The sequence below is a fragment of the Ovis canadensis genome, chromosome 1, assembly GCF_042477335.2.
Source record: "Ovis canadensis isolate MfBH-ARS-UI-01 breed Bighorn chromosome 1, ARS-UI_OviCan_v2, whole genome shotgun sequence".
NCBI lineage: Eukaryota > Metazoa > Chordata > Mammalia > Artiodactyla > Bovidae > Ovis > Ovis canadensis.
Genome location: NC_091245.1, coordinates 193,201,245 through 193,345,423, shown reverse-complemented (window position 1 = coordinate 193,345,423; position 144,179 = coordinate 193,201,245). Strand labels below are relative to the sequence as shown.

The following is a 144,179-nucleotide window of genomic DNA, read 5'->3' as shown; positions in this document are numbered from 1 at the left end:
CATATTAAAATTTTCTGAATGTAATTGGTTCTGTTGTTTGCTTTAAAGACCTGTGGGATTCTTTTTGCCACATGCTCATCAAAATTCCTCACTTTTTACTTTCTAATATGTCCAGAGTACACTCTGTTCTCACTGTCTTAAATTTCAGGCAGATGTAAGACATAGCACCTGCCAGTGCTTATCCTTCCTGGTTTGTTTTGTTAAACTCTAAAATCAGTAGATTGTGAAACAGCTTTACCACATATTAGTCCCAGGTCTTCCCCTAAGGCTGATAAGAGTTGATAAAACTAGGTGAGCTGTTCCCTATGTCACACTACAAAGATCTCAGAGTATTTTTTTTTTCTGCCCCAAGCCCCTGTAATTAAACATTTTGTCTTTTATGAATCTTGGGACTCATAGGATTTACACTTTTTTTTTTGGATTTACACTTTAAAAAAAAATTTTTTTTTTTAAAACTTCTGCAACATTTTTAATCTGTAAACTGAACTTTTCATCATGCACAAAGGCCTATGAAATAGGCTTTCTTAGATTAGACCCAGTTTGGCCAACTGAAAATGGAAAATCAGGATGTTTTTTGTATAGGAAAATCTTCAATAAACCCAAGGAATGTTTTTCACAAGACACAGGCTGAACCCTAAGTTTTGCATCCAAGAGGCCAGGCTGTTGATTTGACTTAATCTTGTCGCACCAAGATTTGCAAAGGAAAGGTAAAAGTCAACCAAGACAGTACATTTCAATTTGTTTCAATTGTTTATTAACCAGAACACAAAAATAATCCTGGTAGATACCTTAGTTCATCCTTCTAATAAGCCTGTTGATCTGGTCTTCCCTGTTGCCAGCATCTCCACCTTCTACAAAATGGGTGGTCTTTTTCTTCATTCCACCTCGCGGAGAAGACAATTTAAAGGGCCACAGGAAGTTGTTTGCTTCTTTGAAACGTTTTCCAATGGTATAGATCTCATGAATCAGATCCTCCATGCAGATGATTCCATATTTCCCAAGAGATCGAGCAATCAATGCATTGTCTGTCAGGGCAATTCGCTTTTTGTTGATTTTGCCATAACCGCGCTTGTAGATCAATTCATTTACAGACTTCAGATTTGGGTACCCCCATGCAATGTATGGCTTCACAATTCTCAGCATATTAATTGATGCCTTGTTGAGCTTCACAAAGGTGCCGTTGAAGATCTGCCGGAGGTGAAGGAGCTGCAGCACCTTTCAAACCTTTGGGCTCACACCGTTGATACCTCTGATCCTGATAACAAACGCCAATTTGGGTTCCGCGGGTACATAGAAGTTGCCGGCTTTTCGTGCCATCCTAGCCATTCGAATTTCAGTTCTGTACATCTGCCTGTATTCCTTGTGGTAATGCTTAGCTTTTTCATAGATAAGCTTCCTCCTTGCCTTTTGAAGCATCTTTTGGGCAAACTTCTTTCTCAGTCGCTTGATCTTAAGCTCTGCGAAATTCTTCCGCTTTTTCTTAAGGGTTTCTGGCACAGCAGGAACCTTCTTTTTCTTCTCTTCTGCAACCTCCATGGTTCCAGCCGGGAAAGAGCTGGATTTACACTTTTTTAAAATTAATTTTTATTTTATATTAGACTATAGTTGATTTACAATACTATGTTAGTTTCAGGTGTACAGCAAAGTGATTCAGCTTTGCATACACATAGATTGAGTCTTTCTCAGATTATTTTCCTATATAGGTTATTACAGAATATTGAGTAGAGTTCCCTGTGCTGTTCAATAGGCCCTTATTGATTATCTATTTTTATGTAGTAGAGTGTATATGTTAATTCTAACCTCCTAATTTATCCCTCCTCCACTTTCCCCCTTCGGTAACCATAAGTTTGTTTTCTAAGTCTGAGGACTTAGGCTTTTTACACTGTGGCTGTGTTATTTCACTAAAAGCTCTTCTTTCCTTGGTAGAAAATGTTCATGGTTTATTCATTTATCTTCTTTTTACTTCTATTTAAAAATTGTGGTAAAATATGTATAACCTCAGTTTTGTCATTTTAACTATTTTTACGTGTGCAGTTCACTGGCATTAAGTATATTCACAATGTTGTTCAACCATAGCCAAGGTTTCCAAACTTTTTCATCTCCCCAGAAAGAAATTCAGTGCCTATAAAACAATAATTTGCCTTCCCTGCTTCCCCAGTCCCTAGTAACTTCTGATCTACTTTCTGTCTCTGTGGATTTGCCTGTTCTAGTTATTTCATGGGAGTGAAATCATCCAATATATGTTCTTCTGTCTGGCTTATTTCACTTAGCATAATGTTTTCAAGGTTCATCTGTGTTGTGGGGTGTGTCCAAACTTCATTTTTATGGTAAAATATCTGATTGTATGTATATATGAGATTTTGTTTATCCACTCATTTGTTAATGAACATTTGGATTGTCTCTACCTTTTGACTATTGTGAATAGTGTTGCTATGAATGTTGACACTGAGTCCTTGTTTTAAATTCTTTTGGGTTTATACTTAGAAATGGAATTACTGGGCCATATGGTAATTCTATGTTTAACTTTTCAAGGAATTGCCAAATTGTTTTCCACAGCAGCTGTACCATTTTACATTCCCAGAAATGCATGAGATTTCCAATTTCTCCACATCTTTAATGAAATATTTTATTTTTTAAATTTTATTATAGATCTTCTAATGGGTATAAAGTGATATATCATTGCAGTTTTGATTTTTGTATTTCTTGATGGCTAATGATGTTGAGCATCTTTTCATGTTTATTGATCATTTGACTATCTTCTTTGGAGAAATGTCAAGTCCTTTGCCCATTTTTAAATTGGGTTGTTTGTAGTTTTTTTTAACCTAGAGTTTTGAAGCCCTCTCCACTGTAGGTCACAGGCAGTCAGTCTGCACTTTACAAACTAGAACTATTCTCAACCTTAGAAGACAGACTCTGGTATCAAGGGCTGTCCATTTTTAAATTTGGGGTTGATTGGAGGAACTGGGGTTGATTGTGTTGATTGTTCAGCTATAGAAGTCCCTCTGGTCATATTATATCATAAGATAGATGAACCAAAAACTAAAATTAAAAACAAAAGAAGGAGAGGATAGAAATTTGAAGTTAATCTAGTTTACTTTTCCTCATTCATCAACTTAACAAATATTTCTTGAGCACGTTATTGGTGACAAACATTGGCTAGATACTGGGGATATAGTGGTCAATGACACAGATGAGGTTCATGTGGGAGGCAAAATAATGGTCTCCAAAGATGTCCACATCCTAATCCTGGGACCTGTGAAATGTTACCTTACATGGCAAAAGGGACTTGGCAGGTGTGATTCAGTTAAGGATTTTGAGGTGGACAGATTACTCTGGATTATCTGGTGGGCCCAGTGTAATTGTCCTTATAAGAGGGAGACAAGAGAATTAGAGTGAGAGAAGAGGGAAGCAGAGTTAGAGATTTGAAGACAGAAGGGGCCATGAGCCAAGAAATGCAGATGACTTATAAAAGCTGGAAAAGGCAAGGAAGCACATTCTCCCCAGAGTCTCTGGAAGGAATGCAGTCTGGCCAACCCCATAACTTCAGGACTTGTGCATTACATAACTGTAAGATGGTTGATTAGCCTCATTCTCGACTCTCGTTTTATGATCATTGATTATGGCAGCAATGGGAAGCTGACACAGTTCCTCATTCCACCATACAGGACACTGAGGTATAGTGTCAGTGCTGAGTCAGACTCCTGTCAGATTCCAGTAGCCATGTGACTTGGGACAGAGTTTCTTCATCACCGAGACTCATTTTCCATGTCTATAGAATGGGGACAGCAATGTCTGCCTTGCAACATTGTTGTAAGAAGTAAAGATAAATTATATAAATAGTGGGCATTTAGGAGGCTCTTAGTAAGTGCCATCACTATTTATTTTCTTTTAAATGCTTTCCTTTAATTAGGCAAGAAAGTGAGAGATCAAAGACATGGACCTTATTTAAAATAAGAATATTGGAAGAGGAAGGGATTACAAAATGCTTCCATGGGAGTAATTAGGGGAGATTCTCTTCTAGGGAGCAAGGCAGTGGCCCTGGTTGCCCTTCTCTCTCCCTTTTCCTTTCTGTTAGTCACACTGTCCTGCTGCTCAGCTTCCATGTATCAAACACAAGGATTCTCTTCATACCTTCCTTTTTTTTTTGGCTGCCGACAAGTCCTGCTTCCATTTCTCCACCTAAACCCACTCCCAAGAAAGGCCCTTGTTTTGTTTACATTTCTCAGTCATGATTAAGGTGATTTTGGTTATAGTTGTTCACATTTGGTCATGTTTGCTTTCTTGATGTAGCATTGATAACCCAGTCTAGATTGATTTCCAGTCCTTGGTCATAAATTATAATGTATATCTCCCTTCTCACAAAGAACAGGCGCCAGCAGCCAGCTCTGCTCTGGGTATCTCATTTCCTTTGCCTGTAATAGCTCACTGGCCAGGATAGACAACTTACCCAAGCCAGAAACTGGGATTTGTGATCTAATCAGCTCTGACTCAGAACTGATTGGAACCATATCCATCAATCAGTCACTCAGGAGTGTAATAATAGCTATATAAGCTTAGGGGAGGGGGAGGGGAGGAAGGAAGAGCTCAATGGACATGCAAGGAGACGTCTCAATGCCTCTGCAGTCCCATTTTCTAGCCCCTTCCTACAGCTTTACTGTATTTCTGTCTTCAGATTCCATGAAAAAGCACTATGCATGTCCTTATACAGTTAAAATTTTTTTTATATGGACCATTTTTAAAGTCTTTATTGAATTTGCTACAGTATTATTTGTTTTATATTTTGTTATTTTGGCCACAAGGCATGTGGGATCTTGGCTCCCCAACCAGAGATTGAACCTGCACACCCTGTATTGGAAGGTGAAGTCTTAACCACTGGACTGCCAGGGAAGTCTCATATCCTTATACATTATACATGGTGTACATACATAGAATATATACGTATACATAAATATGCATGCATGTAAAAACATGTATATAAAATATGCAAATACATGTTGAAATAAATTTCTAGGCCACTCCTGCTCAGGGTCCCATGTCAGCAAATGAAAATTTAGATAACTTTCATGTCCCTGTAAATGCTCCATTTGACCAGAAATGTAGCATGTCCGGTCAGTTCAGTTCAGTCGCTCAGTCGTGTCCAACTCTTTGCGACCCCATGAATTGCAGCATGCCAGGCCTCCTTGTCCATCATCAACTCCCAGAGTTCAGTCAAACTCACATCCATCGAGTCAGTGATGCCATCCAGCCATCTCATCCTCTGTTGTCCCCTTCTCCTCCTGCCCCCAATCCCTCCCAGCATCAGAGTCTCTTCCAATGAGTCAACTCTTTGCATGAGGTGGCCAAAGTACTGGAGTTTCAGCTTTAGCATCATTCCTTCCAAAGAAATCCCAGGGCTGATCTCCTTCAGAATGGACTGGTTGGATCTCCTTGCAGTCCAAGGGACTCTCAAGAGTCTTCTCCAACACCACAGTTCAAAAGCATCAATTCTTCAGCACTCAGCTTTCTTCACAGTCCAACTCTCACATCCATACTAGTCAATCTAATCACACAGACCACAGCCTTGTCTAACTTAATGAAACTAAGCCATGCCCTGTGGGGCCACCCAAGACGGGCGGGTCATGGTGGAGAGGTCTGACAGAATGTGGTCCACTGGAGAAGGAAATGGCAAACCACTTCAGTATTCTTGCCTTGAGAACCCCATGAACAGTATGAAAAGACAAAATGATAGGATATGGAAAGCGGAACTCCCTAGGTCGGTAGGTGCCCAATATGCTACTGGAGATCAGTGGAGAAATAACTCCAGAAAGAATGAAGGGATGGAGCCAAAGCAAAAACAATACCTAGTTGTGGATGTGACTGGTGATAGAAGCAAGGTCTGATGCTGTAAAGAGCAATGTTGCATAGCAACCTGGAATGTTAGGTCCATGAATCAAGGCAAATTGGAAGTGGTCAAACAGGAGATGGCAAGAGTAAACTTCGACATTCTAGGAATCAGCGAATTAAAATGGACTGGAATAGGTGAATTTAACTCAGATGACCATTATATCTACTACTGCCGGCAGGAATCCCTCAGAAGAAATGGAGTAGCCATCATGGTCAACAAAAGAATCCGAAATGTAGTACTTGGATGCAGTCTCAAAAACAACAGAATAACCTCCGTTCGTTTCCAAGGCAAACCATTCAATATCACCGTAATCCAAGTCTATACCCCAGACGGTGATGCTGAAGAAGCTGAAGTTGAACGGTTCTATGAAGACCTACAAGACCTTTTAGAACTAACACCGAAAAAAGATGTCCTTTTCATTATAGGGGACTGAAATGCACAAGTAGGAAGTCAAGAAACACCTGGAGTAACAGGCAAATTTGGTCTTGTGCCGGGAGCCAGTGTGAGGAATCCCGCCCGTGACAAGGTCATGAGGAAGGAAGCTGACATACGCAAGGCGTGCTCAGACTTCAGGGACCCCTCTGGAAATTCCTAAGCATGTACCCCAACAAAAATCTGCCGGCTTTTGTGCTCTGCGTTTCCACTCTTCTGACATTTTCTGGAAAAAGTCAATTCAGGGCTTTAGTCTTCTGCATTTGAAAGAGTGTTTCAATCCAAAAAACCCTCTGATGGCTTTCTAGCCTGCCTGCAGGACTCGTACAGCTGCGCGTGTGATTGTTTGAGGCCTCCTGACCGCAGGAGGCACAGGAAGCTTAAAACATCCTAGGAATGTAGGAGCTTCCGAGGAGTCAAAATCTTTAGAATAGGACTGATTAAAGGTTTCATTTGTTGAGTCAATATTTGCTGCCAAATTTTCACATCCTTTAGTTGTAGATATAGTTAGAAAAACAAGTAGTAGACCTTGTGTTAGCAACATTAGATCTTTGAGTTAAGTACCTTCTTTGTTATATCCCACTGCACCTTTGTTCTATAGAGATGTAACTTTAATGCTAATGCTTTAAGGAAATGTAGATTAAAGAAAAACACTTCAGGGGAAACAAGATTAACATTCATTAAGGAAGAGAGCCAAAAAGTGTTAACAAGCCTCTTGGCCAGAAGATGATGTAAATCACCTGAGACCTTTTGTATGCCAAATGATGTATAGAAAGAGCTTGAGCTGCGAACGCTACATAATCTTGTGTTACCCATTGATCTCTGTGTTTTTTCAAAAAGTATAAAAGGCCTTCTGAACAATAAAGGAGGGGGCCAGCTCCAGGGGCCAGCTTCCCGGGGCCAGGGACCGGGGGCCCGGGGCCAGCTTCCTGGACCAGCTTCTCTAACTAGTCTCCCGGCCTGGTTTCTTGGCACTCTGGCTCCCCCCGTGTCTCTCTCTCTTTCTTCTTCTCTCTCTTTCCCTCTCTCTGCTCTTTACTTTAATTTCGGGCTGAATTTCCACCTGGAGCGCGGAGGCTCTCCACGTCTACTTACTTGCCCCGGCTGTTAAGACCCGCGAGAAAGGGAGCTTAAGGCGAGGCACCCTTAGATATTCAAGCGGGCGCCGGTGGCCCAACGTAGATGGTGCAAATTCCTTGTCTGGGATTTTATTGGCCTTCCGCGTAAACCAAGCTATTCAGCCCTCTTCTTCCACTTAATCTTCTTACTACACTATAATTTCTTAATCTAATCTTTCATTAATAAATAAACAAGTCTTTCCACGCCGACGCCGTCCACCCTTCGAATTCCCTGGATCCACCGGGGCTGGACCCCGGCAGTCTTGGAATATGGAATGAAGCAGGGCAAAGGCTAATAGAGTTTTGCCAAGAGAACACACTGGTCATAGCAAACACCTTCTTCCAACAACACAAGAGAAGACTCTACACATGGACATCACCAGATGGTCAACACAAAAATCAGATTGATTATATTCTTTGCAGCCAAAGATGGAGAAGCTCTATACAGTCAGCAAAAACAAGACTGGGAGCTGACTGGCTCACTCCTTATTGCTAAATTCAGACTTAAATTGAAGAAAGTAGGGAAAACCACTAGACCATTCAGGTATGACCTAAATCAAATCCCTTATGATTATACAGTGGAAGTGAGAAATAGATTTAAGGGACTAGATCTGATAGATAGAGTGCCTGGTGAACTATGGACGGAGGTTCACGACATTGTACAGGAGACAGGGATCAAGACCATCCCCGTGGAAAAGAAATGCAAAAAAGCAAAATGGCTGTCTGAGGAGGCCTTACAAATAGCTGTGAAAAGAAGAGAAATTAAAAACAAAGGAGAAAAGGAAAGATATATCCATTTGAATGCAGAGTTCCAAAGAATAGCAAAGAGAGATAAGAAAGCCTTCCTCAGTGATCAGTCAAAGAAATAGAGGAAACCGATAGAATGGGAAAGAGTAGAGATCTCTTCAAGAAAATAAAGAGATACCAAGGGAATATTTCATGCAAAGATGGGCTCAATACAGGATGGAAATGGTGTGGACCTAACAGAAGCAGAAGATATTAAGAAGAGGTGGCAAGAATACACAAAAGAACTGTACGAAAAAGATCTTCACGACCCAGATGATCATGATCTGGATGATCACTCACCTAGAGCCAGACATCCTGGAATGTGAAGTCAAGTGGACCTTAGGAAGCATCACTATGAACAAAGCTAGTGGAGGTGATGGAATTCCAGTTGAGCTATTTCAAATCCTGAAAGATGATGCTGTGAAAGTGCTGCACTCAATATGCCAGCGAATTTAGAAAACTCAGCAGTGGCCACAGGACTGGAAAAGGTCAGTTCTCATTCCAATCCCAAAGAAAGGCAATGCCAAAGAATGCTCAAACTACCACACAATTGCACTCATCTCACACCAGCAAAGTAATACTCAAAATTCTCCAAGTCAGGCTTCAACAGTACGTGAACCAAGAACTTCAGATGTTCAGGCTGGATTTAGAAAAGGCAGAGGAACCAGAGATCAAATTGCCAACATCCGTTGGACCATCGAAAAGGCAAGAGAGTTTCAGAAAGACATCTATTTCGGCCTTATTGACTATGCCAAAGCCTTTGACTGTGTGGATCACAACAAACTGTGGAAAATTCTGAAAGAGATGGGAATACCCAACCATCTGACCTGCCTCTTGAGAAATCTGTAGGCAGATCAAGAAGCAACAGTTAGAACTGGACATGGAACAACAGACTGGTTCCAAATAGGAAAAGGAGTATGTCAAGGCTGTATATTGTCACCGTGCTTATTTAACTTCTATGCAGAGTACATCATGAGAAATGCTGGGCTGAATGAAGCACAAGCTGGAATCCAGATTGCCAGGAGAAATACCAGTAACTGCAGATATGCAGATGACACCACCATTATGGCAGAAAGTGAAGAAGAACTAAAGAGCCTTGTGATGAAAGCGAAAGTGGAGAGTGAAAAAGTTGGCTTAAAGCTCAACATTCAGAAAACTAAGATCATGGCATCCGGTCCCATCACTTCACAGGAAATAGATGGGGAAACAGTAGAAACAGTGGCACACTTATTTTGGGGAGCTCCAAAATCACTGCAGATGGTGACTGCAGCCATGAAATTAAAAGACGCTTACTGCTTGGCAGGAAAGTTATGACCAACCTAGACAGCATATTAAAAAGCAGAGACATTACTTTGTCAACAAAGGTCCATTTAGTCAAGGCTATGGTTTTTCCAGTAGTCATGTATGGATGTGAGAGCTAGACTATAAAGAAAGCTGAGGGCAGAAGAATTGATGCTTTTGAACTGTGGTGTTGAAGACTTTGGTGAGTCCCTTGTACTGCAAGGAGATCCAACCAGTCCTTCCTAAAGCAGTCCTGAGTGTTCATTGGAAGGACTGATATTGAAGCTGAAACTCCAATACTTTTGGCCACCTGATGCAAAGAACTAACTCATTTGAAAAGACCCTGATGCTGGGAAAGATTGAAGGTGGGAGGAGAAGGGGACGACAGAGGATGAGATGGTTGAATGGTATCACCAACTCAATGGACATGAGTTTGCATAAACTCTGGGAGCTGGTAATGGATAGGGAGGCCTGGTGTGCTGCAGTCCATGGGGTTGCAAAGAGTCGGACACGACTGAGAGTCCGAAGTGAACTGAACTGAACTGAAGCGAGATAATCAAGGCTTCAACCATATTTCCTTGAACAGAGCACAAAAGAATAGGGACATGATTAACATGGAGAAATCAATCACACTCCCCCCAACACTGTGGCCTCCCATAAATGCTATTATAGCACTTATGATGCTGTCTTATTGTTTATTTTCATGCCTGTCTCCCTCTGATAGTGAACTACATGTAGTCACAGTTGTTACACCTTACACAAGAAAAGTGTGAATATGTTTTCTGTGTTAAATAAAAATTTTTAAAAATTGCAGAGAAGGCTGAGATCCTCTTTGACCTACTGTTTGTTTAGCATCCCTGAAACCATTCACCTCAGACTGTGATTTGAACCCATATGCCGTTGTTGTTGTTGTTCAGCCACTTAGTTTCATCTGACTCTTTGTGACCCCATGGACTATAGCACATCAGGTTTCCCTGTCCATCACCATCTTGCGGAGCTTGCTCAAACTCATGTCCATTGTGTTGGTAGTACCATCCAACCATCTGGTCCTCTGTCATCCCCTTCTCCTCCTACCTCAATCTTCCCCAGCCTCAGGATCTTTTCTAATGAGTTGACTCTTTGCATCAGGTGGCCAAAGTATTGGAGCTTCAGCTTTGGCATCAGTCCTTCCAATGAATATTCAGGGTTGATTTCCTTTAGGATTGACTGGTTTGATCTCCTTGCAGTCCGAGGGATTCTCAAGAGTCTTCTCCAACACCACATTTCATTAGCATCAGTTCTTCAGTGCTCAGCCTTATTTATGGTCCAACTCTCACATCCATACATAACTACTGGAAAAACTATAGCTTTGACTAGACAGACCTTTGTTAGCAAAGTCTCTGCTTTTTAATATGCTGTCTAGGTTGGTCATAGCTTTTCTTCCAAGGAGCAAGTGTCTTTTAATTTCATGGCTACAGCCACCATCTGCAGTGATTTTGGAGACAAGAAAATGAAGTGTGTCACTATTTCCATTGTTTCCCCATCCATTTGCCATGAAGTGATTGGACCAGATGCCATGATCTTAGTTTTCTGAATGTTGAGTTTTAAGCCAACTGTTTCACTCTCCTCTTTCATCTTCATCAAGAGGCTCTTTAGTTCTTCTTTGCTTTCTGCCATAAGGGTGGTATCATCTTCATATCTGAGGTTTTTGATATTTCTCCTGGCAATCTTGATTCCAGTTTGTGTTTCATCCAGCTTGGCATTTTGCATGATGTTCTCTACATATAAGTTAAATAAGCAGGGTGACAATATACAGCCTTGATGTACTCTTTTCCCAACTTTCAACCAGTCCACTGTTCTATGTCCAGTTCTAACAGTTGCTTCTTGACCTGCATACAGGTTTCACAGGAAACCTGTACTGGAACTTGAACCCATGAGACCAGTACTCAAAGCCAGCCAAAACCCACAGTCTTCCTTTCAACTGAGATCACATACCTAGTTTCAGGACCTAATGAATCTCAGCTTCTTGCTGTCTCATCACAGAAAGAATTCATTGAGAAACAAAGTGATAGGTAAGAAGTCGATTAATTTAGAGAGAAACACACCCCACAGATAGGAGCATGGATCATTGCAGGGGGTGAGTGCAACCTTAAAATATGGTGTGATTAGCTTTTATGGTCTGGGTAGTTTCACAGGTTAATGAGTGGGAAGATTATTCCAACTATTTTGGGGAAAGGGTGGAGAGTTCCAGGAATTGGGCCATGGCCCATTTTTTTGATCTTTGGTGGTTGGCATTGGAACTGTCATGGGACCTATGGGTGTCACTTAGCTTGCTGATGTGTTACAATGAGTGTGTACTGAGTCTCAGGGTCTAGTGGAGGTAGACTTGTCTGTCATCTTGGACTCATTTGGTTCTAATCAGTTTATGTTGTGTCCTTGGGCTATGCCATTCTTTCAAAGGTCATGCCCTGCCTCATTCCCTCCTGTTTCATCCCCAATCCTGGTTTTCTCCTGGGGTGTAACCTTAGTTAGCAGGATGAATGTAGATATTTTTTATATATTTCAAATGAGTGTCATACATATATTTAGCTTACGCAAATTTAATTTCAGCCAAAACAGAACAAAACAAACAAGACTCTGAAATGGTAATTTAACTAGTACCATTCCACATACTGAGTCAGTGGCCTGGAGAAGTGTGAGGTGAATGGCAGAATCCTTCAGTTAAACCCAGATCCCTCAGCTGTCCTGGTGCTTCTTTTGGTGTGACCATTTCACCACCCTTGAGGACGATTCTAAATATTTTCAAGGGTATTTCTTTTTTGAAAAATTCTTGTTCATTTTTGACTGGACAGAGTCTTGGCTGCTGTGTGTGGGCATTCTCTAGTTGCGTGAGCAGGGGCTACTGTCTCCAGTTGTGATGCCTGGGCTTCCTCTGTTGCAGAGCACAGACACTAGGGTGCATGGGCTCGGTAGCTGTGGCGCATGGGCTTAGTTGCTCTGAGCCAGGTGCAATCTTCCCAGATCAGGGATCAAACCCATGTCCCCTGCATTGGCAGATGGATTCCCAGCCACTGGACCACCAGGGAAGTCCTTCAAAGGTTATTTCTGATAATACTTGATTTTTGCTTTAGACGTTAACTTTTGGATCCAATCCCTATAAGAGGTATACTATATATACTCTCTCAGGCTCCATGTCATACCATGATGCCAGTGCCAGACCTGAAACACAGCAATAAAGCTAATTCCTCTATCAGGACCCACAAAATGCAGGCTGCCCAGTGGCCCAGCCCTCAAATTTAAGCTTAAGTCAGCAGGACTTACAGGAAAGGCCTCACTGCCAAGGAAACCTAATACCAATTTCAGCCCTCCAGCTCAGATTTAGTTGGTTTATCCAACCCTAGAAAATAGAGCCTACTAGCCGATCATGCCTTGTTGCTACATTGCTGCTTCTAACACAAAATTTGCTCTTGTCAAAAATCCCTGGGAAGAGCCCTCCACTGCTGGTGAGGCCCTGTACTTCCCCAACCCATGGACTGCTTTCCCCTGAATAAAGGAAAGAACACTAAATTGGTTTTGCTTTTTTTTTTTTTTTACTTATTTGATTGTGCTGGGTCTTAGTTGCACGTGGAGAATCTTCCATCTTCCTTGAGGCATGCAGGCTCTTTAGTTGTGGTATGCAGACTCTTAGTTTTGGCATGTGGGATCCAGTTCCCTGACCAGAGATTGAACCCTGGCCCCCTACATTGGGAGCTCAGACTCTTAGTCACTAGACCACTAGGGAAGTCCCAATTGTTTTAGTTTAGTCATTTGACTCTATGAATGAATGTCCTTTAATTTTTTAGGACAGAGGAAAGGAAACTAGGGAGGATCCTGGAGTGGTGGTACCTTACAAAAGAAGAAAATCCTGGCTACAGATTACTCTGAGTAATGGCATTTCTGACTTTGTTGAGGTGATATCCAGAGGGAACCACCACTCTGCTTTTATGTAATGTCTTAAACGGTCACCATTTGGAGGCTACCCTTCAAAGCAGCAAGTGTGGGCTTTCTGTTTTGAACATGGTATCATGCTAACAGGGCCCCCACAAGCAGGAAATACCAATGGGCTGACCCCTGTCCACATGAACTCCATGGTTACAAAACCTGACTTGAGCCAGCTATACTTTCCTTTCCACAAATGCACTTTAGAGAGAACCAGTCTGGCTGTTTTATCTAAAAACCGGGGGAGCTTTGGTCCTTACTCTCTTCACTACGTTCTTGAGGGGCCTGGTCTCCTGGCAGGTACTTGGTGTTTAAAGGGTCCTGATTAGTGATTGCTGTCATATCTCTCCCACCCACCAGCTCTTCCTTAATCCATAGTTTCCCTTTACTGTACGATTTACTGCCTTTTGGATATTCGGGGCAATGATTCCTGCAATGGGGATTTCTTTTCAAGGAAGAGAAGAAAAGTGGATGGCTGATTCTGACAATGTTAAAGATTGTCCTGGAACAAATAAAAATAGAAAGATTGTCCCGGAGTTGGCACAACCAGCCCAGAACTGCCAGATAATGTCCAGTCAGATCTAACCTTCCACAGGAAACAGCTGCGTTAGGAGAACATGCTAGCTCCTGCCCAGCTGTTCCGGGGATGAGACAGAGCTGAGCTGAGACCATGTAGCTAAGTACCCACTGTGTAAGCCTTTTAGCCCAGCAAAGGCCCAGCAGAGTTGTTCAACCCTTCTAAGCAGGACAGAAAATGGGGATTAGAGGGCTGGCTCCTAGAAATTATCTAATCCAGACATGTCATTTTAGGTTTGTTTGGTTTTTTTTTCAATCCACTCAATAAACAAATGAGGAATTTGAGGCTCCAAAAGTGGAAGTGTCTGATTCAAAATCATGCATTTGCATTACTGGCAGAGAGGAAATGAGAACTCAGGTCTTCTGACTTCTCATTCAGTGTCCATTCCTTAACATTGTGCTTTGGAAGCCCTGAGTGAAACAAAATTAAGCCTTGTTCTTTAGCACCAGACATCTGAACCTTTAATATGCTAATAAAGTCTTCAGACTTTCTCAAACTTTTTTGACCAGATTACTTTTTAATACAGTTTTGTATTTACATTTACAAAAGAGGATTAGAGAATTCTTCATAAAGGTTGAGGAAATGCTGCCCTAGCCATGCAGTTACTGTTAAGTGCTACAGCAAATAATTATTTACACATAATCCCTACAAGCCACATTATGCACCACTGATGCTGAAACAGAGGATAATCAGCCAATGGCAAATGTCATCTGTCATTCTAAAGCAGCCCTGAGCTCTGCATCTCCAAATGCAGTAGTGTGTGTGTTGGGGGAGGGGAATATGGGCCGGGCCGGGCCTAATGGTCAGCTCTTCTTTGACATGCAGTCAGTTCAGTATATTGGATTCAGGGCTCTTCAGCCTCCATTCAGCATGCATGGTTGTGCTTCTGAGATGTGTCCTAGATCCTTGTCCTCAAGGAGGTCAGTCTAGTAGGGGAACCAGCACATGAAGGAGTGAGCACTGTGATAATGCAATGACAGGGACTGTACAAGGTACTGAGGAGGGAGAGAGTGAAAGTTAGGCCTGGAGACGGGGCGGTGACTAAACAACTTCCCAGAGGGGTCCTTTCCACTGGGTGTTAAAGGTCAAGTAGGAATTCACTAGATGGATGAATGGGGTGAGGAAGAGAAAAGACAACATATTAAAAAGCAGAGACATTACTTTGCCAACAAAAGTCTATCTAGTAAAAGCTATGGTTTTTCCAGTAGTCATGTATGGACATGAGAGTTGGGCCATAAAGAAAGCTGAGTGCCGAAGAATTGATGCTTTTGAACTGTGGTGTTGGAGAAGACACTTGAGAGTCCCTTGGACTGCAAGGAGATCAAACCAGTCAATCCTAAAGGACATCAGTCCTGAGTATTCATTGGAAGGGCTGATGCTGAGGCTGAAACTCCAATACTTTGGCCACCTGATGCAAAGAACTGACTCATTGAAAAAGACCCTGATGCTGAGAAAGATTGAAGGTGGGAGGAGAAGGGGATGAAAGAGGGTGAGATGGTTGGATGGCATCATCGACTTGATGGCCATGAGTTTGAGCAAGCTCTGGGAGCTGGTAATGGACAGGGAGGCCTGGTGTGCCGCAGTCCATGGGGTTGCATAGTCAGACATGACTGAGCGACTGAACTGAACTGAACACAGGCCAAGAGGAGAGAAACAACATGGGTTTGGGGGCAGTGAGAACATTGAGTAGTGAGAAGAGGGGTATCACGGGGTATCTGGCCAGGAGGTGAGTATGAATAGCCTTCCCCAACATGCTGAGGTGTTTGGACATCATCTGTGGATAACTGAAGGCATTAGGCCAGTCTCACTCTGTAATTACCAACTACTCTGTGACCATGAGGAGCGCCAACTACCTTTCAGATCAGGCCAAGATTCCAAACTGCCTTGTCAGCAGATAGCCTTGAGTGTGGGGCTTCAGAGAGAAAGGGATTGGGTGGGGTTGAGTTTTATAATAGCCTTTTCTACTACATACAATTTTAAAATGGAAGCTACCTGCAACTTAGAGAAGAGACACTTTTCGAGAAGGAAGAATTTAGAGTTAAATCTATCCTTATATCTCTTTTTATGGTGAAGTGAAAGTTGCTCAGTCGTGTCCAACTCTGCGACCCCATGAACTATACAGTCCATGGAATTCTCCAGGCCAGAATACTGGAATGGTTAGCCTTTTGCTTCTCTAGGGGATCTTCCCAACCTAGGGATTGAACCCAGGTCTCCCACATTGCAGGCAGATTCTTTACCAACTGAGCTATCAGGGAAGCCCAAGATACTGGAGTGGGTAGCCTATCCCTTCTCCAGCAGATTTTCCCAACCCTGGAATTGAACTGGGGTCTCCTGCATTGCAGGCAGATTCTTTACCAACTGAGCTATGAGGTGATATAGCCAAAAGTATCATCAGTAGAATGGATGAGACCCTGTGTGTCCTGTATCTAAGACCAGGACTTTTTTTTTTTTAATAATTTGCAGTTAAGTTATCCAAGTAAAGATGAGCTTATCCTCGAACTTGTGCTAATTCGTTTATTCAGCATCATTTATTCACTCTCTTCTGTAAACCTGGTTTTAGAGACTGAGGATTCATGTATGACAAGTACCTGTCCTAGAGGAGCCCAAAGGTGAGGATATTAGGCCATGGGAGGCTCTCATGGCTCTGAGGACTGACAGCATGTTGAGGGAAACACGACCGTGTAGCTCAACAGGAAAACACAATCACAAGGATAGCCTTGCCGCAGCCCTTGCCTGTCACACCAATTCCATCTCCTCAACAGTGCTATTCCAACAACCCCTACCTTTGTGCATCTCACTCACAATGCTGTTTCCCATCTTCATCCCTTTGCTAGTGCTTCTCCTTCCTAATGGCCTGAGATGCAGTCTGTCCCTTTTTTAACGCTTCTCCACCAGGTTAGTGCTTACTTTTTCATCATCAAAGATCTTCCTGACTCCCAGGCTGATTAAGTTCTGCCATCTGTGCTCCTGGGATGCCCATTCCATACAATGATTACTCTTTAACCACATCAGTTCAGTTCAGTTCACTTCAGTCACTCAGTCGTGTCTGACTCTTTGCGACCCCATGGACTGCAGCACTCCAGGCCGCCCTGTCCATCACCAACTCCCGGAGTTTGCCCAGATTCATGTCCATTGAGTCGGTGATGCCATTCAACCATCTCATCTTCTGTTGTCTCCTTCTCTTCCCGCCTTCAATCTTTCCCAGCATCAGGGTCTTTTCAAATGAGTCAGTTCTTTGCATCAGGTAGCCAAAGTATTGGAGTTTCAGCGTCAGTATCAGTCCTTCCAATGAACACCCAGGACTGATTTCCTTTAGGAAGGACTGGTTGGATCTCCTTGCAATCCAAGGGGCTCTCAAAAATCTTATCCAACAGCACAGTTCAAAAGCATCAATTCTTCTGCGCTCAGCTTTCTTTATAGTCCAAGTCTCACATCCATACATAACTACAGGAAAAACCATAGCCTTGACTAAATGGATCTTTGTTGACAAAGTAATGTCTCTGCTTTTTAATATGCTGTCTAGGTTGGTCATAACTTTCCTGCCAAGCAGTAAGCGTCTTTTAATTTCATAGCCGCAGTCACCATCTGCAGTGATTTTGGAGCATCAAAAAATAAAGTCTGACACTGTTTCCACTGTTTCCCCGTCTATTTGCTATGAAGTGGTTGGACAGGATGCCATGATCTTAGTTTTCTGAATGTTGAGCTTTAAGCCAACTTTTTCACTCTCCTCTTTCACTTTCCTCAAGAGGCTCTTTAGTTCTTCTTCACTTTCTGCCATAAGGGTGCTGTCATCTGCATACCTGTGGTTATTGGTATTTCTCCCAGCAATCTGGATTCCAGCTTGTGCTTCATCCAGCCCAGCATATCTCATGATGTACTCTGCACAGAAGTTAAATAAGCACGGTGACAATATACAGCCTTGACATACTCCTTTTCCTATTTGGAACCAGTCTGTTGTTCCATGTGCGGTTCTAACTGTTGCTTCTTGATCTGCCTACAGATTTCTCAAGAGGCAGGTCAGATGGTTGGGTATTCCCATCTTTTTCAGAATTTTCCACAGTTTGTTGTGATCCACACAGTGAAAGGCTTTGGCATAGTCAATAAAACAGAAATAGATGTTTTTCTGGAACTCTCTTGCTTTTTCGATGGTCCAATGGATGTTGGCAATTTGATCTCTGGTTCCTCTACCTTTTCTAAATCCAGCTTGAACATGGTTCACATACTGCTGAAGCCTGGCTTAGAGAATTTTGAGTGTTATTTTACCAGTGTGTGAGATGAGTGCAATTGTGCGTTAGTTTGAGCATTCTTTGGCATTGCCTTTCTTTGGGATTGGAATGAGAACTGACCTTTTCCAGTCCTGTGGCCACTGGTGAGTTTTCCAAATTTGCTGGCATATTGAGTGCAGCACTTCCACAGAATCATCTTTTAGGATTTGAAATAGCTCAACCAGAATTCCATCACCTCCACTAGCTTTGTTCATAGTGATGCTTCCTAAGGTCCACTTGACTTCACATTCCAGGATGCCTGATTCTAGGTGAGTGATCACACCATTGTGATCATCTGGGTCATGAAGATCTTTTTGGTACAGTTCTTCTGTATATTCTTGCCACCTCTCCTTAATATCTTCTGCTTCTATTGAGCCCATACCATTTCTGTCCTGTATTGAGCCCATCTTTGCATGAAATATTCCCTTGGTATCTCTTTATTTTCTTGAAGAGATCTCTACTCTTTCCCATTCTATTGTTTTCCTCTATTTCTTTGACTGATCACTGAGGAAGGCTTTTTTATCTCTCCTTGCTATTCTTTGGAACTCTGCATTCAAATGGGTATTCGTTCCTTTTCTCCTTTGTTTTTCATTTATCTTCTTTTCACAGCTATTTGTAAGGCCTCCTCAAACAGCAATTTTGCTTTTTTGCATTTCTTTTTCTTGAGAATGGTCTTGATCCCTGTCTCCTATACAATGTCATGAAGCTCTGTCCATAGTTCTTCAGGCACTCTGTCTATCAGATCTAGTCCCTTAAATCTATTGCCCACTTCCACTGTATAATCATAAGGAATTTGACTATGCTAAAGCCTTTGACTATGTGGATCACAATAAACTGTGGAAAATTCTGTAAGAGATGGGAATACCAGACCACCTGACCTGCCTCTTGAGAAATCTGTATGCAGGTCAGGAAGCAACAGTTAGAACTGGACATGGAATAACAGACTGGTTCCAAATAGGAAAAGAAGTACGTCAAGGCTGTATATTTTCACCCTGCTTATTTAACTTATATGCAGAGTACATCATGAGATATGCTGGGCTGGATGAAGCACAAGCTGGAATCCAGATTGCTGGGAGAAATACCAATAACCACAGGTATGCAGATGACAGCACCCTTATGGCAGAAAGTGAAGAAGAACTAAAGAGCCTCTTGAGGAAAGTGAAAGAGGAGAGTGAAAAAGTTGGCTTAAAGCTCAACATTCAGAAAACTAAGATCATGGCATCCTGTCCCGTCACTTCATGGCAAATAGACGGGGAAACAGTGGAAACAGTGTCAGACTTTATTTTTTGATGCTCCAAAATCACTGCAGATGGTGACTGCGGCTATGAAATTAAAAGATGCTTACTGCTTGGCAGGAAAGTTATGACCAACCTAGATAGCATATTAAAAAGCAGAGACATTACTTTGTCAACAAAGGTCCGTCTAGTCAAGGCTATGGTTTTTCCTGTAGTCATGTATGGATGTGAGAGTTGGACTATAAAGAAAGCTGAGTGCAGAAGAATTGATGCTTTTGAATTGTGCTGTTGGAGAAGACTCTTGAGAGTCCCTTGGAGTGCAAGGAGATCCAACCAATCCATCCTAAAGGAAATCAGTCCTGGGTGTTCATTGGAAGGACTGATGTTGAAGCTGAAACTCCAATGTTTTGGCCACCTGATGTGGAGAGCTGACTCATTTGAAAAGACCCTGATGCTGGGTAGGATTGAAGGCAGGAGGAGAAGGGGACGACAGAGGATGAGATGACTAGATGGCATCAGCAACTCAATGGATGTGAGTTTGGGTAAACTCCGGGAGTTGATGATGGGCAGAGAGGCCTAACATGCTGCAGTCCATGGGATCACAATGAGTCGGACACAACTGAGCGACTGAACTGAACTGAATGGTCTAGTGGTTTTCCCTGCTTTCTTCAATTTAAGTCTGAATTTAGCAATAAGGAGTTCATGATCTGAACCACAGTCAGCTGCCGGTCTTGTTTTTGCTGACTGTGTAGAGCTTCTCCATCTTTGGCTGCAAAGAATATAATCAATCTGATTTCGCTGTTGACTATCTGGTGGTGTCTATGTGTAGAATCTTTTGTGTTGTTGGAAGAGGGTGTTTGCTATGACCAGTGCGTTCTCTTGGCAAAACTCTATTGGCCTTTGCACTGCTCCATTGTGTACTCCAAGACCAAATTTGCCTGTTACTCCAGGTGTTTCTTGACTTCCTACTTGTGCAGTCCCCTATAATGAAAAGGACATCTTTTTTGGGTGTTAGTTCTAAAAGGTCTTGTAGGTCTTTATAGAACTGTTCATCTTCAGCCTCTTCAGCATTACTGGTCAGGGCATAGACTTGGATTGCCATGATATTGAATGGTTTGCCTTGGAAACGAACAGAGATCATTCTGTTGTTTTTGAGTTTGCATCCAAGTACTGAATTTTGTTAATTTTTGTTGATTATGAGGGCTTCCCCATTTCTCTAAGGGATTCTTGCCCACAGTAGTAGATATGATGGTCATCTGAGTTAAATTCACCCATTCCAGTCCATTTTAGTTCACTGATTCCTAAAATCTCGACGTTCACTCTTGCCATCTTGTTTGACCACTTCCAATTTGCCTTGATTCATGGACCTAACATTTCAGGTTCCTATGTAATATTGTTCTTTACAGTTCTGGACCTTGCTTCCATCACCAGTCACATCCGCAGCTGGGTGTTGTTTTTGCCTTGGCTCCATCTCTTCATTCTTTCTGGAGTTATTTCTCCACTGATCTCCAGTAGCATGTTGGGCACCTTCCTACCTGGGTTGTTCATCTTTCAGTGATCTGTATTTTTGTCTTTTCATACTGTTCATGGGGTTCTCAAGGCAAGAATACTGAAGTGGTTTGCCATTCCCTTCTCCAGTGGACCACATTCTGTCCTCTGATTATATAATCTGCTTGGAGATCCTTTGTCTTTGGACTGGAGGCTCTTGAGTACAAGGATGCTTCTTTTTCATTTCAGTATTTCTGGGGTTTATTCCAGTGCCTGGTAAAAAGCAGAGACTCACAAACATTTACTGAATAAATGAGTTTAACCACTTGGGAACTGTGCCATCTTAGGATATCTCTTAACCTTCTGGAGTCAAAGATTTTATCTTTACAAGAATGTAATGATACCTCCTCCCTAAATGAGAATACCTCTCTCCCTGTTGAGAATTAAGTGAGATAATGTATATTAATGCATTATCATAGCACCTGGCTGATCGAAAGCAATCAATAATTATTTTTAGGAAAAATGAAGATTTAAGAAGTTATCTGTTCCAGCCTCCTACTTTCATTAAGCCAGTCTCCTCATGCTGCAAGATCTAGATACCATTTTAGATTAAATGAAGAGATAATAACCAGATGCATCTCTATGGGGATACATACTAGATTGGGTTTCAAAGAACAACTCTCTCAAGGGTAAGTTCTCCAGAGCACACTCTGCTTAAGCCACATCTAGGTAGATAATCAGATTTTACATATGCAATACTCCTTTCATATGTAAACCAAATCAAATACTCCTTTTACCCTGACTCTCATGAAACAGTAAACACTCCAGACTTCCACAACTCTTTATTACTTTATTTTATTTTTGGCCATGCCATGCAGCTTGTAGGATCTTAGTTCCCTGACCAGGGATCAAACTTGGGCCTTCAGTAGTGACAGCGCAGAGCCCTAACCAGTGGACAGCCAGGGAATATCCATACTTCCACTAGTTTTAAAAAATATTATTTATTTATGGCTGTGCTGGGTCTTCCTTGCTGCCCACAGGTGTCCTCTAGTTGCAGTGTATGGGCTTCTCATTGCAGTGGCTTCTCTTGTTGCAGAGCACAGGCTCTCGATACATGGGCTTCAGTAATTGCAACATACAGACTCAGTAGGTATGGTGCACAGGCTTTGTAGCCCTGCAGCATATGGAATCGTCCTAGACCAGAGATCAAACCTGTGTCCCCTACGCTGACGGTTGGATTCTTTACTACTAAGCCAGCATGGAAACCCTCTACTACTTATTAAATCAGGAAGGAAAAATGAAACAGAAGCAATGGTCCCAGACTGTGTTCTAAAGATAAGATGTTATTTCTAAACTCTCACCCATCAATCCTTTTTACTTCCCATCATTAAGATAATATCCATTTGCTTTTATAATTGGGCAAGAGTGAATAGGCATAGCAGGGAGGAAGAGAGCAGGTTGGATAAACTGGCTGTTGTTTTATTTTGCATGCGTGCTAAGTTGCTTCAGGGGTGTCTGACTCTGCGACCCCATGAACTATAGCGCTCCAGGCTCCGCTGTCCATGGGATTCTCCAGGCAAGAATACTGGAGTGGGTTGCCATTTCCTTCTCCAGGGGATCTTCCCGACCCAGGGATCAAACCTGCATCTCTTATGTCTCTTGCATTGGCAGGCAGGTTCTTTACCACTAGCACCACCCGGGAAACCAGTTGTTTCATTGTAATGACTGTAGAATGAAATCAACATATCATGTTAGTATCTTTTTCACACTTGAATTTGCCCTTGAAATAAGGGTGGAAGCTGTAGAAGGTCTTAACATCTGGACAGATGAACCTCCCCAAGTTTTACTTAGAAGTAGAAGTTTGCCTTTTAAAGGCAAACCAAAGAAAGTTGCCCAAACCTAGAGTGCAGAGGAGCCATCCTCAGGGCGCAAGTCTTTGGACAGGTTGGACTGTCCAAAGTCAATCCAGATCAGCACATAATTACTGCCTATTTTGGGCTAGGCACTGTGATAAGAGCTGGGGGGACATATATCAGTAAGACATGATGTCTGCCCTAACGGAGCTCCCAGGCTGGGGCCCCCTTCCTAAATGATGTCCAGGTCTATCAGTGGCTGTGCCAATTGGGGATGACGGATATGCCATCTCCTCTCATATGCCTACACTCATGCCCACTCAGCCCAGTGCAGTCTCAGAATTGTTCTCCAGACAGCACATCTGACTGACCACCTGGCCAGGAGTTGACTCTAACCCTACAGTTGATAAACTATGGGCTTTGGATAAAAACTACTTTAAATTCAAACCCCAGCTTCATGTGTGGTATTGGGAAAATTCCTTACTGTTCCTTGAGCTTCAATTTTTCTCATCTGTAGAATGAGACAGGCTTCACAAAATACTGTAAAGCTGGCACTATTACTGTCCCCATTTTAAAGATGAGAAAAACGGAGGCACAGATAAGGTAGATAACGTGTCTAAGATCAAAAATAGAAAGAAGGAGAGCCAGAATTCAAAACCAGAGGTCTATTTCAGAGCCTGTTTGGTAACTGCTATGCTACTTTCCTCCTAGGATGGTCAAATGCTCTCTAGGTGCCAAGAAGCACAGAGCTGCCAGGCTCAGATGAAATAGTCAATATTTACTAAGGGCCATTTTCCATTGGCTGAGACATTAGCTCTGGTTGGAGACAGTATTTTGTCTTCAAGTAAAAAAAGCTGCGGTGGAGAGACCTGCTGGATTTGCAAATACAGAGGCTCACATCATATTTAAACTATTTGGCAGAGTCTGACTCTTGAAAACAACTCACCTGATAACAGAAATATGAGAATCAGAGATCACTTGACACCGTAGTCCAAGGTCATCTGACTGAAAACTGTGCCTCCAAGGAACATTATTAAAGTCACCACGCATTTCTAAAATGATTCCACAGTGACTAAGGTACAGGTTTAAAAGTAAAAAGGAAGTAAGCAAATCTTAACTCATAATTGAGCCCTAATAAATGGGCTGATATTTGTAGAACTCTTAGGACACTGTCCAGCACCTCGTAAACACAAAGTGTTTTGTAAGTAAATGAAAAACAAATAAGTGGGCCTGGGAGAAGACCTGGTCAGAAGCACCCATGCTTGGGTGGCAGTTGATCTTTTTTTCACACGCTTCCCCCACTGGCCTTAGAAAAAATCTTTTCTGAACTTCAGTTTTCTTGCCTGTTAAATGAAATTATGACAATAACTAATTCAAGGGAATTGTAAGAACCAGATGGGACCAGTGAGATAAAAAGATGAAAACATATCAATTGTAAATTATAAAGCACCATACAGACATCATTATTACTACTTCTAGGACTAGAATGAGGTCCTAAGGCAGAGAATCAAATTTCTGGTGTTTGTGCCCAGGATCATCTGCCCTTCTCCCCAGTTCCCTCCCTGGCACAGCCCTCCACTAGCTGCTGGCCCTGCCAAGTAGGGAGTAGGGGAGAGCTGGGTCCCTGGCACCCAGGGCGGGAACACAGAGTGCCCTCTCTCCCTCTCTCCCCCTCTTGCAGAGTCAAAGACGTATAGAGCTGTTGAGAGTAGCTGGATTTAGTGTGCCAGGTTGGCCACATTCAGGATTAGATGGACTTTTGTGGACTGCCCTGAGAACCCAGTGACCCAGGGTAGCCTCATTCCTGTGGGCACTGGTATTGTGAGTTTTAAATGACTGGCTTTGTAATTATACTTTGGAATGCATAACCTATTCCAGAAGTGGGGACTGCTTGTGCAGAACCAAACTGAACTTCTTGAACTATGGTGTGTCCTTCAGAAAACAGTACAAAGCCATAGCATTACCATAAGCTGTGAGAATTACCTCACAGGAAATTCCCTTTTCTTTCTCTCTTTTTTGTCTCATTTTCTTTTACTGTTTGGGAGAAACCCATAATTACCTATTGATTTAGCTCTATGATTAAATCAAGAGAAAAAAAACAAAGGGACTCCTCAGGAATATGTGAAAGACAAAACTTCATGGATGCTGTGTTTTGGATTTAGCTACCTGGAAGGGCAAAAAGCAATATAAAGCCAGCAAGGAAAAATGCAGCTGAAAGGTAATAAGGAGGAATTCTTATATGGTCCGTTAGTTCAATAGGGAAGCAGAAACCCACAGGCTGATGGGAACTCTTTGTAAATGCAGCTTTTAAGCAACTTTCTGGTATGCCATCAGTAGCAGAGATCAAATGATTTTTTTTGATGTGGATCATTTTTTGAATTCTCTATTGAATTTGCTACAATATTGCTTCTGTTTTATGTTTTGGTCTTTTGGCTGCCAGGCATGTGGAATCGACCAGGGTCAGAACCTGAGTCCCCTGCATTGGCAGGTGGGCTCTTAACCACTGGACCTCCAGGGAAGTCCCTAATTTTCTTACTATAAACCATGAACATGCTTGTGCAGCTCATTGTTCAATAAATTACTTATGAAAAACACTGTCTCTAAAAAGCTAGATGACCATTATCTTATCATGGCTAACCTGATTTTTTCCAGGAGTTAAGGGATGTGTTAAGATAGTAAGGTAACTCTTTAAGATTACTTCAAACCCAATTAATGTCAGCCAAAATACAATTGAGACCAGAACTACAGAGACTACTACTCAGTCCATCAGAGTTGAGTTTAAGGTAGAGAAGAAATCTTACAGCTCTGGTTCTCTGGTTCTGGTCTGAATGTTTGTGTCTTCCTCAAATTCATATGTTTAAACCCTAACCCTCAATGTGATGATATTAAGAATTGGGACCTTTAGGAGGTGAAGCCCTTGTGAGTAGCGTTAGCATCCTTATAAAAGGGACCCAGAGCCCTCTTGCCATTTCCACCATGTGAGGGCACAGCAAGAGGGAAGCTGGCATTTGTGAACCAGGAAAGCAGCTCACACCAGACACTGAATCTGCCACTGCCCTGATCTTGGACTTCCAGCCTCTAGAACTGCAAGAAATAAACATTTGTTGTTTAAGCCACCCAATCTATGGAACTTTTGTTACAGCAGCCCAGACAGACTAAGACAGCTCTCATGGACATCCTTGAGAAGCAAAGATGAACAGGATGAAAATGTGATTTATTTTTCCTTTGAGGCCTGGACCTAAAGAAGCAGCTGGTGACAAAGGGGAGAAACTGGGCTGAATGGAAGAGCCTTTCAGAGCAATGCCACATGTGAAGCTGATGGACCAGGTGGCATCCAGGAAGCAGTGTCCCACAATTTGGACATTTGAGACTTAGAACAAGTGCCCTCCACTTTTCCCTCTCTGTCATAGCTCTCCTTCTAGTGGTTTGTTAACACTCAAGACAGCTGAAACCCTTCCAAGGTCTTGGTTAGATTTGTTTGGGGTTATAACTTCCTCAGGTTCTGTACCTGACAGACTGGTGTTAATTCTTTGCTGAAAGCCCTGCAGGGACCAAGAATTTCCAGTATTTTCCCTGTAGACTCATCTCAGGATCCCCCATACTTTCATAACCAGAGAGACACCCCATGTCTCCCACCTAAAGCTGAGCTCAGTGTTCTTTGCTTGGATTTTAGATGAGATGATGAGAATAGGAGGTCAGTTGTGATGTCAGAGTTATGGCATCACAAGGGGATAGAACTCAAGATGGGCACAGAGGCTTTTGAGCACTGGTCTAGGCTAGACTGTCTGAAGCTCTGAAGTATGTGCAGATTTAGTAATGGTCAGTTTTCTTAACTAGTCACTTTGTGAAAACATTCTCTTACTTGAGAATGGGAACAAAGGATTCCTAAGAACTGTCTTAAAACTGTCGTGGTGGATCCACTTTTTGATTCTTTTTTCCTCCCTTCTTAAGCTCCACACAAGTGATGTGAAGTGTAATGCAGGCACAGGTGGGGAGATGTGGCCGAAGCCTCTTTGACCTGGGACCAAGCAGCGCTTTAGTATGAAATCTTCCTTGTCATGGATGCTTGAAACAAATGCCTTCATTCTTGGCCCTCACTGCTACAAGACCATGGCTGTAAGGACTGTAATAGCCATCTGGCCCAGATCTTTTGTTGGATGTTCCTTACGGCCAGTCTATGCCAACTGCAACAACCTCTCTAGGAAGGAGATTTCACAGAGTCTGAGGAAAACTGTTTCAATTGACTAACAGCCCATACTTAAAGAAAATTTCATTTCCTCCATTTTGCAGAAATGAAAAATCATGGGAAAGGACATGGCATGCTCAAAGTAGATTCAGCCAAAGAGGCTTTTATCTGCCTACAGCTCTGTTATTAGGTTCGGCTCATGGACGGTCCCTCTAAGGTCCATCCTTCTTCTTTTCTTTTTTTAAAATGTTTATTCATTTGGTTGTAACGGGTCTTAGTTGTGGCAAGCAGGATCTTCAGCCTTTGTTGTGGCATGCAGGATCTTTAATTGCAGCATGTAAACTCTTAGTTGCAGTCTGTGGGATCAAACCTAGACCCACTGCATTGGGAGCTTAAGTCTTAACCACGAGACCATCAGGGAGGTCCCAGGCCCTCCCTTCTTGTATCTCATTTTCTCTCTACTGATGGAGAAGAGAAGTACCTGGTCCTCTTGACTGTGTCTCCATTGTGTGTTCTCCTGTCTCCAAATAGACTGGGAGATTTGGGTTAGCAGAGACCACACTGTGTGTAGCTCAGCCATTAACTTGTTGGGAAATTCTTCTTTTTTCTTTATTTTTTAATTTGGGTAATTCTTTAAAATTAAGGCTGCTAGAAGATAGGATAGAGAAATGTTGTGACCTCAAAATTTCAGCCAAATCTCTTATAACAGCCTTTCAAATTAGGAGTATAAGCTGGGTGGGGCACTCTACCACGCCAGAGGATTCTGATTGATTGGATCTATTCCCTGGTGGCTCAGAGGTTAAAGCATCTGCCTGCAATGCGGGAGACATGGGTTCAATTCCTGGGTCGGGAAGATCCCCTGGAGAAGGAAATGGCAACCCACTCCAGTATTCTTGCCTGGAGAACCCCATGGACGGAGGAGCCTGGTGAGCTACAGTCTGAGCGACTTCACTTTCACTTTCACTTTCATGTGAGTCCAGAGGGAAGTCTCTGTCAGGCTCTGTCCTGGTCAGAATTTTCCCCATGAACTGGATGAGTACAGATGACAACGTGATGAATCTGCAATGGACATGAAACCAAACTGGTGTAGTTCCTGAAACCTACCTATTAAACAATTTTGGGATAATTATTAGTTTTATTTATTTAGCTGTGCCAGGTCCTAGTTGTGACATGTGGGATCTTAGTTGTGGCATGTGGGAACTAGTTCCCCAACCAGGGACTGAACCTAGGCCCCTTGCATTGGGAGTGTGGAGTCTTAGCCTCTGAACCACAAGGGAAGATCCACTTTTTTGAAATAGTGGTGAACATTTAAAACTTGAGGGGCTTTCACATTAAAGCTCATATTTCTGGCTTCTCTTAGAAGATTTGGTTTCACTGGGCCTTCCTGGCAAGAGTTTGTTGGAATGGAGTAGCACTCGTCTCAAGATGGAGCGTACATTCTCCACTTAATACAATCCCCACCTGGCCTACTGCGTTCATTTATCTGACTCTTTCCTGTGTCTATGACTCTTGTCAACTAAAAAAGACCAAAAAAAAAAAAAAAGAAAGAAACCTGTTACTCTGTACTCTGCAGAGTCATCACAAAATTCCCCGTTAATAGCAAGATACATACAATTACAAGTGTGATATTTTCTTTGCTTTTGTTCAACCAGCAAAGCCTATGTCACGTTTGGCTCTTTGGATCTTGATTAAAAGCTGAGCATGAAATAGCATGTTGCCATGAGAGAGGATCGTAGAAGCCTGAAGAACTTGGGCTTGGGAGGACTGGATACAGATTAGAGAACTACCTGACCTTGGCCTCTGGAAGCCTGACCAGACACTTAAAATAATTAGCAGCTTGGCCTGCCAACAGTACTGCTTTCGCAACAGGTACCTTAAATTGCCAAGAGCAACGAGGAATTGTTGCTGCAATCCCTCCAGGATTGAAAGCGCCTCGAATCAGACAACTGGAAAGACTGAGGACACTGTTTCTCTGCTATCATTGAGATGAACTGATACTATTGGGCTGTGGTCTTTGTGAAATGCCTTTACCTGGTCTGTTCTGAGAACAGAGGAGAACTTGGTTTAAGCTCTGATCAGTTAAAATCTAAAATGTTGGGAATGGTTCAGAAGAGCTAAAATAGGTTTTGTTGCAGGTGAAAGTCATGAACAACTCTAATTGCCATTAAAAGTACAGCTTATGATGAAGCTAGAGTTGCTTTGGAAAATGGAAAGAAGGAGCAGAATGTCCCTGATGCTGTTGAGCAACTGCTCACAAGGTTGTGTGGTTGCCTAGTACTACTTGAAAGTCTATAGCCACAGTCAGGGGAAAAGAAAGGAACAACCAGGAGAGGACTCACATGCCTTTTTCTGGGAAATGAGAGGAAATCAAGAAATGCAAACAGGTGGTAAAAGATCCATCACTTAACTCTCTCAGACACTTCAGGAAGAAGACATCCTTGCTGGAAGTTTCTCTCTGTATCTTATAGCTTGTAAGACCTGGCAGTGGAGCCAGGTGTCATTTTTCTACTTAAAATCCAGCAATGAGTGGGAACAGAAGTTTTCCTGAGAACCTAATTCAGGGCAAGAGTATCAGTTCAGTTCAGTTCAGGCGCTCAGTCGTGTCCGACTCTGCAACCCCATGAATCACAGCACGCCAGGCCTCCCTGTCCATCACCAACTCCTGGAGTTCACTCAGACTCATGTCCATTGAGTCAGTGATTCCATCCAGCCATCTTATCCTCTGTTGTCCCCTTCTCCTCCTGCCCCCAATCCCTCCCAGCATCAGAGTCTTTTCCAATGAGTCAGCTCTTTGCATGAGGTACTGGAGTTTCAGCTTTAGCATAGTTAGGTCCAAAAGAAGCTAATCTAGAAAGAATGTCATTCTATATTAGACAATCTAAATCTCCTCATGTAATTAATTCCTTTGCTTAGAATCATTCAGTGACACTTCTTGTATTTAGGAAAAAGTCTAAATTCCTTGGCCTGGCATCTGATCCCTCACTCCCTCCCTAGATTCATGTTCTGTTATACTCCTTTTGATACTTGGCCATCCTGGCCTTTACGTTTCTCATATCTCTTCTCTCTCATCTCTGAACATGTTTTTGCTTCTGCTCAGAATATTGCCTCACTCTGTCCTCAACTCACGCTTCTAGTTTTAAGCTTAAATATCACTTTCTCAAGAAGGCTTCTCTGATTGCTCCAATAGGTTAAAAAAACACCCATACACCCACAAACCTATTTCTCCTCAGGCTCCATACTGTATCTATCTTGACACTTCTCACACTTATTTTAAATTTCTTGTTTAAAATCTGTCTTCCCAGCTCTATACATAGACTTTGGGGCCTGAAACTATGTCTTATTTATGGTTGTTACCTTTGGAACTAGCAGAGTACCTGGCATTTAATTCATGTGCAATAAATATTTGTTCAGTTAATGACTACAGTGAAGGCTTTCAAAGAAGAAATAAGAAACAGTATTCATTGGCTTTGAAAATCTGAGATCATCTTATCTCCTTTTCTCTAGGCAGACTTCATTTCAAATCAAAAAATGAGGAAAAGGAGAAACCATAACTCTCCTGATAGTTCATCTTTGGGCTTCACGTAGACAACCTTTGAATAAATCTGACAATTTTTATTCTCTCCATAATCTTACTTTTTCATACTCACTATGCATGTTACCAAACCTAGTCCTTTGCTGGTAAACTTATTATAGAAAGCTACTTTCTACATCACTAATCACTTGATCTTGCCTCTTTGTTCCCACCCCAGATAGCCATGTTCCATTTCCTGAACAACAAGCAGTTCTTTTCATTTAAACATTCTACTCTACTAGTTTGGTATTTAGAAAAATGAAAGTAATTATCAGCAGAGTGCTGGTGGCTTATGTGCAAAAAGATATGAGGATTTGATCTCCAGGCCCTGTGTGAGTGACAACATCATGTGCTATTTGTCTATTTTACTCACATGCATGCATGCTAAGTCGATTGAGTCATGTTTTTTCCCAACCCCACAGACTACAACCCACCAGGATCCTCTGTCCATGGGATTCTCCGGGCAAGAATACTGGAGGGGGTTGCCATGCCCTCCTTCGGGGGATCTTCCCGACCCAGGGATGGAACTGTGTCTTTTTTGTCTCCTGAATTTGCAAATGGGTTCTTTACCACTAGCACCACCTGGGAAGCTATATCACAGTAAGTAACCTGCCCTGGAGGTGCTCATAGCCTGGGGTAGTGGTGGGATTGAAATAGTTCTTAAATGAAAGATATTACATCTGTTCTTGCTTATCAAAGATTTACATCAAAAAATACAGGTAAATGCAAACATAGCTGCACAGAGGCCTCCAGTGTAGAATCCATAATAGTTATTCAGACTAAAAGACTGAAGAAAAAAAAGAGACTGAAAAAAGACAAAAAAAGATGGCCCAAGGCAAAACCATCAAATAAGCAATCCGCTATCCACTTACCCAAAGCAGGCCCAATTCCCTGTTGCCCCAGGGCTGTCATCATTGGGCTGATAACCCTGGGGGTTCACTGGCTCAGTCCTGTCCAACTCTTTTTGACCCCATGGACTGCAGCACGCCAGGCTTCCCTGTCCATCACCAGCTCCCAGAGCTTGCTCAATCTCAAGACTATTGAGTCAGTGATGCCATCCAGCCATCTCATCTCTTGTCCCCTTCTCCTCCTGCCTTCAATCTTGCCCAGCATCTGGGTATTTTCCAACGAGTCAGTTCTTCCCATCAGGTGGCCAAAGTATTGGAGCTTCAGCTTCAGCATCAGTCCATCCAATGAATATTCAGGACTGATTTCCTTTAGGATTGACTGGTTTGATCTCTTTACAGTCCAAGGGACTCTCAAGAGTCTTCTCCAACACCACAGTTCAAAAGCATCAATTCTTTGGCACTCAGGTTTCTTTATGATCCAACTCTCACATGCATACATGACTGTGGGAAAAACCATAGCTTTGACCAGACGGAGCTTTGTTGGCAAAGTCTCGCTTTTTAATATGCTGTCTAGGATGGCCATAGCTTTTCTTCCAAGAAGCAAACATCTTTTAATTCCATGGCTGCAGTCACCATCTGCAGTGATTTTGGAGCCCAAGAAAATAAAGTGTGTCACTGTTTCCATTGTTTCCCCGTCCATTTGCTATGAAGTGATTGGACTGGATGCCATGATCTTAGTTTTCTGAATGTTGAGTTTTAAGCCAATTTTTTCACTCTCCTCTTTCACGTTCATCAAGAAGCTCTTTAGTTCTTCACTGTCTGCCATAAGTGTGGTGTCATCTGCGTATCTGAGGTTATTGATATTTCTTCTGGCAATCTTGATTCTAGCTTGTGCTTCATCCAACCTGGCATTTCATGTTATGTGCTCTGCATAGAAGTTAAATAAGCAGGGTGACAGTATACAGCCTTGACGTACTCCTTTTCCTATTTGGAACCAGTCTGTTGTTCCACGTCCGGTTCTAACTGTTTCTTCCTGACCTGCATACAGATTTCTCAAGAGACAGGTCAGATGGTCTGGTATTCCCATCTCTTTCAGAATTTTCCACAGTTTATTGTGATCCACACAGTCAAATGCTTTGGCGTAGTCAATAAAGTAGATGTTTTTCTGGAATGCTCTTTATTTTTCCATGATCCAACGGATGTTAGCAATTTGATCTCTGGTTCCCCTGCCTTTTCTAAATCCAGCCTGAACATCTGGAAGTTCTTGGTTCACATACTGTTGAAGCCTGGCTTGGAGAATTTTGAGCATTACTTTGCTAGTGTCTGAGATGAGTGCAATTGTGCGGTAGTTTGAACATTCTTTGGCATTGCCTTTCTTTGGGATTGGAATGAAAACTGACCTTTTCCAGGTCGGTTTTCTGATATCCCTAGCTCCCTTCTTGTTGCAAGCTTTCTACTACTTCACCTTCCCGAGTCTTCTCTCACAGATGGGAAAGCAATTGAACCAAGTTCGTTTGTACCAGGGTACTAGTACGGGAGTCCTTAGGATTCCCCCTCTCCCAGACAAGAGAGCATTTCTCAGTGAGCAGAGTAGGTAGCTTCTTGGCTTTCAGTAAAGCTCTGCTCTTCCAAGTCTTTCCAGAGTTTGCTGGAGAAATCCAAACTTTGTTGGACTCCTTTTCATTTGTTTCACATGTTGGTAGTATTTTTATTTGGAATCACATATGAGAAACCCCATCTTTTCAATGCTTAGGACCTTGAAGTTGCAACTTCTTCACTGACAGTGGCATTATGGCCACATCTGAGGCCTTGATCCTAACATCACCATCCAGGGAAGCTATTTTTATGGTAAGAATTCTGAGCTGTGCAGAATCAGAGAAGGTCGTAGAGATAAATGATGCTAAAACCTGCAAAATAAGGTGAACTTAATCTGGGTGGGTTTCCTCATAAAATTTTACTTGCTTTCTAGGGGTATCCCAATCTATAAACTTTGTGGACACTATTTCTGGGAAATGTTCTATGTAAAAGGAGTTCTGTGGTCAAATAATTTAGGGAAATATTGTACTTTCTATCTCCCTTTAAAAGATATATGATGTGCATTAATATATTAGATCCTCCAAGAAGTCCTGCAATAAAGGAACTGGTGTAACTTAAATGTATATAATCACAGCAAGAAAAAATTTAAATCAAGTAACACCTGTTAATATCCTGCAATATTGTGTGGCACACATATTGAAAAATGCTACCCAAGTATTTTTTTCTTTTGTGGGGGGAAGTTGGTGGGGGACACAGTGTTTTCAAAACACATATCCAGTCAGGTAAATCAATGTTCTGTTGTCAACTGGGCGAAATGAAATGGCAACCCACTCCAGTGTTCTTGCCTGGGAAGTCTCATGGACAGAGGAGCCTAGCAGGCTACAGTTCGTGGGGTTGCAAAAAGTCAGACATGACTGAGCAACTAACACTTTCCTTTCTTGCTTGTCAACTGACTTATTTGATGGGAACAATAAATTTGAGTGCTGATCCCCAGAATTCACACCCATGTGATTTCATGATAAAGCATCAGTTGGCATGCTTTAAAACATCAGTTAGCATTTCTTTTTCTTCCTTCCCAGGGTATTCACCAGTAGATGATGGCAAGGTCAAGTGACTCCTGTTGAAGGTGCATTTTTATGGGCTTCTGTCAGCAAAACATTACCTGCACTAGCCAATGAGTCTAAAAATGGACAAGCCAAACACATCATATTGAAAGAACATATGTTCTCACTTTATAACACAGCTTGAAGAGCTAATTTTACTGTCTACTGTTTATTAAAAAAAATACTTTCAGGTTCAATAAGGATTCAGGGGAGAGGTCTGGGAGAAGCAAAAAAAAGGGAAGGGAAAAAAAGTCATGTTATCAAAACTGATCACCACTCCATTCTCTCTTCCCCAAGGTTCCTTCCTTCTCTCAAACAAAATCTCTGAGTATGTCTGCTTCTTTAACTCCCACCAGGAGCTTGGCAGGGGAATGTTTCCACTTTAATGCTCCCTACTTAGAGCCCTTCATCAGAATCACCCCCATTGGACTGGGAAACTGATAAAGATTTCAGTCTAAGCTGGAGGCAGGGAAGATGGGGCTCCTGGTTAATCAAAACTCTGTTTCACCAAAGTAGTAGTAACATCTGTTGTGAATGTGAACATTTTGTCCTCTCAGAATTGCTCTTTTTTTCTCTTTTCCTTCCTTCAATAATATATATATATATATAAGAAAGAAATAAAATATATATATATATATTTTTTTTTCTTTCTTTGGCTGCACCTGGTCTTAGTTGAGGCATGTGGGATCTAGTTCCGTGACCAGGGATGAAACTTAGGCCCCATGTGCTTTGGGAGTGCAGAGTCTTAGCCACTGGGTCACCAGGGAAGTCCCCTTCATTTTTTAAAAAACAGAAATTTTGGGTCCACAGCCTTATTCTCACAGTGGCTCTCATGGGATTATTACTGCTCCCCGCTCCTCTGCTCCCCAATCCCCTCCTGTCCTGTTTCTCTGCGGCTTATCAATCTCCTTATTCCAGCTGCTGTAGCTGCCACAGCCAGCAGCGGGCTCAAGGAGAAAGAAGGCCTCCTGTGCTTCTGGGAAATAAATTACCCTTCCCTCCCCTGCACACCAGGGTGAGAGAGAAAATGTGGCCAGCATTGGTTCAGTCCTCACTAGATGCCAGGCACTGTGCTAATAAGCACTTTTTGTATATTTTCTTATTTCATCCTATTTCCATTTTATAGATGAGAAAACTCAGGTTCACAAAGGTAGTAACTTGCCCAAGATTACATGCTGTAAGTGACAAAGCCAAGATTTGAAGGCTGACGCCAATTTTGTATTCCTAACCACTTGTAAATTCACTCATTCAACAAATGTTCCAGGCAGTGTTCCAGTACTGAGAGTGCAGAGGTGGGAAAAAAAGAATTGACTCTTTCCTCATGCAGCTTACATTTTAATGAGCAGACAGAAAATGCGCAACAGAGCATATAATGTTAGGTGCTTAGAAAATGAAAGCAGGGTAAAAGGCTGGAAAAATGGAGAGGGGCTGCTCTCTGTACAGAGTGAGTGGTCAGGGAAGGCCTCTGTGAGGGGGCGACACTGAAGCAGGGATCACCTGGTGAACCTGCCTTTTCACCCAGACACCCACAAGCTGGTGACTCCAGGTAACGTCCTTAGGAGTATTTATCTCCGTACCCTGACAAGTCTCTTTTGCTGCCTCTGGAAAATGTCATTTCATCTGTGAAACAAAGCTGGTATTCTCCCATAGAAAAATTTGGGTGTCTTCAGAAATATGTTGCTTGGTGTGTCTTCAGAGCTGTCCAGGGGATAGGTGCCCTCGCCAAACACAGCCATTCACTGTATTTGGCAAGAAAACCCTATTCTTACAGTAACTATGACTAACAGTTGCTAAACACTTACCAACTCATGTGTCAGATTCCACGTGTCATTTCATTTAATGCTGATAACCACTCAAAAGGGAGATTGTCTCACCTCCAACTGTCACAACAAAATACAGTATCTGAAAGTTAGAGGTCCAAAATCAAACTCACCAGTTTCTGGTGAGAACTGTCTTCATGGCCTGTGGATGGCCTCCTTCTCCCTGTGTCTTCACACAGGAGTTGGGGGCGGAGGTGGGGCTGGGGTGGGGGTTGGGGGGCAGAGAGAAAGCATTCTGGTGTGTCTTCTTAAAAAGGTACTAATCTCATCATGCGGAGAAGGCAATGGCACCCCGCTCCAGCACTCTTGCCTGGAAAATCCCATGGATGGAGGAGCCTGGTGGGCTACAGTCCATGGGGTTGCTAAGAGTCGGACATGACTGAACAACTTCACTTTCACTTTTCACTTTCATGCATTGGAGAAGGAAATGGCAACCCATTCCAGTGTTCTTGTCTGGAGAATCCCAGGGACGGGGGAGCCTGGTGGGCTGCTGCCTATGGGGTCACACAGAGTTGGACACGACTGAAGCGACTTGGCAGCAGCAGCAGCAGCAGTCTCATCATGGGGAGGTTATGATGACCTCGTCAAAACCTAGTTAACTCATAAGCGTCCTTCTCTACAGATTGAGAATTAGATGAATTTTCAGGAGGCACAATTCAATCCATATAGAAAGGTTATTACTCTCATTTTCAGGCAAGGAACAAGTATAAAGAATTTAGGTAACTCACCCAATGTCACATGTATGCAATCAGTAGTCAGTCACTGTCAGTCTGACATATAAGTGCATGTCCTTGACCACTTTCCACGTGCAAGGATGCACTGATCCATCATCACCCACCTGGAATCAGGGGAATGTACCTTAAACTCTTCAAAAAGATGAACATATCCTTCATTAAAGGCTTTTTAAAAAGTGCCTTTATCTTCTTTGTTCAAATAATATGCCCTCTTTTCTCCTTAAACATTAAATGAAAGTCAGACTCAGACCCTATTGTACAACAACAAAAAATTTTTACTTAAAAATAATAAAACACCTATGAATCAACTCTCCTGGCTCTGATTCCATGAGCCTCATGTAACCTTCTGTTAATAATGTAGCTTTTCCTGTTGATTGTCTTTCATAGAAAGTGCTGATACCAAACTTGAGTACTCTGTACTGTATTTTTCATTGTTAAATAACACATCGTTCCAGCTGCTACACATCCATTTGTTGTTCATTTGATTAGCATGGGCTAGTCCCCAATTCTCATCACCATTGAGTGCAACAACGAAATAGTTTATATGTCTCAAAAGTTGAAACCTTTTCCAGATTCCCGTGCTCATGCTCAGTCTCCATGTTGTCCCTTATTCTTGTTGTAGCATATATTAGCACTCCATTCCTTTTATGGCCAAGTAATACTGCATTGTGTGGATATACCACATTTTACATTTCCTCTGTTCGAGTATGAGGAGTCCAATTTCGCCACATCCCTCATCAATACTGGTTAGCTTATTCTCTACCTTTTATATATGTATATATATTTTTGGCCACACTGTGCAGCTTACAGGGTCTTAGTTCCCCAACCAAGTATTAAACCTGTACTCTTGGCAGTGAAAGCATGGAGTTCCTACCACTAGACTGCCAGAGAAGTCCCTCATTGTGGTTTTTTAAAAAAATGCTGTTTTATTTTATCTGTTTATTCATTGATGGTTGCACTGGTTCTTTGTTGCTGTGCACAGGCTTTCTCTAGTTGTGGTGAGAAGAGGCTACTCCCTAGCTGCGGTGCACCAGTTTCCTATTGTGGTGGCTTCTCTTGCTGCAGAGCACAGACCCTAGGCACCCGGCTTCAGCAGTGGTGGCTGAAGTGCTCTAAAGCACGGGCTTAGTTGTTGTGGTGCATAGGCTTAGTTGCCCTCCAGCACATGGGATCTTCCCGGACCAGTGATTGAACTAGTGTCCCTTGCATTGCAAGGCGGATTCTTATCCATTGGACCACAAGGGAAGCCCTGCTCATTGCGGTTTTGATCTGTTTCCTTGGTTAGTAACAATGTTGAAAACTTCTTAATGTAGTTGTTGATCATTCCTATATCTTCTTTGAATAAATGTTCCATTCCTTTGTCCATTAAAAAATTTGGTTATTTGTATTTTTATTAATGATTTGTAAGAGCTCTTTATATATACTGGATATAAGTTCCTTATATATATATGGTTTGCAGATATTTTTCCCCCATTTTATGGATTGCCTTTTTACTTCCTTGATGGTATTGCTTGCAAAACAAATGTTTTTAATTTTCATGAAGTCCAATCTCTTTTTTCTTTTGTCACTTATGCTTTGATGTTGTAGTCAAAAGGCTTTGCCTGACCTCTGGTTGTGGAGATTTACACATTTTTTTCATTTAAGAGTTTTAATATTTTAGCTTTTACATTTGTGTCTTTGATACATTTTGAGTTAACTTCTGTGTATGGTATGTAGGGTCCAATTTTATTCTTTTGTATGTGAATATCCAGTGTGCTAAGAGCATCTGCTGAAAAGACTAGAGAAATGGTCTAAAAACATAAGTCAGATCATAATCCTCCTTTATTAAAAGTTTCAATGACTTTCCATTGCACTTAAAATCCAAATTTCTCTGCCTATCTCTTCGCTTTCATTTCACACCACTTTTTATTCACTGAGATCCAGGGTCCCAGGTCTCTCATTTCCCAAAATAAGTAAAGCTTGCTTTCCCCTTAGCTTCCTCCCCTTTCTTTATTCTCTCACTTTAAATGCCACCTCGTCATAGATGACTTTTTTCAATTTTCTTCCTAAAAGTAAGTTCTCTATTCCATCGTGCTTATTTTCTACATCGTCTCCTTTTATTTTCTTCATGGGTTTAATTATCTGTATAACTATATATTACTACTTTATTTACTTTTTTACTTTGAGACATCACCAGATGGTCAATACTGAAATCATATTGATTATGTTCTTTGCAGCCAAAGATGAAGGAGCTCTATACAGCCAGAAAAACAAGACCTGGAGCTGACTTTGGCTCAGATCATGACTTCCTTATTGCAAAATTCAGGCTTAAGTTGAAGAAAGTAGGGAAAACCACTAGATCATTCAGGTATGACCTAAATCAAATCCCTTATGATTATACAGTGGAGCTGATAAATTAAGGGATCAGATCTGGTAGACAGAGTGCCTAAAGAACTATGGATGGAGGTTTGTAACAGTGTACAGAAGGCAGTGACCAAAATCATCCCAAAGAAAAAGAAATGCAAGAAGGCAAAGTGGTTGTCTGAGGAGGCTTTACAAATAGTTGAGGAAAGAAGAGACGTGAAAGGCAAGGGAGAAAGTGAAAGCTATACCCAACTGAATGCAGAGTTCCAGAGAATAGCAAGGAGAGGTAAAGAACAATGCAGGGAAATAGAAGAAAACAATAGAATGGGAAAGACTAGCGATCTCTTCAAGAAAATTGGAGATACCAAGGGAACATTTCATGCAAAGATGGGCACGAAACAGGACAGAAACAGTAAGAACCTAACAGAAGTAGAAGAGATTAAGAAGTGGCAAGAATACACAGAAGAAGTATACAAGAAAGGTCTTAATAACCCGGATAACCATGATGGAGTGGTCACTCACATAGAACTGGGCAACCTGGAGTGTGAAGTCAAGTGGGCCTTAGGAAGCATTACTACAAACAAAGCTAGTGGAGGTGATGGAATTCCAGTTGAGCTATTTCAAATTCTAAAAGATGATGCTGTTAAAGTGTTGCACCCAATATGCCAGCAAATTTGGAAAACTCAGCAGTGGACACAGGACTGGAAAAGTCACTTTTCATTCCAATCCCAAAGAAGAGCAATGACAAAGAATGTTCAAAGTACAGTACAACTGCAGTCATTTCACATGCTAGCAAGGTTATGCTGAAAATCCTTCAAGCTAGGCTTCAACAATACATGAACTGAAAACTTCCAGATGTACAAGCTGGGTTTTGAAAAGGCAGAGGAACCACAGATCAAATTGCCAACATTTGTTGGATCATGGAGAAAGCAAGGAAATTCCAGAAAAACATCTGCTTCACTATGATAAGACTTTGACTGTGTGCATCAAAACAAACTGTGGGAAATTCTTAAAGAGATGGAAGTACAAGACCACCTTGTTTGTCTCCTTAGAAACCTGTATGCAGGTCAAGAAGCAACAGTTAGAACTGCACATGGAACAACAGACTGGTTCAAAATTGGGAAACGAGTATGACAAGTTTTTTGTCATACTGTGTATGTCACCCTGCTTATTTAACTTACATGCAGAGTACATCATGTGAAATGCCAGGTTGGATGAAACACAAGCTGGAATAAAGATTGCTGGGAGAAATCATCAACCTTATATACGCAGATGATACCACTCCATTGGCAGAAACAAAGAGGATCTAAAGAGCCTCTTGATGAAGGTGAAAGAGGAGAGTGAAAAAGCTGGCTTGAAATTCAACATTCAAAAAACTAAGACCATCGCTGAATCTGAAGCTCCAATACTTTGGCCACCTGATATGAAGAGCTAACTCATTGGAAAAGACCTTGATGCTGGGAATGATTGAAAGCAACAGAAGAAGACATCGGAGGATATTAGATAACTTAACCAACTCAATGGACATGAATTTGAGCAAACTGTGGGAGACAGTGGAGTATAGAGGAGCCTAGAGTGCTGCAGTCCATGGGGTTGCAAAGGGTCGGAGACAACTTAGCTACTGAACAACAATACTACTTCTAGTGTTTCGCACATGGTATTCATTCAAAAGTCATGTTGTTAGAAACTGGAATTTACAATTAGAAAGAAAGAAAGTTTAGTCTCTCAGTCGTGTCCAACTCTTTGTGACCCCATGGACTGTAGCCTACCAGACTCCTCTGTCCTTGGGATTTTCCAGGCAAGAGTACTGGAGTGGGTTGCCATTTCCTTCTCCAGGGGATCTTCCCAACCCAGGGATGGAATGCGGGTCTCCTGCATTGTAGGCAGACGCTTTACTGTCCGAGCCACCAGGGAAGTCCTAGAAGGAACTTTAGAAATCACCTAAACATTCTGATTTCATAGATACAAAAGTCTAGGCTTAAGGAGGGTGAAAGAGTTGTCTGAGGTCAGAAAGAACATTGTCCTTAGTCCCTAAGTTGTGTCCGACTGGACTCTTTTGAGATCCCATAGACTGTAGCCTGCCAGGTTCCTGTGTCCAGGGGATTTCCCAGGCAAGAATACTGGAGTGGGTTGCCATTTCCTCTTCCAGGCAGTCTTGGAGATCCAGGGATCAAAGCAGCATCTCCTGCATTGGTAGGTGGATTCTTTATTGCTGAGCCACCAGGGAAGACCCTCAGAATAACTAGTTTTGATTCTGAGAGCTCTAATTTCCATGATAGTTTCTTTTTCATTTATAATATTGATTTACCTTATGCCAATAAGGCTTTTTTTTTAAATTACTAAGATGAATTATTTTTTTTTAATTCCTTACAGAAATGACATTTTTCTAAGCTTTCTTCCTAAAATACCTGGAATGGGCCCTCAAATGGAAGGCCTTGCCCAGGACAGGAAGGCCGCAAGACACCTTCATTAGGGCGCTAACTCCTTTTTTTCTGCCTTGTGGCTGACCCACTGCTCCTCCCTTCGCTGCCTGCCTCCTCCCATTCCTCGAAGTCCACCGCCCCAGCACCGCGATCCCCGAGGCTCCGCCCCCTTCAGGGCCGCGCGCCCTTCTCCAAGATGGCGCCAGTGGCCTCTGCTCTGGGGGAAGTGAGCTCACGCTACTCCGGAAGGGAAGGCGGGAAGAGAGCGAGCGGGCGGGTGACCGGCTGTGGGGCTGTAGGGCTGTGGGTGGGGCGGTGGCCGCAGTTGTGGGTTTCACGTTTGGGCAGTAGCGAGGGTGAGGGACTCGTCCGCCTCTGGGAACCCGGTCGAGGGCCCAAGGCCGGGGGCGTTGGAGGAAATCGCCCCGAGCTGCTCGCCTCTGACTGGAGGCGCGGCGACCCTGGGAGCCGGCGTCCCGCCCCCGGCGGCCTCCTTCCCCGACCCTCCTCCCGGGCTGAGCGCGAGCCGCTCCAGCTCTGTCTCGAGAGCTGCTGTGGGAACCGCCGAGCGGGCTGGACTGAACCTTCCCCCTAAGGACCAGCTTGAGAAGAGGGAGCGAGGAGGGTCAGTCCGTCAGCCCAGAGGTCAGGCCGCGGGTTCCCGTCAGTGGTCCGTACTTCGCCCAGCCCTCCCGGCTAGGGTCCGCGACCTCCTCACGCTGTTTCTGCTCCTCCTTTGAGCATGCCACCAAGTCCTCTGGCAGGGTGATTTTTTTTTTTCCTCCTTGCTTTTGTCCGGAAGGAGATATATATTTAAAGGACATCTGCCCTCTTCGCTGTCCTTCTCTTAAAAGTTTCCTTCAGGGGGAATGTTTGTATTCCTTCCCTGAACTATTTGATGATTACTGCTCCAGCCGCCCGCTAGTTTAGCAATTGGGAGCCCTTTCAGATCAGATCTTAAATCTTATCACTTACAAAACTACTCTCCAGAGTTGTTTCTCCCGCCCAAGAAGGGCAGATGGACTTTGGAGTTAAGATGCAGGGAGGTGAACCAGTGTCAGCAATGAAAGTCTCAGAGAGCGAAGGAAGGCTGGAGGGCCTGGCCACCGCGGTGACCCCGAACAAGAACAGCGGCAACAGTGGCTGTGGGGGTGGAATCAGCAGCAGCAGTAGCAGCCGAGGTGGCAGTGCCAAAGGCTGGCAGTACAGGTATGGCCCTTTCTCCAAGGTGATTTCCTGAGGAGGGGGTGAGTATGCTGAAGTCTGCATTCCTGCAGTTGTTGAAGGGTTAGGTTTATGCAGTATATTCAGAAGTAACTAATACGTTTCATTTGGACTTGGGAGTCTCAGCTTTCATTAGCAAGATTTAATACATTTATTTGTCCATTCAACAAGTATTTATTGAAGGCCTTTAGGAGAACACATAAATGTATCCCTTAACTCCCTCTACTACCTAGAGTTAATTTTTCCTGTGATTTGAGTCTATACCCACTTTTGTTTTTTCCTATATTGTAATTTGTTTACAACAAGTCTGCCTCCCTTGCTTGCTTGTTGAAAGGGGGGGACTGTTTAACTACACTCTCTCCAGAGGCTAGCAAAATGCTTGGTGCTGAGAACTTGTTTGTCCAGTGATGGATGGAATCATTCAATCAGAAAAAGATTCTTGCCCTCATAGTATTTGTGATTTAGAAAGAGAGATGTGCATAAATAATTAAATACAGAGTATGTGCGTGCTCAGTCTTGTCTGTGTTTTTGTGACCCCGTGGACTGTAGCCTGCCAGACTCCTCTGTCCATGGAATTCTTCAGGCAAGAATACTGGAGTGGGTTGCCATTCCCATCTCTAGGGGATCTTCCCGATTCAGGGATCAAAATCATGTCTCGGCAAAAGTACAAACTCAACTCTACTCCAATACTCTAAACTAGTGAGGTGTTTCAGTTTGAGTTGATTAGGCCACTCACACCCCTCTGTCTTTGAGAGATTCTACATTTATTAATTTTCATTGATATGAATGGAAAACTGAAGGAACAGAAGTGAGTGCTGGAGAAGTAATGGTAGTTTTTTGTTTTTGATAATGTATAGGATAAGTGAGCATAGCCATCCAGAATCTTTTTTTTTAATTGAGAAATATTTGACATGTAACATTATATTAGGTTCAGGTGTACAACATAAAGATTTGATATTTGTATGTATTGTGGAATGATCACCACAATAGATCTAGTTAATGTGTGTCCCTGCACAGTTAATTTTTTTTTTATGAGAACTCTCTTAGCAACTTTTAAATGCGTGATACAGTATTATCAACTGTAGTCATGATGCTGCACAGTACCTTTCCACGTCTTACTTATTTTATAACGGAAGTTTGTACCTTTTGATCACCTTCACCCATTGTACCCACCCCTGACTCTGGCCGCCCTCAATCTGTTCTCTGTATTTATGAGTTTCGTTTTGTTTTTTAGATTCTACATATAAGGATTGTGCAGTATTTGTCTTTTCTCTTTCTGACTTTTCTCACTTAGCATAATGCTATCAAAGTACGTCCACCTTGTTGCAAATGGCAATATTTCCTTTTTTATGGCTGAATGATATTCCACTGTGTGTATATATACCACATTTTATCTACTCATCATTGTCCATTTGATGGACTCTCTGGTTGCTTCCATGTTTTGGCTTTTGTAAATAATACTGCAGCGAACTTGAAGTTTCAGATATATTTTCAAATTAGTGTTTTCCTTTCCTTCGGATGAATACCTGGAAGTGAAATTGCTGGATTATTCAGAATCTTAAGAATAAATGAATGAAATTGTAATATCCTTTGAAACTATAGGAATGAATTCTTAAATTTTGGTCAAGTGCATTGTGCCTAGCTCTAGTCCTTTTTAGCCTTTGTGATGTTTGTAGTTGTGAAATTTGTATGAAATTTGGAAGAGATTAAAATCAAGATTTTGTGAAGGCCATACATTTATCATGAATAATATCCATATATATGAAATATACTTGGCTGTATTTACGTACAGAAATGTAGAAGATTATAACTTTTTATTGGTAAGTGATTATACGAAAGGAAAGGAAAGTTACTGTGAAATGTCTAGGCTCAGTTTTGGAATGCATGATACGTGTGTGTGTGTGTGTGTGTGTGTGTGTGTGTTTTAGACTAACCATATAAAATTATCAATAACTTGGCAGGGTTATTTTGCTATAACTTAAGGAAGCAAGATAAAGTAATATTTCATGTAGCCAGAGGTCAGTCTTCTGACATCTTCAACTGTTTGAAACCCAGTCTTTAACTGAATTGAAAAGTGAAACAGGTTTCTTAACACTGTCATAAAGCCATATGCTTTATTCCCATACTTTGATTCAGGATTCTATTATCCCTTACTTAGGGTATTATTTAATGGTTATATAATTTTAAAACTAGAATCTGTTGAAAGCACAAAGGAAAAAAAGTTATCAGGAAATGGCAGATGATAACATAGAACAGTCAAAGACTTGAAAAATTAACATGTAGCTATATTACTTCCTATTAATATAATTATAGTTACAATGACCTTGTCATCCAGGAGAGTACAATATGTTTAAGAAGGCAGACAACTGTATCATACAGTGGTGAACAATTTCAAGGAAAATGACTAAAAAAAATGCCTGTGTCGGGTAATTCAGTTATGTGGAACTCTTCCCCAGTGATGCAGATATATAGCACATTACTACATTTACATACTGACATATACTTTTACTTAGATGAGGCTTGTTCAAAGCTAGTCTTTCAGCCTCTCAGTTGAATTTATCCCTTTATCCTGTGGGACATTAGTCAGTTTCCTTCATTGTCTTGTGTTACTTCTTCCCAGGCTTCTTCCTCTGAGGCCCAAAGTCTCTAGATTTAAAAAACAAAAACAATAATGAAAACTAATCTAAATCCTTTCCTCTTAAAAACAGTTTACCCTCAACTGCTTCCATTTCCATAACCCTTATTTATTGCTTAACCCATGACAGTTGGCTCTGTCCTTACCAAGGATATGAGTAAAAAACGATGAATACTTTTAGATTCTTATTCCAACTTTATAAGATATATGATATCTTTATAAGTGTATCTGTTTCTATTCTTTTCTTGCCTTTTTTGACATTACTTTCTCTTAATTTCTCCTTTATTGCTCTAAGAGAAAGCACCAAGTCATGTCTGACTCCTGTGACCCCATGGATTATAGCCTACCAGGCTCCACTGTCCATGGGATTCTCCAGGCAAGAATACTGGAGTGCGCTGTCATTTCCTTCTCCAGGGGATCTTCCTGACCTAGGAATTGAACCCAGGTCTCTCTCATTGCAGGCAGATTCTTTACTGACTGCTATGCTGGGAGCCCCTTTATTGCTCTAACTGTTGTCTAATTGCTCCTTTCTCACTTCTTTGCTTGGCTCTTTTACTTTAGAAGCTGATATGTTGCTTTATCATCTCCATGTTTTCTGTTTTCTGTCTCATTCTCTTCCATGGCCTCACCAGCGCCCTCTGGAACTTGAGAGCCATGAATGCAACTATGCTTACCTGTAACTTGCTACTATCTCATTTTAAACAATGGAGAGTTCAGGTTATGTCTTAGGGAGTGGTTGAAATTCAGTAAAGACTGTGTGATTCAGTGGCTTCCCAGGTGGCTCAGTGGTAAATAATCTACCTGCCAGTGCAGGAGACACAGAGATGTGGGCTCTATCCCAGGATTGGGAATATCCCCTAGAATAGAAATGGTAAAACACTCCAGTATTCTTGCCTGGAAAATTCCATGGACAGAGGAGCCTGGCTAGCACAGACTTGTGCTCACGACTGAGCACATGCACTTGTGTTTCAGACACTGGGGTTTGGCTTTGCAGACTTAGAAGATTAATTGGCATAATGCTTTCACAGGTCATATATGTTGTAGCATATATCGTTAACTTTATTCCTTTTTGTGGCTGAATAATATTCCATTTATGAATATACCACATTTTGCTAATCTGTTCATCAGTTTCCATGTTGTATATTATGAATAATGCTGCTTTGAATATTTGTGTTCAAGTTTTGCATGGACATATGTTTTCATTTCTCTTGGATATATACCTAGGAGTAGAATTGTTGGGTTATAAGGTAATTGTTTAACTGTTCAACTGTTTGTAAACCTGTTAGACCATTTTCCAAAGCTATTGCACCATCTTATCTTATCAGCAGTATATTAAGGTTTTAATTTCTTGACATTCTCATCAACACTTGTTACTGTCTGTCTTTTTGGTTTTAGCCATCCTAGGGGGTATGAAATGGCATCTCATTGTGGTTTTTGAATTGCATTTCCCTGATGACTAATAATGTTAAGTATCTTCATGTTCTTACTGGTTATTTGTCTGTCGTCTTTGGAGAAATGTGTATTCAGATCTTTTGGCCACTTTTAAAAAACTGAACTGGATAGTTGGTTTACAATACTGTGCTAGTCTCAAGTATACAGCGAAGTGTTGGATTCTTTTCCATTGTAGCTTATTCAGTTCAGTTCAGTTCAGTTCAGTCGTTCAGTCGTGTCCAACTCTTTGCGACCCCATGAATCGCAGCACGCCAGGCCTCCCTGTCCATCACCAACTCCTGGAGTTCACCCAGACTCATGTCCATCGAGTCAGTGATGCCATCCAGCCATCTCATCCTCTGTCATCCCCTTCTCCTCCTGCCCCCAATCCCTCGCAGCATCAGAGTCTTTTCCAATGAGTCAACTCTTCGCATGATGTGGCCAAAGTACTGGAGTTTCAGCTTTAGCATCATTCCTTCCAAAGAAATCCCAGGGCTGATCTCCTTCAGAATGGACTGGTTGGATTTCCTTGCAGTCCAAAGGACTCTCAGGAGTCTTCTCCAACACCACAGTTCAAAAGCATCAATTCTTCGGCGCTCAGCCTTCTTCACAGTCCAACTCTCACATCCATACATGACCACTGGAAAAACCATAGCCTTGACTCGACGGACCTTGGTTATTACAAGATACTAAATATAGTTCCCTGTGTTATGCAGCAGGTCCTTGTTGTTTATCTGTTTTATATACAGCAATTTGTATCTGTTATTTCCAAACTCCTAATTTATCCCTTACCCCTTTCCCCTTTGGTAATCACAAATTTGTTTTTAGTGTCTGTGAGTCTATTTATATCTTGTAAATAAGTTCCTTTTTGTCCTTTTTTAGATTCCACATATAAGTGGTATATGGTATTTGTCTTTCTCTGACTTATTTCATTTACTATGTTAAAGTCTAGGTACATCCATGTTGCTGCAGATGGCATTATTTTTTTGCTGAGTAGTATTCTATTGTGTGTGTTTGTATTACATCTTCTTTATACATTCACCTATATCAGTGGACATTTAGGTTGCTTCCATGTCTTGATTATTATAAATAGTGCTGCTGTGAACATTGGGGTGCATCTATCTCTTTGAGTTAGAGTGTTCATCTTTTCCAGATATATGCCCAGGAGTGAGATTGCTTGATCATGTGGTAACTCTATTTTTAGTTTTTTAAGGCACCTCCATACTGTTTTCTAGAGTGGCTGTACCAGTTTGTATCCTCACCAACAGTAAGAGGATTCCTTTTTCTCCACAGCCTCTCCAGCATTTATTATTTGTAGACTTTTGGCCATTTTAAAATTGGATTATCTTTTTATTATTGAGTTGTCACTTTTCTTTGTGTATTCTGTGAACAATTCCCTTATCAGATATTGATTTGCAAGTATTTTTCCCACTTGTGGGTTGTCTTTTCACTTTTTTTTTTTTTTGGCCAAGCCACAGGGCTTGTGGGATCTTAATTCCCCAACCAGGGATTGAATTTAGGCCCATGGCAGACCACTGGACCACCATGGAATTCTGGTCTTTTCACTTTCTTGATGAAATTATTTGTAGCACAGAAGCTTTTAATTTTCATGAAGGCCTGTCTGTTTTTTCTTTTTTTGCTTATGCTTGGTATCACATTTAAGAAATCGTTGCCAATGCCAAGGTCGCAAAGATTTGCACGTATATTTTTGTCTAAGAGTTTTAAATTTTTGAACTTACGTTTAGGTCTCTGATCCATTTTGAACTCATCTTTCTTTATGATTAATTTTGTTTTTTCTCATGTTAAATACCTGCTTATATCTTCTCATTTTTTATTAATATATTTGAAGTTTATTTCAAATATTCCATGTTAATACTTTTGCTAGTTAATATTTTTAATATCAGTAATACTGTAAACTATTATTACTTTGTTGATAGAATACAGTGAAATGTTTACCTTACATACTTATCCCAGCCACCCATGTTCCCTCCCTGGAGGCACTACCTTTTAGTGATTTCTTCACTATCATTTCAGAAAATTTATATTAGTTTTTTATGTAACAAATATGTAACTACATATATGTTAGTTTTGTATGGTTAAATATTTTTCTATGCTTGCTGCAGAGATTTTCCTGATCTTTGTATTTTAAATCTATTACATTTTTCCAGTCATATAGAAAACCTGTATAAATCAAACTTTTACTCTTTTTTCTTTTACTTCAAATTTTAGAAATTATAAATATTTGTTTTCATGTAGTTTTAAGATAATCTGGTAGTTTTATATTTAATTTTTTAATCTGCCTAGAATTTATTTAGAAATATGAGATAGTGTGTTTGTTATCTATTATTGTGCTACAAATTAACCCCAAATGTAGTGTATTGAAACGGCAGTGTTTTTTTAATCTCACAGTGTCTGTGGGTCAGTAATATTGGTGCAGTACTGCTGGGTGCTCTGCCTCTGGGTCTTTCACAAGGCTATAGTCATCTTGAGGCTCAGCTGGGAAGGATCCACATCCTGGCTCATTCATGTTTTGGCACAATTCATTCATTTGGCACAATTCATGTTTTGGCACAATTCATTTATTTTGGCTTTTTGGAAACAGACCCCAGTTGCTCATGAGATGACCACTGGTGGCTTTCTTTGGTTTTTAGCCACATGGACCTCTCCATGGAGTATCTTACAACTTGGCAGCTTGTTTCGTCAGAGTGAGGAAGTGAGAAGAGAGTGCTAGCAAGAAGGAAGTCAGTCTTTCGTAACCTAGACATGGAAGTGAAGTCACATCACTTTTCACTATTCATTAGGAAAAAGATGAGGTTTAGCCCACACAAAGGTGTGAATACCAACAGGTAGGGATCAATGGGAGCCATGCAATAAGGTGCGTGTCATGAATATTAATATGAATGGATTCAAGATTGTCATCTGTGATTGAGGTAGATTTGACAGCTACACTACTGGAAGTTTGTCTCTTAAGCTGAGAATTGGGGGATGAATTTGATCTTTGGGGAATAAGAGGAACTACTTGGAAATCAGTTGTCATGACCCAGACATTTGATAATAAGGAAAATGTGCTAGTAGGCTGAAAAAGAAGGGAATCATTAGAGGAAGAGTGACAGCTTGGTGGTTGATTGGGTGATTAGGTGGAAGGTAGTAGAGGGAAAGGAAGTAAAAATTGACTTCAGTTATCCAGATACAAAACTTTGAGAAGTCTGTACTAGGAGGAACAGATTTTTGAGAGTCACATGATACATTTGCTTTTGGGTAAACTGAGCTTAAGTTGCCAGGATGTTTAAGTGACTTAGAGATATGGGGCATTAGAAATGTAGATAATTGCCTTTGTAGTATCCAGAATGTTCTCTGTTTTATTATCACAATTAATCCTCTTGGTATTCTCATTTAGGTTACAAATGGTTGTTCAAGCTCCTACAAATGCCACAACCTCCTCTACCTATTACTTGGGGCCCCTGGATCAGAGACCCTTAATATGAGGGTTAGGAGAATATGCTGCCTCAACAATTTAGGGACAATGCCCCTTCCCAGAAAGTAGTCTAAATAAGTTGGCCAAGGTTATATAGCTAGTAAATGAGAGAACTTTTATTCCCAGGGAGCTGTTTGCCTAAAGATATTAAAAGTAGATGAGCTCTCTAAAGGAATGAATAATTACTGATGAAGAATTAGTTTAGGACGTGGAAGCTTCTTCATTGCCTTTTCATATTGCTCATGGGGTTCTTTCAGCAAGAATTCAAGAGTGGTTTCCCATTCCCTCTTACAGTGGACCACATTTTGTCAGAACTCTCTACTATAACCTGTCTTGGGTGGCCCTGCACGGCATGGCTTATAGCTTCATCGAGTTATGCAAGCCCCTTCGCCATGACAGGGCTGTGACCATGATGCAGAGAGCACTCATTGGAAAAGACCCTGATGCCAGGGAAGATTGAGGGCAAAAGGAGAATAGGGCAGCAGAGGATGAGATAACTGGTTGGGTAGCATCACCGACTCAACGGACATGAATTTGAGCAAACTCTGGGAGATAGTGAAGGAAGGACAGGGAAGCCCGGCATACTTCAGTCCATGGGGTTACAAAGAGGTGGACGTGATTAGCAATTGAACAACAACGAAAGTTTCATCATTTACTAGTGTTGTAACTCATGCAGCAAATAGTTTTGAGTCTTTTCCATGTATGAAGCTGTTAGTTAATTCTAAAATAATGTATACTCTCAGAACAGTGGAAATAGGGACCCCAAGACTTATTTTGGAAGGATCATGAAAAAGGATCAGAAAAGGGAAGAGCCTCAACTATATTTGCAAAATATTAATGTGAACTTTTTCAAAACCAAAGCTGAGAAGTGTGTTTATTAGCCTTAAAACTTCTTTCCAGAGTAATTTATACTCATATGATTTATATTCAGTATTTAAAATGAAAATAGATTTCTTAATTCTAGATCCTTCCTTCCTTCCTTTTTCATAGTAAATGTTCAAAGTTTATAAAATGTGTATGGTTCCTTTATTTTTCTTCTTGTCAGCTTTCAGAAAAATGTACAAATCTGCAAATCTGCCACTTTTTTATTTAAAATGGAGAGAAGAGAACTACCCAGAGGAGGAACTGAAAAGCAAATTGGGGCATATGATGGGCCTGCTTTTTCTTATTTTGGACTCCTGTGCTAGCTGCTGCTGCTGCTAAGTCGCTTGTCGTGTCCAACTCTGTGCGACCCCACAGACGGCAGCCTACCAGGCTCCTCCATCTCTGGGGTTCTCCAGGCGAGAACACTGGAGTGGGTTGCCATTTCCTTCCTGTTAACAAACAGATCTCTTTGTTAGAAAAGAGTATGCTAACATTAGCAAATAGTATACATTTCAGTAGATGGGGTAGAAGTCTGCAAATACATAGAAATAATTTTTGTGGTCAGATTTGGTGTCTTCCACTCTAAATACTCTGTTACAGGGAAAAGTACCCATTTGCAAATGGGGAAATGACATTTGCCTAAATATAACCTAGTGTTTGCTGTCTTTGAGATTTTTACCACTTTTGAGGTTGATTTAAAGAAAAAGTCATAAACGTTTGCTTTTTTCCTCTAAAGGTTAAAGGAAAGTTGAATATGTATTTCTGTATCCTAGTATTTGTTTTGTTTTGTTTTTCTTGTCTTAAGTCTGCTACAGCTGATAACAAGGGGAAGACAGCTTATAGGCATAAAACTGAGAACAGTAATAATACTGTTGCAGAAATCTAGTGAGAACTCTACCAAGCCTTGAACAAGATTTGGTTATACTATACTGTGATTTCTTATATTTTTGCTTTATGAGTTTAAATATAGTCTATTTGAGTTCATATTTCTCGAGAAGTTATGCTTATTAAAACTATGCAAACAACTTAATGTTAGAACACACAAATTAGTCTTTTTGGTATTTTCTGAATGTCATGTAATTTAGGTCCCAGAGGTAATTGCCTGTCAAATAGACTTGTGGGAAATTATGTCTCTTGTTTTTGCTTTTGAAAATAGTAGAGATAACAGGCCCCATGGTGTAATGGTTAGCACTCTGAAAATAGCGGAGAATATTCTTAATGTAAGTTATACTACTTTGAGAGAGGGAACATCTTTCCTAGCTAAGAGTCTTCCACTGTACAGATTTTGTTTAATCAAATAATTTGTGTTCAGACTTGTTCAGGTTTAACTTAAAACTAAATTGCCTAATTAAAAAAGTTGCATTAGCGTTTTGACATTACTATCTGGGTTTTAGGAAAATTTTAGAGCAATTTAGTTTCTAGTGAAAAAAAAAAAGATTTTCTTGTTGGTTAATTAGGTATTGTAACAAAGCATCATTTCCTACTCAGAGTCTCCCCTTCCTTGAGTTCCCCTGCTTTTGCACTTTGCTTCCATTGCTATTCTTGAGGTTGGCTGGAAAGTCCGTGGAGGGGTAGACTGAGGCCCATGGTTGCTACTGGCTGTAGCTGGAAACCCTAGTCAAGAGGGATAGAAGGAAGAGAAAATTAGAAATGGAACAAGAGGTAAAACAGGGATGGGAAAAGGACATAGAAAAGAGAGATAGACCGAGGGAGAAAGACGGAGAGACGGAAGAAAGGGACAGAATGAAAATGATGTAAGTGATGAAATGAAATGCCACTAACAGTTGCTTCTGAAACAGATTTCCTATCCTTGATACAAGAGGCCTTTTTAATGTAGTGCCTGAGCCTGTACCCTCAATTCTATAAAGGATAAGGTGTTTATCAATTTTGTAGATATTTCACATATTTATAACTAACATAAATGAAAAATATTCTAAATCTAATTTTGGAGAATAGGTAATATGTTCATTTGATCCAGAAGAAAAAAAAGATTTGTAATGAAAATCTTTCCACTTGATCTCCACCTGCTTAGGACTCCTCTCACCTAAAAATAGAGGGTAAACACTTGGTTTTTTGTGTACTTTCAGAGATTTTTTTTTTTTTTTAAGAATTAAGTAAATACAATATACATATGCTCCACTTTTAATTTTACCACAAATGGTATCAAACTATATATATGTATGTAGTATTAGTTTAGGCTTTCATAACAAAAATGCTGTACTCTGAATGGCTTAAACAACATAAATTTAATTTCTCACAACTATGAAGGCAGGAAGTTTTGAGATCAGGGTGCCAGCATTGTCAGGTTCTGCTGAGGGCTCTTTTCCAGGTTTTCCGGTGGTCTTCTCACTGTGTGCTTGCATGGTAGAGACAGAGGGGTGGGAGAGAGCTCTCTGGTGTTTCTTTTAAAGGCACCAGTCTATACCTGAGTATCTCCCAAAGGCTCCATCTCTGAAAACCATCATAGTGGGGGTTAGGACTTTACCATATGGATTTTGGAGAGACACAATTCAGTCTACCTTTAATCAGCTCCCTATTGATGGACATTTGTTTTCCAAAATTTTGTTATTATAATGTTGTAGTTAATAACCTTCCACACATGGCATCTTGCAAGCATATGAATATATCTGTGGGAAAAATACCCAGAGGTTGGACTTCCTGAATCAGTAAGTATCAAAATTATAATTTTGATAGTAGTTATTACCAGATTTCTCCTCATTGGGTTGTACAGTGGCAGTGATGGAGTGCTTGTTTCCCATCATCCTTATCAGTGTAATGTGTTATTAGACTGGCAAAAATCTAAAAATTTAATAGGTTAAAAAATGGTATTTCAGGATAGTTTTAATTTGATTCTTTTTTATTAAGAGTGAAGTTTTAGCATGAAATTCTGAGTGGGATTTTATTCTGTTTTACTATCATTGTAAATAGTGAATCAATTTATTAATAGATCAGCAGTTGGGAAATTTCTGTATAAAATATACTTATGCCTTTAACATTTTTGTTTTTATTATTCTTGGTAACCAGAGACATGGTTTCATTTTAGAGTATACCTTATATATTTTGAAGTTATATTTTTAAAATTTCACGTGATTTTATAGCTATACAAGATGCAGAATCATTTGATTATGCAAATTTGTAATTGGAGGTGATCTGCTTCCTAGAAATGGGAAGCTTGAAGATTTGCCACCAAAAATTATGATGAAACTATTATAAAAAAAAAAAGATTTCTTTTTTTGGCCTCTCCACGAGGCATGTGGAGAGGGTTCCCCGACCAAGGATCAAATCTGACCCCTTGACAGTAAGCATGTGGAGTCCTAACCACTGGACCGCTGGAGAATTCCCAGATGTTTCTTTTATTTCTGTAATAGAGTGAGCTTTAAATTTTTCTGTGTTGATTTTTGAATAACTTACAGGTTCCTTAAGGTAAAAAACTTGAGAGTTTGAATTTGTCGTTAAGTAGTGTAAAATTTTCAAAAGAATCAACTCTTTAGTCAGGTTATATATATAAATGAAAAAGACCTTTTCTTGGAGCTTCTTGTGTGGTTGTCACCTTTTTTCTCCTTTTTAATTCAAGTATGGAGGAAGGGAAATGGTTTTTTGTTATTTCTTTTTACATTCAATTTAGAAAGAGTCGGACATGACTGAAGTGACTTAGCTTAGCTTTAGCACAAGGAAAGAGGAGAAGGCAATGGCAGCCCACCCCAGTACTCTCGCCTGGAAACTCCCAGGGACGGAGGAGCCTGGTAGGCTGCGGTCCATGGGGTCGCTAGGAGTCGGACACAACTGAGCGACTTCACTTTCACTTTTCCTTTCATGCATTGGAGAAGGAAATGGCAACCCACTCCAGTGTTCTTGCCTGGAGAATCCCAGGGACGGGGGAGCCTGGTGGGCTGCCGTCTATGGGGTCGCACAGAGTCGGACATGACTGAAGTGACTTAGCAGCAGCATAAGGGAAGAATGTATTCTTTCTTGAATTATGCTGAACAGGCAAAATTTCAATGTGTGTTTTTGGAATTAAAGCTGGAGAGAGGTACATAACAAAAGTAGAGAGAATAGATATTCAGATAGGGAGAGGATAGCAGGGACTTTTAGTATCCTGCTGTTCTCTTGTTCTGTAGTGTCCAAGTCTTATTGAAATGGCTACTATGAAGACTTTTTGAGAGTATATAGGGTGTAAGTAAATGCTACTATGTGAACAAGATATTGTGCTAGAAAAATAATGTCTACTTTTCTCTAAAAATTTTAAATGTGAAATATGTTGCTCTTACATGCAAACTGTACTTTTGAAATGACAATTTTCTGTTGAGAAAAACCTTTGAAATTTTGAGTGATGAGTAATGTACACACATTTTAGATTGAAAAGATCATCTAACACATGAGAAAGCTGACAGAGAATTTAAGTGATTTGGCCAATGTCACTCGTGGCATTCAGTCAGTCAGTCAGTTCAGTCACTCAGTCGTGTCCGATTCTTTGCGACCTCATGAATCACAGCACGCCAGGCCTCCCTGTCCATCACCAACTCCCGGAGTTCATTCAAACTCACGTCCATTGAGTCCATGATGCCATCCAGCCATCTCATCCTCTGTCGTCCCCTTCTCCTCCTGCCCCCAATCCCTCCCAGCATTAGAGTCTTTTCCAATGAGTCAACTCTTCGCATGAGGTGGCCAAAGTACTGGAGTTTCAGCTTTAGCATCATTCCTTCCCAAGAAATCCCAGGGCTGATCTCCTTCAGAATGGACTGGTTGGATCTCCTTGCAGTCCAAGGGACTCTCAAGAGTCTTCTCCAACACCACAGTTGAAAAGCATCAATTCTTCAGCCCTCAGCCTTCTTCACAGTCCAACTCTCACATCCATACATGACTTTTGGAAAAACCACAGCCTTGACTACATGGACCTTTGTTGGCAAAGTAATGTCTCTGCTTTTGAATATGCTATCTAGGTTGGTCATAACTTTCCTTCCAAGGAGTAAGCGACTTTTAATTTCATGGCTGCAGTCACCATCTACAGTGATTTTGGAGCCCCCCAAAATAAAGTCTGACACTGTTCCCACTGTTTCCCCATCTATTTCCCATGAAGTGATGGGACCAGATGCCATGATCTTCGTTTTCTGAATGTTGAGCTTTACGTCAACTTTTTCACTCTCCACTTTCACTTTCATGAAGAGGCTTTTTAGTTCCTCTTCAATTTCTGCCATAAGGGTGGTGTCGTCTGCATATCTGAGGTTATTGATATTTCTTCCGGCAATCTTGATTCCAGCTTGTGCTTCTTCGGGCCCAGCATTTCTCATGATGTACTCTGCATAGAAGTTAAATAAGCAGGATGACAATATACAGCCTTGACGTACTCCTTTTCCTATTTGGAACCAGTCTGTTGTTCCACGTCCAGTTCTAACTGCTGCTTCCTGATCTGCATACAGATTTCTCAAGAGGCAGGTCAGGTGGTCTGGTATTCCCATCTCTTGCAGAATTTTCCACAGTTTATTGTGATCCACACAGTGAAAGGCTTTGGCATAGTCAATAAAGCAGAAATAGATGTTTTTCTGGAACTCTCTTGCTTTTTCCATGATCAGAGGATGTTGGCAATTTGATCTCTGGTTCCTCTGCCTTTTCTAAAACCAGCTTGAACATCAGGTAGTTCATGGTTCACGTATTGCTGAAGCCTGGCTTGGAGAATTTTGAGCATTATTTTACTAGCATGTGAAATGAGTGCAATTGTGTGGTAGTTCCAACATTCTTTGGCATTGCCTTTTTTTGGGATTGGAATGAAAACTGACCTTTTCCAGTCCTGTGGCCACTGCTGAGTTTTCCAAATTTGTTGGCATATTGAGTGCAGCACTTTGACAGCATCATCTTTCAGGATTTGAAACAGCTCAACTGGAATTCCATCACCTCCACTAGCTTTGTTTGTAGCGATGCTTCCTAAGGCCCACTTGACTTCACATTCCAGATGTCTGGCTCTACATTAGTGATCACACCATCATGATTATCTTGGTCGTGAAGCTCTTTTTTGTACAGTTCTTCTGTGTATTCTTGCCATGTCTTCTTAATATCCTCTGCTTCTGTTAGTTCCAGACCATTTCTGTCCTTTATCGAGCCCATCTTTGAAAGAAAGGTTCCCTTGGTATCTCTAATTTTCTTGAAGAGATCGCTAGTCTTTCCGATTCTGTTCTTTTCCTCTATTTCTTTGCATTGATCGCAGAAGAAGGCTTTCTTATCTCTTCTTGCTATTCTCTGGAACTCTGCATTCAGACGCTTATATCTTTCCTTTTCTCCTTTGCTTCTTGCCTCTCTTCTTTTCACAGCTATTTGTAAGGCCTCCCCAGACAGCCATTTTGCTTTTTTGCATTTCTTTTCCATGGGGATGGTCTTGATCCCTGTACAATGTCACGAACATTAGTCAGTGGGAAAGTCAAAACTTGATCATGTATCCCTTTCAGGTGTGCATTCCATAGTATATATTACCTCACACTTAAGCTTTAGAAACTTAATTTTGAACATAAAGGTATTGAAAATCTTACTAGTAATTTCTGAAAGTCCTGTTCATAAGTTAAGTCTAAGTGGGAGTTAACATTGGTTGCAGCCTCTTTAGAGAGCAGATTGACAATATACAAAAATTAAAAATGCATATACATTTCAGGGAACAAATTTGAGTCAGTTGAAGTGAGGTGGATGAACCTAGAGCTTGTTATACAGAGTGTAGTAAGTCAGAAAAAGAAAAACAAATATTGTATATTAATGCATGTATATAGAATCTAGAAAAATGATACTGATAAACCTATTTGCAGAGGATGGAACAAAGTTGAGAGAGTAGCATTTACATAAAGACACTACCATGTCTAAAATAGATAGGTAGTGGGAAATTGCTGTATGACGCAGGGAGCCTAACCTGGCGCTCTGTGATGACCTAGGTGGATGGGAGGGAGGTTCAGGAGGAAGGGGATATATGTGTACATATAGCTGATTCACATCGTTGTACAGCAGAAACCAGTACAACATTGTAAAGCTGTTATCCTCCAATTAAAAATAAATTTTAAAAATGCATATCCTTTTCGCCTAGGAATTTCAGTTTTAGCAAATATATACAAAGATGTGTATAACTTAGTTGGTTATAGTATTGTTTGTAATAATAAAAGCCTGGAAGCAAATGTCCATCACTAGGAGGATTAGTTAAATATATAGTAATACTGCTGTGCAGTGGGTTTCTATGCAGATGCTAAGAATGAATTAAATCCATATGTGTTAAAATTAAATCTTCCCTAAGAAAATTGTGAAAAAAGCAAGGTACAGTGTATGTAGTAGCAACCATTTAAAAAAAAATTAGTGAGTGCGCACAAGTGTGCACACACACTTGTAGGTACATAGACTGTCTCTTGAAAAGATGATAAAAAGTTGAGGGAAGTGCTTATCTCTGAGGAGGGAAACTGTTGGTGGAAGACAAGGTTGGAAAGAGATTTTTCACTGTATATGTATGTAGTTAGGGAACAGTTATTAGGAAAAAATTCTTTATGGGTTGCTCATACTTCTGCTTCCCTTGTGCATTGAGGTACTGACTCTCCTTTGCTCTTTACTGTTTTTTGTTGTTTTTTTTTTAAATATTTGTATAGCAAAAAGTCTTAGAGGATAGAGATAATATCTCTCTCCTGAGCAAAAGTCAGGTTTGTTTACTGTCCAGTATAATAAAGATAATGTCTCCTTGCCATGGAGGTCACATAGACTTACTGTTCTTAAAAGATTTGGGTTCCCTCCACTCAAGGTTCCTTGTCTGTACTGCAGCCTACCACATATGCAGGCATCTCCTGCCCTCTGCATTGCCCCATGTGACTGGGCTGATAATCTACTGGTATTGCTGTGACTACTGAAGTCTTTGGTCTCTGACATAGGAGTTTAATGTATTCTGCCAGCATCCAGGAAACTGTGGCAAGCTAATTTGTTGGCTTGCAAATAGGGTGAAAGTGGAAACAGTGGCAGATTTGATTTTTTTGGGCTCCAAAATCACTGCAGACAGTGACTGCAGCCATGAAATTGAAAGACACTTCTAGGAAGAAAAACTACGACAAACCTAGATAGCGTATTAAAAAGCAGAGACATCACTTTGCTGACAAAGATCCGTATAGTCAAAGCGATGGTTTTTCCAGTACGGATGTGAGAGTTGGACCATAAAGAAGGCTGAGCACCAAAGAATTGATGCTTTCAAATTGTGGTGACTGGAAAAGACCTTGAAAGTCCGTTGTACTACATGGAGATCAAATCCGTCAATCCTAAAGGGAATCAATCTTGAATATTCATGAGAAGGACTGTTGCTGAAGCTAAACTTCCAAACTTTGGCCTCCTGATGTGAAGAGCCGACTCATTGGAAAAGACCCTGATGCTGGGAAAGATAGAAGGCAAAAGAAGAAGAATATGACAGAGGATGAGGTGAAGTGGTTGGATGGCATCACCAACTCAATGGACATGAGTTTGAGCAAACTCAGGGAGGCAGTGAAGGACAGGGAAGCCTGGGGCACTGCAGTCCATAGGGTTGCAGAGTTGGACACGATTGAGTGACTGAACAACAACAAAATAGGATGATGTCTCAGACCCTTCATAGTTCTTGACAAGATACCTAGTGGACAAAAATTATTTTTTTCAACTAAAAGAAGTGGGAGACTCAGAGCTTTTTAGATCCCATCATTCTGACCTGAAAATGTCAGTCTAACAGGGTAAGACAGATCTAGAGAACTGATCTAGAAAATGAGCCCTTTGTCTGCAGAGGAATTGACTCCTTTGAGTGAGAGAAAACCAGTATTTCCTAGGCATTCACCATATTGAAGTGCGCTTCAAATATATTTGGATTGAAATATCTCTTCTTCATTCCTCATTATAAATCTGAAGTTAGGTTTTTTAATTCACATTTACAGATAAAGACGCAGGACCGGATGTGTTACTTGCCTAAGGTCACACTGGGATTCAAACTTGTGTTTGTCTGAGTTAAACTCCTGCTCTTCACCTTATAATAAACAACTTCCTTTCTGTAAGTGTTAGAGTTGACTTTCTACTTTTTCATGTATAAATTTCCTCTTTCCCATCATCAGATGGCTAGTTATCTGCATGAGGGATTTAGTTGTCTGTAACTTTAGGATTATATATTGAATTTTTCTTTCTGTTTCCAGTCTGTGTAGGCAAATGTTTTGCAGCTGTGTTTCTCAAACTTCCTTTATGAAATCTCTCTTAATTGTGTAAGACAGTCAGTGCAGTTTGTGATTTAAAGGAGCCCATGGCTGATGTAACTTTATGATCTTCAAAATTCATGAGGATTTATATTCTACCCTGTAATATATCTGACTGCAGCCATGAAATTAAAAAACGCTTACTCCTTGGAAGAAAAGTTATGACCAACCTAGATAGCATATTGAACAGTAAAGACATTACTTTGCCAACAGAGGTCCATCTAGTCAAGGCTATGGTTTTTCCAGTGGTCATGTATGGATGTGAGAGTTGGACTGTGAAGAAAGATGAGCACCAAAGAATTGATGTTTTTGAACTATGGTGTTGGAGAAGACTCTTGAGAGTCCCTTGGACTGCAAGGACATCCAACCAGTCCATTCTGAAGGAGATCAGCCCTGGGATTTCTTTGGAAGGAATGATGCTAAAGCTAAAACTCCAGTACTTTGGCCACCTCATGCAAAGAGTTGGCTCATTGGAAAAGACTCTGATGCTGCGAGGGATTGGGGGCAGGAGGAGAAGGAGATGACAGAGGATCAGATGGCTGGATGGCATCACCGACTCGATGGACATGAGTTTGAGTGAACTCCAGGAGTTGGTGATGGACAGGGAGGACTGGTGTGCTGCGATTCATGGGGTCGCAAAGAGTCGGACATGACTAAGCGACTGAACTGAACTGAATATGTTACTGGGTTTTTCAGAGATGAATACATAACATCATGAGTTCAGGACCAGTTGAGAGGACATAAGGATCAGATAGGATGCAGTCAAATTACCAGGGTTTTTTTAATTGTAAAATGTACATATCAGAAAATTTATTACTTTAACCATTTGTAAGTATTTATAAGTTCAGTGGCCTTAAATATATTCACATTTTTATGCAGCCATCTCCACTATTCATTCCAGAATTTTTTATCGTCCCAAACTAAAACTCTATAACTATTAAATAACTTCTTATATCAGCCCCCGCCCCAACCACTGTTCTACCTTCTGTCTCTGATTTTGACAAATCTATGTACCTCATGTAAGTGGAATCATAAAATACTTGTCATTTTGTGATTAGCTTATTTAATTTAGCAGTGTCCTCAAGATTTATCCATGTTGTACCATGTGTCAGAATTTCCTTCTTTTTGTTTGAAGGCTGAATAAATATTCCATGTGTATATATATATATGTACACACACACAGTACATTTTATTTATCCATTCATCTGTTGTGGATACCTGAGTTGTTTCTGCCTTAAAAATTTTTTTTTAATTGGAGTATTGTTGATTTACAATGTTGTGTTTAATTTTTGCTCTACAGCAAAGTGACTCAGATATATATTTTTTCTTTTTCATATTCTTTTCCATTATGGTTTATCACAGGATATTAAATGCAGTTTCTGGTGCTAGACAGTAGGACTTGTTTATCCATCCTATGTATAATAGTTTGCATCTGCTGATCCCAAATGCCCAATCCTTCCTCCCCCACCCCTATTCCCCCTTGGCAATCACGAGTCTGTTCTCTATATTTGTGGGTCTGTTTTTGTTTCATAGATATGTTCATTTGTGTTGTATTTTAGAGTCCACATATAAGTGGTATCATATGGTATTTGTCTTTCTCTTTCTGCCTTAACTTCACTTTGGGCGAACCTAGAGGTCCATGCATATTGCTGCAAATGGCATTATTTCACTCTTTTTAATGGCTGAGCAATATTTCATTTCTGTGTGTGTATGGAAAAAGCAAGAGAGTTCCAGAAAAACATCTATTTCTGCTTTATTGACTATGCCAAAGCCTTTCACTGTGTGGATCACAATAAACTGTGGAAAATTCTGAAAGAGATGGGAATACAAGACCACCTGACCTGCCTCTTGAGAAACCCGTATGCAGGCCAGGAAGCAACAGTTAGAACTGGACATGAAACAACAGACTGGTTCCAGATAGGAAAAGGAGTACGTCAAGGCTGTATATTGTCACCCTGCTTATTTAACTTCTATGCAGAGTACATCATGAGAAACGCTGGGCTGGAAGAAGTACAAGCTGGAATTAAGATTGCCGGGAAAAAATATCAATCACCTCAGATATGCAGATGATACCACCCGTATGGCAGAAAGCAAAGAAGAACTAAGGAGCCTCTTGATGAAAATGAAACAGGAGAGTGAAAAAGTTGGCTTAAAGCTCAACATTCAGAAAACGAAGATCATGGCATCCGGTCCCATCACTTCATGGGAAATAGATGGGGAAACAGTGGAAACAGTGTCAGACTTTATTTTTTGGGCTCCAAAATCACTGTAGATGGTGACTGCAGCCATGAAATTAAAAGTCGCTTACTCCTTGGAAGAAAAGTTACGACCAACCTAGATAGCATATTCAAAAGCAGAGAGACATTACTTTGCCCAAAAAGGTACGTCTAGTCAGGCTATGCTTTTTCCAGTGGTTATGTATGGATGTGAGAGTTGGACTGTGAAGAAGGCTGAGGGCTGAAGAATTGATGCTTTTCAACTGTGGTGTTGGAGAAGACTCTTGAGAGTCCCTTGGACTGCAAGGAGATCCAACCAGTCCATTCTGAAGGAGATCAGCCCTGGCTGTTCATTGGAAGGACTGATGCTAAAGCTGAAACTTCAATACTTTGGCCAACTCATGTGAAGAGTTAACTCATTGGAAAAGACTCTAATGCTGGGAGGGACTGGGGGCAGGAGGAGAAGGGGACGACAGAGGATGAGATGGCTGGATGGCATCACTGACTCGATGGACGAGAGTCTGAGTGAACTCCGGGAGTTGGTGATGGACAGGGAGGCCTGGCGTGCTGCGATTCATGGGGTCGCAAAGAGTCGGACAGGGCTGAACGACTGAACTGAACTGAACTGATGTATGTGTGTGTACCACATCTTCATCCATTCATCTGTCAATGGACATTTTGGTTGTTTCTATGTCTTGTCTATTGTAAATAGTGCTGCTATGAATGTAGGGGTGCATGTATCTTATTTTGTTTTTTTAATAATAAGTTTTAACATACTGGAGAACAATTACTGAATAATTTTAAAATAAGTAAATGTTATTAACATCAGCTTAAAATAAAATTTTGAGTAACATTTATCTGTCATTGGATAATTCTCTAATAATTAGCATCTTTTCATGTGCCTGTTGGCCATCTATATGTTGTCTTTGGAGAAATGTCTGTTTAGGTCATCTGCCCATTTTTTGCTTGGGCTGTTTGTTTGTTTGTTTTTGTTATTGAATTGTAGAAGCTGTTTGTTTTGGAAATTAAGCCCTTGTTGGTTGCATCATTTGCAAATATTTTCTCCCACTCTGTAGGCTGTCTTTTCAATTTGTTTATCGTTTCCTTTGCTGTGCAAAAGCTTGTAAATTTGATTAGGTCCCATTTGTGTGATTTTGCTTTTATTCCTTGGGAGACTGACCTAAGAAAATAGTGGTACTGTTTATGTCAGAATGTTTTGCCTATGTTCTTTCTGGGAGTTTTATGTTGTCTTATCTTATATTTAAGTCTTTAAATCACTTTGAGTTTATTTTTGTGTATGATGTGAGGGAATATTCTGGCTTCACTGATTTACATGGGACTGTCCAGAGTTATTTCTGCCTTTTGGCTGTTGTGAATAATGTTGCTATAAATATTTGTGTGCAAATATCTGTTGGAGTTCTTGCTTTTATTCTTTTGTGTATCTACCCAGAAGTGAAATTGCTGAATATAGTAATTCTATATTTAACTTCTTGAGAAACGATTATACTGTTCTCCACAGTGGCTGCACCATTTTGTAGTCCCACCAGCAATGCACAAGTGTTCTAATTTCTCTACATTCTTAACAACACTTGTTATTTTCTGTTTTGCTTGGTTTTATTTATTTATATTTTTGGCTGCATCACACAACATGTGGGACCTTAGATCCCTGACCAGGAATCAAACCCCTGCTCCCTGCAGTGGAAGCGCAGAGTCTCAACCACTGGACCATGAGAGAAGTCCCTTGGTTTTGTTTTTGATGGGTAAGGGCCGCCCTGGTGGTGCAGTGGTAGAGAATCTGCCTGCCAGTGTAGGAGGCACAGGACACTTGGCTTGGATCCCTGGATCGGCAAGATCCCTTGGAGCAGGAAATTGCAACCCACTGCAGTATTCTTGCCTGGAGAATCCCATGGACAGAGGAGCCTGGTGGTTTATAGTCTGTGTGGTCTCAGAAGTGTCAGACACGGCTGAGCACTCACACACACACACACATGCACACATTCACCTCGTTACAAGCAGCTTAGAATATTCAGGTCCTATCTCTGTCAGAGCAAATGAGAATATGTTCTCTGGGTAGATAGTCTAGGATACAAAGAAGAGCGCCCAGAAGGAGTGAGCTATTCATGCCTAGCTATGGAAGAGTGAAGGGAAAGGGGAAGGCTGGGAGAGGAAGACAGGAGCTCTCTGGTGAAGTTATCCTCATGAAAATATGTGAACAGGGAGCAAGTTTCTTAACATTTATGTGAGTTTTAACATTAAAAATGCTTTAATTTCTTACAGTCAAATAAGCTTGCTCTAGAAATATAGCCTGTTTTACCCTGTTCTCCTAACCACCTAGCCCAGTTTTGGGTACGTGTAACCTAATTTGAGAATTAAAGGCTTAAAGGAACATAGTTTTACATCCCCAAAAAGCAATGCCATATTGGAAAGTTTTAAAAAACTTCATCCATACCTCTATTAATAAGTATAAATAGCTCTGTGTCTGGACCGTCCCACCTACTCAGTATGATTGAATGTTTTAAAATGTTTTACTTGATTATAAAAATAATGTATTAAAATTGAAAAATGTGAAACAGTAAAGGAAGCAAATTAAATCAACCATAATTCTTCTGTCCAGTGATAACCACAGTTATAATTTTGTGTACTTTTGTTGTAAAATATATGTACAGCATATATGCCTGTGCATATATTTTACACACTATATAAAATTCTGTAACCTGCAATTTTAGGCTCTTGATAAGTGTTTCCCCATGTTAAAAACTCATAAACATTTTCTTTCTTTATTTATTTTTTATTTTACCTTACAGTACTGTGTTGGTTTTGCCATACATTGACATGAATCCGCCATGGGTGTACATGAGTTCCCAATCCTGAATCCCCCTCCCACCTCTCTTCCCATATCATCTCTCTGGGTTATCGCAGTGCACCAGCCCCAAGCGTCCTGTATCCTATATCGAACCTAGACTGGCGATTCATTTCTTACATGATAGTATACATGTTTAAATGCCTAACTCATAAACATTTTAACTGGTGAATACTATTCTGTATTAGTTATTCATGTTCTTAATTTCATTTGTTTAGTTTGTTTTTCTTTCTTTCCTTTTCACTTCCTTTTTTTTCCAGTTTATATTTTTTACTATTGTACATAGTGCTACAGTGGACATATTTGCATATTATGTTTGTCTACATTTCTGTTGTCTGTCAGGATACCTAGAAGTGAAATTCTTAGGCCAAGGAGCATTAACATTTTTAAGACTCTTTAGCAGAAAGGCGAGAATCTCCCTTGATTGTATACTTTTTGGTATAGATTAAGATAGTTGCAATTAGAATTTATTTTATCTGGGATTTATTTCAGTATACAGGCTGTGAATTTAAATTTTTTCTTTTTTTTTTCTTTTTGCAAGTTTCTCAGTTGTCTTGTGCTTTTATAGGAAAATTTTGCTTTTGTCTTCTCATTGCTTAATTCATTCAACAGAGATGTAGTGAACACCTGTTTATATCCCAGACTACGCACTGGGTGCTGCAAGGGCTGCTAGGAGGAATAAGAAGCAGTGCTGCTCTGTGGAATATCTTTACAGCAGAAGGAGGTACATGTGTTGCAATCATTCCCATCTGTTGTCAGTGGCTTTTTCCTCAACTAAGAAGGTGGCTCCCTCTGTTCATGCTATTTATATTATCAAGGGATTGAACCAAAGCTCAGCCTTTTTGGAGGACAGTTTTTGCCTAGTAGAAAGTAGGAATATTGAACTGTGGCTGACTGGCACTTTCTTCACTACAGCTTGCATAAATTTCTGCCTATAATTAAGTGTCCTAAGGTACCTGATGCTAGTTCCTCTACCTGGGCTCTGGAGCCCACCTCTCCCTCATTTCCATCTCTCTTCTGAGTTGTGAGCCTTTTCTCTTTACTGTACCCTACCCATCAGGCACTTTGAACTATCCCTGCCTTAAGCCCACATTGCCTTAACCACTTTTCTTTCTCCCAGTCTTTCTTCAGTTCATTGCCAGCTAGCTCTGCCTTCATCATTACATTGAATTATTATCTCTTGGTTGTTAATTTTTTTTTTTTTTGGTCATGCGTCGTGGCTAATGGGATCCTAGTCCCCTTATCAGGGATTGAACCCAGGCCCACACAAGAGAAAGCACTGATTCCCAACCACTGGACCACCAGTGAATTCCCTTGGTTGTTGAATCTAATAGAAATTTCTCAATCTTCATTTTCCGTTACTCCTCTAATAGTATTAACATTCTTGACCAAAAACTTACTTGAAATACTCCTGGTTTTTGTCTTACTATTCAGCCACTTCTTATCTCCTCTCTGTATTCCTCTTGCCTATAAAACTTTTCTCTAGGATTCTCTCTTAGAATCTGTCCCTTCTCTTGTCATTTAAAAAATTATTTATTTTTAATTGAAGGATGATTACAATATTGTGTTGGTTTCTGCCGTACTTCAACATGGATCAGCCATAGGTATATATATCTCCCCTCTCTCCTGAGCCTCCCTTCCACCTACTACCCCTTGTCATTTTGTATAATTCCTAGGTGATTTACCCTCATGGTTTCAAATACCAGTTATATGCTTATGTGCTGATTACCACCAAAATCTGTGTGTTCAATCCAAATCACACTACCTTATTGGGTATCTCCTTGTGTTATGTCTCACAGGTCCCTTAAAATCACCATGGTAATTTGGAACAAATCCAAAACTTCTGTTATGATCCCCAGTTCAGTGAAGGTGTTCATATCTACACAGTTGTGCCAGCTGGAAATCTGGGTTTTTGCCTTTGTCCCTTCTGTCTTACTCTTACTCTCACTCTCATTCCACATCTGATAAGTCCTGTCACTTCAACCTAATCACCATTGAATCCTATGTCTTTGTTTAATGAATACTGTATCTTTAACAAGCTATCCTTTTCATTTGTATGACAGCTAAAAACAGAGTCGCTGTGGGTCATTGTCTTTTTCTTCAAGAAGATGTTTTTCTTATATTTGGTAATGAATTTGGGATGGAGAGGTATAACCTTCTTTATTTCCCTATCCTTTTCAGTGGATTTTCAGAGTGCTTTATATTTAGAAGGTACTGAACAATTGTGTTGAACTGAAATGAAAGGATTTGAAACTGTTTAAAAAGTAGCTTAATTGAAAAGCTTCTACATGTTTTCCTTAGTCTTCCCTGGTGGCTCAGAGGATAAAGTGTCTGCCTGCAATGCAGGAGACCCAGGTTTGATCCCTGGGTTGAGACGATCCCCTGGAGAAGGAGATGGCAACCCACTCCAGTACTCTTGCCTGGAGAATCCCATGGACAGAGGAGCCTGGCGGGCTACAGTCCACGGGGTTGCAAAGAGTCAGACACGACTGAGCGAGTTCACTTTCACATGTTTTCCTTAAGTCTGATGAAGAAGAATTAAAAAATGTGTGTTATAATAATGGAGAATTAGAAATTGAAACAGTCATTATTAAGCTACTTGGGAGGTGACAAACAGCAAATTAAATAGAATAATGCTGCTTGACAGTTCAGTTCATCAGCTGTGTTTAGAGATTATCAGCTTCTAGCTTGATTTCGATAAAATGTTAACAAGATCAGAATGTACTCAGTTTGAGTGGTGGAGTTGCTGAAGGACAGAAGAAATTACCTTTTTTATTGCTAATTTTTCAGTGTGTTAATCTTTTGAACCATCATCTCTACTTCATAGGAAAAATATTAGTATGCTATAATCAAATATGTGGTATATTCCCACTTTAACAACTAGGTTTTATTCATATTAACAGGTAAATCTTCAGGTACATTCACATATTTTAATTGGGAGCAAACCATGAGTGTTAGAGGTACTACATAACTCAATTACAAGGAAGTGGAAGAAAGAGTGAACCAAGGACGTTCACTCACAGAGCTTTTTATATGGGCCACCAGATGGCACAGTGGTTCCACATCAGCTGGTTGCACTGCTGAGCGAAGGGGAAGGATGAGAGGGACAGTGTCACCAGCTGTTCAGGGATGGGATGTTCTTAAGTCGGTTCTTTGTAACCTCAGATGTCTGTTTTCTGTGGTAAAAGCAGGCCAGCAGCTTAAATTGCATGTTTGAATTTGTTTCTTTTGCAGTTGGCTTTATGCTACTATCAAATGGACCGTGTCAGTATCCCTATTGTGATTTTTGTGAGGTTAACTTTTTAGATACAAGAATCAAAAATGCTAAAAAACATTAAAAATTGAACATAAAACATTACTATGCAGTATGAAGATAAACTTTCGTTGTTTAGTGAACAATGCTACTGAAATTATACTCTAAAAAATTCATTGATATTCATTAAATGACTAATACAAATAACTTATGACCCAAATAAGGAATACCTTTAATAATATGAGGGACCGAACAAAGGTAAGGAACATGAGCCCTCGTTGCTTTGAAATGAAGAGTTTTGTTTTTCTTAGTTGTTGATAGTTTATTTGAAGTTTTAAGACAGATTTTCTGCACAGTTCATATATCCATTTGAAGAATATAGGTAGTCCTAGAACCAGAGGAAGTGAACTATAATTGAATTGTAATGTTTTTATTACATACTAATAGCTATGAAATGATTCTTATTTAGTAGTGAAAGCTTGGTGTAGAGAACCTAGATTAAAGTGGAAAATAAAAAATGGTGAATTATGGACTATCTGGGTACTTTAGGGAAATATTTAATTCTGGCTGTGTGACACCTTAGTCCTCTTGTGGGTTGATACAGGATGTAATTAAATAAATACTGAGATTATAAAGCCACAAGAATAAGCAAAGAATAAGGTTTTTAAAAATTTGGATATAATTGTCATATAACATTACTTTTAGGTGTTCGGTGATTTTTTTATATGTTGCAAAATGATCACAAGTCTAGTTAACATCTATCACTACACAGTTACACTTTTTTTTCCTTATGATGGGAACTTTAAGATCTATACTTAGCAACTTTCAAACGCACAATATAGTATTATTAATTATAGTCACCATGCTATAAATAACATCCCTAGGACTTACTTATTTTATAACTTCAAGTTTGTGTCTTTTGATCACTTTCACCCATATTGTTGATCTGTCACTTCTGGCAGCCACTAATCTCTTCTATCTATGAGTTTGGGTTTGTTTTTTTTTTTTGGTGGTGGGGCATAACTAGATTCCATATACAAGTGAAGGAATAAGTCTTGAGGATGAGGACTATTCAAGACAGTTAAGCTATATGTGAAATATCAAAAACAGACAAGGAACTTTTTGTGAAATTATTTTGGGGCAGAGTCCAGGGACATTGGGACTCCTGTAGCCCCAGAAAGCTGTTTGAAGCCTGGGAAAAATTTGAGAGCCAGACTAGAGGAGTATCTCTCTGACTTTTCAAGTACCAGTGTAACTGAAAGAAGTACCTTTGTTGTGACCTAAGGGTGCTAATAGATTGAGTTTCGGAGAAGAATCCTTCCTCTAGATATGGACTTTAGAAAACACTGAAATGAGAATTCAAATGGTACTGTCAGTTTTAACATGACAGAGTATATATATAATTATCATAACTTTTGGTTGGCATTTTACCTTCTTGAGATTACTGACCTTATAAAACCAAAAGGGCTTGAGCAGTTTCATTTAATGTTAGTGAAAAAACAGTGTTTTTTTTGCTAATCTTGGATTGGAAGAAATATAGAAAAAAAAATTTTTTTTGAACTGGGATCAGTTCTTTACTTTCAGATTTGATCTTTATTTCCAAGCACTCTGAAGAAATGAGGTTAGAAAGGCACCCAACACTGAGTTTATCCCTGAGGCATCCTTCCATTTGATCTCCAATAATAACAACACTTAGACTCTTATGGTCATTTTGTTGTGTGTTTACACAGGAGAGTGTCTTTATCTTCATCTCTTTTCATTTGTCATTCAGATCAATCTACATCTTTTAAAAATTCTGTTCTGTTGGTTGTGTCAGCTCTCTCTTGATTTTGCTTTTGATGTCCATGTTTTAAAGGTTGTCAGTTGTCTGATACTTTCCATTTCCTAAATGGTGGTTAGCTGAACTTTTACCAAATAAGTTCTGCAATTCAGGGATAGTAGAGAAAATAAGTGTTTAATATTAGTTGCATTTTATAGTGTAAAGTTAAAACTTTAGAGGATTTTAAAAGGAATTCTTAATGTAAATTATAAAATAAAAAATGAAGCCTTTATGTCAAAAAGATATATCAATGTAGTTGTAGCTTTGATATCTTTTCATGAGTCTAGGGAACCTTAAAATATTGGAAAAGAAGTAGTGAGATCCACATTTTCTATGAACCACTATAACAGAATATATCTATTAAATAGAAAAGGGGGGGGCAGAAGTAAAGGAACTCAGTAGTAGTAAGGCTAGTGATACAGGTTCCAAATAAATCTTTCCAGTGGCAAGATTTGCATTGAGCACTTTGCCTCATGCCTGTCTGGGATTGGGGAGTGGGAGTGACGTGTCACAGACATCGAAAACAGGATCTTCATTTTGGAAGCCCAAAGATTCAGAGACATAATGTGTCCCACCAGAGTGAGGAAGCACTATTCAGCCTAGAGATTTTTTTTAGTTTATTCTGGAACCATAAAACTGGGTTGTCTTTGTTTAGTATTGAATTAGGTTATTAAATGCTTTTATTTATATTTATAGTATATTTGTTTCATATTTATGTAATTTTACACTTATGATTTTATGTTTGAAATACCCAATAATTTATGGGTGATTACACTTTCTTTGAAGAATTCTGATAAAATACATAGTCTTATGGATATGAAATATGGGAGATTAAATAAATAGCTGTATTTGTTAACCTATGAATTTTACTTCTGAAGTAAGTTTCAGACATTTATAGAAAAAAGTATGTCTCTACAGCTGTTTTTTCAACTGTACAGTTAACTTCCTGGAATTTCTTCTAATTTTCACTGATTTTGGCACTTTCTGATCTTTTTGAAACAGTGACCACATGGAAAACGTGTATGGCTACCTAATGAAGTACACCAACCTTGTCACTGGGTGGCAGTACAGGTAAGTGTGATTATTCTGTCACTTCTTTCTCTCCCAAGAGAACAGAAATGGGCATGATGATTTTATAATCTGATGTTACATGACTGGGAAACATGTTAGAGAGAGATTTACCATGTTTTCTATAAATCTGATTACTTTCTTTTTCTATTTTTAGGGGGTAAGAGGAATTAACATTGTCCAAATTGCAGCCTCCAAATACGTCAGAAGTTACTGTTAAGATTAGTATCATTTATCAATTCGCCTTGGGCTTCTTATGTGTACTTCCAGTGGTTAGGCTTTTAGGGTGGTTTAGAGACAGCAAAGAGATTTGTGTTAGGTGCCTGTTGAGGGTTTTTGCTTCTTTTAGCTGTTGAGGATTCTTAAACTCTTCTGGGACCTTGAAAAGTTTAAATAACCAGCCTGAGGTCAAATAAGCAGTCAAGAAGTAGCACAGCCAACTATCTTAAATACTTTGTGGAATTGATATTTGTGGGGCAGGGGACTAAACTATTATTCTTTTATTGTGGTAAAATATAACATAAAATTTACCATTTTAAACATTTTTTGGTATGCAGTTCAGTGTTGTTAAATACACTCACATTTTTGTGCAGCCGTCACCCCCATTCATCTCAGAACTCTTTGCATCTTCTCAGACTAAAAGTGTACCCATTAAACAATAATTTCACATTTTCCTCTCCCCCTGAGTCCTTAAGCAACCACTCTTCTACTCTCTGTCTCTATGAATTTGACTGCTCTAGGTACCTTATATAAGTGGAATCATATAATATTTGTCCTTTTGTGATTGGCTTATTTCATTTAGTGTAATGTTCTCAAAAGTTCATCCATGTAGTGTGTGTCAGAATTCTCTACCTTTTGAGGGCTGAAAAACAGTCCCTTCTAAGTATATACCACATTTTGTTTATCCAGTTATCAATCAGTGGACATTTGGGTTGCTTCCATCTTTTGGCGGTTGTGAATAATGCTGCTGTGAGTGTTGGTGTATACAATATCAGAGTCACTGCTCTCATTCTTGTGTGTGTATACCCTGAAGTGAAATTGCTGAATCACATTGTAATTCTGTGTTTAATTTTTTTGGGAATCTCCATACTGTTTTCCATAGCAGCTGCACAGATTTACATTCCCACCAGCAGTGTACAAGGATGCCAGTTTCTCTACATCTTCTCAACACTTACTTTCTGTTGTGTCTATGTGTGTGTGTATAATAGCCATCTTAATGGGTATTGACTGTTATCTCATTGTGGTTTTTTAAAACTATTTTAAAAAGTGATAAAGCTAGAATCTGAACCCAAATAGTTCTGACTTAAAGTTGGTATTTTCATTATAAATACTGCTTCTTATTCATATGTCATTTGGAGATCTCTGATTTTGGTTATGGTGGAATAATAAGGTGATTCTGCCTTTCTACCTTAAACAATTAGAAAGTGGTGCATAGTGTATGAGGGAATGTTTTTCAGAATTCAAAAAATAGTTGAAGCATTGTAATGAACATGTGATTGCTTAAAAGAGAAGGCAGTTTGGGATATGTTTAATTTGAAGTAACAGTAGGGCTTTCACATAAGAGTGATATGCTAGAAGTTGGAGGTCATATGAGAGGTCAAAGCTGGATATGAAATTATAGAAGACAATCATTCCTGTTAAAGTGAAAAGGGTAGTTCTCTGAGGTTCTCACCCTTTATTTTTTTTAAGAAAGAACAAAGTCAGGGGACCCTTTTCATTTTGTATTTTCTCACCTTAGTTTTTATGTAATTTTTGAAAGCTTATATATTTAAATGAAATATAAAATATTAAAAAAAATTTTATGTCACTTTGCTTTTAGCACGTTTTTTTGTTCTCTTTTTAAAAAGGGAAATAAGTTAACTTTTCTCCCCGTGACATTCAACGAATTCATTCATGTTATATTATTGAATATTACTGAGAAAATCTCAGAAGTGGAATGGAGTAGGAAAGCTCCAAAGTATACCCAAGCATATAAGATTTAGTATATGTTAAACATGGCATTTCAAGTCAGTGGTGGCTTGAGGCCATGGGAAGAATGGGCATGTTTGTATCCTTGTTTGGGGAGCATACTAAAAAGATCCATTGGCCACTGCTTGCCCAGGAAGTTAGCTAAGAGATCCAAGCAAAGTTCTAGCATAGGGAAGGGCACTGCTTCTCCCCTGGCGATTCTTCTAGCTGTCCTAGTGGGCCAGTTTAGCAGCAAAGAAAGTGTGGGAATGAAGACAACCCATCCCCATTTGCCACTGAGAACACAAACTTTTATCCGTTTGTCCCATCAGAGAGGTCTCAGGTTGTCAACTGGTTTACTGCAAGCTCGTTTTCCTTTTTCTACCAGACTGCCTGGAGGCTTGTGGCACAGCAGCGATATCCTTGCCTCCCAGCATGAATTGCAAATTGAATGATAAAAGAGGAACAGAAAGGTTCAGTTCAGTTCAGTCGCTCAGTTGTGTCTGACTCTTTGCGACCCCATGAACCGCAGACGCCAGGCCTCCCTGTCCATCACCAACTCCCGGAGTTTACTCAAACTCATGTCCATTGAGTCAGTGATGCCGTCCAACCATCTCATCATCTGTCGTCCCCTTCTTCTGCTACCCTCACTCTTTCCCAACGTCAGGGTCTTTTCAAATGAGTCAGCTCTTTGCATCAGGTCGCCCAAATACTGGAATTTCAGCTTTAACATTAGTCCTTCCAGTGAACACCCAGGACTGATAGGATGGACTGGTTGGATCTCTTTGCAGTCCAAGGGACTCTCAAGCATCTTCTCCAACACCACAATTCAAAAGCATCAATTCTTCTGCGCTCAGCCCTCTTTATAGTCCAACTCTCACATCTATACATGACCACTGAAAAAACCATAGCCTTGACTAGACGGACCTTTGTTGACAAAGTAATGGCTCTGCTTTTTAATACGCTGTCTAGGTTGGTTATAACTTTCCTTCCAAGAGTAAGTGTCTTTTAATTTCATGGCTGCAATCACCATCTGCAGTGATTTTGGAGCCCCCCCAAATAAAGTCAGCCACTGTTTTGGCATCTCTTTGCCATGAAGTGATGGGGCTGGATGCCATGATATTAGTTTTCTGAATGTTGAGCTTTAAGCCAGCTTTTCCGCTCTCCTCTTTCACTTTCATCACAAGCTCTTTAGTTCTTCACTTTCTGCCATAAGGGTGATGTCATCTGCATATCTGAGGTGATTGATATTTCTCCCGGCAATCTTGATTCCAGCTTATGCTTCATCAGCGTTTGTTATGATGTACTCTGCATATAAGTTAAATAAGCAGGGTGATAATATACAGCCTTGACATACCCCATTTCCTATTTGGAACCAGTCTGTTGTTCCATGTCCAGTTCTAAATGTTGCTTCCTGACATGCATGCGGGTTTCTCAAGAGGCAGGTCAGGTGGTCTGGTATTCCCGTCTCTTTTAGCATTTTCCACAGTTTATTGTGATCCACACAGTCAAAGGCTTTGGGATTGTCAATAAAGCAGAAATAGATGTTTTTCTGGAACTCTCTTGCATTTTTGATGGTCCAGCTGCTGCTGCTAAGTCACTTCAGTCATGTCCAACTCTGTGAGACCCCATAGACGGCAGCCCACCAGGCTCCCCCGTCCCTGGGATTCTCCAGGCAAGAATACTGGAGTGGATTGCCATTTCCTTCTCCAATGCATGAAAGTGGAAAGTGAAAGCGAAGTCGCTCAGTCGTGTCCGACTCTTAGCAACCCCATGGACTGCAGCATACCAGGCTCCTCTGTCCATGGGATTTTCCAGGCAAGAGTACTGGAGGGGGGTGCCATTGCCTTCTCCCAATGGTCCAGTGGATGTTGACAATTTGATCTCTGGTTCCTCTGCCTTTTATACAACCAGCTTGAACATTTGGAAGTTCATGGTTCATGTATTGCTGAAGCCTGGCTTGGAGAATTTTGAGCATTGCTGTACTAGCATGTGAGATGAGTGCAACTGTGCAGTAGTTTGAGCATTCTTTGGGACTGGAATGAAAACTGACCTTTTCCAGTCCGGTGGCCACTGCTGAGTTTCCCAAATTTGCTGACATATTGAGTGCAGCACTTTGACAGCATCATCTTTCGGGCTTTGAAATAGCTCAACTGGAATTCCATCACCTCCACTAGCTTTGTTTGTAGTGATGCTTCCTAAGGCCCACTTGACTTCCCATTACAGGATGTCTGGCTCTAGGTGAGTGATCACATCATCGTGATTATCTGGCTCGTGAAGATCTTTTTTGTATAGTTCTGTGTATTTGTGCCACGTCTTCTTAATATCTTCTGTTTCTGTTAGGTCCATACCATTTCTGTCCTTTATTGAGCCCATTTTTGCATGAAATGTTCCCTTGGTATCTCTAATTTTCTTGAAGAGATCTCTAGTCTTTCTCATTCTGCTGTTTTCCTCTATTTCTTTGCATTGATCACTGAGGAAGGCTTTCGTATCTCTCCTTGCGATTCTTTGGAACTCTATATTAAAATGGGTGTATCTTTCCTTTTCTCCTTTGTTTTTCATTTCTCTTCTTTTCACAGCTATTTGTAAGGCCTCCTCAGGCAGCCGTTTTGCTTTTTTGCATTTCTTTTTCTTGGGGATGGTTTTGATCCCTCTCTCCTGTACAATGTCACGAGCCTCCGTCCATAGTTCATCAGGCACTCTGTCGATCAGATCTAATCCCTTAAATCTATTTCTCACTTCCACTGTATAATCATAAGGGATTTGATTTAGGTCATGACTGAATGGTCTAGTGGTTTCCCCCGCTTTCTTCAATTTAAGTCTGAATTTGGCAATAAGGAGTTCATGATCTGAGCCACAGTCAGCTCCTGGTCTTGTTTTTGTTGACTGTATAGAGCTTCTCCATCTTTGGCCGCAAAGAATGTAATCAGTCTGATTTTGGTGTCGATAACCGAATCATCATTATCTGGTGATGTCCATATGTAGAGTATTCTCTTGTGTTGTTGGAAGAGGGTGTTTGCTATGACCGGTGCGTTCTCTTGGCAAAACTCTATTATCCTTTGTCCTTCTTCATTCTGTACTCCAAGGCCAAATTTGCCTGTTACTCCAGGTATTTCTTGACTTCCTACTTTTGCATTCCAGTCCCCTTTAATGAAAAGGACATCTTTTTTGGGTGTTAGTTCTAAAAGTTCTTACAGGTCTTCATAGAACCTTTCAACTTCAGCTTCTTCAGCAATACTGGTCGGGGCATAGACTTGGATTACCGTGATATGGAATGGTTTGCTTTGGAAATGAAGAGAGATCATTCTGTCGTTTTTGAGATTGCATCCAAGTACTGCATTTTGGACTTTTTTGTTTACTATGAGGGCTACTCCATTTCTCTAAGGGATTCCTGCCCACTGTAGTATATATAATGGTCATCTGAGTTAAATTCACCCATTCCAGTCCTTAGTCACTGATTTCTAGAATGTCAGTGTTCACTCTTGACATCTCCTGTTTGACCACTTCCAATTTGCCTTGATTCATGGACCTGAAATTCTAGGTTCCTATGCAATATTGCTCTTTACAGCATCAGATCTTGCTTTTATCACCAGTCACATCCACAACTGGGTGTTGTTTTTGCTTTGGCTCCTTCAGTCTTTCTGGAGGATTAGTCATTTTCTCAAACTTGCAGTATTTATTATTTTGAAATTGCACAAAATAAATAATTATTTAATTTTTCTTTTTAACAATGTGGTGACTTTTCAGCATATAAAGAAAGATGCCGAATCTTAAGCCTTTTTTTCTGTTTCTTTAGCTTCTAGGTTAGACCAGCTTGCTAAGAATACTATAATCAAGAGTCTAGTCCCCTTCTGGGCAAAATAGCTCTCAGTTTCCTTACTATGTGTATTGTCTCTCCATCTCCAATCTGCACATCTTGTACATCTCCAGAGAAAGGGTGAAGGAAGAACATTTGGGTTAATTCGTGTCTTTCATCATACACGAATTGTATGTGCATTATTGGTGCCACTGGGTCCATAGCATCATCTTGGTATTAGGTAATCAGTTATTGACTCAATTCTGTCATTTTACCAGTTCCTCTTCCGTATTACTTTTGTATATCTAGGTGCGTGCTTCCCATGTTGTAGATTTGTGGTAATGCTTTTGGAATAAGAAATACATGTTCCCAGTAACTTGAGATTTCTAACATTGTTCTCTAAATTTTCTTTGAATTGACTTGACCAGTCTTTTTTCTTTGTTTGGAATAATTGGGCTTATTGCTTAGACTAGTAGAAAGAGATTTCTTTCCTTATTTCCTTCCTTCATTCCTTTCCTTATTTTTTGTTTTTCTGTTTGTTCAGATTCTTTACTGTCTGAACTACCAGGGAAGCCCCTTTAAAAGTCACAAGCATGCTACAGATGAATGAGAAAAACAATAGTCTTGCTTTCCCAGCTCCCTTTTCAGGTAGCTGCTTTCAGCTTCTCTTATTTGCTTCTCATTTACCCCAAGGCACATATTAATCAAATTAACAAAGATCAAACACAAAGAACAAATATTAAAAGCAGCAAGGGAAAAACAACAAATAACACACAAGGGGATTCCCATAAGGATAAGACCTGATCTTAAATAGAAACTCGTCAGGCCAGGAGGGAATGGCAGGACATACTTAAAGTGATGAAAGAAAATAACCTACAGCCCAGATTACTGTACCCAGCAAGGATCTCATTCAAATGTGAAGGGGAAATCAAAAGCTTTACAGACAAGCAAAAGCTGAGGGAATTCAGCACCACCAAACCAGCTCTCCACAAATGCTAAAGGATCTTCTCTAAACAGGAAACACAAAAAGAGTGTATAAACTCGAACCCAAAACAATAAAGTAAATGGCAACGGGATCATATTTATCAGTAATCACCTTAAATGTAAATGGGTTGAATGCCCCAACCAAAAGACAAAGACTGGCTGAATGGATACAAAAACAAGACCCCTATATATGTTGTCTACAAGAGACTCACCTCAAAACAAGGGACATATACAGACTGAAAGTGAAGGGCTGGAAGAAGATATTTCATGCAAATAGAGACCAAAAGAAAGCAGGAGTAGCAATACTCATATCAGATAAAATAGACTTTAAAACAAAGGCTGTGAAAAGAGACAAAGAAGGACACTACATAATGATCAAAGGATCAATCCAAGAAGAAGATACAACAATTATAAATATTTATGGACCCAACATAGGAGCACCGCAATATATAAGACAAATGTTAACAAGTATGAAGGGGAAATTAACAATAACACAATAATAGTGGGAGACTTTAATATCCCACTCACACCTATGGCTAGATCTACTAAACAGAAAATTAACAAGGAAACACAAACTTTAAATGATACAATAGACCAGTTAGACCTAATTGATACCTATAGGACATTTCACCCCAAAACAATGAATTTTTCTCAAGCGCATACGGAACCTTCTCCAGGATAGATTACATCCTGGGCCATAAATCTAGCCTTGGTAAATTCAAAAAAATTGAAATCATTCCAAGCATCTTTTCTGACCATAATGCAGTAAGATTAGATCTCAATTACAGGAGAACAACTATTAAAAATTCCAACATATGGAGGCTGAACAACATGCTGCTGAATAACCAACAAATCACAGAAGAAATCAAAATAGAAAATCAAAATATACGTAGAAATGAATGAAAATGAAAACACAACAACCCAAAACCCGTGTGACACTGTAAAAGCAGTTCTGAGGGGAAGGTTCATAGCAATACAGGCATACCTCAAGAAACAAGAAAAAAGTCAAATAAATAATCTAACTCTACACCTAAAGCAAGTAGAAAAGGAAGAAATGAAGAACCCCAGGGTTAGTAGAAGGAAAGAAATCTTAAAAATTAGGGCAGAAATAAATGCAAAAGAAACAAAAGAGACCATAGCAAAAATCAACAAAGCCAAAAGCTGGTTCTTTGAAAGGATAAATAAAATTGACAAACCATTAGCCAGACTCATCAAGAAACAAAGGGAGGAAAACCAAATCAATAAAATTAGAAATGAAAATGGAGAGATCACAACAGACAACACAGAAATACAAAGGATCATAAAAGACTACTATCAGCAATTATATGCCAATAAAATGGACAACTTGGAAGAAACGGACAAATTCTTAGAAAAGTACAACTTTCCAAAACTGAACCAGGAAGAAATAGAAAATCTTAACAGACCCATCACAAGCACAGAAATTGAAAGTGTAATCAGAAATCTTCCAGCAAACAAAAGCCCAGTCCAGACGGCTTCACAGCTGAATTCTACCAAAAATTTCGAGAAGAGCTAACACCTATCCTACTCAAACTCTTCCAGAAAATTGCAGAGGAAGGTAAACTTCCAAACTCATTCTATGAGGCCACCATCACCCTAATACCAAAACCTGACAAAGATGCCACAAAAAAAGAAAACTACAGGCCAATATCACTGATGAAGATAGATGCAAAAATCGTTAACAAAATTCTAGCAATCAGAATCCAACAACACATTAAAAAGATCATACACCATGACCAAGTGGGCTTTATCCCAGGGATGCAAGGATTCTTCAATATCTGCAAATCAATCAATGTAATTCACCACATTAACAAATTGAAAAATAAAAGCCACATTATTATCTCAATAGATTACAGAGAAAGCCTTTGACAAAATTCAACATCCATTTATGATAAAAACTCTCCAGAAAGCAGGAATAGAAGGAACATAGCTCAACATAATAAAAGCTATATATGACAAACCCACAGCAAACATTATCCTCAGTGGTGAAAAATTGAAAGCATTTCCCCAAAAGTCAGGAACAAGACAAGGGTGCCCACTTTCACTGCTACTATTCAACATAGTTCTGGAAGTTTTGGCCACAGCAGTCAGAGCAGAAAAACAAATAAAAGGAATCCAAATTGGAAAAGAAGAAGTAAAACTCTCACTGTTTGCAGATGACATGATCCTCTACATAGAAAACCCTAAAGACTCCACCAGAAAATTACTAGAGCTAATCAATGAATATAGTAAATTTGCAGGATATAAAATCATCACACAGAAATCCCTTGCATTCCTATACACTAATAATGAGAAAATAGAGAAATTAAGGAAACAATTCCATTCACCATTGCAACGAAAAGAATAAAATACTTAGGAATATATCTACCTAAAGAAACAAAAGACCTATATATAGAAAACTATAAAACACTGGTGAAAGAAATCAAAGACGACACTAGTAGATGGAGAAATATACCGTGTTCATGGATCAGAAGAATCAATATAGTAAAAATGAGTATACTACCCAAAGCAATCTACAGGTTCAATGCAATCCCTATCAAGCTACCAGCGGTATTTTTCACAGAGCTAGAACAAATAATTACACAATTTATATGGAAATACAAAAAACCTTGAATAGCCAAAGCAATCTTGAGAAAGAAGAATGGAACTGGAGGAATCAACCTGCCCGACTTCAGGCTCTACTACAAAGCCACAGTAATCAAGACAGTATGGTACTGGCACAAAGACAGAAATATAGATCAATGGAAAAAATAGAAAGCCCAGAGATAAATCCACACACCTATGGACACCTTATCTTTGACAAAGGAGGCAAGAATATACAATGGATTAAAGACACATTTCTTTAACAAGTGCTGCTGGGAAAACTGGTCAACCACTTGTAAAAGAATGAAACTAGAACACTTTGTAACACCATACACAAAAATAAAATCAAAGTGGATTAAAGATCTAAACATAAGACCAGAAACTATAAAACTCCTAGAGGAGAACATAGGCAAAACACTCTCTGACATAAATCAGAGCAGGATCCTCTATGACTCACCTCCCAGAATACTGGAAATAAAAGCAAAAATAAACAAATGGGACCTAATTAAAATTAAAAGCTTCTGCACAACAAAGGAAACTGTAAGCAAGGTGAAAAGACAGCCTTCAGAATGGGAGAAAATAATAGCAAATGAAGCAACTGACAAAGAATTAATCTCAAAAATATGCAAGCAACTCCTGCAGCTCAATTCCAGAACAATAAACAACCCAATCAAAAAATGGGCCAAAGAACTAAACAGACATTTCTCCAAAGAAGACATACAGATGGCTAACAAACACATGAAAAGATGCTCAACATCACTCGTTATCAGAGAAATGCAAATCAAAATCACAGTGAGGTACCTACCATTTCACGCCAGTCAGAATGGCTGCGATCCAAAAGTCTACAAGCAATGAATGCTGGAGAGGGTGTGGAGAAAAGGGAACCCTCTTACACTGTTTTTGGGAATGCAAACTAGTACAGCCACTACAGAGAACAGTGTGGAGATTCCTTAAAAAACTGGAAATAGAACTGCCATATGACCCAGCAATCCTATTGCTGGGCATACACACCAAGGGAATCAGAATTGAAAGAGACACGTGTACCCCAATGTTCATTGCAGCACTGTTAATAATAGCCAGGACATGGAAGCAACCTAGATGTCCATCAGCAGATGAATGGATAAGAAAGCTGTGGTACATATACACAATGCAGTATTACTCAGCCATTAAAAAGAATACTTTTGAATCAGTTCTAATGAGGTGGATGAAACTGGAGCCTATTATACAGAGTAAGCCAGAAAGAAAAACACCAATACAGTATACTAACACATATATATGGAATTTAGAAAGATGGTAATGATAACCCTGTATGTGATACAGCAAAAGAGACACAGATGTGTAGAACAGTCTTTTGGACTCTGTGGGAGAGGGCGAGGGTAGGATGATTTGGGAGAATGGCATTAAAACATGTATAATATCATATATGAAACGAATCGCCAGTCCAGGTTCGATGCATGATACAGGATGCTCAGGGCTGGTGCACTGGGATGGTATGGGGAGGGAGGAGGGAGGGGGGTTCAGAATGGGGAACACGTGTGCACCCGTGGTGGATTCATGTTGAGGCATGGCAAAACCAATACAATATTGTAAAGTAATTAGCCTCCAATTAAAATAAATTTTAAAAAATTAAGATAAAAAAAGTTACAAGCATGCTAAAGATGAATGAGAAAAACAATAGTCTTGGTTTCCCAGCTCCCTTTTTAGGTAGCTGCTTTCAATTTCTCTTATTTGCTTCTCATTATTTCTTTTTCTTTCCCTTAATAAAAGGCCCATTACATTCTCTCCCTGTTTGGTGTGATTGATATAGTTGCCATGTTGCTTAAGACAGTAATCTTCTAGGAACTTGAACTGGATCAAATTGTCTGACTGGATGTATTACAGAATACATTAAGATGTAGAATACCAAATTGCTCTAAACCCCAAAATTAATTTTTGGTAAAAGAAACTTTTTAGATTTTTTTCCTAAAGAACTATTGTACTACTTAAATTGGAATCCAAATTAATATATTTCCCAAAGTAGTTAATCTAAAACCAAATCAGAACATCAAATTCTTTTCCAACGTGTATCATTATTTCATCATTTAGTTTCAAGTTCCTTATGGTTCTGCATCTCCAGTTGCAGCCTTTTCATTTTTAAACAGGATAAGTAATCTTTAGTTGTGACCTATTTAATAATGTGTTTCCAGAGTCTTGCTACTTTGGCATTATTCATATTGTTTATTTCACTGGTTAAATCTTAAATCATACTCATTTCTTACCTAGCATTTGTTAATCCCAGAGCTCATGCTTTGATTTGTTCCCAGTGAATTTTAAATAAAAACTCTCCCTACCATTTGTCTCTGGGAACTTACCCTCTCTGCTAATGAATTCTGGAGAGAAATCTTCCTCTGAAGGATACCGTATCTTTGTTTCCTTTCTGCATTGTCTTGTATGCCTCTTCCCTATTAAATGCCTCTTTCACAGCTGAAGACTTTATATCTTTTATTAATCTCATTCAATTCTTCAGTAATATTTACTACTAGGAAATTCAGTCTAGTATTTCTAAGTACTTCTTGAGATGCTTTTGAATTTTATTTTTTTAATAGCAAAAACTCAAAAAAGTATGTGATTAAAATTTGGATTGCTCTAGTTTGACTAGGGGAAATATTTTAAAAGTATGACCTTTTTTAAAATCATTGCAGGTTTTTTGTTCTAAACAATGAAGCTGGGCTGTTGGAGTATTTTGTGAATGAACAGTCCAGAAATCAAAAACCCAGAGGTACTTTGCAGCTTGCAGGAGCTGTAATATCACCCAGTGATGAGGACTCTCATACCTTCACTGTAAATGCTGCCAGTGGGGAACAGTATAAACTCAGAGGTATGACTGAAATATGAGAATTAATAGTGTGATTTTCTTCTTCCTTGAGAAGCTGGTATACTTCTCTCCTTTCATTTAGGTTTTGGAAATAGAAACTACTATCATTGATGCTACAGAAACAGTATTCTACACCCTGTAATTGTTTTAAGGGTTTATGAGATCTGTTTTAATTAATGACTTTTAAGTTGCACAGTGAGCAAGTCTGTTTAAAATTAACCCCTCTAAGAAATTTGTATAGATGAAATACTGAGAAATCTAAAAACATAGACTTGTTAAAAATTTTTTTGTCTTCCACAGATTTGTATTTTACTTCCTTTCTTGATTTAGTTGATATGTTCTCTTTGTGTTTTTTAATGATTAATGAACATAATTGGGATTTATGAAAATGCTTTTATTTAGGTATAACGTCTGTTTAGATAAATGTAATTTGTATAGAGGTTTCTATTTTTAATTAGTACACATAAAGTATGATGTTAATCCTAATTGATCTGAAAGAATATATTGAGTACACACCAAATGCTTAATAAAGGATATTTATTTGAAGAAGAGCATATCTTTAAGAGAAAATTAAGATTTGTCAAGTTCCATATACCCACCTAGCTATATGTAATTTATCCTTCTTGGGAAATATCCACATCCAGCTATGGTGTTACCTAACAAGGTTTATACTTTGGCCTTTTTCCTACCTCGCTCTGGTCAGGGAGAGTAGGAACATGCCCTGATTTTCAGTGATCTGTTCTTCATGCTATAACAATTAATTGTATTCTAAAAATAAATGAAAAAGTAAATAACTTGTAGATACTTTTTATCAGCCACAGATGCTAAAGAGCGACAACATTGGGTTAGCAGACTTCAGATATGTACACAACACCACACTGAAGCTATTGGCAAGGTATGTGGATTCATGTATGATATTAATGCACAGAAATGGGGAAAGATCTTTTTAACTTTATTTTTTTGCATTCTAAACTTGAGATTCACATACCATAAAATTGATCCGTTTAAAGTTTATAATTTCATGGGTTTTATTAGTATATTCAGAAGATTATATAGTTGTTGCAACTATTCTAATTCCTAAACATTTTCATCCCCTTCCAAAAAACCCATATCTGTTTAATAGTCACTCCCTATTTGAATCTCTCTTCCCAGTCCCCTGGCAAAAACTAACCTATAATTTCTATTTCAATAGATTTGTCTGTTCTGGGCATTTGATATAAATGGAATCATACAGTATGTGGTATTTGTTTGTTTTTGTCTGGCTTCTTACAATAAGCATAATGTTTTAAAGGTTCATCCATGTCATTGCATGGATTATACTTTATTCCTTTTTAAGACTGAATAATCCTCTTTTGTGGATATACCACATTATGTTTATCCATGCATCAGCTGATAGGCATGTGGATTGTTTACATGTTGTGGCTGTTATGAATAATACTTCTATGAACAGTTGTATTCAAATTTTTGTATGAACATATGATTTCAGTTTTCTAGGTTATTCCTAGGAGAGAAATTACTGGGTTATATGGTAGTTGTCTGTTTAACTATCGAGGAACTGCCAAACTGTTTTTGAAACTGGCCAAATTATTTCCCATTCTCACCAGCAATACACAAAGTTTCCAGTTTCTCCACATTCTTACTGATACTGTTACTGTCCTTTTTTACAATTATTATTGCCATCCTCATGGTTATGAAGTAGAATTTCATTGTGGTTTTAATTTCATTTCTCTAATGGCTAATACGGTTGAGTGTCTTTTCATGTGCTTATAGATGATTTCTGTGTCTCAGTTTTCTTTTTTAAGATGAGAAGGTCTTAGTACTTGAAATCTGAGGTTAGAAATGTCTAAAAATGAATATATGGGAAGCAGAGTTAAAGGATTTCCATACCTACTTTTTTGTTTTCTTCTTAGTGTTCCTTCCCCATAGCTAAATTTTTTAAAGTTGTGATTTAGGCCTGCAGTCTTTAAGAAATCCAGCAAAAACAATTTATTCTTACTGCAAGATTCTAATCATTGGCAGTGACCAGAAAGTGCTAGTTTGTTTCAAAGATACTTAAATGTTACACTAGAAAAATTATTACATTGAGTATTTCTGAATATATTTTTTGCTTCAATCATGATGTTTAAATATCTGAAATTAGAAATTTCTTGTTATTCTAATATATGTCTAATGTAAAAAAAAAATTTCTTGACAGCACACACCTGGAATTAATTTTCTGAATAAATTACCAGTTTACTATGGGATGTGTGAAATTCTTAAACTTTGAAGGTCTAAAATTTTTCCATCTTCAGAACTATTCTTGTAGTTAATTCTGAGGTTAACTTTATTTTTAAAACTGTTTGTGTGTGAACCTCCAGTATATTATAGGTTGAGAGTTTACCTAAATTTTAAAAAAGGAATTATTTTCTTTGTCTAATAGAATAATCCTCCTCTGAAATCACGGAGCTTCTCACTTGCATCTAGTGGTAATTCTCCTATATCCCAGAGGAGACCAAGTCAAAATACCATTTCCTTTTTTAATGTTGGACATTCCAAACTACAATCAGTGAGCAAAAGAGCTAACTTACCTCCAGACCATCTTGTGGAAGTCAGAGAAGTAAGTATGAATTGAAATCAAGTTAAAATGCATAAAATAATATTACCAGCTTGATTTTGTCACAAAAGATTTTTTAATCCTGTTTGTGTCTTCTGGGGGCCTCAATGTTTAGGGCATAACAATTACCTGATTTTTTAGGTGTCCTAAGTTTCCTCAAGTCTGTCGGCTAGGTTCTGTGTACACTGTCATGTTTCAAAAATCTGTATCTTTCATTTCTCAAGAGAAAGTACAGACTCCTTTAATGTAAAATTTATGATAAAAGGGTTATTAAGCCTGGTGGAAAGACTGTGTCATCAACCAAGTGACTTTATTTTTTTTTTTTACTGATACATGTAAATAGAGAATTTCAAACACACAAAGATAGAATAGTTAAATCCTTGATGTTCCCTTATCTCACCATTTTCCTTATTCTCTTTGAAACTAAGTACCAAATAATTCTAGTTAATAAAGAATGCAGTTAGGTTCTTAATAATCCAGGTGTTGATTACTGAGTCAATTTTGGTAGAGCTCATAGATACCTATGTAGTGGATTGTGGATTATAAATCACACCCAAATGATTTAAAGTAGGAAGCTGGGGAGAATGTTCCCTCTATCAGGTTATTTTGGGTTGTATTTATAGGTGAAGAAATTGAGATTAAAAGAGATGAAATAACATGCTTGAGATGAATAATACCTTTTGACTCACTTTTTAATCCTTTTATAAATAAGTGACAATTATAAGTACCTTTTTTAATAAAATAATAATTTTTAGTATTTATGTTGATGGTATTTAATCTGTTGATAGGTCTTTATATCTTAAGGAAATCAAGATTCTGATATATTAATCTACAGTGAAGGAAATAGAATATTAAAAGTGGTTAAGACAATAAGGAATGGAATAAAGAAAAACATCTAGGAATACGCTTGTATCATGGTGTGTTCCTTCACCCCTAAAAATTAGACTCTTTGATCATGGCTAGTGATGGGAGCTTGAGAGTTCTTCGGAGTGCTGGTAACGTTCTGTTTCTTGATCTGGGTGTTGGTTACATGATGTGTTTGGTTTATGAAAATTCATCAAGCCTGTATACTGTTGTGAAGTGTACTTTCTTATCTGTAATATTATATGTCAGTCTGTATACTTCAGTAAAAGGTTAAAAACAAGCAAAAAGCATATAGTTGAAGTTGCCATGAATCGTGGTGCACATTTTCGATGAAAAAGGAACCTTTTGTATTTGAGATTTTAGCTATCTGTGGAGGCCTCTGCTTGGTTGTGCTTGCATCTTTATGACCTGCTGTACTGAGAACACTGTCATATCTCTTAGCTTCTTTTTTTACTGTGACTTTAATCCCTACTCTTCTCTTTCCTGCTCTAATGGTTCTTTTGTTATTCTCACACCCAGGAGTAATTTCTTACAATATCCACACTGTAATTTTCTGTACTTTAAATATACCCTTTCATATTATTGTGACATCATGTTAATATTTAGCATATAACTCTGACACTTGAATGTTGAGAGTATGTGTGTGTCCCCAGAGTTTCGCAGCTACCTCTTTAGGAAGGATAGGTATTTACTTATAGAGCTGATGAATTTAATGGCAGCCTTCTTGAATTATGGTACCAGTAATTATTCTAGGATTTGAGTGTTGACCATTGTTTGGCAGTCTCTGCCAATGCCACCTACAAAAAAAGTTTTTGTTGAATGTCTTTGTCTTCACTAAGTTTATGTTTTTGCTTTTAAGAACTCAGTAGGTCAAACTATAAAATTGTAGTTATTTAATTTCTAATATTTTATGTAAATGTTCTATTAGGAACATTTATGTATTCCAATGGGATAATTCTATTTGTGAGAAAATAGTGCATTTGGAGAGTTCTCTGGAACTGTTTTCCTTTAAAAGTTAGCTTATTTCCTTTTATTTAAAATTATCATAATCTGGTCTTTAGATGCATATTTTTTCCTGACTTTGCTTATGATGCCATGCATTAAAAATCTTGTTTCAGTTTTGTGGCTTGGATGTATTTCATTATGGCAGCTCTAAATGCTTTATGAAAGCATGGTCCACAGAAAGTTTCTGAGCCTTTTTTTATCCAAGACAATGACTGAAAAGGTTTGTGTTAAGGTAAAACCAAAGCTAACAGTTTTCACAAACTGAGAACACTTTTTAGAAGCTTCTTATTTGGGGGTGTCCCTGGTGTCTCAATGATAAAGAATCTGCCTGCTGGTGTAGGAGGTACAGATTCGATCCCTGATTTGGGAAGATCCCACATGCTGTGAAGCAACTAAACCTTTGCGCTAGATAGAGCCTGGGAGCCACTCCGGAGCCCAGTGAAGTCCTTTCGCTCTAGAGCCCATGTGACAAAAAGAGAAGCCGCAGCAGTGAGAACCCCGTGCACGTGCACGGCGACTAGAGAGTAGCCCCTGCTCGCCGCAGCTGGAGGAAAGCCCAAACAGCAACAAAGACAGCACAGCCTCCCCCAGGCAAAAAAAAAAAAGAGCTGCTTATTTTGCAGTAATTTTAAATTTACAGAAAAGTGCAAAAGTAATGCAGAATTTCTATGTGTATCCCTCACCCGACTTTCTGCAATGTTACCATCTTTCATAGCAGTATCCAAACCAGGAAATTATATAACTATAATACTGTTAACTATAGTTCTTATTCAAATTTTAGTAGTGTTTCCACTAACATTCTTTTTTCTGTTTTAGGATCCTGTCCTAAAATGATGCATTTAACTGTTATTACTACTTAGTCTCCTTCTGTCTGTAATTGTTGCTCAGTCTTTATCTTTCCTGGCATTGATACCTATGAAGATCCAGTTTTGTTTAATGTTCCCAGATTTGCGTTTGTCTGATATTTTCTTATTATTTGAGCGAAATTATACATTTCTGGGAAAGATACCCTTGAAGATATGTATTGTCAATACCTATATCAAGGACTTCATGATATCAGTATGTCATGTTACTGGTGATGTTCACTTTGATCACGTGGTTAAGGTAGCTTCTGCTTGGTTAAAGTAGCTTTTCTCCACTGTAAAGTTGCTGTCTTTTTCTCTATAGTTAATAAAATATCTGGGGAGTTTCTTTGAGACTATGTAGATCCTTTTTCTTTTCAAAGACATTGAGAGAACTTTTGTTACCATACTGACCATGGTTCCCGGTAAGTGTTCTCAAGCTTTTTGTGGCCTTGGTATCTGTTTCACTCTTAAAAATTATTCAGGACCTCAAAGAATTTTTGCTTTATATAGGTTAAATTTACCAATATTTACCTTATTAGAAATTGAAACAGATATTTTAAAAATGCTTGTTTTTAAAATTTACGCTTTAATTTTATGTTTTATTATTTTAAAATAAAAATTAATAAATTCATACATATTAACATAGATAACATATTTTATGTCAAACAGCTATTTTTTTCCCCCCAAACAAACAAAATAATTGCACTCAATTTACTGCAAATATGTAGTTGAACTATATGAAAAAAAACTTTGTGGTTGGGGGAAAAAGAGAAATGTTTTAAAATAGCTTTTTAAGGAAAATGTGGCTGTTCTTTGATCCTCCAGTAAAACTGGACAGTGGCAGTTTCTTAAGTGTTAGATGCAGTGTGGAATCTAGTATGAATCAGTGAACTTTTCATGTTCTGTTTCATGAAAATGCATTGGTTTGTCTTGCACTTTAGGTGGATCTTTAACTTATGCACGATTTTGTAACACTGCATTAGTCATTTGGAAAATATTAGTTCAGAGTTACAGATATTGGTATACAATATCAAAAATTCACATTCATTAACATCCCTACCAACTTCATCCGAAGAGGCTTTCAATATTGGGAAACTGCCAAGCTTATGGTGACTGATACAGGTTTTCCAAAATTGTAATTTCATTTTAAAGCTCATATTTTATAATTGGCAACAAATGCTGTCAGTTGTTTTTCTTGAAGTGACAGATCATTTTATTAATTTTGAAAAGATGTCTACCACATACTCCCAAGCCTGAAGAGCTATAGTTATTAGCAATCATTCTGTCAGGGAAAAACAACACTCTTGTGTTTCTCCTCTGTGCTACTATAACACCCCATACTTCTGTACTCCAGTCACCAAATGTGTGGGGGTTTCCTTCACACTAGATAATTCTCTGATTCTTGGCAGATTCCAGCTAGGTGTTCTACAATTTCACTTCTGACACCATTTAGCTGAGATAGTATCAGATCCCACAAAACTGCCCTCATTTCAGATGCCATTCCCAAGTCCAAGTTGTCACCTGTGTTTCTGAACAAACAATATATATCACATACTTTCATGTCAGGTGGTGCTCTGTGAAAATAAACTGCTAGTTCAACCTGTAACTCGGTCTCACAAGTGCTTTTCCTTGGGCAACCACAGTGCTTTGGTATGCAACAGCAGTGTACTTTTTTTTTTTTAATGTACAATAGAAGTGTGCTTCTCATTTTTCATATAGACAATTTTAAATATGTGTACTCAAGAGTCAAGATATAGTAAAACTAATAATTTTTACTGATTTTTCAAAAATATTCTTAAATAAAATTGGCTGTCTTTTCCCCAGACCCCAATGCCTACTCCGTGAGTGCATGGCAGTGAAGAATACAGTCATGACACTGTTGTATCAACTGCCTTGATTCTAAGATACCAACAGTTTTACCCACCATTGCTTTTGCACCATCAGTGCAAATGCCACCAAGTGAAGAAGGCAAATTAATTTCCTAGAATTATTGTGAAAATAATCTTGACTCCATAGACCCCCTGAAAAGAGCCTCATAAGAATCTGGAGAGCACTGTTTGAGAATTGCTATTATATAGTGATCTAGCTCCAGTTGGTTATAATGTAAAGATATAATTCAAAGTGATTTTGAAAGGAGTATTTTAATCAAAGTCCATGAGTAAGTCCAGCAATAAATGAAGTAACAGTTGGAAAAAGCAACTGACTGTTGAAAATCGAGTCATATTTTGGGTCTATGGATTTATTGCTGAAGTATTAAAGTGATCTATTTTAGTATTTACTAATTACAGTAAATTACTAATTTACAATTCATCAATCACTCTATTAATCAGTGTGTGCTTCTTGCAGGTTACTATGCTGTACCTTGGGAGAAGCTAACATCACCAGTCTAGTAAGGGAGACACATTTAAAATACAAGCAATAAAACTATGATTCTCATCTGATTTTCAGACAAACTAGATGCCACATAAGTGATGTTCATTATCACCGTATTTGTCATACCTAGCTGCAAAACACAGACTAAGCAAGTTTTCAGCTTTCATGATGGTTTTTCATTCTTAAGGAACTGGTTTTACTATTGTCAGGAACAGTCACTAAAACAGCTTCACAGAATCAGTTCTATTTCATTGTGAATATATGGTCAGCCCATTTGTTTGCTGTGGAAAGAACCATAACCAAATTTATTCTTTGGTGGGAGGAAGGGGGCATGCCATGAAGCTTCTGGGATCCAACTGGTACCCTTTGCAGTGGAAGCACAGAGTCCTAATGAATGGACCACCAGGGAATTTTCAGATTTTAACATTTGCACTCTAATTGTAATTTAAAGTTTATTTTTTTCCAGTCAAGAGCATCACTTTCTTAAGCCTCTTCACTTTTTTATTTTAATTTTTTTAATAATTTGTTTATTTTATTTTTTGGTTGTGCCGGGTCTTCATTGCTGCCTGCAGGCTTTCTCTAATTGTGAAGATGTGGACTCCTCTCTAGTTGTGGTGTGGGAGCTTCTCATTGTGGTAGCTTTTCTTGTTGTAGAGCATGGGCTTCAGTGGTTACAGCATGCAGGCTTTAGTGGCTTGGGGGCCCTAGAGCTCAGACTCAGTAGTTGTGCAAGGCTTAGTTGCTCTGCAGTATGTGGAATCTTTCCAGACCAGGGATTGAATCCATGTCTCCTGCATTGGCTGGCTGATTCTTAACCACTGGACCACTAAGGAATTCCTTAGGTCTCTTCACTTACAATATCAACAGTAGCATGTGGCTTTTTTGGGCCATTTGTACAAAGAAACACTTTTCTTCTTAAATGTTATATTGTGAGAGCTAATTATTCATATTGTCAATATCCTGCTTATGATTTTTTTCCTTTATTAAACTTTTATTAGCTTATAACATGATATTGAAAAGTATGCCTAATCTTTTTTTCCTTTGTGTTCTCTGAAGAGTGTATTCAAGTGAATGTGTTTTTTGAATTTGAATGTCCAGTTTTTCAAATGTTTTTCTTGTTGTAAGAATAAGAAATTGTATTCTCTTCAGTTCAAAAAAGAAAATGAAAAAAGTCTCTTGTTTGGCTCTAGATTGAATCTCTTAGCAGGTAATGTGGAGCCTGTTTAACCAACTCACTTCAGTCATTAACAACTCTGTTTCAGTATGCTTCCTTCTGAATGTTAGACAGTCCCTAAAGGCCATACTTCCTCCACGCTATTACTTTTGTTGTAAAGTCAACCCATCCTTGAATGTTGTATGTTCCCAAGAAGTTTACGTAAGATTAGCTGTTTGATTTGTTCTGGAAGGACAGTTTTCCCTTGCCTGGAAAGGAATAAATTCATCTTGGTTCAGATATACTTGAGTAGTAATTTTTTCCCTCAGCATTACTAGCACTTGTGACTTGTTTGAGAAATCTGACAAGTATAAAACTTAATATTTGCTTATAGCATTGCTAGAAGCAGAGGAGAAGAGCAATTATAGTTAGGACCCCTAGACCAGTGGGAGATGCAAAAGAGGCATAATATAAACATCCCATTTCTAATTTCATGCCAAGAAGTTCTTGTAAAATGAAGAAATAGGGTAAGTATATAATTTGGCCTTCAAGCTGTTAACAGGTTTAGACATAATTACAGCAGGACTCTAAGCATGAATGGGGATTATCTCTGGAAATGTGGGGCTTATGTATCAACTAATTGTAGAATTTTGTCTATAATTTCTTGTTTGGCTTTCTGTTCTGTTTAATTAATCATGGAAGTTCTTTTCGTTAGACCAGTGGTAAACCTAATGGATCTGTTTGCCCCTTCCCTTGGTCTCCATCCCAGTTCTTAATTAACCTTCTAAGCATGTATAAAAGAACCTGATACACAAGTGTGTATCTTGTAATTTTAATGTAACTACCTCCTGGATCAAAAAATGAAATATTACCAGTACCCTAGAGGACCCTCTCATGCCTCTTCATCATTACTCTCTCTTCACTATCCTGACTTCTAATGTGTAGAGGTTTCCTCACCTATAAACCATAGATTTATTTTGCCTGTGTCTGAAATTTCTGAACTGAATCGAGTAGTATGTGCTTCTCTGATAATGGCTTCTTTTTATTCAGCATATGTTGGAGATTTACTTATGTGTTGTCATCTTTTGAGTAACACTATTAAATGCTTATTGAGAATAGCCAAACAAATTTAAAATAGATTTCTAGGCTGAATATATCCTAAAAATGACAATTGTATGTTATATGTTGTACAGAATATGGTAATTAAAGTGGCAACTGTATGTATACATGCTATACAGAGATTATGAGTGAGACACATGGAACTGTTATTTCCCTTAGATGATGTCTCATGCTGAAGGACAACAAAGAGACTTAATTAGAGGAATTGAATGCCTTCCTGCTTCTGGCCATCTTAGTTCCTTGGACCAGGATCTCTTAATGCTCAAGGCTACTTCCATGGCAACTATGAACTGCTTAAATGACTGCTTTCATATTCTTCAGTTACAGCATGCATCACATCAGAAGGGCTCATTGCCTTCAGGTAAGTTATTGCTTAAAGGTAGGACTGAACATTGCAGTTCAAAACATGGAAATAGTAACTGCATTCTTTGTAATTCTGCTCCAGAAAATCTTAATCAAGGCAAGACAAATAGAAAACCAGCTAGCCTCTTGGTTTTTATTATCATACTAATGTCTTCGCTGGTGGCTCAGATGGTAAACCATCTGCCTACAATGCGGGAGACCCAGGTTCGATCCCTGGGTTGAGAAGATCCTCTGGAGAAGGAAATGGCAACCCACTCCAGTTCTCTTGCCTGGAAAATCCTATGGACGGAGGAGTGTTGTAGGCTATAGTCCATGGGGTTGCAAAGAGTTGGACACAACTAAGTGACTTCACTAATGTTATACAAAGTCTCTTTTACTGTGTCCTTTTTCAAATCTAAAACCATTTAGGTCTCATATAATTAAATATTCCTTAAGAGACCTCAAATTAAACTTGTCAGAAACTGAATTAAAAATTCAGTATTTCTGTTGAAGTTGATGACATTACTCTATCCAGTCAATCAAAGTAGAAACGTTGGAGTCATTTCTTGGTTGCTTTAGTCCGCTATTCACTATTTCCCTGTTGAGATACATATATGTAAAAGTCTATCACTCACCTTTCAGTTGAAAAATAAGATATACATCTGGTATTCGAGAGCACCTATTTGTTGAAATTAATTTACTGGGGAAAACAGCATTATTGCATTATTTGTTATTGCATAACAAAAAATGAGTTTTTCTATTAATGAGATTAATAAACTCATTTAAAAATTGAGATTTAACTGACATATAGTATATATAAAATGACATTATATATAATTGACATGCAAGTTTAAAGTGTTGATTTAATACATTTATATATTTATATGCCCCCAGAGTGTTAGCTAATGTCCCAATCATGTCACATAATTGTCATTTGTTTTTTTCTCTGACCCTCCTTGGCCTGCCCTCCCCCCACCCCCAACGCACACACACTCAGAGCCTGTGGAGTCTTGGTTCCCTGGGCCTTGGCAGTGAAAGTGCCAAGTCCTAACCTTTGGAACTAAGGAATTCCCTATTTTATAATGAGAACATTTAGGATCTAGTCTCTTAGCAACTTTGAAATATTCGCTGTAGTACTGTTGACTCCATTCACTGTGCTGTGTGTTAGATCTCCAGGACTTACTCATCTTCTAGTTGCAAGTGTGTACCCTTTAACAACATTGCCCCAATTTCCCCACCCCCATCACAGTGAATTAATAGTAGTAACTTAGTATTTCCCAACACTCATTGTTTTCTTATTCAATGAACTCCTCTTGCTTGTGAAAGAAAGATATTTTAGAAAGAACTGATTTAGAAGGACCCTGAGACCAGATGATTTGTTTGATAAAGAATTTTGTTATGATTTATCTGTGAATAATCTCTTAAAACAAATCTCTTAAATTCAGTGTTTATGTGCATCTTATTTCAAGAAGTAGGGGAATCTAGATGCTGATATTAAAAATAAACATATCAAGGTAGAAACAAAGAGCTTTCATTTCTTTGAAATTTTGAAACAGGCCCCATGAACTTATCCAGGGCATTCCCCATTTGTGAATCCCCCTCAGTGAATCTGAACTAAGTGCCAAGGCAAGATGCTCTGGTAGCCTGGTAGGTACTTTGTAATTTATTCCTCTACTGAAGTCGAGGATTTTGCTATAGACTAAGTAAATTCCATACTCCTTTTAAATTTCTGGTGTAGTAGTCTAAGTATCCCTTAATGTAACACTGTATAACCAAGCTTCTGTGAAACCTAGATCAGCCTCTGAAATCAAATGGAACATTTTCCATTATTGATTAGGCATAGAATCCACTTTGTTAAACTAGTTGAGGGTAATAAGAGACATTTGAGTCATTAACTGAGAAGATGACAAGTCTCTAAATGTGACCACTGTCTTTCATTAGGTCAGCTATTATTTATTCAGTAGAAGAACCTTTCAGTTTAAAAGTATATGGAGCCTTTTTATATGATTGGGAAAGAAAAAAAAACAATGTACATGGATCTGCAATTCTTAAATTAGATTGTGGGGTTATCTTGGTTGGTTAGAAAACTGGTACTGAGAATAAGGTTCAACCCCAAATTGAAGTTGATTTTACTGTTTCACAATCCCGGGCTGTTGCTATAATTGTGATTCCCTCAAGTCTAACTGCATACTTCTTATCACTAGAGGGTCAAGATTCATGCAGAAAGGTCAACTATTGGGGTGAGAATACACTTAATGATTCACAGATTTTCCCAGGAAGTGAGTTCACTCCTGTTCAGGGTTGATTCACTTAAATGGTATCTGATTTCAAGTTGCAGCTTGCTCTGTTGTAAAATAGCCAATCGTCATGCTCATGCTAATGAGATACAAGTTGCTGTCTTGCAGAGTCTCTTAACAGGTTTTGAATTGCTTTTAGCCTTGTAGATGCAAAACAAAATCGTTTAATAAAATCCACATTTGCTGAACTTTCCAGATTATGAGCAAGTTTCAGCGAAAGTTTTCTCTTACTTCATCAGGAACGACGATCGAATGGTTAGAACCAAAGATACCATTATCAAACCACTATAAAAATGGAGCTGACCAGCCCTTTGCAACTGAGCAAAGTAAGCCAGTGGCAGTCCCAGAAGAGCAGTGTGTTGCAGAATCTGGACTATTAGCAAGGGTAAGGTAATACGAAAATAACAGTTTTGGAGTAAAAATTAGGAATCACTGAAAAGCACCTTTTCATTGTCAGGATGGCATACTCTAGAGAGCTCACTCTAAGTGTTGTTCTACTTTGAACTGCATTGGCTTTGGAAGGGCTCTATTGTGTAAAACTTGTACATACTGTGTTTTCCAGGTTAAATTATGTGTCCTTCTTAGTTTTAGTTTACTTTTGCTTTATATAAATGTATTTAAAATTTGCATGTTTTTCTTTTTCTGGAAAACAGCTTTTCTAATGGAAGATTATTTGCATGATATTTATCTTATAGATTTCTTAATTTAACATTATTTAGTAGGTGTTTGCTATTAAGTTTATAAGTTTAAAGGTTTACTATTAAGGTTTTTTTTGATAGTAAGCACTGTACCAATACAATTTTTAAAAGTGTTAGTCTACTTAAAATAGCACACAGTCTTAGAGTTTAATATTTTAGTAATGTTTGTTACACATTTCTCAGCAGTAAACAGGGCTCTCTTCTATTCTTAGTTCTACCTCTGTAACATATCATACTGTTTTTTTGCCTCTTGAGTTTACATCTTTTATTTTTATGGTTATCATAATTACATAGATAGTTTTGTTTTAAGCTCTTTTTACTTGATACTTCTCATAAGTGTTTTTATATGTTATTCTGGCCTATATAATTAAAATTTTTCAAGGTTGAAGTAGGCTATTGAATGTCTAGGTTGTTATTTTCTTTTGTTTGTATAAATAATGCTGTATCATTTTGTCTACTGTTTTATTTTTTTCTCCCCTTTATTTAGATTATTTCTTAAGTTATTCCCAACTAAAATTATTGAGTCAAGAGTAAGGCATGGTTTATGGTTATTTATATATTAGTAGATTACTTCTTGAAAGAAACATATAACACAGGGACTTCCAAAGCTGGCAAAGGTTTTGACTCAGTGAGGCAGGCAGTGGCAGCAGGGTGGCCGAGGAAGAAGAAAGAAAACAAATCCTCTTTTTCTTACAGTTTCTTAACTAATTCATTTGTGGAGTCAAGCAATTAGTAAGTATTCATTAAGTTATCTTAGTATATGACAAGTCCAATGTTAAGAATTAGAGGAGACACAAAAATAGAAGATAGTTCTTTCACTGGAGAGACTTAAAATCATTTAGAGTCCCTACTTACTGTGGGGAAGGCTTGCCTGATGATGTTGAATCTGGGTCCTGTCATTTACTAACATGTGGGCCAACTCATGAGTAACCAGGCTTAACTTTCTCATTTGTAAAGTAGGGTTAATAATACATTATAAGTTGTTATTAAGATAAAGTAAATTTAGCAGAGCACCTAGTTTATGGAAAGTGACCCCAGGGTTGTTGGATTTTACAAATTCAGATGGCCATTCATGTCGCATTCTTTGTGGAATGATTATTCCAGGAACACTGCTGCACAGAATACAGTGTAAACTCAGGCAGAAAAATTTAGTCTTAATATGACAGATACTGAGATCATGAGCATGAGGAGGGATGTAAAATGTATAAAAAGATTGGTATATCATATGGAATATGATCACTGGAATATCATGGATCATTGGTATATCATATGGAATATATCATTGGCTTGAAATTGAAATGTGGATAGAAGTCTGTGGAAGTAGGAGTGAAGACATGAACAGGTAATATGCATTTCAAATGAAAAATCAGTTGAACTTGTGATTGACTGGTTATAGGGTTGGATCACAAATGACTTCCAAGTTTTTGAGACTAAATTGAGATTAAAATTAGGGTCCCATTCACAAACCTAGCAAAATTAGAAAGAAAACTTTTTTTTTACCTTATGTCCTGTGACTTTACTGTGCTCCTTTATTAGTTCAAAAAGGTGTTTTGTTTGTCTTTTTTTATTATTTAGAGTTTTCCACATAGATGGTTATGTCATCTGAGAATGAAGACAGCTTTATTTCTTCCTTCCCAATCTGTATGCTTTTTGTTTCCTTTTCTTTTTTTTTTTTTCACTTTACAATATTGTATTGGTTTTGCCATACATCAACATGAATCCACCACGGGTGTACACGTGTTCCCCATCCTGAAACCCCCTCCCACCTTCCTCCCCGTACCGTTCCTCTGGGTCATCCCAGTGCACCAGCCCCAAGCATCCTGTATCCTGCATCGAACCTGGACTGACGATTCGTTTCTTATATGCTGCTGCTAAGTTGCTTCAGTTCTGTCCGACTCTGTGCAACCCCGTAGGCAGCAGCCCATCAGGCTCCGCTGTCCCTGGGATTCTCTAGGCAAGAACACTGGAGTGGGTTGCCATTTCCTTCTCCAGTGCATGAGAGTGAAGTCACTCAGTCGTGCCCGACTCTTAGCGACCCCATGGACTACAGCCTACCAGGCTCCTTCGTCCATGGGATTTTCCAGGCAAGAGTACTGGAGTGGGTTGCCATTGCCTTCTCCGATTCTTATATGAATCAGTTCTAATGAGGTGGGTGAAACTGGAGCCTATTATACAGAGTGAAGTAAGCCAGAAAGAAAAACACCAATACAGTATACTAACGTGCATATATGGAATTTAGAAAGATGGTAACGATAACCCTGTATGCAAGACAGCAAAAGAGACACAGATGTATAGAAAGAAAACTTTTTAAGAGAAAAGGTTTAGTATAGTTTATAAATATATTGAATGTTATGTGGGAAGAGGATGTATAATTGTTAATGTACATGAAAAACAGTTTGGAAATGATGAAACCAAAGCTTTTCAGAGATCAAGACTATAATTTTTTGTGAAAAATTACAAACAATAGGTCATATACTCCACAACATTTTCATTTTTCTAAATGAGAATACAAAACATGTTGGAGATCAGGATAGACACATATGGTAGGGATGGGGCACAGAGATGTGGGGGAGAGGACTGTTGAATTTCCAAACCTTTTGAAATGAGTAACCTAGTGTATGACCCAGTGCAAACAGAAAAAACTCTTAAGTGCATAGATTCTTTTTTTTTCAATTAACAAAAGATTTTAGATTCCACTCAAGCTTTCCTGGTGGCTCAGCTGGTAAAGAATCTGACTGCAGTGCGGGAGACCTGGGTTTGATCCCTGGGTTTGGAAGATCCCCTGGAGAAGGGAGAGGCTACCCACTCTAGTATTCTGGCCTGGAGAATTCCATGGACTCTATAGTCCATGGGGTCACAAAGAGTCAGACACAACTTAGCAACTTTCACTTTCAAGCATACAAAAACAGACCTGAATTGTTTCAAAATTTTACATATGCCTTTTTTGGAATATAAGTGTCAGTGCAAGCTGGAAACATGTATTACAGTGGTGGAAATGTTGCTGTTAGGTGATAAAGAAGATAAATGCTAGAGGCTAAAATGAAGCCCACACTTCCCTAGTGCCCAAGTCAGAAATCAGGAAGACAAAAAATGGCATTGGTATGAGTTTTGTGGAATTTCCTTTTGCCATGCAATCTCCAGATATTATGAATTCCTAGAAACTCAACTGCTTTTTCCACTGTATTTACTAGTCATTCTGAGTTTGTAGGGATTTTATACATTTGAGCAGTTTGTTGGAATTTTGGTAATGCTTTTTTTTTAACCTTAAGCTTTTCTTTAAGAAAGGCGTGATCTCTAAGAGGAGGCTTTTCAAAAAGAGAAGAGAGTTTCCAGAATCTTCCATTCATATCATACTTTAGAATCAGTATTTATTCACGAATGGAATTCCTTTTTTTTCTATTTTATTAAGTGTTTGACTTTTTATAAAGATAACAAAAATATGTTCTTTAGCTTTTCTATCAAATTTGTATTATCTCTTGAGTTTAATACTATTTTCATTAGAGTAAACTACACAATAAACTGTGTGTATAACTGTGTATAATAACGTTAAGGCTATGTTTGCACTATTAATCTGTGTCCTAGGTTCTGACCTCAAATGTAATAGTACCGTTCAGAAGCTGAAGGACATTATTTAATCAATATCTGTATTTTTCCCCCTCGACATTTCTCAAATGATCAGTTTTTCCCTCTGATTTATAACGAGTATACGTTCACAAATATACTTAAACTATATTATGCAACTGACTTAGGGTGGATTACAGGAAGTACTTCCTGACAGACTTACTAGCTATAGAAAAGGAAAATTGAGAAATTCGCCTTTGGGAATCTTTCTTTAAGGTCATAAAAACAAATAATTGTGGTATATACAAGGAATTGTTGCATTTGGTTTCTGAAGAAATGAATTGGACTCAGTTCAGTTCAGTTGCTCAGTCACATCTGACTCTTTGTGACCCCATGGACTGTGGCACACCAGGTTTCCCTGTCTATCACCAACTCCTGAAGCTCGCTCAAACTCATCTCTATCAAGTTGGTGATGCCATCCAACTATCTCATTCTCTTTCGTCCCCTTCTCTTCCTGCCTTCAGTCTTTCCCAGCATCAGGGTTTTTTCCAGTGAGTCAGTTCTTCACATCAAGTGGCTAAAGTGTTGGAGTTTCTGCTTCAGCATCAGTCCTTCCAATGAATATTCAGGACTGATTTCCTTTAGGATTGATTGGTTTGATCTCCTTGCAGTCCAAAGGACTGTTAAGAGTCTTCTCCAACACCACTGTTCAAAAGTACCAATTCTTTGGCGCTTAGCTTTCTTTATAGTCCAACTCTTACATCCACATGTGTGCCACTGGAAAAACCATAGCTTTGACTAGATGGACCTTTGTTGGTAGAGTAATGTCTCTGCTTTTTAATATGCTGTCCAGGTTGGTCATAGCTTTTCTTCCAAGGAGCAAGCATCTTTTAATTTCATGGATGCAGTCAGCATCTGCAGTAATTTTGGAAGCCCAAAAAATAAAGTCTGGCACTGTTTCCATTATTTCCTTATCTATTTGCCATAAAGTGATGGGACTGGATGCCATGATCTTCGTTTTCTGAATGTTGAGTTTTAAGCCAGCTTTTTCACTCTCCTTTTTCACTTTCATCAAGAGGCTCTTTAGTTCTTCTTTGCTTTTTGAGCTGGACTATTAATTGATTTATCAGAATTTGATATAATAAAGATTTTATTGATAGAAGCGATGATAGAAGGGAAGAAGAAAAAAGAATAAAGGCAAAAGAATGACCAGAAATTCATTATTTTTCATCTCTATCACCATGTTTTGTATTTTGTTTTTAATATTTTAAGAATATTAAGTTCTTGATTTTATGCCTGATTAGGATTGGTTTTCTTTGTCTAGCTACAGAGAACAGATGGGCTTCTATTTGATAAGATTTGTTTATGGGAAGAGAAAATTAAAAGCAGAGACATTAACAGAATCATTTCTTTTTTAAAACCCTCATAACTTAAAATTTAACACATTACCAAAGATAATATACTCATGAAAGCTCTCTTGCACAAAGGTAATGAAAAGAGGTACCCCTGAGAAAAATCATATTCCATCCCCACATAAACATGGAAAGTGACATCCAATAAGGTTATTTAGAATTTGGGGGTTTGAAACTGTTACTTGTTGTTTAAATAAAAATAAGAAATTAGATTTCTCTGACTTCCCTGGTGGTCGGTCCAGTGGTAAAGAATCCATCTGCCAATACAGGGAACACAAGTTTGATCCCTGGTCCAGGAAGATTTCACATGCCACAGGGCAGTTAAGCCTTTGCGCCACAACTACTGAGCCAGTGAGCTGCACCTGCTGAGCCAACAAACTACAACTGCTGAAGCCCACGTGCTCTTGAGCCTGTGCTCTGCAACAGAAGTCACTGAAATGAGAAACTCGTGCACCACAAATAGAGGGTAACCTCCTCTTGCCACAACTAAAGAAAGCCCATGTGCAGCAACGAAGACTCAGCACAGCCAAAATTAATAAATAAATCTAATTTAAAAAATGAAATGAAATTAGATTTCTTTTAATCAGTTATTTGGAGCTAAGACCTTTCTAAGAGAAGGGTAAACAATTTTGGCTTTTCAAGGGGTTGTTTTATTGATTGATTGAAAAATTGTGCAGAGAATGTTTTGTGGTTTTAAGACTACATAACCAACTACAGGGTTTCCATACCTGCACCTAAAATTCTCTTCATCCCCAAAGTTTTTTCCTGACAACTCCAAGGATGAGTAAATATCTAAATACAGATTACAGAAGTTAGACTGGATATGTACAGTCACTTTATTTATTTTTTTTTTCACAGACCTTTTTTCCTTTATTAAATGTGTAAAAACGAGTTCTCATTTTTACAAGCTCAAAATCAGACAAGTATATGAGGGTATATAATTGGCACATATAAACTGTACCCACCAAAAAGCTCACTGCAGACACAATCCATACTACATTCAATGTCTGCATATTTACATGATATTTCCTGCAAAGTAAATACAAGATTAACTCCCATCACTTTAGTATGTATATGATATACGTACTGAAACATATACAAACATAATCAAAACAAAGGCAGTTTTTTCCAAACAAAATACCAAAGGCAATTTTTTTCAACTCAAGTACCAATTCATTATTTTGTACAAAAAACAGCAAGACTAATTTAAGGGTTCTGCTCAGTTTTAGTCAGCAAGATATGTGTGTATGCTACTGAAATACAGCTAAAGTTTTAGATTTTAATTACCAAGGTAACAGTACTTCTGTTTTACAATTGACCTAAAAATAGTGGTGCGTGCTCAGTTGCTCAGTAGTGTCAGACTCTTTAAAACCCCATGGACTGGGGCTCACCAGGCTTCTCTGTCCATGGCATTTTCCAGGCAAGAATACCAGAGTGGGTTGCCATGTACAGTCACTTTAAAATTTTACATTTACAGTATTAAAAATGGGGCAAATATTTAATTCTCAAAACATCTTGAATTATAGATAGCAGTAGGGTTCCCAGGCAGGTGGAGAAAGCCTTCAAAGCCTAAGTTTCAGATGAGACATTTTTTCACTCTTCCTGAAAAATCCTATTTTCACAAAGTATATGTATTTTGTGTGTGATGCTTATGACAAAGCAACAGTATGTTCAATGTCAGTGATAGTGCGTTCATTGAAGGAAATCTATTCCATGGCCAAATGATGTAAGTTGTATTTTCAGAAAGATTTTTGTCTACTCTCAGTCTCATTTAGGCCCAATATGTCTTCATCTGATGTTTATACTTTTATTCTTAGTGCATATTGATACACACTTGTAACAATAGACTTTTGCTTTATTTTGCGTCAAGGAACCTGAAGAAATAAATGCAGATGATGAGGTGGAGGATACTTGTGACAACAAGGAGGATGACCTGGGAGCTGTGGAAGAGCAGCGCAGTGTTATCCTACATCTCTTATCACAGCTCAAGCTGGGCATGGACTTAACAAGGGTAAGTAATGGGATAAACAGTCTATGAAGATCATTTGGTCAGGGCTATACCTATAATTGTTAATGCTGTCAGGGCTTTTTAATCTTTATGAGTTGGTTTCTTTTTCTCTTGATCAACATTTCTTATTTTCATTAAAAATGTGATGGTTTTTTTGTGCAGATTAAGTCATGTGGCAACTAAAGACCTATAGTCTTGTTTCTGTGCAAAATAAAAGAGTCCATTGGAATACAGAATAGGAAAATCTAAAGAAAAGGATTTAATCCCATTAAACTATTAAAGTCATTGATCCTTCTGCTTTATTCTTATTTCCCATGTTTGATAGTACATTTTGGGTGTTATCTGTAACAGAGGTCAGCAAACATTTTCTGTAAAGTATCAGATAGTAGATGTTTTTAGCTATGTGGGCATAGATCTCTCAGGCAGGTGTAGTTGATTCTTGAACAGTGTAGGGGTGAGGGACACTAACCCCTCATGCAGTTGAAAATCCATGTATAATTTTTGAACTCCCTCAAAACTTAGCTACTGATTTATTTACTGGAAGCCTTACCAATAACATAAATATTAAATACAACTTTTGTTTATATGTGTTACTAATAGTAGACATCAAAAATGAAAAGAACATGAAAAATATTCATGTTTACTTACAGGTATAATAATTTATGCATTGATGATGATGAAGCAGCAACATGGTGGTTTTCTGGTGTCCTAGTGTAATAAGCTTCATGGTAGCCTAGCCTATATACTAATGAATATTGTTATAAAATGTTTGTGATGTACAGTATTAGTCATATTCATGATACAATATAGGAAACATTGTTCAATTTTTAAAAATCCCACATACCTGTGATAATACACAGTTTCTTGCATTATGAGAGAGGTATGATAGTTATGGTAATATAATTCTTTGAAAACAAAGTTATGAAATAGTAAGAAAACTAACATGTTCATTTTATATTGTGTATTACTCCCCTTAAGCCCGTGTAAGGGTAGACTATCCACCTCAGTACAAGTCTTGCACATGATGTTCTACATGTATGTTTTGTATATTTATTGGAGAAAAAAATCCATGTATGAGTAGACCTACATTTCAAACCCATATTGTTTAAGGATCAGCAGTATTCAACTCAGCCTTTGTAAAAGCAGCCATGGATAATACTGGGTTGACCAAAAAGTTTATTTGGGTTTTTCCATGTAACACCTTACAGAACAAACCTTTTGGCCAACTCAATATGTTGGATTGGAATGGGTGTATTTCCACACAAAACTATATTACACAAACAGGAGGCCAGATTTGACCTGAAGGCCATAGTTTGCACACCCCTGGTCTGCAGGCTTGCTACTTTAAAAATGTGGCATGAATTAATTTGATGGTGGGAGTCCTTTCACTGTGTGCTGTGCTTAGTTGCTCAGTTGTGTTCGACTCTCTGTGACCACATGAACTGTAGCCTGCCATGTTCCTCTGTCCATGGGGATTTGCCAGGCAAGAATACTAGAGTGGGTTGCCATGCCCTCCTCCAGGGGATCTTCCTAACCAGGGACTGAACCCAGGTCTCCCACATTCCAGGTGGATTCCTACCATCTGAGCCACCAGGGAAGCCCAAGAATACTGGAGTAGGTAGCCTATCCCTTCTCCAGGGGAACTTCCTGACCCAAGAATCGAACCAGGATCTCCTGCATTGCAGGTGAATTCTTTACCAGCTGAGCTACCAAGGAAGCCCCCTTTCACTATATATGTGTATATCAAATCACTACAATGTACACTTTGAATAACTTATGATTTTATTTGTCAGTTATGCCTTAGAACTGAAAGAAGAAAAAAAATCTGCAAGTCAGTATCATCACCATCACCTGAGAATTTGTTAGAAATGTATAATCTTGGCCCCAATCTCAAAGTTAGAGAAACAGAATCTGCGTTTCAGTAAATATGTATATATACATTAAAGTTTGAGAACCACTGATGTATAGTTTTTAATTTTAGGCCCATCTTCTCCATTCCCAGTTTATCTAATGAGTGTGCCTTAATTTGTTTTAACAATTAATCCATGGCATTGATTTAGAAAGCCAATGAGGTTCAAAACCTATGTATGTTAAACATTACTTACTGTGGAATTATATATTTTGAATCACTGCTAACACTACTTTGCGTTAGTTTGGAATTTCAAAATTGACTTCAGGATGTATATTTTGAATTGAGGTTTTCAATGCCTGTGAGGTAATAAAAGTATAAATTAAAAGGTTGTTTGATTCCAGTGAATTACTTACCTGAAAATGTAACTTAAACAAAAAGCATTTTGCTTTTAGCATTCACTTTGAATTATTTCAAAATCAAAAAACATATTTCTCTACTTAGACTTACAGTAGTTATAAGAAAGTTTGTAAGTTGGTTCAGTTAATAACCTACTAAGAAGCAGATATTTTAGGAATAAAGAAAGCCATCTAACAATTCATCTTTCATCTAATCTTAGTATTTCAACTGGGTATCATTTTTATTCTAGAAATATTTTCGTATTAGTGGTTCAGAAAACACTAGTTTTAAAATTGGTTAAAATGAGCATTAGGCATAGAGTTTATTTGGTTATTGTGGTGTTTATTGTCTTCTAGTAAATTTAGGTTTGTAAGTCATAAGAACAATGTTGGGCTTTATAAGGTATTCAGTTCAGTTCAGTTCAGTTCAGTTCAGTCGCTCAGTCGTATCTCTTTGCGACCCCATGAATCGCAGCACGCCAGGCCTCCTGTCCATCACCAACTCCCGGAGTTTACCCAGACTCATGTCCATTGAGTCAGTGATGCCATCCAGCCATCTCATCCTCTGTCGTCCCCTTCTCCTCCTGCCCCCAATCCCTCCCAGCATCAGGGTCTTTTCCACTGAGTCAACTCTTCGCATGAGGTGGCCAAAGTATTGGAGTTCCAGCTTCAGCATCAGTCCTTTCAATGAACACCCAGGACCAGTCTCCTTTAGGATGGACTGGTTGGATCTCCTTGCAGTCTAAGGCACTCTCAAGAGTTTTCTCCAACACCATAGTTGAAAAGCATCAATTCTTTGGCGCTCAGCTTTCTTCACAGTCCAACTCTCACGTCCATACATGATCACAGGAAAAACCATAGCCTTGACTAGATGGACTTTTGTTGGCAAAGTAATGTCTCTGCTTTTGAATATGCTATCTAGGTTGGTCATAACTTTTCTTCCAAGGAGTAAGCGTCTTTTAATTTCATGGCTGCAATCACCAGTGATTTTTGAGGCCCCCCCCCCCACAAAAATAAAGTCTGTCACTGTTTCCCCATCTATTTCCCATGAAGTGATGTCAGGCCACCTTATATTCCAGACACTGTTCTAGGTACTGTGACTACAGCAACAAAGAAGGTCCTTACTTGCATATTGTGAATAAGTAATAGCCATTTTCCCCGTTATTTTGTTGTTTTAAAAATAGTGTCATGAATTTAGTATAAACTTTTCAAAGAAAGTTTTTGAAAAATAAAAGGAAAAAATCTATAATTCTACCATCCTAACAATACAAGTGTTACTTTTTGTGATTTCTTTTCAGTTTTTCTTTATATAATATTTTATATTCAATTTTATAACATTTCCATTTTTTTCAGTTAATATGTTTTGTTTGTGAAGTGTATCGTACATATAGAAGACTGGCTAGAGTGCATAGAAACAGTTCAGAAAACAATGGTAAAACAAATACCTGTGTACCCACCTCTGATTAAGTTACAGAACATTGCCAGATCTTGGAAGCTCTCTGAGTGCCCCTTCCAGTTGTAGTCCTCTGTTTTTTCCTAGATGTAACTACTTAACTTGTCTTTTGTGTTAATCATCCTCCTGCTTTCATTTATAGTTTTACCACCTATATATGTATCCTGTAACAGTGTTACTTAGAGGAAAGTGAATAGTGAGTACAATCTTGGCTGTATATTTTCTTTATAGTTCTTTGTCAAGTCACTCAGTCGTGTCCGACTCTTTGTGACCCCATGGACTGTAGCTTACCAGTCCATGGAATTTTCCAGGCCAGAATACTGGCGTGGGTTGCCATTTCCTTCTCCAGGGGATCTTCCTGCCCCAGGGATTGAACCCAGGTCTCCTGTATTTCAGGCAGACGCTTTACCGTCTGAGCCACCAGAGAAGGAGAGGTATTCTTAGAGATCTGATGTTTCTTGGATTTCCACTCATGTTTAAGTACAGAGGAACTAAAAACCTGATTTTAAGTTTTGAACATGTGAGTGGAGCCTGTGCTTTTCAACACTGAGTAATCTAAATTTGTTGGGGAACCTGATGTTAGTATCATTGGATTTTTCCTCTATGGTTAGTCAAGTTCCCCTAGAGGAAAATTCTTCTAACTTCTTGCTTGATAGGTAAAGCAAGTAGGAGTTAGGGAGGAGAAGAGGGCTAGGTGGGAAAGTGTCTTAGTATCAATCATTTAATTTATAGAGGGTTACTTTGTACCCTTTTATCATATCATTTAACTAGACCCAGAGTAATGGCACCCCACTCCAGTAACTCTTGCCTGGAAAATCCCATAGACAGAGGAGCCTGGTAGGCTGCCATCCATGGGGTCGCTAAGAGTCGGGCACAACTGAGCGACTTCACTTTCGTTTTTCACTTTCATGCATTGGAGAAGGAAATGGCAACCCACTCCAGTGTTCTTGCCTGGAGAATCCCAGGGACGGCGGAGCCTGGTGGGCTGCCGTCTGTGGGGTCGCACAGAATCGGACACGACTGAAGCGACTTAGCAGCAGCAGCAGAGTATTCTTGGGTATCCCTGTGGCTCAGCTAGTTAAGAATCCGCTTGCAATGCAGGAGACCTGGGTTCGATCCTTGGGCTGGGAAGATCTCCTGGAGAAGGGCATAGCTTCTCCAAACCCATTCCAGTATTCTTGCCTGGAGAATCCCCATAGATAGAGGAATCTGGTGGGCTACAGTCCACGGGGTTGCAAAGAATTGGACACAACTGAACTGACTTTAGCACAGTACAGAGTTAAAAACATAGACTGTTTTAATTTTATTTTCACATTTCTTACTTCCTAACACTAGATTCTTGGAAGAATCATTATTAGGCTAAATGGATATGAAATCTTCAGGCTCTTGAAAAAATGTTACCAGATTGTTTTGTCACAGAGTTGAACCAATTTCAGTGCTTCTCCAATTCTGCTTTAAATAAAATGTTTAATCTTCCTTCTATTTACCTGGCTTTAAGTATCAAAAGGTATTTTCTTAGAATTAGTCTTCTTGTGCTTAAAATTAAATGTAAATTACCATTCTCTTCCCTTATGTCTTTCCCCTTATGATACTTTTATCCAGTCTACGAATTTGAAGTGATTGTTTTTTTTTTAGTTGACCCTCTTCAAGTCCTGAATTGATTGTTTGACCTTAACCATTTGAAAAGGCTATTTCCTTTTAAGCATGCTTATATTTTTTAATTAATTTATTTTTAATTGAAGGATAATTGATTCATAACATTGCACTTGTTCCTGCCATATATTAACATGAATCAGTCATAGGTACACATAATGTTCCCTCCCTCTTGAATCTCCTTCCCACCTCCCTCCCCACCCCACCCCTCTAGGTTGTTACATAGAGCAAATTCCCATTAGCTGTCTATTTTACATATGATAGTATATATGTTTCCATGCTACTCTCTCCATTAGTCCCACCCTCTTCTTCCAGTCTGTGTCCATAAGTCTCTTCTCTATGTCTGCATATCCACTGCTGCCCAGTGAATAGGTTCATCAGCACCATCTTTCTAGGTTCCATTTATATGCATTAATATACCATGTTTGTTTTTCTCTTTCTGACTTACTTCACTCTGTATAATAAGCTCTGGGTTCATCTACCTCGTTTGAACTGACTCAAATGCATCCCTTTTTATGGCCGAGTAATATTCCATTGCATATATGTATCACAACTTATTTATTCATTCATCTGTTGATAGGCATCTAGGTTGCTTCCATGTCCTAGCTCTTGTAAATAGTGTTGCAATGCACTTTGGAGTACGTGTGTCTTTTCAATTTTGGTTTCCTCAAAGTATAGCACACTTATTTTTTACTGAGACAAATTACTTTTCTTTTGTGACTCTGCTTTTAATATCCATCTAGAATGAAATATTTTCAGAGAGATAAGAATCGTTCTCTACAGATGTATCAGGTCTTTAAGAAGACCTCTAATTAGGAATATAAAGACCAAAATAAAGAAACAGACTTGAAAGAAGCAGAAATCTCATAGGAAAATAGAGGATCAGAACAGGAAGGTCCTCACCTTTATCTTCTAACCCTTCTCTTGAATTTTAGTTTTTCCTATCATGTTTTAATTTTTTCTGAATTTTCTTTTTCAGAAAGCATTCTTGTTTCATGTGTATGATAGCATCTCAATTCTCTGAAAGTATTTATTACTGTTTTTTTGTACTTCCCTGTTTGGTTGATTTGTTGTTGTTACTGTTTTAGGTGGTGCTTCCTACATTTATCCTAGAGAAGCGATCCTTGTTGGAAATGTATGCAGACTTTATGTCTCATCCAGACCTATTTATAGCCATCACTAATGGAGCTACAGCTGAGGACAGGATGATTCGTTTTGTTGAGTACTACCTTACCTCATTTCACGAAGGCCGTAAGGGAGCCATTGCTAAGAAACCATACAATCCTATCATTGGAGAAACGTTTCACTGTTCCTGGAGGATGCCCAAAAGTGAGGTAGCATCCAGTGTCATTAACAGCTCTTCTACCCAGGCCATCACAAATCATGTACCTCCATCAGAGGAGGCTTTGAACCAGATGGGTTCAGACTGTTATACGGTCAGATTTGTTGCTGAGCAGGTTTCCCATCATCCTCCAGTCTCAGGATTTTATGCCGAATGTGCAGAGAGGAAAATGTGTGTAAATGCTCATGTCTGGACTAAGAGCAAATTCTTAGGCATGTCAATAGGCGTGACAATGGTTGGGGAAGGTAAGTAGAAAAAATATTCTCCAATTTTTCATATCAAACTATAGCCTTAAATTGGGGGAACTAGATAAATATCAATTGTAAATTTGAATTGTATGTGTACTACTTTTCCCCCCAATTCCTAGTATGTTTCAGAATGTTGGTAGAGGGGAGAGTGTGAATCTATCAACAAATAAAAATTTTTTTTTGCAATTTTTTCCCTGATTTTAAATGTAAATTATTATTATAGAAAATTTAGTAAACTTAGAAGAGTGTCAAGGTGAAAAGGTATGTCTAATCCCTCCATTCAGAGATAGATAAACTTAGCTAGTATTTTGTATTTTTTCTATGTGTGTATGTTCATACATTCAGTTTCATAAAATTAGGGTTCTCTCTATGTAGTTGTGTCCTCCTTTTTTGCAGTGAATATTTTCTCAAGTTATTGATAATGCTTTAAAACATAAAACATGTTTTTATTATAAATAGCACTCAAGAAATATTTTCTAGGTAAATCTATGTCTATATCTTTTATATATCATAGAAAATATTCATAAAATATTTTAAAATATACTGCCAAACTTTACATCTATTCCAGCACAAATGATTATAACAATTAAAAGGAATTGTTTTCTTTTAATTTCTTTGCACAAATAAACAAAGTTTAATTTAAAAACACTTTGGTGTTTTTTGGCTAAGAATACAAAAAAACAGATTAACAACAACAGACAAGTCTCCACAGAAATCATTGCAGAGTTAATGAAAATATAATGGCAGAAAAAAACTCTGCCATTTTAATGTCAAAGGAACACTCCTGTGCATGAGAAAATTTGTTTTAAATATAGACTGACACTGTAAGCATTGTGTAGTTAAGCCTGTGACCCTAACGTTTTGAGATTGTGTTGTTTTAGCCCTGAAGAAAATATTTTATTCCCCTTACAAGCATTCCTCATCTTTAACACCTATTGTGCTGTGAGTCAGTTTCCAAGTAATGTTTCAAACTAATCAAATTTTTTTATAACATAGTAAGATATTGAATTAGTTAAAAAAAAAAAGAAAGAGTTGGCTAACTCCGTTATAAGGTCTATCACATTAACCTTAGGCTCTTCACAAAGCAGTTTACTTAGAGATGAAAAACCTGAAGTCTGGTAGTGATGGAATGTGTCCAGAATCATAGAAATTAAGGCATAGTCAGATTTAGACGCTCATTCTTTGGCACACTCTCCCCAAGGGCAATTACTCTTAGCAGTTCATGAGACAGAAAGTATCTGGTAGCTTCTCCCACTCTAAGAAATGAAATACCTTAAGAAATGAGGAAAAGCGGAGAAGGAAATGGCAACCCACTCCAGTATTCTTGCCCAGAGAATCCCATGGACAGAGGAGTCTGGCAGGTTGCAGTCCATGGGGTCACAAGAGTCAGACACAGCTTAGTGACTAAAACCACCAAACCACCACCTTAAAAAAAAAAAAGAAATGAGGAGAAGCATTAATATCTTAATCACGTGTTAAATGAGAAGGTGGTATTGATAGATTTTTTATTATTATTATTTAAGTGCTGGTTATATATTCATAGATTTGTCTTTATAAAATTAAATTACCATTGACACCTTCAACAGAAGGTAAATTAAATCAGAGAATGGAACTTCTGACAATTTATTGTGCTCCTGTTAGCAACTGTTTTTATTTTCAAGTAGAAGGAAAATGTGTTTAATTATTAGATAAATGAGATTTTAGAATTCTTTAAATTTCAGTTATCCTAGCTAGTCTTATTTTCCTGTTCAATAATTATATATTTCTTGGACCTTAAATTCCATAATGAATGTTAACTCATGTTAACTATATTCCTAGAAATGAAAGATCCTGAATCCAATTTGTAAGGCCAAATGTTTTTAGAAAGGAACATGATATCCTTTCCAACTTAGAATTAATCAAGTTATTATCAAATACTTGAATAACCAAATATATATATGTCTCTGACAGCTCCCATTATATATAAATATATACAAAACCATGTTTCTTTTCATATGGCTCAATTTATTATTGCCTTTTGTGAAAACTACTAAGAACAATACAAAAAATAGTTGCTGTTGCTTATGTAAAGTAGACTGCTTTAGAACTCAATCTGTTTGTCCTAAAAATTTGACTATATGAAAATATAATTTTTGCCCTTTTTTATGAACATTAAGAACATAGTACTTCATGAGCATTTATTAAGAGAGAGATACCCTCAGAGTTCAGACTAGCAGTACATATCCAGTTCAGTGTTTATTTTGATGGTGAACTAGGTACTGAGCTTAGGTTAGTAATGTAATTAGCTCAAGTCTCTTCAGTGTCTCTTAATCATCTGTGATAGATTGATTATTCATAAATGTAATTCCTTTTTTCCCCTGTAACTCTTTCTTATGTTTTTTTAAAGTCATCTTTTAATATACTATCATTTAATATGGAACAAGCCCCATTAGAATATTGTTTGAAAATTGTCATTTCTAACTCTTGTAGCTTTGCCTTAAATATTTCAGAATTTGGCAAGCAAAATTACTATGATGACATTAGTTTATATCATAAAATAACTTTTTTCTGTCCCTTAATATGCATAGAATAAAATGACAAACTCCCCCCATGTTGTTTGAGATTAAAGTCTATGTTATGGTAGATATTTAGTTATTCTAAAAGCTACTTTAAAAGTTATTAGTACTAGCTAAAGATCAGATCTTACGATGATACAGTCTAGCATGGACTTAAATTCTGACTTGAAGTTTTATTTTATGTTTAGGAGCATTAGAGGGAATTTTGTTCCATGAACCCCAAAGGGATAATAATGAAAGTAACCTTGATTAACTGTTATCATGAATTGTTGTCAAATGTAATTGTAAATGAAGCCAATTTCATCCAAAGCGAAAAGAAAACTAAGCAAAATTATGATGTTCCTTTACCAAGCAGAAGAAAATCTTAATATGGATTTTTCATAGCTATCTTTTTTTTGTTTGTTTTTTAAACATTATCCACCTTCATGTTTTCACATTCAGGTATCCTCAGTCTACTGGAGCATGGAGAAGAGTATACGTTTTCTCTGCCTTGTGCATATGCCCGGTCGATTTTAACTGTTCCTTGGGTAGAACTGGGTGGCAAAGTCAATGTCAACTGTGCAAAAACTGGGTACTCAGCCAGCATCACTTTTCATACTAAGCCATTTTATGGTGGCAAACTGCACCGGTAAGAATATTTTAGTGATATCTGACTCTTATCAGTTTAATCTTGTATTATAACTCATTCATTTTCTGCTTTGTTTTTTGTGAAATGGGGTTGGATTTCTGTTCATTTTTTTTTTTTTTAATACATTTCATCTTTGAAGGAATTCTGGAAATTATGATCTGATTTTAAAAATAGTGACAGATCTATCTACTCTAATAAACTAGAATTCCTAACAAATGGTATGTTGTTTCTGGTCCCATTTCTGCTTTTAAAGTGATTCAGACTTGAACTGAGACTTTGGTAGAGATATATTGCTACAGATTAGGAAGAGAATATATTTACTAATCTATAAAGAATAATTCAAGAAGTACAGTGATGGAAGTCAGTATCTTCAGGCACCAGTACTGAATAATGGCTTTGTTCTGATTCCACCAAGGAATGGCCAGTTATTATACTCCTTTAATGGCTTGTTGGTCTCTTTAGCACTCATCCAGATCACCCAACTACATGAAGACAGGTTTTCTAACAGGATCCTCAAAAGAATACTCTTTGTTTTAGCTTTTGATGTCTATTCTGATTATTCTGAAGTAGGGATAGTTTTCTTTACAGTTTGTATTAAAGAATAACATATTAAAGTATGTAAGTTGATTTTGGACCATTTCAAATAGTGTTTCTAGAACATTGGTGAATGCATGAATTTATATTTGATAGATACCTAGGAGTGGAATTGTTGGATCCTAGGGAATGAAAATTTGACTTTATTATTGCAAAAAGTTTTCTTACATGGTTATACCAGAATGCACTAGCTTCATTCATGTATGAAACTTTCAGTGTGTATAGCTATTTTACTTCTTTACCAGACAGCTGGTACTGAACAGTCTTAGAAGTGGAAAGATTTATTGACTCCTAGGCATTGAATGGGCCTTAAAAAATATGAATTTCAAAATACTGAAGCACAGAATTAAAAAAGAAAAAATTAGTCAAACAGAACCGCTGGAGATTATCAAAATAGTTGTCCTTTATCCTCAGAGAAGGTGGTATTACGGTTCACATTTTGTGGATGATTTCCTGCCTTTGCTTTATGTTTACTGGTGAGCTTTCCCATTCATAACTCCCCTGGTGGCTCAGCTGGTAAAGAATCCACCTGCAATGTGGGAGACCTAGGTTCCATCCCTGGCTTGGGAAGATCTCTTGGAGAAGGGAACGGCTACCCACTCCAGTATTGTAGCCTGGAGAATCCGTGGACTGTATAGTCCATGGGGTCGCAAAGAGTTGGCCACGACTGAGCGACTTTTACTTTCAGTTTCCCATTCATAAGTTTTTTTGTTTCTAGTTGTGGCCTTTTCTTTTCTGCCTAGAGAAGTTCCTTTGGCAGTTATTGTAAAGCTGATTTGGTGGTGCTGAATTCTCTTAGCCTTTGCTTTTCTGTAAAGCTCTGAACAAGAGCCTTGCAGGTAGATTTTTCTTGGCTGTAGGATTTTCCTTCTCATCACTTTAATACATGGTGCCTGCAGAGGTACAATATATCCTAGCTTGCAAAGCTTCTACTGGAAAAAATTAGCTGATAACCATATTGAGATTCCCTTGAACGTTATTTGTTGCTTTTCATGTTTTCTCTTTGTCTTTAATTTTTGTCACTTTGATTAATACGTATCTCAGTGTGTTCTTCCTTGGGTTTATCCTGTATGGCACTCTGTGTTTCCTGGACTTGGGTCGTTATTTCCTTTCCCATATTAGGGAAGTTTTCTGTAATCTCTTCAAGTATTTTCTCAGGACTTTTCTCTCTCTTCTCCTTCTGTGCTGTACTGTGTTTAAAGTGAAGTCACTCAGTCGTGTCTGACTCTTTGCGACCCCATGGACTGTAGCATATTAGGTTCTTCCATCCATGGGATTTTTCAGGCAGGGGTACTGGAGTGGGTTGTTCCTTCTCCAGAGGATCTTCCTGACCCAGAGATCGAACCCGGGTCTCTCATATTTCAGGCAGACGCTTTACCATCTGAGCCACCAGGAGAGAAAGCACACTAAGTACTGTGTTTAGTCACTGTCATATCCAAGTCTTTGTGACCCCACCAGGCTCCTCTGTCCCTGGGGATTCTCCAGGCAAGAATACTGGAGTGGATTGCCATGCTCTGCTCTAGGGGATCTTCCCAACCCAGGGATTGAACCCAGGTCTCCTGTATTGCAGGCGGATTCTTCACCATCTGAACCACTAGGGAAGCCCTATTCTCTTCTAGGACACTTCTCCTTCTGGGACCCCTATTATGCGAATGTTGGTGCATGTAATGTCCTAGAGGTCTCTTGAACTGTCTTCATTTCTCTTCATTATTTTTTCTTTATTCTGTTCTGCAGCAGTGATTTCCACTACTCTGTCTTCCAGCTCACTTATCTGTGCTTCTGCCTCATTTATTCTGCTATTGATTCCTTCTAGTGTAGTTTTCATTTCAGTTATTATGTTGTTCGACTCTGTCCTTTGTATCTTCCAGCTCTGTTAAACAATTCTTCTATCTTCTTACTCTGTGCCTCTCTTCTTTTTCTGAGGTTTTGGGTCATCTTTACTATCTTTACTCTGAATTCTTTTTTCTGTAGATTGCCTGTCTCCACTTCACTTAGTTATTCTTCTGGGGTTTTTTTGTTTGTATTTCTTTGGATACTTGGAGACTTTTTGATATGATAGTGATTCTGACAAGGGTGAGGTAATATCTTATTGTTTTTTGATTTGCATTTCTCTAATGGTTAGCAGTATTGAGCATCTTTTCATGTTCATGTTAGCCATCTGTATGCCATCTTTGGAAAACTGTCTATTTAGGTCTTTTGCCTACTTTTTGATTGGGTTGTTTGAGTTTTTTTGATACTGAGTTGTATGAGGTGTTTGTGTATTTTGGATGTTAACCCCCCCCCCCGCACTTTTTATTGGAGGTTAATTGCTATACAATGTTGTGGTGTCAACCCCTTATTGATCAAATCATTTTCAAATATTTTCTCATGTTCCATAGTTTTTCTTTTCATTTTGTTGATGGTTTTGTTTGCTGTGCAAAAGCTTTTAAATTTAATTAGTTCCCATTCATTTATTTTTGGTTTCGTTTCTTGTACTAATCAAAGAAAATACTGCTACAAGTTATGCTAAAAAGTGTTTCTCCTATGTTCTTCTGTAAAAGTTTTATGGCTTTAGGTCTTTAAATCATTTTGAGTTTATTTTTGTATATAGTGTGAGGGAAATACAGTAAGTGTGAGCTTCTTTCTTCTTAAAGATACAATCTTGTCCACCCTGTCAAATTATGGCTTTTCCCAATGATGTTTTGATCTGCTACTGATTAGCTTCTATATGAGCCCTTGGATTTGATATTTTGGGAGCTTTGTACAATTGATACTCCTTTTTTCCTCTAGGATAACCTTTCAGAAGTTTGAAAACAGCCATTGTGCACTCTCTTCATGTTTAATAAATTGAGAGTTACACCTACATAATAGCTGTATGTATAGACTTTCTCCAGGGAGAGATCTTTAATATTATAAGGTTTTTAATAGATAGTTATTAAAGACTTTCCTTTATTCATATTATTCAAGGTGTTGTTCTCCAGTGAATTCTTTCGTTTTATAAGTGTTGCTCAATGAATAAAGACTTTCTCACATTCATTTAATTGAACTTGTATCTGCTCTATGAATTCTCTGATACTCATCAAGAGTCTCCTGTTAAAGACTTCTTCCCATTCATTATATATATAGGATTACTCCCCAGTATGTATTGTCTTCTGTACATTGAGGCCAGAGCTCCAGCTAAAGGGTCTCCTACATTGATTTCAAAAATAGCATTTCCTCCTAGGAGTTCTCTGATGTCAATTAAGGTAGAGCTCTGGCTAAAGTCTACATTTACTGGCCATTTACTACAATTACTACATTTGTAGGGTCCTTTTTCAGTGTAAATTATCTTGTATTACCTGAGTCAAGTGGTAATGAAGGACTTTCCCACCTAAATCACATTCATACAGGGTTTTTTTAAGTTTTTTTTTTTTTTTGGTATGGACTCTTTCGTGTGGTTTAAGGAGTGAATGATTATAGAGAGTTGCCTCACAGCATTTGTCTTCATATAATTTTCCTCTTGTTTGTTTTCTCTTGTGCCATTTAACATATGAATGACTAATAAAGGTTTTTCTCCAGGATGAGTTCTCCTGTGTCTATACTGAGTAAATAATGACTGGACTTCTTTTGAAATCATTATTTATCATAAAGCTTCTCTGCTCTGTGAACTCTAACGTTCAGCAATACCCACTCTTCCTGATGAAGTCCATAATCATGTCCTTTGACTTCCTGTGTCTGCAGTTTTGAAAACTCAGCTGTTGTCTGTCTCACTCAGTATTCCCTGCTAGGAGCAGGCAGTAAACAAACAATGCAGAGATGTGCTGACGAGCCTGATGCCCACCAATGGCTGAATCTCCAAGGGCAGCTCCAGAGAGCAAATCTGCAGGATTAGGATTCAGGTTGGCGAGTGGGAGGAAAGGTGGCTAATTTTATAGTTCCTTTTTTCTCTGTATGTAATTTTCATAGCCCTTCTACACAAAAATAGTTTCATTTATTTAACTACTTTGTAGCCACAATTTTGTTGATACAGAGTCTATATTAAAAGTTAGAGGTACTTTAAAAGATAGGGCACGTTCAGCCTTCCTTTTATGATTTGACATTCCTATCATATTATCTTTAGTGATATTTTTGTTGACAAATTCAAAATTTATTCTGAAGGCAGTGGGAGCCAATGAAACATTCAAACATTTAATGATATATTTTGTTTATTTTACTTATTTTTATCTTTTCTTTTGTAATCATTTCAAACCCACAGAAGAGTTATAAAAATTCTCATGTCCCCTTTGCCTAGATTTTTAGTTGGTAACATTTTGTTACAACAGCCTTATCAAAATCTCTCTATATTTATACATACATACTTTATTGTCATTGTTGTTTTATTGTTATTTTATTCCTGAAACATTTGAGAGTTAAAAATGTCATGACACTTTACCCCAAGTATTTCAGCCAGAATTTCCTAAGAACAGGAAAATGCTCTTACATAATTACTCTGTCCATGATATTCTCCAGGCAAGAATACTGGACTGGGTAGCCATTCCCTTCTCCAGTGGATCTTCACAACCCAAGGATTGAACCTGGGTGTCCTGCATTGCAGGTAGATTCTTTACTGTCTAACCACCAGGGAAACCAACATAATCATGAATGTTGTCAAATTCAGGAAATATAAAATGATACAATACCATTATCTAATGTATAATCCAAATTAAATTTTTGTAAATTGGCCTGATAATTAGCGATCTATTCTCTCCTGACCCAGGATCATGCATTACATTTTCTTGTTATATCCCTTTAGTCTCATTTAATTAGCAATATTTCTTCAGCCTTTATTTGTCATTTATGACATTGACATTTTTGAAGATTACAGGCCGGTTTTATAAAATGCATCTCTTTAATTTGGGTTTGTCTTTTGTTTTAGGTTCACGTTATACATTTTTTATAAGAATACAATATGAGCAATGTTGTATCTGGAAGTGATATGCTTCCCATCAATAAAAATCAATTTGGTGGCAGATAAAGATTAGATTAGGGTTGTGGGGCACGGCATTAGAAGTTGGGAGACCAGTTAGGCATTCAGAATGGACAGACTTCAAGGAGTAACTGACTGGTATAGGGGAAGCCAGTATATCTAAGGTAAGTTTGGATGATGACCTAGTTATCTATGGCTTGTAAGAAACCTCTCTAAAGCTTAGTGCTTAAACAGCAATTTATTGTTGTCTCTATAGTTCTGTGGGTTGGCTGTGTTCAGTTAGGCGATTATCACATGGCATCTTTCATGTGGTTGTAGTTGGGCCTCGATTGTGGCTTCAGTTACCTCTGGGCTTGAGCCAGCTGAGTATCAAAAGCAGCTTAGTCACATGGGAGGCAGGAGAGCTGGCTGTTGACCAGGGCCTCAGCTGGGGCTGTAATCCAAGGGGGACTGCATGTGGCCTTTCCACATTACTGGAGCTTCTTTTATCTTGACATCTGGGTTCCTAAGAGGGAGGGAGTATCCAAAACCAAGAATTTCAAAAGTCTTACTGGCTTTTGATACCTTGTGTTCATACTTTGACTTTTTGAAGACTACTAATGATTTTAGATAGGTATCCTTGGTTTGTTAATGATCAGTCATTACACTTGCCATCTTATTTCTTTTAATATTTTACTTAAGTTGGCTTCTTTTCTCCTTTCGTACCTTCTAACCTGTCCACAAGGCCATAAGCATTGGGTCTTTTTGTTACCTGGAAGTATACTTTTGGTTGACTCTAGAGTTTCCTCATTTTTTCCACTGTGATTTCCCTTAATAAACTGCCACCAAATTGATTTTTATTGATGGGAACTAATGATTTCACTTAATTTCATATTTAAAAGATTAATATTAGAAACAGGTTTCTCTATTTTGATATCGTTTCTTCTTTGATTTTACAGAATATTTTAACTTAGGCTCTCTTTGGTGTCTTTATTAACCATGCCTCCCTCCTCAGACATAGCCTAGTTTTTTACTGCTATCTGCAATCAAGCAGACACATTATCTGCTGTCTGCATTTGGTATAAATATATTATCTTCCACTTGCCTTTCCTTACTCCCTCATTTTCCACAGCTATCTCTGGAGCCAAACAGGCCTAGTTAACTGTTCCTCATGCCCTTTTCCATATCCTGATCCCATTTTCCATTTTTAAATATATGTAGTGGTATAATGCCATTAAGATTGTGTCAGCTAACTGCTAAGTGGCACACTGAAGATGTAGAAAAGAAAAAAACAACACCCGCCTTCAAGAAGCTTTTGTTTTTCAGTTGCTAAGTTATGCCTGACTCTTTGTGACCCCATGAACTGTAGCACACCAGGCTTTCCAGTCCTCTGTCTCCCAGGGTTTCCTCAAACTTGTGTCCATTGAGTTGGTGATACCATCTAACCATCTCATCCTCTGTTGACCCTTCTCTTCCTGCCCTCAGTCTTTCCCAGCATCAGTCTTTTCCAGCAAATTGGCTCTTCACATCAGGTGGCCAAAGTATTGGAACTTCAGCTTCAGTATCAGTCCTTCCAGTTTATACTCAGGGTTGGTTTCTGTTAGGATTGACTTGTTTGATCTCCTTGCTGTCCAAGGGATTCTAAAGAGTCTTCTCCAGCCTCATAGTTTGAAAGCATCAATTCTTCAGTACTCAGCTTTCTTTATGGTCCAACTCTCACGTCCGTACGTGACTACAGAAAAACCATAGCTTTGACTGCACTTACACGGTCCATATGTGGACCTTTGGCAGCAAAGTGAGGTCTCTGCTTTTTAATACGCTGTCTAGGTTATCATAGCTTTTCTTCCAAGGAGAAAGTGTCTTTTAATTTCATGGGTGCAGTCATAGTCCACAGTGATTTTGGAGCCCAAGAAAATAAAATCTGTCACTGTTTCCACTTTTCCACTGTTTCATGTTTGCCATGAAGTTTGGGGACCATATGCCACGATCTTAGTTGTTTGAGTGTTGAGTTTTAAGTCAGTTTTTTTCACTTCACTCTTTCACCCTCATCAAAACGCTCTTTAGTTCTTCTTTGCTTTCTGCCATTAGAGTGGTATCACCTGCATATCTAAGGTTGTTGATATTTCTTCCGGCCATCTTGATTCCAGCTTGTGAGTCATCCAGCCTGTGATTTTGCATGATGTACTCTGCATATAAGTTACATAAGCAAGGTGACAGTGTACAACCTTGACATATTCCTTTCCCAATTTGGAACCAGTATGTAGTTCCATGTCTGGTTCTAACTGTTGCTTCTTGACCTCCATATAAGTTTCTCAGGAGATAGGTAAGGTGGTCTGGTATTTGAATCTCTTTCAGAATTTTCCACAGTTTGTTGTGATCTGTGCTGTCAGAGGCTTTAGTGTAGTCAAATGAAGCAGAGGGTTTGTTTTGACTTCCCTTGCTTTTTCTGTAATCTAAAGGATATTGGCAATTTAATCTCTGGTCCTGCTGCCTTTTCTAAATCCAGCTTGTACATCTGGAAGTTCTCTGTTTATGTACTGTTGAAGCCTACCTTGAAGAATTTTGAGCATTACATTGCTGGCATGTGAAATGAGAGCAATTGTATTGTAGTTTGCATGTTCTTTGGCATTGCCCTTCTTTGGGATTGGAATGAAAACTGACTGTTTGCAGTCCTATTGCCAGCAAATTTGGAAAACTCACAGTGGCACTCAATATGTCAAGAAGCTTAGATATTCTAGTATTAGAATTCAGAACCCTATCTTTGGAAAGCATTTTTAAGGCTTTTAGGAAAAACTCATGTATAACAGACAGTTAAAAATAACATCTTTTATTATAATAAACATGGTGATGGAAAAGGATGAATATTCTCATGCAGTGGCATTAAGTAACGTGATAGGACAGTGTGTCCTGTAGTTGTTCTGCATAAAATATAATTGTCTTTCATGTGGTGTTTCTTATATACATATCTAAAACCCAAAGCTTGAAGTCTTAACTTTCAATCTTTAAATAAAAGCTTCTTGTGTGAAGCCAAGTTAATATATCCAGTGATTTTCTAGTATTCTATGGGCTTGCCAGTTGGTGCTAGTGGTAAAGAACCCAGCTGCCAATGTAGGAGACATAAGAGACAGGTTCAGTCCCTGGGTTGGGAAAATTCCCTGGAGGAGGGCATGGCAACCCACTCCAGTATTCTTGCCTGGAGAATCCCCTGGACAGAGGAGCCTGGCAGGCTAATGTCCATAGAGCTGCACAGAGTAGGGCACAACTGAAGCAACTTAGCACGTGTGTATGCATGACCTGTCTCTAGTTGTGCAGTTCTTGTTCCCTGCCCCATTTCTTGTCATGATGATCTTGCTATGACTGCAGTAAGCAGCAAAGACTCCGTGTAACCCAGCATGCTTGTTACTTTTTAAGTGGAAAGGCTTGTGACAGAGATAATAATAACTTGAGAGATTGTGGCAATAAAAGAAAGATCAAGTGAGAAATGGATTATTATCCCTAAGTTTGCAGAATATAGTTTTGGGTGTGTCTGGTTATAAGATGGAAGAGGTAAGTGTTTAGTGCCATTTCTTTATATCCTGTTTGGTTAGATATACATTTACAAGGAAGGAAACAATGTTGGCAGGTAGGATCAGAGAAGAAACATGGATGTCACAAGGGAAAACCCCTTAGCGACATAGTTATTTAAGTTCATATGCTTTGAATTATAACCCAGAGTTCCTGCTTCTGCTGTAATCTAGCAGACTTCATGTTCTTTGTGTCTAATTAGCTACAATTATGCCTAACTTTTTATTTTTTTCTAACTTTTGATTTTTGATGTTTGGTCTGCTCTTGGATTCCAAACCCTAGTACGCCTTCATCTCTAAGATCTGGTTCGTTTGCTTATTGGCTCCTGTGCTGCTGTTGACGTTGTTGATGTTTAGTCACTGAGTCGTGTCTCATCCTTTTGCCCCCCCCCACCCCCATGAACCCCATGGAGCCTGCCAGGCTCCTCTCCATGAGATTTCCCAGGTGACAGTGCTGGAGTGGGTTGCCATTTCCTTCTCCAGGGGATCTTCCTGACCCAGAGATCGACCCAGTGTCTTCTGCACTGCAAGCAGGTAGTTCACCACTGAGCCACCAGAAAGCCCATTGGCTCCCATACCTCTGCACTGAGTTTCAAATTTGTAAGCCATTCACTTCTCCTGATTAAAAGCTATGGATTCCCTAAATTCAACCATATCCCTCTGGTTCCCAGGCCCTTGACTTATATCTCACAAATGCTACTTCGGGTTTCTGAGCTGTCACCTGAACATGGGCTTGGGTCCTTTGGATTCCCTTTTGAATCCAGATAAACCATAATCCTTGGCACACTGACCAGACCCTAATATTTGCCCACTATTCTTTGAGTTCTCAATCTTTGTCTAGTCTTACCCTGTTGTTTGTGTCCAACAGTGAACATAGAGTACTTCATTAAAAATAATTAGACCTGTTTTCTATTCCAGCCTTCATTTGAGCTGCATCTTATCTGTCTGTTGATAAACCAGCCAGATAACCCTTCATTAAACTTTCAACAGTAGTGCTTGAGCACTCTCAGAGTTTTGTGTTGCTGGCAATAATGTTTGTATGCCAGTGCTCTTTTTAAGAGAATTATAAAATTTTTAATATATCTTATTTTTTCTATCTCTTGTTATCTGGTTTCTGCATTTAACTTAAAACTAAGCTGATGTGATTTTATACGAATTTATGTATCCAGAATTGCAAATTTTGTAAACATTTTTTTAATTTAAAAATTATTTATTCATTTATTTATTTTTGGATGCACTGGGTCTTCGTTGCTTTGTGTGGGTTTTTTCCTAGTTGCAACAAGCTGGAGCTACTCTTTGTGGTACATAGTCTTCTCATTTCAGTGGCTTCTCTTGTTGCAGAACACAGGCTCTAGGGCCCATAGGTTTTAGCAGTTGTGGTGCACAAGGTTAGTTGCTCTGTGACATGTGGAATCTTCCTGGACCAGAGACTGAAGCCATGTCTCCTGCATCAGCAGGCGGATTTTTATCCACTGCACTACCAGAGAAATCGAGGGACTTTAATTTTTTTAATAAATAGGACTAGTTCTTTTTTAAAAAATGTTGAATAAGCTATAGTGTTGTAACATTTTTTTTAACCCTGCCCCTACTATTTTAGCATTTTTGACTGTAATTTAAAAAGTTAATATTTTTCATATTCCTACTTAGTTTTAATGTTATAATAGTTGTTTGTAGCAGAAATTAAAATATCATACTTTGTAATCATTTATGGTAAGTCTCTAGTTTGATTCCCAGTATTCTTTCTAAAATTAAATTAATATTTTTTGAAAAAATTATCTTGGAAACTATCATGGATCTACAAGGATTCTGACTTTGGCACTGACAAATTGAAGCGAATCGTGTAACTATTTTAAACAGAATTCACAAAGTACATTCTTGGGGTTTTAAAATCCCTAAGAAACAAGCACAATATTAGTTATTAAAGCTTTTTTTTTCTGCCTGCTTCTAGGGTTACAGGTGAAGTAAAGCACAACATCACCAACACTGTTGTATGCAGAGTACAGGGGGAATGGAATAGCGTTCTTGAGTTTGCTTACAGCAGTGGAGAGACAAAATACGTGGACTTGACTAAGTTGGCAGTGACGAAGAAAAGAGTAAGACCTTTGGAGAAGCAGGATCCATTTGAATCCAGGTGTGTCATCCTTGCATCCATCAGGAAAGAGTCAGAAAGTCTAGATCTTAATTTAAGCCTTTTCACTAATTTCTAACCCTTGGCAAGTCACTTCACCACTTTAGATAAGCTTCCTCATCTGTAAATTGAAAGTGTTGGCCTGATCTCATTGTTGTAAACGCTGTACCAGCTATGACATTATGTGTACATAATCACATTTTAGTAAAAATAAAACATTTGTAATCTGGACAAAAATACCAACTTTTAGCAGTTAAAGGATCACTGTCTTTGTCATACAAACTCTTACAAATTATTAATAAAAAGATGGGTACCCTAATAGGAAAATGAGCAAAGACATAAAGAGGTAGTTCACAAAAATAGAAGAAAACAATACCCACTAAGAAAATTGTTCTTTATAATTGTTCATTATAATTAGAATTCAAAGAAATACAAATTAACAGTAAGACAAAATTTTTTTTAAATGGTATCTCTTTTGGGAAAAAATGAATAGACATTTTCATATTGTTGATTAGGGAGGTAAACTGATATAACCTTCTTAGAAGGTATTTTGGAAATATATGTCATAGGCCTTTAAAAGTAAATGAAATGGGGGACTTCCCTGGTGGTCCAGTGACTCCATGCTCCAAACGCAGGGGCCTGGGTTCAGTCCCTAGTCAGGGAACTAGATCCCACATGCCACAACAAAGATCAAAGATCCAATGTACTGCAGTGAAGACCTGTCACACCAACTAAATAAATAAAAGTAAATATTAAGAAAAAAAGAATAAGATAAATGAAATGGGGCTTCCCTGGTTGCTCAATGGCAAAGAATCCTCCTGCCAGTGCAGGAGATAATGGGTTCAATCCCTAGTCTAGGAAGATCTCACATGCTGCAGAGCAACTAAGCCCATAGGCCACAACTATTGAGTCTGTACTGTAGAGCCCAGGAGCCACAAATACTGAAGCCCATGTGCTCTAGAACCCATACTTCACAACAAGAGAAGCCATGGCAATGAGAAGCCTGAACACCACAGCTAGAGAGTAGCGCTCGCTTGCTGCACCTAGAGAAAAGCCCGTGCAGCGATTAAATAATTTTTTAAAAAGTAAATGAAGTGGCTCTATATGTGTTAATAAGGTAGTCTCCAGAATGTATCGGCAGTAGTTGCTTCCAGAGAGGAATACTGGGGTCTAGGCTTTCCAGGTGGTGCAATGGTATAGAATCTGCCTGCCAATGAAGGAGACGCAGGAGATATGGGTTTGATCCTTGGGTCAGGAAGATTCCCTGGAAGAGGAAATGGCAACCCAATCCAGTATTCTTGCCTGGAAAATTCCATGGACAGAGGAGCCAGGTGGGCTGCAGTCCCTGGGGTCACAAAGAGTCAGACACAACTGAGCCACTTATTCATCTCTCTGATAAGAAACAGACTTACTCTTCACAGAATGCCCTTTTGTACTGTTTAAATTTTATATCACATGTAAGTATTACTGTATCAAATATAAGGAAGCATTAACCATCTTAAGATCACATAAATGGAACCAAATCATTTATAAGCAGATATTTAGTACCCATTAAGCAAAAACTCAGGTTGGTTCAGAAACTAAAACAGTAGTGATTGAAAAAAAAATTCTTATTTAGGATTTATTTAGGAGCATGCATCAAGGTTTGGTTTGTGGACTCCTGGGGCCCTTGATATTTGTACCAGGGGTTTGCAAGTTGAGAAAGCTTTCTTAATAATGCTAAAATATTATTTGCCTTTTTCACTCTGTTGGCACTTGCATTGGTGGTACAAAAGCAATGGTGGGTAGCACTGCTGGGCCTTAGCACCGTTCAAGGCAGTGGCATCAAACTGTAAAAGTAATCATGATATTCCTTACTGCCCTGTAGTTTTTTTTCTTTTCTACGTTGCAATTTTTTCAAAGCCATTTTCTTTTTAAAATGTCCTTGAAAAGCAGTACAGATTATTAGTTTTGTTAGATCTGGAACATTGATTACCTGTCTTTTAAAAAAATATTCTGCTTGACACATTTGGACTATACATAAAGCACTTGTGCGAGATTATAAAGTACACTGATTATCTTAAGGAAGAGAACTTGTGCAACTGATAGAGTTACAAGCAAACTACCCTTTCTTAAAGCACCATTTTTACTTAGATGATTGACAGACAAATTAGACTATTATATTTTTAATATTGGGCAGACATTTTTCTTGTAAATGAATATTATAAACATGGCATTTAAAGGAAAACAATTGGAAATTTTTTTTGCTAATAATAAAATTGAAATGGAAACAACCTAACCATCCATTGACAGATAAATGGATAAGCAAGTTGTGATATGTATTTATAATGGAATATTATTCAGTCCTAAAAAAGAAAGGAACCCCGCCATTTGTGATAACATGGATGGACCTTGAGGGTATTATATGAAGTGTCAGAGAAAGAGCAAATTCTCTGTGGTCTCACTTATACAATTGGTAGTTTTTGTTTTTTTGTATTGTATGATAATACTCCCAGTATTTCTATAATTGGGAGTATTATTCAACCATAAAAAGAATGAAATCTTGCCATTTGAGACAACATGAGTGGATCTTGAGAACATTATGCCAAGTGAAATGTCAGATATGTAAAGATAAATACTGTATGATATTACTTATATGTGGAATCTTTAAAAAAAAAAAAAAACTGACAGATATAGAAAACAGAGATTGGCATTATTGCCAAAATGCCAGAGGTGGGTACCTGGGCAGTGAGTGAAATGAATGAAGTAGGTCAAAAGGTACAAATTTCCAGTTTTAAAATAAATGTCATGAGGACACAATGTACAGCATAGTGGCTATAGTTAATAATACTGTATTGGATAATTGAAAGTTGTTAAGAAAGTAGTTCTTAAAAGTCTTCATCACGAGAAGAAAATGGTTTTGGTAATTATGTATGGTGATGGAGATTGACTAGACTTATTGTGGTGAACATTTCATAGTAATACAAATACTAAATTACTGTGTTGTATACCTGAAACTAACACAGTGTTATATATCAACTATATATTTCAACAAAACTTTTAAATTCATAGAAAGGAAGCCAGATTGTCATTACCAGAAATGTGGGCTAGGGAGTTAAGGAATTGGATGAAAGTAGTCAAAACATACAAACCTCCAGTTATAAGATAAATAAGTACTAGGGATGTAATGTATCTCATGATGATTGTAGTTAACAGTGCTGTTTGGTATATTTGAAATTGGTTGAGAGAATAGATCCTAACAGTTCTCATCTCAAGGAAGAAAAAAATTTTTTTCTGTTTCTCTGATTTTGTTTCTATATGAAAGGATGAATCTTAACTTATTGTGGTAATCATTTCACAATGTATGTAAATCACATCATTATGCTATACTCCTGAAACTTATACAGAGCTGTATGTCGATTGTATCTTAGTAAAACTTGAGGAAAAAATGAAGCTTTTAAAGGCAAATATCGAAATTTTAGAAAACTTTTATCTGTCACAATGAATTGAAAGCTTCCCTAGAAAGAATTTTCTGATGAAATTGGTGATGAAACTAATGAAGATGATTTTTAAAAATATGACATAATAAAATATGTCACCATCTGGAAGGTCATTTTTTTCAGATGATCACTGCATGATAATATAAAATTATGCATGGATAAAAATTCCATTCAAGGTACAAATTAAACCAATGGATTTTCATGTATCAGAGTATGAAAAATTCATTGATATTTTTCAGTTTCCACATTGCAGCTAATCTTTTAAGAACTACCACTTTCTGAGTTTTAATATAATAACAAAGAATTGAGTTATTTGAAATAGCTATTAAAATACCCTTCCCTTTACTAACTATATATTTGTGTGAGGCCATATTTTCTTTATATACTTTAACTAAAACAATACATATCACAATAGATTGAATGTAGAAGCAGATATAAGAATCTGGCTGTTATTGAACCAGGTGTTTAAGAGATTCTCTTTGCTAAACTTGTATTATAGATTTTTTTGTCTGCATTCCTGGGGGTTATTGGTTTTTTGTTTTCTTTGGGAGAAAATTTTTAACCACAAATTTAATACCTTTAGTACCTAGGGCTATTGAGGTTATCTGCTTCTTCTTGAGCAAACTTTTGTAATTTTTATCTTTCAAAGACTTGGTTCAATTTTTCAAATTTATTGACATGTATTTTTATAATATTTGCTTATTTTTTAATGTTTGTAGGCTCTATTGTGATGATGTCACACTCATTCTTTGTATTCATGATTCTTTTCCTGATCAATGTGATTAAAGGTTCATTAATTTTACTCAGTTCAGTTCAGTTCAGTTGTTCAGTTGTGTCCAACTCTTTGCGACCCCATGAATCACAGCACACCAGACCTCCCTGTCCATCACCAACTCCCAGAGTTCACTCAGACTCACGTCCATCGAGTTCGTGATGCCATCCAGCCATCTCATCCTGGGTCGTCCCCTTCTCCTCCTGCCCCCAGTCCCTCCCAGCATCAGAGTCTTTTCCAATGAGTCAACTCTTCGCATGAGGTGTCCAAAGTACTGGAGCTTCAGCTTTAGCATCATTCCTTCCAAAGAAATCCCAGGGTTGATCTCCTTCAGAATGGACTGGTTGGATCTCCTTGCAGTCCAAGGGACTCTCAAGAGTCTTCTCCAGTACCACAGTTCAAACACATCAATTCTTCGGCGCTCAGCCTTCTTCACAGTCCGACTCTCACATCCATACATGACCACAGAAAAAAACATAGCCTTGACTAGACGTACCTTAGTTGGCAAAGTAATGTCTCTGCTTTTGAATATGCTATCTAGGTTGGTCATAACTTTCCTTCCAAGGAGTAAGCGTCTTTTAATTTCATGGCTGCAGTCACCATCTACAGTGATTTTGGAGCCTAAAAAAATAAAGTCTGACACTTTCTACTGTTTCCACATCTATTGCCCATGACGTGATGGGACCAGATGCCATGATCTTCGTTTTCTGAATGTTGAACTTCAAGCCAACTTTTTCACTCTCCTCTTTCACTTTCATCAAGAGGCTTTTTAGCTCAAAGAAGTAGTTTTCAGTTTCATTGATTTCTCTATATTTCTGTTTTCTTTTTCATTGCTTTCTGCTCTTATTTCCTTTTTTCTGCTTATTTTGTGCATCGTTTGCTTTTTTTATAGTTTCTTAAAATAGAAGTTAGGTAAGGGTCAGCAAAGTTCTTTTGTTAAAGGCTCAGTTCAGTTCAGTCTCTGAGTCGTGTCCAACTTTTTGCGACCCCATCCATGGACTGCAGCATGCCCAGCTTCCCTGTCCATCACCAACTCCTGGAGCTTGCTCAAACTCAGTTCCATTAAGTTGGTGACACCATCCAACCATCACATCCTCTATCGTCCCCTTCTCCTCCTGCCTTCAGTCTTTCCCAGCATCAGGGTCTTTTCCAATGAGTCAGTTCTTTGCATCAGGTGGCCAAAGTACTGCAGCGTCAACTTCAGCATCAGTCCTTCCAATGAATATTCAGGATTGATTTCTTTTAGGACTGACTGGTTTGATCTCAGAATGAATATCTTAAGCTTGATGGACTAGATAGTTTCTACCACAGCTCAGTTCAGCCATTGTAGCATGAAATGACAAAAACAGATAGATGTTGCTATATTAAAACAAAAGTCTACTTACAAAAATGAGCATTGGACCATAGTTTTACTCCTGGTTTGGCTTCCGGAATAGCTCAAATGGTAAAGAATCTGCCTGCAATGTGGGAGACCTGGGTTTGATCCCTGGGTCAGGAAGATCCCCCAGAGAAGGGCATGGCAACCCACTCTAGTATTCTTGCCTGGAGAATCCCATAGACAAAGGACCCTGGTGGGCTACAGTCCATGGGGTCAGAGAGAGATTGGACTGAAGCGACTTGGCATGCACACATCACTGTGAACATTCTTGTGCAAATCTTTTTGTGAACATGTTTTCATATCTCGGGTAAAACACCTCAGAGTGGAATTGCTGGTTTGTGTGGGTTTTATGTCTAACTTTTCACATAACTACCTAACTATTTTCCAAAATGGCTGCACCATTTTACATTTCTGCCTGGAACATATGAGGGTTCCAGTTCTCATCCTCATCAACATTTGTTATTGCCTGTCTTTTTAATATACCCATTCGAGCTGGTCTGAAATAGTATCTCATTGTGATTTTAATTTGTATTTCCTTAATGGCTAATGACGTTAAACATGTCTTTATGTGCTAGTTAGCCGTTTGTTTATCTTTTTTGTTGAAATGTGTACTTATAAATTTTGCCCATTTTTAAATTGAACTGTTTGTCGTCTTATTATGTTATAGGAGTTCTTTGTAAATTCTGGACACAATTCCTTTGTTGGGTATGTGTTTCGTAAATATTGTCTCCTCATCTGTTGCTTGTCTTTTCATTTTCTTAATGGTGTTTTTTTCAGTAATGAGTTTTTATTTTGATGAGGTGAGACTATCAGTGTTTTCCTTTATAGATTATGGTTTTGGTGTTGTAGCTAAGAAATCTTTGCCTAACCCAAAGTCTCAAAGATTTTCTCTTATATCTTCTTCTTAGTTTTATTGTGACATGAGAGTCTAAGGTCACATTTTTGCACGTGGATATCCAGTTTTTTCAGTACTATTTGTTGAACAGACTATACTTTCCCCAAGAATTGTCTTGGCAGTTTTCTTTTGCTTGAAGTCTGTTAAGCTTCTCCTTTCCTGTGCTGTGCCTGCAAATGCTCTCTAACTAGTCAGTTGGATTAGTCGTAGGGTTCCCCTCATTTGTTTGCCTGCTCTCAGGAATCACTGTCCTGTGCTGCCTTTTGTTCAATATCTGAAAACCATTGTTTCAATATATTTTTGTCTGGTTTCCTAGCTGATTAAAAGTGGGAGGGTAAATATGGTGCCCCTTATTTCATCATGTCCAGAAGCAGAAATGTTGTCTTCTGTTTCAGCTTTTTAAATATTTATTTCTCTTTTTGCTTCTTATTTCCTATTTCTTTAAAATAAAATCTTGGTTATATAACTTGGGAAAAATACATTATTTTTAATTTAAAAAGAAGCAGAAACAGCCGCATCTTGGCCATTAACATCAGCAACATAGTATGTATTCTTATAATTCATGTGTGAAATTATAGATATGATTCAGGAAATGTAATTTATTAAAATTACTGTTAATTTTGCGGGTATCCACTTTTTTTTTTGAAAAATGTTTGTAAAGCATGTGGTTTTCTAATTTCAGGCGATTGTGGAAAAATGTGACAGACTCTCTGAGGGACTCTGAAATCGATAAAGCCACAGAGCATAAACGTACCCTGGAAGAACGCCAGAGAACTGAAGAAAGGCATCGAACTGAAACAGGCACACCTTGGAAAACCAAATATTTTATTAAAGAGGTATATGTTCTATATGCCTTCAGACTAAAACTCATTATCTACATAATGAGAACTTTAATTTAGGAGGCTTTTTTGACTTGTTAACACTTACATATCTTCGTTTCTAAAAACAGTCCAGCTTAACCATGAGCTTTTTTGTGACCTTTTTACAATTTGTCAGAATAGTTTACCAGCAGTTCAGAAATAGATTTGGGGATTTAAATTTGCCACAAAATACTAAGATTAATCTTTAATCTCAGTAATGAATACACAGTTAAAAGTTTGTTGGCATTGTACCACAGCAGTGAAACTTTTTTCACTTCAAAGATCACATTTTAAGGGATACATGAAAAACTTAATTGACCACCCAGAGGATGGTGAAGTGGCTAGAATCTACAGTGCTTAAGGATAAAAGGATGAAATGGTGAGTGTTTAGACTGAAAACAGAAAATTGGGGCCGTTCATTATAGCTTTCTTCAAATATATATAGGCTTTCACATTAAAGTTTTTTGTCAACTTGGATAGCAGAGTTGAGCTAGGCCTAGTTCTAAGAGCTTAACATTAGAAAGAATTGTTTATCAATAAAAATGTCCAATAATAACAAGTGTACATTTTATAGTAATGAGTTCCCATCACTAAGCTCATATAAGAGACTAAAGCTTATATAGAAGAGTTTAATTCACTGGTTTTGCAGTTAAGACTAAATGATTTCTAAAGTCTTTTCTAAATTTAAAGGTTTTGTTTTGTTTATTACTGTTTGGTAGAACTCAGAGTAAGGTGAATAATGGACCAGAGCCAATGCCAGAAGAAGTTTTCTTGTCCATAGCCAAGTCTAAGGAAACTCACTGAATTTCCATTGGTCTGTCAGGAGAAAATCTGGAAAAGTAATTTGAATATGAATTTTGCATAGCTATTACTCTTAAAAGCACATTATTTATTATAGTAATTTCATCGCTTTAATTTTTCTCATCTTTGGATATCTGATATAAATACCAACTGTTTTCATGGATAGGAATTGAAGGGAAAGTCCTTTCCATCTCTTTTTATATGAAAAGATAAAATCATTATAATTACTCTGCAAAATTAAAGTTCGGTAACCTTGGATTTTTTTCATTCCAAGCTCACTAAGAAAGCAGATATACCAAACACAGTAAAAATTTTCTAAGGGAAGATTTCTATAAATCATTAAAAATGAACTCTATTGGCTAAGAGCAAGAAACTGTAATGGTAAAAGATGCAACCAAATTTAAAAGACAGGCCTCCTGTATCTTTCAACTAACATGACATGGAAACATGCTACTTTTCATTCATTCTTTATTTGACAGATTATTATTAAGAGCCTACCACTTAATACCTTTATTATATTTTATGATGTTAAATAGACAGATGCAGAAAGTGGTAGCAAGATATGGCAATTGTCCAGTAAAATAGTGATTTTCTTCCCACCTAAGTAATCTTAACTAGCTGCTTGATGGAACAGTAGATTGGAGATGCTGACTCACGTTTGGGCCCCTTCAGGTGATAAGATGTAAGATTACTTTCTAAATGGTGTGCCATGGCACAGTGCTACAAAATAGATACATAAGATTTTATGACAAATATTGATTGCCTAAGCTCATGGAGAAGAGAAGTGAAAGGCAAAGGAGAAAAGGAAAGATATACCCACCTGAATGAAGAGTTCCAAAGAATAGCAAGGAGAGAAAAGAAAACCTTCCTCAGTGATCAGTGCAAAGAAATAGAGGAAAACAATAGAATGGGAAAAACTAGAGATTACTTCAAGAAAATTAGAGATAGCAAGGGAACATTTCATGCAAAGATGAGCACAGTAAAGGACAGAAATGGTATGGACCTAACAGAAGTAGAAGATATTAAGAAGAGGTGGCAAGAATATACAGAAGAACTAAACAAAAAAGATCTTCATGACCCAGATGATCATGATGGTGTAATCATTCACCTAGAGCCAGACATCCTGGAATGTGAAGTCAAGTGGGCCTTAGGAAGCATCACTACAAACAAAGCTAGTGGAGGTGATGGAATTCCAGTTGAGCTATTTCAAATCCTGAAAGATGATGCTGTGAAAGTGCTGCATTCAATATGGCAGCAAATTTGGGAAACTCAGCAGTAGCCACAGGACTGGAAAAGGTCAGTTTTCATTCCAATCCCAAAGAAAGGCAATACCAAAGAATGCTCAAACTACTGCACAATTGCACTCATCTCACACACAAGCAAAGTAATGCTCAAAATTCTCCAAGCCAGGCCTCAACAATACATGCACCATGAACTTGCAGATGTTCAAGCTGGTTTTAGAAAAGGCAAAGGAACTAGAGATCAAGTTGCCAACATCCACTGGATGATCAAAAAAGCAAGAGTTCCAGAAAAACATCCATTTCTGCTTTATTGACTATGACAAAGCCTTTGACTGTGTGGATTACAACAAACTGGAAGATTCTTAAAGAGATAGGAATACTGACCACCTGACCTGCCTCCTAAGAAATCTGTATTCAGGTTAAGAAGCAACAGTTAGAACCGGACATGGAATGACAGACTGGTTCCAAATAGGAAAAGGTGTACATCAAGGCTGTATATTGTCACCCTGCTTATTTAACTTCTATGCAGAGTACATCATGAGAAATGCTGGACTGGATGAAGCACAAGCTGGAATCCAGATTGCTGGGAGAAATACCAATAACCACAGATATGCAAATGACATCACCCTTACAGCAGAAAGTGAAGAGGAACTAAAGAGCCTCTTGATGAAAGTGAAGGAGGAGAATAAAAAAGTTGGCTTAAAGCTCAACATTCAGAAAATGAAGATCATGGCATCTGGTCCCATCACTTCATGGCAAATAGATGGGGGAACAGTGAAAACAGTGGCTGACTTTATTTTTTGGGACTCCAAAATCACTGCAGATGGTGACTGCAGCCATGAAATTAAAAGATGCTTACTCCTTGGCAGGAAAGTTATGACCAACCTAGATAGCATATTAAAAAGCAGAGACATTACTTTGTCAACAAAGGTCTGTCTATTCAAAGCTATGGTTTTTCCAGTAGTCATGTATGGATGTGAGAGTTTGACTATAAAGAAAGCTGAGCACCAAAGAATTGATGCTTTTGAAATGTAGTGTTGGAGAAGACTCTTGAGAATCCCTTGGACAGCAAGGAGATCCAACCAGTCCATCCTAAAGGAAATCAATTCTAAATATTCATTGGAAGGACTGATGCTGAAGCTGAAACTCCAATACTTTGGCCACCTGATGCAAAGAACTGACTCGTTTGAAAAGACCCTGATGCTGGGAAAGATTGAAGGCAGGAGGAGAAGGGGACGACATAGGATGAGATGGTTGGGTGGCATCACCGACTCAATGGACATGAGTTTGAGTAAACTCCGAAAGTTGGTGACGGACAGGGAGATCTGGCAGGCTGTGGTTCATGGGGTTGCAAAGAGTGGGACACGACTGAGCAACTGAACTGAACTGAACTGAAGCTCATGGAACAGTCAAGTCACATCCTGTGTATGACAGGACCATGGCTTGTGCTCTGAGAAGCACTGCAGAGTATAAATGAGGCTGATGAGCTAGTTGAAGCTGGTACCCCAAGGTTCATAACAACTTTGGAGCTCTTGCCATCAGGTATGGCTCTTTGCTAAGAAAAATCATATTACTGATAAGTCTGTTTTGTCTTCCTGTGGTCCTAAACAGAATGCTAGATACATAGTAGGTGTTTTATCCATATTATTATGAGTAACAAGAACTTTTTCATTTGTTTGGTACTTTCATTATTGCTGTCAGACCAATTACAGACCAGTTTGAAATTGGCTTTAGATGGAGTATGGAATAGAGTCTTTTGGTATAAAACAAGGAGAATAATCTGAGAAAGTATAGGTGAACTTAAGTGTTTCTAGAATCACTTGGTAATACCCACCCTCTTTTCCTAACCATTTCTCATTGACATTTAGTTTATTAGATCTTCTTTGCCTTTGTTCAGTTGCTTAGTCATGTCCACCTCTTTTGGACGCTATGGATTGCAGTACGCAAGGCTTCCCTATCCTTTACTATCTCTTAGAGTTTGCTCAAATTCATGTCCATTGAATCAGTGATGCCATCCAACCATCTTGTCCTCTGTTGTCCCCTTCTTCCTACCCTCAATCTTTCACAGCTTCAGGGTCTTTTCTAATGAGTCATCTCTTCACAACAGGTGGCCAAAGTATTGGAGCTTTAGCTTCAGCATCAGTCCTTCCAATGAATATTCAGGGTTGATTTCCTTCAGGATAGACTGGTTTGATCTCCTTGCTGTCCAAGGGACTCTGAAGAGTCTTCTCCAGCACAACAGTTCGAAAGCATCAATTCTTTGGTGCTCAGCCTTCTTCTGTGGTCCAACTCTCATATCCGTACGTGACTACTGGAAAAACCATAGCTTGACTCTGTGGACCTTTGTCGGCAAAGTGATGTCTCTGCTTTTTTTTTCTTTTTTTCCCAATTCCTTGCAACACCATGGACTATAGCCCATCATGCTCCTCTGTCCTTGGGATTCTCCAGTTGAGAATAATGGAGTGGGTTGCCATTCCCTTCTCCAGGGATGTCTCTGCTTTTTAATATGCTATCTAGGTTTGTCATAGCTTTTCTTCCAAGGAGCAAGCATCTTTTTATTTCGTGGCAGCAGTCACTGTCTGCGGTGATTTTCAAGCCCAAGAAAATAAATTAGATCTTCTGTTTCTTCCCTTTTGTGATTATACACATTCATCAGAATCTGTTGGTTGTATCCTCTTAAATGGATATTTAAAATTTCTTAAGATGTGTATAAATGCAAGCAGGGAGGCTTTTACAGAATAGTGGGCCATATTGGAGTCAGATGTGCTAAGTTTCCACTCCAGCTCATACCTTGGATAGTTTATTTACCATTTCTCACTTCAGTTTCCTCACCTGTAAAATGTAGGTAGGTGCTAAACTTCCGTGGTGGCTCAGTGGTAAAGAATCCACCTGCCAGTGCAGGAGACACAGGTTCTATCTCTGATCTGGGAAGATCCCACATGTCACAGAGGAGCTAAACCCCCCGACTATTGAGCCTGTGCTCTAGAGCCTGGGAGCCACAACTACTGAAGCCCACACACCCTAGACCCCAAATGCCGCAACAAGAGAAGCCACCACAATGAGAAGCCTGTGCACCGCAACTGGGAGAAAGCCCATGCAGCAACAAAGACCTATCACAGCCAAAAATAAAGATAAATAAGTGAAATTCTTATTTTTAAGTGTAGGTAGATATGCAAAAGTTGTACTGGAAGAAACTCTGTCCCTTCCTGGGTGAACTTGGGCTGCTCTTTTCACTTGTCAGAGCCCCCATTTTCTCTTTGAAATGAGATGGTCAGATGGCACAGGTTAACTTGTAAACCTAGCATTCTGTAATGTGATTAAATGACATCAGAATATTGCAATAGAGGAGAAAGATTGAATTCAACGCTGAATATGGGGCTAAGTAGGAGTTTGTAGCCAGCATGTAGGATGAGGGAGTGGATAGAAAATTACCAAGAGACCTTGGTCAGATGTCAGTGATGATGGATCGAGGGAGGCTCGTGGTTAGAGTGAAGGTGGGAGGAGAGGAGTTTCATTGGATATCAAAGATGAGAGGATTCTTGATAAACTGGTTCGTTGGGATTTTTTTTGGCTAAAACTGAGTTCAGCAGGCCTAGAAGGCTTAGGCAAAACTAGAGACAAAGGAGTTTTCTAAAGTTTAGTCAAGGAGAGAGTCTTGTCACTATGAGCCACATAATTGCTAACCATAAGTCATTTTGGGGACAGGGTATTATAAATATATATTTTTTTAATTTAATGCAGATATATTGAAGTCGATATAGGGATTATAGACAGAGGTTCAAATCTGACTTACCTAACCTCATTGCAGAAACACTAAATTTCAGTCTTAGCTACCGTGGCCTCAGCTCTGCCAAGCTTTTACCCCAGTATGCTGCCTCATGCATTCTTGACCGCACTTTTTTCCTCACTTGGTCTTCTCTTGTCTTTAGTAAACTCTTTGACTAACTTTATCTCCTTTTGGTAACCTTCTGTTCACAGGAACCAGGGAAAGCTAAGGGGTAGAGTCAGGAAAGAACTAGAAAACAATACTCAGCTACTAGAATGCCATTTGCCATGTAGAAAACAGCTGGTACCTTGGTGACAGTTTTTCGTGCTCCACCTGCTGCCTGTCACTCCATGGGTGAGGCTGTCTGAAGCATCTTGGTAAAAGTAGCAGAATTGCTACAGATGACTTCCGCATGGAGCACAAACTAGGTCTTCCCAGACCAGAACTTCTCACCTAATCGTAGCTAAACCACACATACTTTTTGATGTCTTAAGCAAAAGAGATCTTTTCTTTAAAAACTTGTGTTTAAATGTGAAAATAGAATTCCATTTCAGTAAAAGCATGGCATCTAGTTTTGGTTCTGAAAATACTAGAGGAATGGTTCTTTAATTTGTTTTTCTGCTTGTTTCAGGGAGATGGCTGGGTTTATCACAAACCCCTTTGGAAAATAATTCCAACAACACAACCAGCAGAGTGACATATACTGTCTAAGACTCAACTAAATGAACTACTCTGTTTACCCTAAACCCTCCCAGTATGGAGTCATTGCACTGAGTGACCTGCTTCCTGATTGCACAGACTGAAACTGATTACACACGAATGTACTGACTAGGGCACCATAGAACTGCAGCACGACCAAAGTGTTGAAGAAGCACGACGGACTTCTCACCAAGCTGTTCCTGTGATGTGAGCAATATCATCTGAAAACCTTTCACCTGAATTATTAGATGATTAATCTCTTATCCAGTTTCTGCTCCAGAAGCTAAGTTTGAATCCCCTGTTTTTGCATGGGGGCAGCAGATAAACACAACAATGAGAACTCAGTGATTTTAATTTCTTTATAGTGAAAATTGAAGTCTCTTTTAGCGTTTGTGCTTTGCTTTCTGTTAGTAGCTGAAGTATTCGCTACTCTTACAACAGACCAAGAGGAGGAAGAAGATGACCCAGAAGTGGCTTCAGCCATTGTGCCTGAAATCAGTGTTAAAAAAAAAATCAACCAGGTTGTCATAACAAGGTATTCTGTTCCTTCAAAGAGACTGTGTGCCTGTGTCTGAGGAACTTATCCATTATCCACCTGTGTTGGAACTCTCTTTTAAAAAGTATATTTATAAATTGATTAGAATTATAACCATGGAGAATTTTTTCTTCTGAGCATTTTAATATACTTGAAAACAACATTGACTTGAAAAATTTCAGAACATTTTTCAATACCTAGTTTTATTAAATATTATACTTGAGAGACAATTTTTTAAAATGTGTTCCTGTCAATATGATGAGATTTTCGCCTTTCTCAAGAACTGAGGCATTAAAGAACATAGCAGATATTTAAAAATAAAACTTACTGTTTTCCTTACCTTTTTTTTGTTTGTAGGTTAATATCCAGTATTATGTGCTATCCCTCTGGATAAGTATGCTTTATTTTACCTCTGTTCACTCAAAATTTAAAACAACTATTCCTATTTGTCAGTAATTCAGAATTTGAATATGTGACTAAGTGCATGTATGGTATGGTTTTGCTTTCTTTTCAAGGAAACTCAATGCCGAAGAAAGAGTATGAAATAAAAAAGATACCAGGAAAAAAGCTATCAGGAAGTTGTATTCAGGTACAAATCTTTTTTTTTTTTTTTTAAGTATTTTATTGAGGTTAAAGAATTACTGACAAAAGAATAGTGCTAATTATGGCTTTCATCATTCATTCGAGTATTTATTGAGCACCTCCTTATGGTACTCAACACTTGTTTTACTGCAAGCTACCTTAATTTTTCAAGAGTGGTGCCTTACTCTGTTTCTCCTGATGTGGTCTTCCAATCAGTGTGTGTAACATATAGCTATTATTCATCAGCCATTGTAGGTGGCTGTATCTGTTGCATCAACATAAGACATTTAAGCTTTGTGCGCTGATAAATTGTGTTTTATTGAAGGGGGTTAATAGGATAAAAACAGCAAAATAATTTTTTCAACAAATTGTAAATTGTAAGAAAATAATTGGTTTATGTACAACCATTTTAATGATTCCCTTGTTCATTTTTGCTGTGAAATGCACTGAAAAAAATCTCAAAATGAATTATAGTTCATGTGTTGGAAAGATTAAAAAATAATAAAACTGGACAACAGTGATGCCTTTGTCTATTTTATGAGTAGAGAGAAATAGAAAGTTGGAGTTATTGCTCTATTCATTTGAGAAGGGCATTTATTTTATTTATTTTTTTACAAGAAACTTTTAGTATTTTATTCATTTTTCATAGTTTTACAGTATTAGTAAAAACAATGGTCATTATAAATAAGTATAAAATGGAAGTTGATGAAAAAATAACCCAAGTCTTCCTTGATTTCCACCCTCCCCCAAAGAAACTAGCTAGTATATGGCAAATATCCTTTTCACATGTTATCTTTAGGCATGTATTCACTTTGTGGTGGTAGATGGTTTAGTTGCTAAGTTGTGTCTGACTCTTGCAATGCGATGGACTGTAGCCTACCAGGCTCCTCTGTCCATGGCGTTTTCCAGGCAAGAGTACTGGGATGGGTTGCCATTTCCTTCTCCATATTATTTTTTTATTGGAATTAGTTGTTTTACAATGTTTCTGCTGTACAGCAAAATGAGTCAGCTGTACATATATGTGTGTGTACATATATATATATCCTCTCTTTTGGATTTGAGAATGATGTGGATTTTTTTTTAGTAATTTATTTATTTTTGTCTGTCCTGGATCTTCATTGCTGGGTGGGTTTTGTCTGGTGGCAGAGAGCAGGGGCTAATCTCTAGTTGCAGTTTGCAGTAGCCTCTCTTGTTGCAGAGCATGGGCTTTAGGGTGTACAGGCTTCAGTAGTGGCTCAGTAGTTGCGGCTCCCAGGCTCGAATGCAGGCTCAGCAGTTGTGGCACAGGAGCTTAGTTGTTCCACGGCGTGTGTGATCTTCCTGAATCAGGGATCGAACCCACATCTCCTACATTGGCAGGTGGATTCTTTACCACTGAGCCACCAAGGAAGCCCAGGACATTGATTTTAAATCCTTACCTTCAGGAACCTTTTGGGAAGATAAGGGAGTAAACTTAGTTGTGTGTGTGTGTGTGTGTGTGTGTGTTTTAATGAAATATTTTCATTTTACTACTTAAGTAAACTGTAATAGAAGTTTTTGTTTTGTTCTTTGAACCATTTGAATGCTCATTTATTTCTCTGAATTTTTGAACCATTTTAAGAATTACTGAGATAAGATTTTTAAAATTCTTGTTAAAAATACATTTAAAGTAATTGAAATCTCCCCATGTTTACAGAAGTGAAGTAATACCACTTTAGGGTAACTGTTTTACCTTGTCCTTTAAAAAACAAATAATAATAACCTATGAGTCCCTTTTTAAAATATATTATTCATTTATTTTTCATTTATTTATTTTTGGTTTCCCTCCATCTTTATGGCTGTGCATGGACTTTATCTACTTGGAGCAAATGGGAGGTACTGCTCATTGTGACGCCTGGGCTTCTCATTGCAGTGACTTCTCTTGTTGCAGAGCACAGGCCCTAGATGCACGGCCTTCAGTAGTTGAGCATGTGGGCTGCTGCTCTTGGGCTCTAGAGCTCAGACTCAGTGGTTGTGGCACAGAAGCTCAATTGTTCTGCAGGAGGTAGGATCTTCCCAGACCAGGGATCAAACCCAGGTCCCCTGCATCGCCAGGCAGATTCTTATCCACTGTACCACGAGGGAAGTCCCTGACCTTTTCTTGACATCTACTGCAGTTTACTCACCTAACAAGAGGTAGAGGCCTTCTCTGGTTTTTGTTTTGTTCTTTTAGTCTACACCTTGTTAATTGGCCAGGGAAGTAGTTTTTGAAGCAATTGTGTCTTATCTTTTGGGCCAAAGTTTTAAATAAACACTTTCGTTCTGGCTATGAGAAATTGTACCTTAAGAAGTCCAAGACTGGAAGTGACAAAAAGTAGGTATTCTGACTTTTAGGTTAGGTATTGGGTGAGGTATGACAGCTGTATGTTGATTCACTGAACTCTGCAAGTTGTGACCATCAACTGTAATACCTACTTGTCACTAAAAATAAGAAAAAAAGTATTGAGTTCCTCACTCCATAATCTTCATATATTACTCTCACTGTAAATATCTGGTACTTGATGAACCAACTTCTACAGATGGATTCTTCAGTTCAGTCACTTAGTCGTGTCCGACTCTTTGTGACCCCACGGACTGCAGCACGCCAGGCCTCCCTGTCCATCACCAACTCCCGGAGTTTACTCAAACTCATGTCCATTGAGTTGGTGGTGCCATCCAACCATCTCATCCTCTGTCATCCCCTTTTCCTCCTACCTTCAATCTTTCCCAGAATCAGGGTCTTTTCAAATGAGTCAGCTCTTCGCATCAGGTGGCCAAGGTATTGGAGTTTCAGCTTCAATATCAATCCTTCCAATGAGTATTCAGGACTGATTTCCTTAGGATGGACTGGTTGGATCTCCTTGCAGTCCAAGGGACTCTCAAGAGCCTTCTTCAACACCATAATTCAAAAACATCAGGTTTTTGGCACTCAGCTTTCTTTATAGTCCAACTCTCACATCCATACACAACTACTGGAAAAACCATAGCCTTAACTAAACGGACCTTTGTGGGCAAAGTAATGTCTCTGCTTTTTAATATGCTGTCTAGATGGATTCTTAAGATTTATTAGTTAATTTGGTAAGTCTGAAATTTTGTTAAAAATATTGCCCTAAGATAAAAGCTAACTTCTATTCAGTGTGTTCCTATAGAAAGGCAAATTGGTGTGATTATTCCAGAATCTACACTTTGGAGAGATTCTTTTTAGCTGCTACAGTGACTGGAAACTGAGTGATGATTCACCAGAGATAGTAGAAAAGTGAATATAAGATGATTCTACCATGTGTGTGTTAGTCACTCAGTCATGTTCGACTCTTTGAGACCCTATGGACTGTAGCCCGCCAGGCTTCTCTGTCCATGGAATTCTCCAGGCAGGAATTCTGGAGTGGACTGCCATTCCCTTCTCCAGATTCTACCATATGGGGGATAAAAAAGACAAAGCTCATACACATGAAAATTCTAATAAAATATATATTCTAGTGGCATAAACAACAGCAACAACAACAAAAATTCCTATTTGGTCCAAAAACCAAATCGCAAAGGAAATTCTTACAAAGCATTTTCACTTAATGTTCAGACAACCCTGTGAAGTTGTAAACTCAGGGATGAGTGTTCATACTGTACAGATGAAGAAATTATTGCTCAGAAAGTTTAGTGCTCACTTCAGGTCACTTAGGTAGAGTTTCATTCATTCAACAAACATCTGCTGAGTATTCCTTTTAGAGCTGATTGATGCACTGGACTCAGATATGGTAAATACTCTCTGTATCCTCACAGACTTAGATGAGAGAGGAAACTAAATTCCTGAAAATGGTATGTTGACACAGGTAAGGCTATATATTGGTCTTTCCAAAACCCAGATACCTCGATAATGTGAAAGGCAGAGTTTAGCATTGAGACGAAATCAAGAATGTTGGTTT

General features: G+C 38.6%; 1 protein-coding gene and 1 pseudogene across 1 annotated transcript; one reads left to right on the top strand and one right to left on the bottom strand.

Moving 5' to 3' along the window:
* Positions 1-737: 737 nt before the first annotated feature.
* Positions 738-1,537, bottom strand: LOC138430883 (large ribosomal subunit protein uL30 pseudogene; annotated as a pseudogene).
* Positions 1,538-41,679: 40,142 nt separating this feature from the next.
* OSBPL11 (oxysterol binding protein like 11) lies at positions 41,680-140,786 on the top strand. Its single transcript, XM_069556357.1, has 13 exons — positions 41,680-42,649; positions 71,426-71,494; positions 83,501-83,676; positions 84,489-84,568; positions 86,093-86,269; positions 93,785-93,986; positions 96,504-96,649; positions 103,806-103,946; positions 110,385-110,883; positions 113,883-114,069; positions 125,078-125,260; positions 132,464-132,617; positions 139,081-140,786. Exons 1-13 carry the CDS (start codon positions 42,459-42,461, stop codon positions 139,144-139,146), a joined length of 2,271 nt encoding a protein of 756 aa, XP_069412458.1. The 5' UTR covers positions 41,680-42,458; the 3' UTR covers positions 139,147-140,786.
* The last annotated feature ends 3,393 nt before the right edge of the window (positions 140,787-144,179 follow it).

Coding starts and splice junctions, on each gene's coding strand:
- OSBPL11 (XM_069556357.1), top strand. CDS start 42,459: ATGGACTTTGGAGTTAAGATGCAGGGAGGTGAACCAGTGTCAGCAATG. Junction 42,650..71,425: donor GCCAAAGGCTGGCAGTACAG/GTATGGCCCTTT, acceptor TTTTTGAAACAG/TGACCACATGGAAAACGTGT. Junction 110,884..113,882: donor CGTGACAATGGTTGGGGAAG/GTAAGTAGAAAA, acceptor TTTCACATTCAG/GTATCCTCAGTCTACTGGAG.